Raw genomic sequence first — 144,179 nt, forward strand, 5'->3', positions numbered from 1 at the left:
GGCTATGGAAGAACACTATCCTGCTTGCTCAGCCTTGGTTATAGCACCCAGGTGTTTTTGAACCTTTTGCTGTAGCATCCAGGATACCTTCTCAGGGGTGTCACTGCCTGCAGTGAGCTTGACCATCCCACAAAAATCATCCATCAAGAAAATTCCAGATTGGCCTAGGGGAATTTTCTCAACTGAGGTATCCTCTTCCAAAGTGACTCCAGCTTCGGGGGGTATTTTTGTGACTCATTCCCTGGTTTACTTTAAGGTTTTTGACACCACAAAAAAATGCTTTTCAAAAAAACACACCTAAGCCGGGCAGTGGTGGCGCAAGCCTTTAATCCCAGCACTCGGGAGGCAGAGGCAGGCAGATCTCTTTGAGTTCGAGACCAGCCTGGTCTACAAGAGCTAGCTCCAGGACAGGCTCTAAAGCTGCAGACAAACCCTGTCTCGAAAAACAAAACAAAACAAAACAAAAACAAACAAAAAAACCCCAAAAAAGCACACCTACCCACACACCTCTACCAGAGTTTTGCTCACCTTTACAATATACATGGTGGGTTACAGTAGAAGTTTTATTTCCCAAGGCCTATCATTTAAGTGAAAAATTAAAATTTTCACTTCTGTACCATTTTTACTTATAACTGGACTGTCAATAAAGATTTTTTGATTGAAGGAGGAAAGAGAAACAGAAGGAGGGAGAGAGGGAGTTACAAAGTATTGCACTGACATGTGAACTAAGAGACAAAAATTATCTTTATGTCTCACAAACTGCTGATGGCAACCAATTTGGGTATACATGGATAGTTGGTTACCCCTGGTTTTTGGTTTCCAATCTATAACTTAATATTGTTCAGCAAAAACAAAAGGAGTTTTTTTAGAAGGTTTTTTTGGTTTAGTTTTGCTGTGTTTATAAGACAATGTGGCCAACAGGAGGAAGTTGTCGAGCAATGGGAGAAAACCTGAAGCAGCAGGCAAGGAGGAAGCAATGGAAAGAACATTGTGAGAAAAGTCTGTCAGGCTGCCAGCCAGCCTCTGGTGAGGTTGCTAGATTCACCCAGCATCAGCCTGGCAAGCAGTATTGCAAATTCTCACCCTGCCTCTTTGAGACTGTTTTCACCAGACATCCTTTCCAGAAGTGAACGAGAGCTATCCAAGTCCTGCTAAGTACTACCCGGGTACTCCCTGTAGATTCACTCAGGCAGGAACTGGCTGGGACTTACAGACGGCTCCGAGATAGTTTAGGTCACCCTCTTGCCCTAGTGCCTTTATGTCAGGATGATGAGAAGTACCACATGAGGCCAAAGGAATATCATAAATCTTAACAGCAGAGGTTCAAAAACCACACACTAAGGACTGATTTGTAAGTCACTGTGTCAGCAGTGATGTAAAAATGCCCGTTTTTCTCTTCAAAATGCAAATATTTCTGAAGAAAAATATTTTTATTAAAAATAGATTTTAAAACACTATATTCATATTATGTTTTTATCTCAACCAACTCCTCCAGATCCTCCCCACATCCCTACCCTCCCAAATTCACACCTTCTTTTCTCTCTCATTAGAATACAGTCATATAATAATAATAATAATAATAATAATAATAATATAGAATTAGATAAAGTAAAAACAAACCAACCATCGTAGGACAAATCAAACAAACAGAAAAAAAGAGCCAAAGAAAAGCAACAAGAAACACATAAAGACTTTGAGACACACACATATTTACACACAGAAAACCCTGTACAAACAAAACCAGAAACCATAATATACGAGAAAAAGATATGAGGAGAAAATAAAATTACAGAAAAAGCATTGTGAGACAAGCAACAAAAATCCCGCAAAATATCACTGAATTCATTTTTTGTGACTACATGAAAATTTATCACTTACACATTTTTTAAATAATGTATTTTATTATTTATCAATACAAAATGTTTGTACATAATAATGAGGTACAATGTGGTATTTGTGTATACATTTTCATGTGTGGGAGAGTGAATTTTTGGGTATGTGTTTACATGCACATGTATGTATTATGCATGTGGAGGCCAGAGGTGGACATCAGAAGTCTTTCTTCAGGAGAACGCCACGTAATTTTTGGTTTATTTTCTTTTTTTAATATTATTTATTTATTTATTTTTAATTTTATTTTACATTCCAACCACAGTTCTCCCTCCCAGCCCCTTCTTTGCCTCCCCCCGCAGCCTACCTCCCATCCACTCCTCCCAAAGTGTAAGGGCACCAACGGGGAGTCAACAAAGTCGGTCACATTAGGTTGGGGCAGGACCAAGCCCATCTCCACTGTATTAAGGCTGAGCATGTCATCCCTCCATAGAGAACAGGCTCCAACAAGCTAGCTTATACACCAGGGATAGATCCTGGTCCCACTGCCAGGAGCTTCACACTTCACCATTGTCTCCACACAGGGAGGACCTAGTTCGGGCCCATGGAGTCTCCACAGCTGTCAGTCTAGAGTTCATGATTTTCCGTGAGGTTGATTCAGCTGTCTCTGTTTCTCCAACTTCATCTTGACTTCCCTTGTTCATGTATTCCCTCCTCCCTCTCTTTGACTAAATTTTTGGAGCTCGGTCAGGTACTTGGTTGTGGATCTTTGCATCTGGTTCCATCAATTATTGGATAAAGGCTCTTGTTTTCTTAAGACAAGGTTTGATTACTCTTCTTTCTCCTTTGAAAAATTACTTATTTATATACAAGTACTGTTTAATTTCAAAATACATGATATTTTCATAGATCATTGATCTTTTTGTAATTTACAGTATAGCACATACTTTATCAAGTGCGTCATTTGAATAGTGGTGAGAAATATTTACTACCCGTTGGTGCTTTATCTTCACAACCGTAGGACAATAATATAACAAATTGCTTTATCAAGTACGGATGGAAAAGTGCCAAACCCTTCCATCATCATTGTGTTTTGATTGTCTCTATTAGCTCTGCTTGTTCATGATGTATGTGTCTCACACCCTATTATTAGGTGCATATTATTTACTTTTGATTTGTCTTCTTGGTTAATTTATTCTTTTATCCTGTGGAAATCACCAAAAATGTGATCCTATTTATTTCAGGTAGTGCGAGTTGCCCTGAGATGCATTTTGTTTATTTTAATATAATCACATCAGCTATCAATTTCTAGCATTTACATAGTGTAGATTCTCTTATCCTTATACTTTCACCTATTTAAATCACTTTTTTACAGTAAGCGAATTCCTACACAACATATTGTTGAGACTTGGTTTTAGTTTTTTTAATGAGTAACACAATCTCTACATTTAAATCTGAATTTTGGGGCCTATTTTCTTTAAATAGACTAACTCACACTGAGCATATAATCAGACTTGCTATAGTTTGGGAGATGCAAAGGGTTAATTCTGATGACGTCTTTCTTAGTGCTTCTACTTTGTGAAAGGTTAGAGCTTTGCCAAGGCATGACTCCGTTACCCTCCTCCTGGTTGTTTTGCTGCTGCAAACCTCTAATTTAAGGGTTTTACATCTATGTGTATCATAACCCTCACAACCCATGTATGTAATCCCAAAATCCTCCCTTAATTATGGTTTGGTCTTGGCTGTTTTAGCTGCAATTGACTGAGATCTGATAATAATAAGATGGAAATACATCTGCAGATTGAGGTTTGGAATCAACCTCATGTAAATTTACTGTCTTGTTCACAAGTATCTGGGGGGACCATCTTCCCAAATGTGTTAAGTTGATGAAAAACAAGCCAGCAAAATACTATTGGGTTTTCTTCCTTGATTCTTTATCTGTTCAGCATCATTAAATTTAAAACCTTCAACATATATACAGGAGCCTATTTAATACCCAGTCTTTGATACTAACATTTGAGTCATCTTAGGAATTGTCTCTGTGGTTCACTTTTGCTGTTGACCACGGGTCCAGTTTTTTCTTTATTCTTTTCACTTGGATAATAACTTTGGTTAACCTTCACACTGCCAGTTATGTACAATCAAACTACGGGCTATCAAATCTTTTTGCAGATTAGTTCCATGTGGCCTTCCTGGGGGAATGTGAACAAATGATTGTTTACTCCAAACATCACACTGGCTAGAAACTAAATGAACAGTTTTAACCAGGTCTAGCATAGTGGATTAGTGAATTTATTTTAGCTACTTTCTGCACCATTTTTGGAGGGTTGTTTACAGGTATATAGGTCACTCAAAGTCAACTGTCTTACCAAATAGCCTAGCCTCATATAGGTGCTGACTTGCCAAGTCTACATCCTGAAATTCACTGCACAACTTTGAGGCTTCCCAGCCAGTCAGACCCTCACCTCTTAGCAACTCACTACTTGCTGCTTCTTTTATAACCTTGAGAAGGAGTCTTAATAGTCTTGTAACTTTCTCAACTTCCTGACATTGTACAAGTTTGTGTGACTCCCCAAAACCTGTTTACCTCCTTGTTTTTCCAGAAGAGAATATTTAAATTCTGAGCAGATTGCGACACTACAGGTAATGGTGGGTTTGGCAGATGAAATACATATGATACGTCTTGAACTTGTGTTTTCATTTTGTGCTTTTCTAGAGAGGGATTCACTTTAACCATCATCTTAGAATGAAGGTTTAGTCCTCAGTATATTGTCATTATTTCCACGTCATAGAGGTTCTGAGGTTTCTATTAAAAGTGTCCTCATTAGAAAGATTTAAATGCCAATTATGTCATCATTGTGGATTGCAGGAAATCTTCACAGCTTAGCATTTTAGAATGAACACTGAGTTATTTCTGTATATTCCTTGGACTCTCTCCCTGTGCATGTACAGTTCCAATTTACCCATGTATGTGAGAGAAATTTTATACATATTTTGGGCCTTGCCTCTTTTAAAAAGACACCCCTCTTAATTTACAGTTGTCTGAGAGTCTTGAAACCTAAATTTAAAGGTTTAAATTGTTATAATTTAGGTTTCTACTTTAGTTTTATACCTTGCATCACATACAAAAAAAAAAAAAAAGACAAAAAAAATCCAAGCTAGTTACATTTTCAGTGATAGATAGGAGGCCAGGCTCATCTGACATACATTTAGTCTAATGTTTCAAGATAGTACTGAACATGTAAGCAAAAGTTGTCATCTGAGAATGAGTTTTACTCAGTTCCAAACTGCCTTAATTCAAAGAGCAGAATCCAGGACAGGAAAAACAAGCTAGCTAAAGCAATCATGAATAATAAAATTACAGCTGGAGGTATCAGCACCCCACATTTTAAGTTGTCTTACAGAGCCATAGTAATAAACAGCTTGGTACTGGAATTAAAAACAGATATGCTGATAATCGAATTCAAATTGAAGACCCTGGCATAATTCCATACACCTAAAGATACCTGCTTGAATTTTTATAAACTAACTGAAAATATACACCGAATAAAAGACAGTGTCTTCAACCAATGCTTCTAGTCAAACTGGATGGCCACATGTGGAAGAATAAAAATATGCACTTGTCTATCACACTGCACAACCCTCTACTCCAAATGCATCAAGGACCTCAGCATAAGATGAGATACCCTGAATCTAACAGAAGAGAAAGTAGAGAATAAGCTTGAACTTATTGGTACAGAGAAAGGGCTTTCTTGAACAAGACGCCAAAAGCACAGACCTTAAGATGAACAATTGAAAACTGGAACCTTATGAAGATGAAAAGCTTCTGTACCATAAAGAACAAATTATCCATACAAAGTAGCAGTCTATGAAAAGGGGAAAGATCCTTACCAATTACACATCTGGTAGAGGGTTAGTATCCAGAATGTATGAAGAACTAAAAATACTGAACACCAAGGAAAGAAACAACTAAATAAGATGTTGGGTTCAGACAAATAGATTCCTTAAAAGATGAAACACAACTGTCTGAGAAAAACTTAAAGAAATGTTCCACTCATTGGTCATCAGGGAAATGCAAACCAGAATTACTTTGAAATTTCATCTTTCCCCAGTAAGAATGGCCAAGATCAATAAAATAAATGACAAAACACACAGGCAAGGAAGTAGGGAAATGGGAATGTTTACACATTGCTGGTGGGAGTGCAAGCTGAGCCACAGGCATGGTCTCAGCTACTTTCTTCCCGACTCCAATTGGGCACACAAATATGGGGCCCAAAGTGTGTGGCAGATGTCAATTCCAAACATGTGGGGACCATTCTGTGAGTGAATATGAATGCTGCAGCGATACAGAACTTTGGGTGACTGTCCAGGCAGCAAGATGTCCCTGTCAATTCTACAGTTTTGGAAGTTGTTTATAATGCACTTCCCGTTAACTTAGGTATTATTACATCCTTCTGAGTGGGGTCTTTGATGGAGGTGAGCAATAAATAGTTATAGTTTTCCTTAATAATAATAAAAATAAAGTAGATATAAATATTGTAACTATAATTCTTTCTTGATAACTGTTTTGTTGTATGTAATCTTGGTATGTTAAAGTTAAAACCTTCCTTTTTTATTTAGACAGAAAAGGGGGCCGTGATGTGGGATTCCCTTCTGTATGCTATAAATACCATTGGTTAATAAAGAAGCTGCTTTCGGCCTATTGCAGTACATAATAGGGCAAGGTGAGAATTGCAAGCAGAGATAGAGAAAAAAAGTAGGTGAAGTCGATGAGATGCCATGTAGCTACCAGAGAAGAAAGACACATGCATGACAGTCTGGTAAACCATAAGCCTCATCGTAAAATATAAAATAATAGAAATGGGTTAATTTAAGATGTAAGAGCTAGCTAGAAATATGTTTATGCTATTAGCCAAACAGTATTCAGTTAATACAGTTTCTCTGTAATTATTTCAGATCTGGGAAGCTGAGAAATGAGCAGTTTGTGCCTACACATATGCACTATTTTTGGGCATATACACAAAAGAATCAATGTTTTACTACAGAGGTAACTATATATCCATGTTCACTGCTGGTCTATTCACAAGAGTTAGAGGTTAGAAAGAGCCTAAATGTTTATCAACTATTGAATTAATAATTAAAATGCTGGATAGGAATTTTTATATATTGCTACGGACCACAGTAGGTAGGAGCTACAGCCAGACGCTTGGCCCTTAAAATAGATCAATCAGTGTTAAATAGTGAATTACGTGTCATTGATATAATTCTTAAAGCAACTGATTCAATATCAGGTACATTTGGTCTAAAATGTCATAAAGACTTGAAGGCAATGAATGGTTCCTACCCTTCTCTGAAGCCACTTGTAACAAGTTACTACCAGCAATGCTAATTATTTCTCCTCTTTTACATTTCAAATATAAACATAAAGTATCCTTTTCGTATGCTGTTGATTTCTCAATGTGTCTATCTGCTTGCGATTAAAGGGTAAGAGTAGTTACATTCTTGTAGTGTGAATCGGCGGGCTGTGTCCCGCCACCCGGCTAGCTTTACCCAAAATAATTACATGGAAACTGTATTCTTTTAAACACTGCCTGGCCCATAGTTTCAGCCTCTTATTGGCTAATTCTCATATCTTGCTTTAACCCATATTTAGTAATTTATATAGCACCACGAGGGGTGCCTTACCAGGAGAGATCTTAACCTGCATCCATCTTGGAGAGAAGCAGCATGGAGACTCACTATGGTGACTGCCTGAAGCGTCTCCCCCCCTCTACTTCCTTGTTCCCACAATTCTGTTCTGTCTACTCCACCTACCTAATTTTCTGTTCTCTTAAAGGGCCAAGGCAGTATCTTTATTAATAATGAAAGTAACACATAGACACTCCTCCATCATTTCCCCTTTTTCTGTTTAAACAAAAAAGAAAGGCTTCAACTTTAACATAGCAAAATTACATATAACAAAACAGTTATCAAGCAAGTATTACAGTTACAATATTTAGATCTATTTTATCTTTTATCATAACTAAGGAAAGCTATAACTATCTATTTATTCTTCAACTCCATCAAAGACTCCAGAAGGATATAATATTACCTAAGTAAACAAGTCATATGCAACTTTCAAACTCTAGAAATGACAGAGACAACTCACTGCCTGGACAGTCACCCAAAGTTCCTCTGTACCGTTGGGGCATCCATCTTCGACCTTCAGGCCCATAGTGTCCAGCAGACATTTCCATGAAGCAGGAAATTCCAAAGACAGTTCAGTCACTTTCTGATGTGTCCTGCAGAATGTCTCGCAGACTCTTTAATGAATCAGGAACCCCAAAAGGCCATCTCACCTTTAGGCAAGTTCAGCAGTCCTCTTTCTGTGGGTTCCTTGTGTCCAGTTTATGCAACAGTCCAGGCAAGAGCAGTTTCTTGCCCAAATGGCTAACAAACTCCATAAGTAGCCTCTTCGATGCCCATCTTCCTCTCGAAGTAGATTGGTGCTGCCAGGAGCAGACGTGTCTCATTGTCATGAAAAACCCTAAGTTATTAAAACATTTAAAATGCCATATTCTGCAGTCTTTGAAAGATATGAAGAATGCCTATTTGAAATATATCTATGCACATCTAGAAAATCTAACATGACTACAAGCTTGACTATTATCGATGATTATCCATTAACAACCTATATTTCCTAATTATACATTACAGTTTTTAAAATGAACTACACAATCAAAATAGCTGAATCAAGATCAGAAATACATATACATATAACAAATTGACCTTAAATTCCATACCAATGCAAATTATTCATATCTATATCATATCCCCCTTTAAATGTAAAAGAATATTTATAAGCAATATTTGGGAAAATGGGCGCAGTTTTTTCTCTCCAAACTGCTTCCTGCTGAATGGGGGCGCTGTTATTTAGGTCTTTCATGGTATAACCTGTCTGCTAGGTTCATCCCAGTCGGCAGTTGAGCGAAGTAATTTTTTGAGGGTGTTCACAGCAACCTTTCAGGAGGGCGTGGTCTATCATACCATACTGGGATAGAAGCAATCCACAGAGTCTCGTCCTCTGTGAAAACAAAAGAAGAAACTCTTTTCCAAAGCATCATGTTCTTAAATCCAAATCCTGAAGTCATACCATTAAGATGTCCATTTTGGTCTAGACTGGCAGCCCATATAATGAAATGTCTCTCTGTATTTAGCTCCTTTACAGTCAAAAAAATCAAAGAAAATACAACAAAATACATAATCCAGACTCTCTGTGAATTTTCCATTTTTACGTGGCTTATTTTTACTCTATCACTTTACTTCTTTTAATCTATAACTATCTGTACTCTGTCTCTTTAAAGACTTTACCCTTTTTTTTAAAGGCATTAACTTTATTTTCTATATTTTTTCTTCTCTTTCGCTCTCAAGCCTACGTACATTTATCCAACATTGTGACCCATTAAAGGCCTTCTATGTCTGAATCTTTCCTATTGTGAATCTGTAATTTTTTTACTATCCAGGAGCACTTTTGTTTTGTGCTTTTAAATCGCTACACACTTAAGAATCTAAGCTGTGACATTCCTAGGTCAAAAACAGGTACTGCAGGCTTGCCACGCCCAGTCCAACATAGCTGAGCCGCTTGTGACTCTGAATCGGTTGCAGCTCTGAGCTGCAGAGCTGCGGGCTGCTCTGGATGTTGGCTCCACCTCTCTCCAATTTCAAAATGGAGGATGTACCATTTTCTACTAGCTCTGGGGCCGCCAGGTAGGAGCCGCACTCAGCACTTTAACTCTGAGACTGAGCGTGCAGCACAAAAACTCTTTTCATTCAAGTTACAGCCAAATCTGACAGGCAGAGCACCGCGCAGCCTGGAAACATAGGCAGAAATCCACCATGCTCTCCCGCTCGCCTAAGCCTGATTCTGCCATCTGCCCAGGTGCAGGCGGGGAGCAGCGAGCCATTGGCATGGTCTCAGAGCACTTTCTTTCCGATCCCAAGTAGGCACACAAACATCCAGTCCATAAAAGCCACTGAAATGCTTTAAAGCCAGAGTTCGCACTGGCAGCACCGCACCAGGAAGCCACGTTTTAAAGTGACTCAGCTTTTTCTCTGCCGCTATTGCCGAAACAGGAAATCTCTCTATGGCACATCCTGGCAAACAGCAAAAAGCTGTGTTAAACTCTCTCTCTCCTTTATTTAAAGCCTTTTCAGGTTTTTACGTGGATTTAGTCCATCACGTTGGAGCGCCAATCTGTAGTGTGAATCGGCGGGCTGTGTCCCGCCACCCGGCTAGCTTTACCCAAAATAATTACATGGAAACTGTATTCTTTTAAACACTGCCTGGCCCATAGTTTCAGCCTCTTATTGGCTAATTCTCATATCTTGCTTTAACCCATATTTAGTAATTTATATAGCACCACGAGGGGTGCCTTACCAGGAGAGATCTTAACCTGCATCCATCTTGGAGAGAAGCAGCATGGAGACTCACTATGGTGACTGCCTGAAGCGTCTCCCCCCCTCTACTTCCTTGTTCCCACAATTCTGTTCTGTCTACTCCACCTACCTAATTTTCTGTTCTCTTAAAGGGCCAAGGCAGTATCTTTATTAATAATGAAAGTAACACATAGACACTCCTCCATCACATTCTCTTCCAAAAAAAAAAAAAAAAAAAAAAACTTCAGAATCTGACTGACACTCTTGATTAAGCCTAGATGAGGTTACTGGAATCATGGAGCCTGCCACCTTCATTTAGGACAGTAGAGGCTGGATCCATCCTCTAGCCAGGGAGCCATGGAGACAGAGTCCAAACGAGCGGTCCTTACTGAGCTGAGTCCTCAGTCACATTCCCAGGATTTCACTGAAGTCGGTCTCATGCCATGTTTGCCTTGAAGGGCCTCCATTCCACAGTCTGCCTTCAATTAATACACTCATTAACCCTCCACGTGTACATGAACACGGCTACTACTTATTTACCTCTGTAGAATCACTTAGCTTCCCAAGAAAAATATTTTCTCCTTTAAGCACCTTTGTCTAAATTTAGACTTTTCCTGTAGCAATGTTTTTTTTAACCCAGAAGCCACACATAGTATTTTATCCAATTACATCATTTCAAAACAGCTGTCTAGCAAAATATAGATCGCTAGTGACCTCTAGTGGCACAGTTTGTTAGTATCCCTCAAATTACAAAGATTAAAATGAAATGTCAAGACAATATTTTGACTACCAGGAAAATATTGACATATAAATATTTTGCTAATATAAAAGTAAATAATCACAATAGCATTCTTATGTTTTCTTTTAATTTCTTCACAAATGTATCATTTACAAAAATAAGAAGTGGAAACTTGTCATCACAGGTGCAATTCAATATTGTTTTATTTTAAGTAGCAATGTTACCATTACAAAATGTAATTATTTTATTATAAAATATAATTTTAAAAAGATAACTTATGAGCATAGGTTAAAGGATTTTAAAACTGCAACTTTATGTTACTGCACTTATTAATATTCAGAACTCCATCATTTATATGTTTTCAGATTGACTGATGAAATTAAGAAAGACCAGAGCAGTGATTATTAACTTTCTAAAATAAGTGCTTCCATCTCAGGGAGTCTATATTGAAAGCGAAAGAAATTCACAGCACTCTCCAGTATAATTTAACTCATAAGCATCATAACTTCAGGTTTTGAATTCTTATTAATTTTAGGACATAGCTATACTTTTTGCCTTTATAAACCTGTAAGTATTCAATCTTCTTGGGAATGTCCACTGAAATAATTTTATTATTTACATATTCATTTTTTATAAGAACATGGTTGGCTTGCCCATCGCAACAAGCAACATCAGTGATGATTTTGACAGTTAAGCCTTAATTTAGCCAAAGTTACACTTTCTAAAAGGCCATTTCATAAGATAATTTCACTTGTCATTAGTTGTATCTGTATTAGCTGTAATTTCCTTTCTTTTTATATCTGTATTCAATGAAATATGCCTCCATTACACATATGTTGAATCTAAACTACCAAATCTATTCAATTCTTTTGTTTACATATGAGCATCCACGTTATGTGTGATCATATTAAATATCTACAAATTTTAATTGTTTTAAAGCACAATCAATTATAAAGCACACAAATTTATAGAGCATTATTCTATATGAAACTCATTATTTTATGAGGTCAGTAGTAACATAAATTCTCATTAAATAAAGAATTCATACATTTTGAAGAGAATTATTGGCGATAAAAGCATAAACATGTTAATAGCTTTATACATGAATACAATGTTTTGATCAAACCTATTTCCCTACTCCCTCTCTTCCAGTGATTCTTCTCAACTTCACCTACTTTTCACCCCAACCACATTTAATCTCTTTTTTTAAACTCAGAGTCCATTGAGTGGTAGCTGCATGTGCATGGGTGTGGATTCTTTAAGACAAAAAAAAAAAAAAAAAGGAAGGGACAACATCGACAGAAGGTAAATGTCTAAAACTGCTGTTACTGCTGCTCTTGAGACATAACAAAAATAGCTCTGCCTTTGATAGCCACATGTTTGCCCTGCCTGAGAGACAAGGACTCTTGGCTCCCTTGTTAGATCGCTGGGATGGGAGAAGAGACAAATCATTTTCAGGAAGATGGAATAAAAATTTATAGATGAATAAAAAGCACTAGTAACATGCTAGATGAGTGTTTTAGCTACTGGACTTGTTTCAAACTGAATTATTTATTTATCAAATAAAAGAAATCATCTATTTACTTAGTTTTCTGGAGATGTTACCATGATAAAGTAATAGGTGAAATTAACAAATTTACTTTAAGTGTTATAATATAACCTGAACAGATTATGACAATACTGATGTTCAGAATTTCCCCACAAAGATATCAAATTAGCAAGTCATAGAATTACTTAACTGAAAAATAAAACCAGAGTACACAAATCTGTCAGTGTTCCTGCTATGCTGAGATTATAACTGCTACAGAGTATGCCAAGGTCTAAATTAAATATTTATCTTGGTAATATACTGACCATAACTTTTTATTGATTTTATTGAGCTATACATTTTCTCTCTCCTCCCCTCAAACCTTCTTCCATGGTCCCCATGCTTCCAATTTACTCAGGAGATCTTGTCTTTTTCTACTTCTTATAAAGATTAGATCCATGTATGCCTCTCTTAGGATCTTCATTGTAGTCTAGGTTCTCTGGGATTGTGATTTGTAGGCTGATTTTCTTTCTTTATGTTCAAAACCACTTATGAATGAGTACATATGATAATTGTCTTCCTGTGTCTAGGTTTCCTCACTCAATATGATGTCATCTAGCTCCATCCATTTGCCTGCAAATTTCAAGATGTCATTATTTTTTTCTGCTGTGTAGTACTCCATTGTGTAAATGGACCACATTTTCCTTTTCCATTCTTTGGTTGAGGGCCATGTAAGTTACTTCCAAGTTCTGGCTATGACAATGCTGCTATGAACAGAGTTCAGCACATGTCCTTGTGGTACGTTTGAGCATCCTTTGGTTATATACCCAAAAGTGGTATTGCTGGAACTTGAGGAAGGTTGTTTCCCAATTTTCTGAGAAATCATCATACTGATATCCAAAGGGCTGTACCAGCTTGCACTCCTACCAGCAATGCAGGAGTGTTCTCTTTTCCCCACAACCTCCCAAGCATCAGTGTTTTTGATCTTGGCCATTCTTACAAATGTAAGATGGAATCTCAGAGTTGTTTTGATTTGCATTTCTCTGATGACTAAGGATGTGGAACATTTCCTTAAGTGTCTTTCAGCCATTTTAGTTCCTCTGTTGAGAGTTCTATATTTAGGTCTGTACTCTATTTTTTATTGGATTAATTGTTCTTTTGATGACCAATTCCTTCAGTGATTTGTATATTTTGGAGATCACACCTCTGTTTGATGTAGGGTTGTTGAAGATCTTTTCCCATTCTGTAGGCGTGTCATTTTTTCTTGTTGACCATGTCCTTTGCTTTACAGAAGCTTTTCAGTTTCAGGAGGTCCATTTATTAATTGTTTCTCCCAGTGTCTGTGCTACTGGGCTTATATTTAGGAAGTGGTCTCCTGTGTACTTCCCACTTTCTCTTCTATAAGGTTCAGTGTGGCTTGATCCATTTGGACTGAGTTTTGTGCATGGTGATAGATATGGATCTATTTTAATTCTTCTACGTGTTGATATCCAGTAATGCCAGCACCATTTGTTAAATATATATTTTTTTCATTTGATATTTTTCTTCTTTATAAACAATGAGGTGTTCATAGGTATGTACATTAATATCTGGGACTTTGATTTGTTTCCATTTGTCCTCCTGTCTGTTTTTATGTCGATACCAGGCTGTTTTCAGTACTGTAGCTCTATAGGAGAGTTTGAAGTTAGGGATTGTGATGCCTCCAGAAGGTCCTTTATTGTACAGGATTGTTTTGACTATTCTGGGTTTTTGCTTTTCTGTATGAAGTTGAGTAGTGTTCTTTCTAGGTCTGTGAAGAATTTTTCTGGGATTTTGATGTTCATTGTGTTGAATCTGTAGGTTGCTTTTGGTAAGATTACCATTTTTACTATGTTAAATCTACCTACCCAAGAGCATGGGAGATCTTTCCACTTTTTCGTGTCTTCTTCAGTTTCTTTCTTCAAAGATTTAAAGTTCGTGTCATACAAGTCTACCACTTGTTTGGTTAGAGTTACTCTGAGATGTTTTATGTTATTTGTGTCTATTGTGAAGGGTGATGTTTCTCTGATTTCTTTTTCAGCCCATTTATCTTCTGTATAAAGGAGGGCTACTGTTTTTTTTTTTTTTTTTTTTTGGTTAATCTTGTATCCTGCTACATTACTGAAAGTATTTATGAGTTTTAGAAGTTACTTGGTAGAATTTTGGGGGTTGCTTATGTAAACTATCATATATCCTCAGCAAATAGTGAGAGTTTGACTTTTTTTCCAATTTGTATCCCTTTGATCTCCTTTTGTTGACCTCAAGAACTATATTGAATAGATATGGAGAGAGTGGGCAACATTGTCTTTTTTCTTTTATCAGTGGGAAAGCTGTGAGTTTCTCTCCATTTAGTTTGATGCTGGTTGTTGTCTTGCTGTATATTGCCTTTGTGATGTGTAGTATGCTCCTTGTATCCCTGCTCTCTCCTAGACCTTAATAATGAAGGGATGTTGTATTTTAAATCTAAAGCTTTTTCATCATTTAATGAGATGATCATGTGGTTTTTATTTTTCAGCTTGTTTATATCATGGATTATGTTGACAGATTTTTGTGCATTGGGCCATCCCTTCATTTCTGGGATGAAGCCGACTTGATCATGGTGAACGATGTTTCTGATGTGTTCTTGGATTCAATTTGCCAGTATTTTATTGAGTATTTTTGCATCAATCTAATCATAACTTTTATTTAAGAGTGTATCTATGATTAAAAATGAGAAAAAATCCTGTTGCTAACCTAGAGTCCCTTACACATCTTATATATTAATAAAATGCTAGTTATAATGGTTAAGTATTTTTCTGTTACAAAGATAACAGTTCAGTAATATTATGGGGAGTGATAACAGAAACAGCAGCAGAGGGGCTGGAGAAATGGCTCAGAGGTTAAGAGCATTGTCTGCTTTTCCAAAGGTCTTGAGTTCAATTCCCAGCAACCACATGGTGTCTCACAACCATCTGTAATGGGGTCTGGTGCCCTCTTCTGGCCTGCGGGCATACACACAGAATATTGTATACATAATAAATAAATAAATATTTTTTAAAAAGAAAAGAAACAGCAGCAGAAACTTAAATTCATCAAGCACTAATTATTTTAATTCATTTTTGTGTGTTGGATTAATTCCATGATGTTCGGGAAAATTGTTTTAAGGTGTGTGACTTTTTTTATGCTTCATTTGTTTAATTCTGAGAAGCTGTGATTCTTTGCCTGTCTAAAACACTTGATCGTCCTAATAAAGAGCTGAATGGCCAATATTAAACCAGGAGCAAGGAGAGGTGGGTCTGGCAGGCAAAAAGTATAAATAGAGGGGGATTCAAGAAAGAGGAAAAGAGAAAGAGAGAACAAGGCGAGGGGGGCACTAGAAGGCACCCACCCAACCACCAAGCTGCGGAGTAAGACTGAAAGTAAGATATACAAAAAGTAAGAAAAGGAAAAAGCCCAGAGGCAAAAGATAGATGAGTTAATTTAAGAAAAACGGGCTAGAAGCAAGTCAAGCTAAGTTGAGCATTTATAACTAAGAATAAGATTCTATGTGTGTGATTTATTTTGGAGCTGGGTTACAGATTCTACGGAAGACCTAAAGAGTAAAAACAGCCAAAAGAGTAAAACTTCACACAACAGTCCAAGATTGTACACTGTTGGGGGAAGAATGTGTTATTATGCTTACTAAGATGCTGTGGTCAAAGTCATACTGTGCCAGGTGACACAGATTATTGAACCCAAGTCACAGAAAATGGTAACTGTCAAATACTATGTCTCCAGCATCTCATCAGCACTGAACAATAGAGGTCGATAAGTGATACAGCGTGGGTATTCTCAGTATAGAGCAGGTAGTTTCGATTACAAAGAAGGAACTTCATCATATCAGACATAACTCTGAGCATTCTGAAAAGGATCAGATTTGTGGGCAACTGTCAATGTCCTCCTCCACACGTATCCTGACCAACTTTTTATTACTAGTGAGAGCGCAGAGGCTGAACTGATACAATTAACCACCTATGTCACCTCGAGTTTGTAATTCCTACACGGTAGTGTCCTCACTACCGTGCCCTTCATGTTTTAAGTTCCTGTGCTTTCACACCCTCAGCCACTCACCATCTATGTAAACTGAGCACCCAGCATCTACTAGTTATTTCTTTGTCAGCTGGGCGCTCAGTGTTAGACAGATGGGAGAAGTTGTCTCTAGTAGAAGTTTTTGTTTAAGACCTCAACAATGATAAAGGGATGATTATGTAAGTAGGTACATTCACATAGATAAAAGCTTCAACAGTCGAGGGAGAAAGTGAAGGAACTTAAAATGTTAAGGGCACGGTCGTATTTTGTGGCAGGACTTTCGAGTCTGAGGTTATATAGGTGGTTGTATAGGTGGTAGTGATAATCTCAGCCTGTGTTTTCTTTAGTAAATTGAGGGGTTGCTCGGGTTACATGCGGAGTAAAACACTGACATTTGCTCACAATCAATCCCATCTTTTCCAGAATGCTCAGAAAGTTATTGCTGATAAAATTGCCTAGCACGTACTTACATTTTCCATTGCCACTTATGAGCTCATGTCACTAATTAAATGAGTTCTTCTTCTTGAGGTTAGCAAAAATGACACCACTTTCAGGCCTGGCCCCTCAAACCTTCATAGAGTCTTTGTATTCCCATTCCCTTTTCACAGTCTAAAAGATGGAAGCAGCTGAGCTTGGCTCCACTCAAGCAAATGAGGACAAATCTCTAAAGTATAACCAAGAAGCAGAGCTGGAAATGCAGGTCCTAAAGCATTTCCTGGAGCAGGGCTGTCGGCCAGTCCAGAAGGCTGACCTCAGACCTCCATGGGAGGAAAATAGATACTTTCATTTTCTCTAAGGTGCTAAAAATGTTTTTCAGAAAAGCAGTTTCCAGTAAGTAGAATATTATATAATTTGTACTATAAAATATTTTATAATATTAGTTCTATGGAACTTCTTCCAGTTTGTTAAATAGACAAATCTTTAGATTATTACATATTTTATAACAATAGCAATCCCATTTTTTAACCTATCACTGTTCTTCATGCCTGCCAGTGCTAGGAGTCAGAATCAAAGCTTCACCAGTCAAGTGCTGCAACACTGAAGAATAGACGAGACCACAATTCCATCTTTCAATACACATGCTCGGAACTATTCGCTGAGGGTCTCCCAGATAATGGAAATTCACAAAAATGTGTTCAACATAGTTCTGATTCCCCACATTTTCAGTTCAATTGAAGAGAAAAAACAAGCATATGATCTTTGATACAGATGTAAAATGTATTCACAGAAAGAAAAATGCAATATTTGCTGATGTAAATTATGAAAAATATTCAGAATAGGAATATTTTAATTTGGGTTTAGATTTGCATTAGAAAAAAACCAAATTAAAGGTAAATTATAAGGTAAAAACAAACAGAAATGAACAAGGTTAATGAATACTGAGACAACTAAGACCAAGAGAAGTTGAGAACTGGACCTAACAGAAACAAAAATTAAATTAGGAAAGATCAATGTTGCCAGAATAGTAAAGACTTTAAAATGAGGGCCCAAGCATTGTTACCATGAGTATTAATAACAAATACCATTTTCAAATACCTTCCAGATTAAAAGAAATATCACTATGCTGAGTAAGTTGAATGTTCATATTTTAGTTCATCACAATATCAAAAGGTAGAAATTACCTTAATTTCTAAAAGGTGTCAAATAGGTAAATGAGACGTGAGATATCCAATGGTATAATTATTTAGCAACAAAAAGCAATGAAGTACATACACATACTACAGTGTGAATAAGTCTGGAAACCATTATGCTACAAAATGGAATCAGTCATAAAAAGAAGAAATTATGTTAATCCATTTATATAAAATGTTCCTAATATGCAGATATTTAGAGGCAGAAATTAAATTGTGTTTTCCTAATGTTAGAACGAGTAGGTTAGGGGGTAATTATTAATATGTTAAAGGTTAATATCAGAAGTCAAAACTTGATTTGAAATGTTTTAATTTGATTGGAATGATAGTTATACATGTTTATGAATATATAATACCAATGAATTGGACACTTTAATTGAGTGAATTTTGTGGCATATGAATTATATCTCAACGCCGGGCGGTGGTGGCGCACGCCTTTAATCCCAGCACTCGGGAGGCAGAGGCAGGCGGATCTCTGTGAGTTCGAGGCCAGCCTGGTCTACAAGAGCTAGGTCCAGGACAGGCTCTAAAAAAGCTGCAGAGAAACCCTGTCTTGAAAAACCAAAAAAAAAAAAATGAATTATATCTCAGTAAGGTAATATTTAAAATACTTCTTGGGATGAATACAATAAGGAATGTTAGTACCCTTGGAGTAATATATCTGCAAATATAGCTATTATACTTCACATGGCATAAACCCTGTGAAATTAATGTCAGAATTTTGAAAAAAGTTCAAAAATTATTTATTTATGTTTCATTCATTGCATTTGTCTTGATGTCATGTCAGAGGCTCACCCACACTGAGTGAAGAAGGAAATGAAGGCATCTGCACAAGCTCATAACAGAAGTAGAGTGAAGGCAAGGGGGATGACTGTCACCACGCTTTTAAGTCTGAGAGGAAGGGTCTGTGAATGACGGTGATTTCTTCCCTGAGAATCCAGGTAGATGGAGAGTGTAGACCATATCTCCAAGCACCAATAGGTCTTCAGGAATTTTTGTTTTCTAAAAAAGTAAGTAAATTCCATGCACACTTCTAGTAATCTAAAAAACAAACTCACCCATAGGACACACTAAAAAGTAGCTATAAGAACTTGAGAACTCATTTTTATTAATCTTCTAATTAAAACCCATCTGGTGTTTGGCACAACAGCACAATCTATTACGTTTTTACAAGAAATACTTGCAGAATGTGTAGAAGCGTGTCCTGATTTCCTTCCTCTGATGTCGGAAGCTACAGAAAGTCCATTCTCACATTGTCAAATCGACCCTCTTAGAAAAACCCGCCAAGCCTGAACAATCGTCAAGGGTGTTTTACAAACAGAATTTATATGCGTTGTGTTCTGCTATATTTAAATCAAGTCAAAGTTTTCCTAAGGGTGGGAAAATTTATAAGTGCTCTAACAAAAGTGCCGAGTAGATTAGTAACAGGGCAAATGGAGAACACATCTTTGGGGAGATGAGACACGACTAGGGGCAGAAATGTCAGTGACCAAACCACATTACTTTATGACAGAATTGAAGACAAACTAGTAGTCATAGTTGACAAACATGCCTTCTTTGCTTAGAAAAAAAAAGAAATATTGAATTGATAATTATCAATTAATTTCATAATTATGCTTTATTAGTTATTTGCTTTTCTATTTCTGTGGACAAAAGGGGATGGGGTAATTTATTTTGGGTCATTGTTTTGAAGGATTTCTCTGCATGACAGTAGAAAAAAACATGTTGGAACAGATCATGAGCATGGTTTGTAGATATCATTTAAATAATTGTGTTTATGTATAACATTACCGTATAATATAAAGTACATGAGGGAAATGGGGGAAAAGATCACGAGTCAGTTCCTGTCTATGCCACAGTGGACCAGGAACAAGAGAAACTGAAGTAGAGGCAGGAATGTGATTGAAAGTCCTACCCAAGTCACCTATTTCATGGGTAGCTATCACCTCCTGAAGGTTCCAAATCCTCCCAAACCAGTTTCTCCAACGTGGGATTAAGTGTTCAAATTATTTCTATCTCAAACTAATGGGCTCCCAGTTTTCATCTGTAGCTCCTAAGTTTAGTCCGTGCTTTCCATGGCCAAATGACAGAAAGTCTGATATTTTAGCCGGGTATTCAAAACTTGCTAAACTTTCTCTAATGTAACTTTTGAGCCACATTTCTCAATTTTAACCAAATGGTTGCCTAGGCTCCCTGCAAACACAGCCTCTACTTTGCCACTCGCTCCTCACTCACATCCCTTTTGTTTCTCTGCTGCTTCCTTCTGCTCTAAACGCCTCAGAATTCCTACAGTTCCACTGTTTCTCTCACTTTGTCCCACCTTATTGCCTCTTCTGTCAGTGTGGATTCCGTGGTACGATTTTTGTATCTCTGTGTACTCATCCATCTCCTCAGGAGGTATGTGTCTACTTTTTTTTCCACCATGGAGTTCGTAGACCAGGAAGTGAAGCATGAGATTCAGATCAACACAACAGTCTTGTTTCCTCCTGGATTTTACGCTAGACTCCATAGTTCCATAGAATGACATTTCAAGAAACAGTTCTGTGCATTAGAAATTTTGAAGTCTGTTGTGAACTCTTATAGACATGGGACTTTTCTTTCAGAGACGGGCTACAATAAGCACTAAAAATTAGCATAGTGATCAAAAATTGTTCTTTTTTTCCCAGAAAAAAAGATAAAGGAATATCAGGTATGAGAAATCTCATAGTAAACAAATAAGCATGTATTACTGACACTGTACAACTCAATTCCCCCCAGAAAATATAAGTGACTTGGAAAATAAGTAATGAAGGAAGGTAATTGGCAATGATAGTCTTGGCCTGAGCCAAACAGTCATAAACAGACATGGCAAGAACTACCTAAGAGATTGCATATTTCTGAGAGAACTGAATGTGAGCAAGTATTAAATTATAGTATATATCCAACTCTGTCCTGTTGATCTAAACTTATGCCTTAACTAGATCTAATGGCATATTAGGCCACTTAACTCCTGAGGCTGGCAAAATAATAACCTGCTTCAAGACATCTCATTAATCCCTATGGCCATTGAATATGTTATATTATATAGAAATGGGGGAGTCAAAGTCATAGATAAAATTAAATCTGTGAAACAATGGAACTGAAAATAAAAAGTTTATGTTGACTCAGTGTAATCAGAAGGCTCTTTAACATGAAGAATAGAAATAGAAGAGTCAAACCAGAGATGTGTTATTGTGAGAAAGATTCCTAGATTAAAGGATTTGCAGAAAATGTTGGGTCAAGAACACCAGGGAAGTTGGAGAAGATACCAAAGATACATATGGATTCCTTCCAGCCTCCAGGAAGGAGTACAGCTCAGTAAATACCTTGACTGTAGCCCAATGAGATGAACTTAGACTTTTGACATTCAAAAACATAAGACAAAGCATATTTTAGTTTAATCTACAAGCTTCCTTATAATTGTGGTTTCCAGTAGCCATAGGAAATGAATGCCCTAACTTAAAATTAATCTAGCCTTCCCTCACCAGCCCAAAGACTGCAGCTCCTATCTAGAGCAGGAAATTATTCTGCTTCAGTCATGCCACTAACTGCCAAACAACACTTATTTGTAAGATAAACATTGCAATTTGACATAAGGGAAGCTTTTTAATAGATTTCTTTGTCAAAATAATTACTAAGACAGATGTTACTAGATTTAATAACTATTAGTCATGATTATACAGTTATTTTAATTAATGTCAGTTTATAAACCAATCTAGAAGCAAAATATATTTTTAAAATCCTCAAAAAGCACATGAGATTTTTATAAGATTAATTTTTAAATGTTAAAGGAGACAAGCCTGTCATTTGCCATGATGTGATCGCTGCTTTAAAAACAGGTAATGTAAGGAAATGAGGAAACATTTGACATTCCAATCCTAAGTGTGTTAGTGATGGTGGGGTAATGAAAGTGTATAACACTTTAGGCAGTTTCATCAAGGTCTTCAAAATGTCTTGATACAAATGCCAGACAGGCAAAGTGAGTTAGGAAAGATGATCATTCACTACGGGACTCTGAATAGTAGTGAAATCCATACCTCACTGTAATTAGACAAAGGCTTAGCAAAGGTGGACAGAGTAAACGGGGAAATACATCTTGGCTTGAGAGACCAGCCAGGAAAGAATTTTGGAGCCACTTGTACTCTGTTTGAAGGAAATTTAACGTTCTCTTGAGAATTAATAGTAGTAACTACAAGTTTTGTAAGAATTGTGCAGTTATGCTATAAGTAAAAATTCATAAAAAGAAAATCTCTTTGGTGCCAGAGATAAAGGTGGAAAGAAGGACTGGTGTGTAAATAAAGCAATTGGGCTGTTGTTTTTTTCATCTATGCAATAAATAATGACTCGCACTACAAAGTTATTAACAATGAAGAATGAAAGAGGCAAACTCAAGAAATATTTAGGAGATAAAAATCAGTTTGCTTTAAATTTCAATAAAGTCATTATAATTGTAAATTAAAAACTATTTCCTATGTGAAAAGAATAGGTGTGGGAAAGTCGTCAGAGAAAGAGAATCACTGTGCACTTTTTAAGAGTAATTTTATTTTTATTTATGTATGACAATATATAGAGATTTCTTCCAACCTCAAGGAAGGAGCACAGCTCAGTATGTGCACATGACTGCCAGTGCCTTCTGGATCTGCAAATGCTAGTGGTATAGTTTCAATCCACAACTAATATCCTGAGAATCACAAGAAACTAGGATGTAAGTTCCAGTTCATGTCTAAAGGCTCGAGAGCCAGAAGTGTTTCAACCCAGCTCAGAACTGGAGTATTTTGTCTGAATTTCATTCTATTCAGATCCAGAATGGATCAGGTAGTGCCCACACACATTTCTCAGTTCCTCATTCAGTGTACCAGCTCAAGTGCTATTCACTCCCAGAAATAACCTCCCAATCATACTCACAAATAGTGTTTACAACCTGTACTGAAATCCATGTCTGTTATAACTGATATAAAACTAGCCATCATAGCCTAGTTGCTACCTACTTATCCAAACATCTTGTCGACAACTCCATGCATGGGTTATCTTCCATTTCACCTTAATTAGCATAACATCTCCCGAAAGCAGTATCCTTACCAGGAAGGAAATGGAAATGGCCTCTAATTAAGTATCTCTTTATTGTTGAATCAAAATGAAAACACCCTTAAGGAGGCTGTCCTATAAAATCCTGCATAAATATCTGGGTGATATGGGGAGACATTGTCATTTACCGAGCTAAGAAAACAAGGAAATCTAGATTTGAGTAGGGAGAATGAGAAACCTTTGAGCATATTTGAATTTCTAGCTGCAAAACTCAGAGCTTGCTTTCCTTCTTTTCTTTTTTAAGTATCTTATTCATTTGTTTATTTTTATATAACAAGCCCAGTTTCCCTCCTCTCCTTCCCCTTCCCCACACCCCACCCACAGCTCCTCAGAGAGGTTAAAGCCTCCTCTGGGAAGTCAACTAAGTCTGTCCCATTACCTATTTGAGTCAGGACCAAGGCCCATCCCAACTCCCCCATGTCTAGGCTGAGCAAGGTATCTCTTCATGGAGAATGGACTCTACAGAGTAAATTCATACATTAGAGTTACATCCTGGTCCCACTGCCAGTGGCTCCATATACTGCCCAAGCCACACCTCTGTCACCTGCATTCAGGGGATCTACTTCAGTCCTTTGCCGGTTCCCCAACTGTAGGTCAGAAGTCAGTTATATTCCACAAGTTCAGGTCAGCTGGTTCTATGGGTTTCCCCATCATGGCCTTGAGCCTTTGTTCATATTATCGCTCTTCCCTTTCTTACCCTGAAGCTCGCCCATTGTTTAGTTGTGGATCTCTGCATCTGCTTACATCTGTTTCTGAAAAAGTGTCCTAGCTTCTCTGGGGTTGTGGACTATTGGCTGTTTATCCTTTGCTTTATGTCTGATATCCACTTATGAATGGATAAGACACTATATTTGTCTTTCTGGGTCTGGGTTACATCACTTGGGATGGTTTCCTCTAGTTCTGTCCATTTGCCTACAAACTTAAGGATGGTATTGGGTTTTTTGTTTGTTTTTTTCTTTTTTTTTTTTTTTTAATGTTTGGAGCCACAAAATCAGGGACTTTTTTTTTTTTTTTTTTTTTTTTTTTTTTTTTTTTTTTTTCGAGACAGGGTTTCTCTGTGGTTTTGGAGCCTGTCCTGGAACTAGCTCTTGTAGACCAGGCTGGTCTTGAACTCACAGAGATCCACCTGCCTCTGCCTCCCGAGTGCTAGGATTAAAGGCGTGCGCCACCACCGCCCGGCCTGTTTTTTTCTTTTAGCCACAAAATAATACTCCATTTTGTAAATGTACAATGTTTTCTTTATCCATTCTTTGGTTGAGGAGCTTTTAAATTGTTTCCAGGTTCTACCTATTATGAAAAATGCTATGAACATAGTTGAGCAAATGTCCTTTTGCTACGATTGTGCATCCTTTGAGCACATGCCCCAAAGTGGTTTTTCTGGATCTTCAGGTAGATTGATTCCTAATTTTTAAAGAAACTGTTATACTCATTTCCACAGCAGCTGCACAAGTTTGTACACCAACCAGCAATAGAGGAGTGTTTCCCTTTCTCTACATTCTCTCCAGCATAAGCTTTCATCAAAGTTTTTGATCTTAGCCTTTCTGATCAGTATAAGATGGTATCTCAGAGTTGTTTTGATTTACATTTCCCTGAGGGCTAAGGGTGTTGAGCATTTCCTTAAGTATTTTTGGCCATTTGAGATTCTGGTGAGAATTCTATTTAGACCTGTACCCCAGTATTAATTGGATTATTTGGTAGTTTGATGTCTAGTGTCTTGATTTTGTTGTATATTTTAGAGAACAGCCTTCTACCAGATGTGGTGTTGGTGAAGATCTTTATCCATTCTATAGACAACCGTTTTGTCTTCTTGACCATGTCCTTTGCTTACAGAAGCTTCTCAGTTTCAGGAGGCGCCATTTATTATTTTTTGCTCTCAGTGTCTATGCTACTGCTGCTATATTTAGGAAGTGGTCTCTTGTGCCAATGCATTGGAGGGTACTTCCCATGTTCTCTTCTATGAGATTCAGTATGGATGATTTATGTTGAGGTCTTTCATCCATTTGGACTTGAGTTTTATGCATGGTGATAGATATCAATTTATTTGCATTCTTTTACATGTTAACTTCCAGTTATAAAGCACTCTTTGTTGAAGAGGCTTCCTTTTTTCCATTTTATATCTTCAGCTTCTTTGTCAAAAATCAGGTGTTCATATGTATGTGGGTTAATATCGGGATCTTTGATTCAATTCCTTTGATCTTCCTGTTATGCCAATACCAAGCTGTTTTCATTGCTGTAGTTTTATAATACAGTTTGAAGTCAGGGATGATGATGCCTCCAGAATTTTGTTGAAGACTTTTCAGCATTTAATGAGATGATCATGTGATTTTTTTCCCTTTTTGCTTGTTTACATGATAGATTATGTTGAGAGATTTTTGTATGTTGAACCATCCCTGCATCTCTGGTAGGAAGCCTACTTGATCATGGTGGTTGATGTCTCTGATGTGTTCTTGGATTCAGTTTGCCTGTATTTTATTGAGTATTTTTACATCAATGTTCATGAGGGATATTGATCTGTAATTCCTTTTCTTAGTTGTGTCTTTGTGTGGTTTGGGTATCAAGGTAACTCGTGCCTCATAAAAAGAGTTTAGTAATGTTCCTTCTGCTTTTGTTGTGTGGAAGAGTTCGAGGAGTATCGGTATTAGCACTTCTTTGAAATTTTGGTAGAATTCTATGCTGTAACCGTCTGGTTCTGGGCCTTTTTTTTTGGTTGGGAGGCTTTTGATGACTGTTTTATTATTATGGGTTATAGATCCATTTACTCTATTTATCTGGTCTTGATTTAATTTTGCTGTGTGGTACCTATCCAGAAAGTTGTCCATTTCCTTTAAATTTTCCAATTTTGTGGAGTACAGGTTTTTGAAGTAGGACATAATGATTCTCAGTTTCCTCCGTGTCTGTTGTTATGTCTCAGACAGGTCACTCGCTGTTCTGGCTGGGTCACTCACCACTCCTGGGTGGGCGGGTCACTCGGGCCTCCTCTCTTTTATTACTGCTAAGTCACTGTCTTAGTTACTTTTTCATTGCTTTATTAGCGAGACACGTTCATCTCCTGCTCCATTTGTGGCTGGCTGTCCACCCAGAGCTTGCTTTCATAAGTTTTAGAGACCTGATTGAAATGTAAGCACAGGTTATAAGTATGGGCCAAACTAAATGAAGTCTTTAAACTATACTGTAGCATGATTGGAAAAGAGATATTGGAAAATTTAGGAATTTGAAGTCCATTTGAATGACCAAAATGGAAAGTTCATGGAGGTAGGGAGCTTGAAGGAATAATATTCAAATGAGTATGCTTGTGTATTGTGTACATGCCGTGTGTGTGTGAACATTTGTCTGTGTGTGGGCACACCTATGTGTATGTGTGTGGGTGTAGTCCTCACATGTGTAGAAGCCTGAAAATTATATTGGGTGTCTTTTCAACCACTCTTCACTTATTGATTGAGCACAATTCCAGAATGTCTAGAGGGTCAGCTGATCCCCAAGCTCTTCTTTTTCTGAGTCTTGCTTGCCAGGATTACAGGTGGCCACCTCAACTGCCTGGTTTTTACATGAGAAATCGGGGTATAAATTCTGGGTTTGTGATTGACCAGCAAATGCTTTATCCACTGAGTCATCCTCCCACCCCAAGATGATATTTGTATATGGAAAAGAGGTCAGTGGAACTAAATGTTTACCAGAAATCAAATAAGATAACAACTTTCCTAAAACATCACCTATAATGTAACTTCATAGTTACATTAGGAAAGTTGTTCTGGGGGATTTTTTGCTATTTTATTAATATTTGATGGAATATTATCTGAGTTCCCATGGAGGAAGGTGGAAGGTAGAGATATAAGGGTTATCTTAGTGGTTACAAATTTTACTTACAGTTGTCAGGAAGCAGCTCTGTTTTCCTTAAATCTGTAAAGAGCCAGGAGAGCCACCTATGTGAGATCTAGCATGGTCAGAAAAAGCTCTCACCTCTCTAAATATAAAGTTGTAGAGGCCACTTTTAAACATCCACCTTTTCCTTATTTATTGTCGACCATTCTATGAGGGACGCATTTCCCATATCAAAGATTACTTTTGCCATTAATCTGTTCACTATTCATCAAAATAGGAAAAAGGAAATGTAAGGAATGTGCTATGAAAAGGACATACAATTTCTGGGCAAAATGATCTGATATAGAGGCTCAGTTTCTGAGGAAGCTACTTTTAGAGAAACAATCTTAATGGGGCAGTTGATAGAAGGCTGGCATCGTGTCATGACATTCGACAGCCAGCACTGTATAAATCAGGCATTGGGGCTCATGCCTATAATCCAAAACTGAGAAGATCCTTGAGACACAGGAGGATCCAAAGTACAAAATCATCCTTACCTACTTAGTGAGTTCAAAGATAATCTGGGATACATGAAGCCTTGTATCAAAAATAAACAAAAAACAACCAAAAACTACACACACTTCGGGAAAAGGAAAATTTCAGATATTTATGTTTTCTCTTCATTCTGGTTGGTAAATCCTTTAAATTCTACGAATGGAAGTGACTGTAATGTTTTCCACTGCAGCAAAGTTTCAGTGTAGCATGTTTTCTATGGTTTTTGTTGCCTGGTAGTATTATGGTATTATTGTATGGAGGATCTTCCAAGGTGATGTGTACATAAGAAAAACAAGCTCATACTCATTTCTTTTCTCAATACTTTTTAATTTTAATTAAAATATACTTATTTCAATTTTCATTTTTCTTCCTTCCTTTCAATCTCTCTTACTCCCTCTGAAATTTTTGCCCTCTTTTTCTGGAATTATTATGAATTGTGTGTGTGTGCCTGTATAATATACACGATTGCAACTTGAGGAAACTGTTCATGTTGCTTGTATGCACAAGGCTCCTATTTCCAAAGAAAACAAAACTGTCAGGCCAGTCCTCAGCCTGTCTCAATCCTGCCCTCTTGTGTGGAAGTGTAACACAGCAACTCTCATTTTAAATAGAAATACTTTGCAAACAGGGCCCATTTATAACACAGGTTTTATTCTGGGTGCCAAGATAACATTAGAGAACCCCTTATCACCATGAAAATTACTTAGAACTTTCTTTACTCATGCTAAAAGTTTAAATTCAATTTCAAAACTCCTCTGTTGGAAGACTCAAGATTTCATAAAGTACAAATAGTAGCATCAGTGGAAAATAAATATCATCAATAATTTCTCTAGTGCACAATATTTAATTATTGATTCAGTTTGCCTCCAGCTTCTCCTTAGCATCTAGTGGTAAAAAATGTAGGATATACTGACTTGATTTTATGGGTGTTATTTACAAAAGTACATTCTTTGCCATAAAAACCTGTAATGTTTCATTCGAAAGCTCTTATTTAATCTTAGTTGTCACTGGGAAACCTAGGCTATAATTTCACATTTTATAACCTCAGGAAAACTCTCCTTATTAAATTACAGACAGGAGACCGTGTTTTATTCTGTTATTAAAATTGAAATTTCCCAAATCTCATTATATATTCTTACCATCTGCATTTTTATGATTGTTGTCTAAAGATATTTTCATGAAGGCCCAGCACTGATGTAAATTCCCCAAATTTTACTATCTGATTTTGTGCCTTTTCTGAACAAAAGTTCTTGTCTTAATTTAAAGGAACAGTGACTCTATTATAATGCCTTATAATAAATCCTTATCACATAGCCCAGAATGAAGCTTCCCATAATGAATATGGATACAATAATATGTAAACCACAGTAGGAAGACTTGATAGAATTATATTTTAATGAAACACTTAAATCAATAGAAACTTATTGTAGCTTTTGATTATAAAATTACTGCCGCTTCACTGTTGAAAGTTAAATCATCTTATCTCTGACTTGGGACACGGTTCCTTCATTTCAGAGACTGAAGCCCAATGGGCACTGCTCACTTAGTCAGTGATCTGTTTGCACTTCTGAGTCTTAATGTGGGGACTCATGATTGGATTTCAGCTTTTGCAGGAAAAGATTACATTAACCTTTTTCCCACTGCTATAAAAACTACCTTAGGGCAGGTAATATATGAAAATCCCACATCTTTTGCAGAACAAAGGTCTAAAATTAGGTGAGTCCAATTGTTAAATACTCTGGGGGAGGATTACAAGACATGGAATCATGACAGAAGCATGTGGCAGAAAAATCATGGGTGAGCAGGAAGCCAGAGGCTTCCTCTTTTATATCAATCATTTTGCACTCAAAGATATAACTCAAATTCAGGAGACCAACATGGGTTCCTTCTGAGGGTAGTACTCTCCGTGACCTCCTTTCTGACCAGTACTTCCTACCTTTCAAAGGCTCCACTACTCTTTTTTTTATTTTTATATTTTTTAAACAATACATCCCAACTGCAGAGTCCCATCCCTCTACTCCTTCCAGGTACACTAAGACCAAGCACACACTCATACCAAGGCTGGATGAAGGATTAGGAGGAACGGGATTCCCAAGAGAAGAAGAGAGAGTCAGAGATACCCCCACACCCACTGGGAGGAGTCCCACTAACAAAAACACCAAGCTAACAATGATCACATATATGCAGAGGACCTAGTACATACCAATGCAGGCTTCACAGTAGCCACTTTTGCCTCTTAATCAATTTCAAGGGTCATGCTCTACCAGTGGGTGTCCTCAATACCTCTGGCTCCCACAATTTCCCCTTCCACTCTTCAGAAGGTTTCAGAGGGGACAGTCCTGATGGAGACCTCCAATCCAGGCTCTCTCTCCTCCTAATATTTGGGCTGTGGGTCTCCATATCGACTCCCTTCAGCTTCAGAAGGAAGCCTCTCTGATGTTAACTAATGACTGACTACTCTTAATAGAGTCAACTTTTCCTGAATCTTCAAGGGACACAGTTAAACTCAGTAAGCTCCAACAAGGAATATATGGTAACTTAAGACCTTTTCCAATTTTTTCAAACTAAATGACCCTCTGAAATCTAAATTTAGTCCAAAACAATGAACTTTTCATACAAATAATAATTCTGATTAGATTTTTCTAATCTCTTATTAAAAATTGATGAAAATTTCAACATATTATAAACGTGCCGTTACTATTGATTTTTGTTGTTGTTATCATTCCTTTTTATGAGATATGACTTTTCTGTAACCCAGGCTGCCCTGGAACTCAGTATGTATCCCAAGTTGTCCACAATTCATGGCAGTCCACCTACTTCAGCCTGTCCATTTCTGAGAGGACAGATGTGAGACACTTGTCTGGCCTTAATGGCTTTTAAAATGGGTGACAAGAGCATATTATACATTATTGCAGAATGGGTTTTCTCCCACATGACTGTTCATTTAAATTTTGGCTGTGTGTGTGTGTGTGTGTGTGTGTATTTGTGTTTGTGTGTGTTTATATGAAACCTTATCAAACCCTTAAGTAACTAACATATGCTTCCTGCCTTGCTTAAGAAGAGTTAAGTAATTTGCCAATGATCCTACTCTTCCATGTTGTAAAAAGTAAAATCCATCCCATTGGATATGTCCAGCATCTCTGAGAACTTCAACACCATTGTTGAATCTTTAAGGGTCAGGGAAGCCATAAATGATTACATTCTTTCTCTAATGCACTACAGAGATGCTTAATTGCTATAAAAGCTTTACAAAATCATCCATCCAAAAGCTCAGTTACATTAGAAGGGGAACAAATGTCATGACAGACAGAATTAAGGCCATTTTGAAATCTGTAAGTCATAAAATGTCTAGTAAAGAGGTGCATAAAATCATTTCCTGGAACAATTTTGGCTTCACTTTTGCTTGCATTACATAAACAATACACATAAACATGATGGATGCACTTTCTCATCAGATATAGCATTTCTTATGCCAGCTCAAAACTTTTCAGTTTTATTATACAGCTCAAGGTTCTCTAAGATCTGTACTTCTCTGAATACTTAGACATGTCTTACTATATTAAGATATCAAGGGAATGATCATATATATAAAACATAGAATATAAATTTATATATATCCATGGAGATTTTAAGGATGCCTATGTCAGGCTAGTCAAAAAAATTGATGCTTCTCCATATTACATAACTCATACAAAAATTAAAGACAGTATTAAAAAGGATATGCAATCTAATTTATATGACTTCTAAATAACATAATTTTGCTTTTTCTCAAGATATTTTGACTTGATCTATGACTTTAATGGTCTTAAAGTGTATTTTTATGTTAATGTGACTATAAGTAATTCCTATTAATAACTTTCAATGACAATATCTCTGAAATTTGATTTACTATTTGACAGAGGACAAAAAGTTGCAACAAACAGGAAAACTGTATTTGTTTTGAACAACTACAGTGATATTCTTAAAAATACAGCTGAGACAAACTTCCTGAATTTACTTGTTGTCTAAAACAGCTGAAAAACTGGACAAGGGGATCAGGAAGATGGCTCAGTAAGTCAGAATGCTTGATGTGGAAGTATGCAGAACTGAGCTTAAATTCTAGCATCCATGTCAAAAATCTGGCCTGGCCACGTGAACACTTGTAACTTCAGCATTATGGAGGGGCAGAAACAAGAGAGTAACTGGAGCTTACTGACGACCATCTAGGCCCAAGCTCAATGAGAGACCCTGTCTGAGTGGGATAAAGGAAAGTATTGCACCCAACATCCCTCTTACTCCCCACACAAATACACCATGCACTCTCATGTACACAACAGAAATTAAGATAAAATTTAAAAATTAAGCTAGATCATAGGTCATTAAATATGTCATCTATAACTAGACTGCACAACAAAATCATAGCACTGTGCTGTTCCATTGTGACTTACTCTTTTAGGCAACAATATTGAGAGATATTGAAGCCTTTAAGAGGGACTAGAGCTTCCCCCATGGGTGTGGGTTCTCATTCATATGGAATCTGACTGCTCATTATAAGAGCTGACTGTGGTAGAAAAGCTTGACAATTGCCTCTCTGCCACACATTGTCCCCTGTACAAGCTTGCTTCTTGCCTTGGTTTCTCTGCCATGATGTGATTCAACGCAAGTTCCTATGCAGAAGATAAGCAGATGGCAGTGCCATGGCCATTTGTTTTCATCCTACAAACCATGGGCTGTAAGCGTTTTCCTTAGAGACTGCCCATCAATGGCTATATCGTGGGAAAAAATAATAAAATAGAACAAGATATCAACTATACACCATTTTCGTGAACAGAGTCAAATACACACTCATAAATAAGGTACAAGAAAAACAATGAAAATGTATCGTGTGACCACTAATCAAAAAAATTGGACTGGTGATATTAGCAAATAAGATCTCAAAACAACAAATATCAGTATGAACATAAATATGATCCTTTCTCAACCCAACAAGACAACATAATTTACAAATATTTATATACCTGACGGTAGAAAATTAGAAGGCAATAAACAAATAGCAAAAATAAATAGATGATGAATTTAAATTTTAAATACCAATTTCTTAAATGATAGGAAATAAATTGAATTAAAAATCATTAAGGCTGGCCGGGCGGTGGTGGCACACGCCTTTAATCCCAGCACTCGGGAGGCAGAGGCAGGCAGATCTCTGAGTTCGAGGCCAGTCTGGTCTACAAGAGCTAGTTCGAGGACAGGCTCTAGAAACTACAGGGAAATCCTGTCTCGAAAACCCAAAAAAAAAAACCATTAAGGCTTTGGAAATTTACATACTATATAACCTAAATAATATATAATAATAGAGAGATTTAGTTAGCCATCTAAAACTTACAAAGTATAGTGAGTATATTTTAAAGGCTCTTAATTACCGAACAAGATTTATCCCAAGTACATAATCAATGTCAATATTCTGCATTTCACAGAATAGAAAAAAAGATCAGACAGTTGATCAAATAGACCAAGAAACACAACAAAAGCTAGAACTCCTTCACAATAGGAACATAACAGTGTGAAAAGCTAAGATTTGAGGTGTAGTTTCTCAGGCTGATATAGAGCATCTGTGGGACACACAGCTAACATCATACTCATCTATGAAAGGCTGAGAATTTACTTCCAAGACTATGAACCAAATAAGGATCTCTGTTCTTCTCAGTACTGTGTAACTCACTGGTGGACATTTTGGAACAAAAATAAGAAAGGAATAAAATAAATGAGAGTCACTCAGATTATGAAGTACTCACACACTTATTTCTTAGTTAGAATTTTTTTTTCTGTGAAGAATCACCATGACTATGGTAACTCTTATAAAGGACAACATTTAATTGGGACTGGCTTAGAGTTCAGAAGTTTAGTCCGTTGTTGTCTTTCTTCTATCTCTTGTATTCTGTTGGTTATGCTTGTTTCTGTAGTCTCTGTTTGTTTACATAGATTTTCCATATCCAGCTGGCCCTCAGGTTGTGTTTTCTTCCTTGCCTCCATTTCAGTTTTCAAGTCTTGCACTGTTTCCATTATCTGTTTGATTGTTTTTTCTTGGTTTCCTAGGATATCATTTACGGATTTACTCAATTCTTCAAACTTTTTATTATTCTTCTCATCCATTTCTTTAAGAGAGTTTTTCACCCCCTGTTTAAGGGACTCTATTACTTTCATAAAGTCAATTTTTTCTACTTCTTCTTTATTAGTGTGTTCAAGTCCCCCTGTTGTAAAGTTCGCTGGGTTCTGGTGCTTTCATGTTGTTTTTCAAATTGTTGGAGGAATTCTTGCATTGGCGCCTGCCCATTTCTTCCTCCAAATAATCCCTTATGGGTCTTCTTTTAGAAGTTCAATTCTCCTTGCTGGCCAGGCAGCTCGCAGGCAAAAGGCCTACCTTGCTGCAGGCAGGCTATTGAAACAAAGGAACTCCCACCCCTCTGGGTGCACTCAATACCTGGTCCCAGCACCCAAACAGGCTGAGCTGTTGGATTTTATGGCCCTGAAGATGGGAGGATGAAGAGGGGGGTTCTGGGTGCAAGCTGGGAAGGGACAGGAAAAGAGAGGCAGTATCCGGGGAGAATAGCCCCTGCAGGAAGACCAGGAAGTGTAGGGAGGGGGGTTGGGGAATGTCTGTGGTCCCTCTCCAGGTGGCTGCTGCGGTTCAGGCACTCACTCACCCCATGAATGATGGATCTTCTGGTAGACAATCAGGTCTCCTTGCTGGCCAAGCAGCTGGCCCAATGAATGATGGATCTTCTGGTAGACAATCAGGTCTCCTTGCTGGCCAAGCAGCTCGCTGACAAAGGGCCTACCTCGCTGCAGGCAGACTATTGAAACAGAGGACTCCCACCTGCCTGGGTGCACTCAATTCCTGGTCCCAGCACCCAAACAGGCTGAGCTGTGGGATTTTATGGCCCCAATGACGGGAGGATGGGGGGGGGGGGGTTCTGGGTGCAAGGTGGGAAGGGACAGGAAAGTAGTCCATTGTTGTCATGGTAGGAAGCATGGTGGCATGTAGGCAGACATGGTGCTGAAGAAGTAGTTGATAGTTCTACATCTGGACTGACAGGCAGCAGAAAGAGCTGAGACAAACTGGCCAGGCTTGAGCATCTGAGACCTTGAATCCTGCCCCAGTGTCTTAGTTAGAGTTTCTATTGTTGAGAAGAGACACCGTGGCCATGGCAACTCTTATAAAGGAAAGCGTTTAATTGGGGCTGACTTACAGTTTCAGGGGTCATTACCATCATGGTGAAAAGCATGGCAGCACGAAGGTAGACACCGTGCTAGAAAATGAGTTGAGAGTTCTATATATTGATCTGCAGGCAACAGGAAGTGAACTGTCTATCATACTTGGCATAAGCATATGAGACTTCAAAGCTTGCCCCTACAGTGGCACACTTCCTTCAACAAGGCCCGAATCCCCCAATAGTGCCACCCACCACAGGCCAAGCATTCAGTAATTCGTATCCAGACCACCATACCAAGGGATACATTCTTCCAACAAAGCCTCACTTTCTCTAGCAAGGCCACACTTCCTAAAAGTACCATTTCTTGTCAGCTCATGTGAACCTTTGTTTTGATAAAACCACTTTCCACTTCCTGTCCCATTAAGCTCATAGCCACATTATAATGAAGAAATTCATTAAGTCCAACTTTAAAAGTCCCCCATAGTCTATAAAAGTCCAAAATTCAGAGTTTCTTCTGAGAGGCATTGTAATTGCTTAACTGTAATCCCCTGTAAAATAAAAATAAAAAAATCAGGTCACATACAATGGCACAGGATAAACATTATTGTTCCCAAAGGAAGGAAAAGGAACATAGTGAGGAAATACTGGATGAAAGCAAGACCAAAAATCAGCTGGACAAACTCCAAACTGCAATTCCATGTCTGATGTCAAAGCACTGATGAGGTCTCCAAATCCTTCCAGTTTTGTTAACTACAGTGTACTTCCTTCTCATGGACTGGTTCCACTCCCTGTTAGCAGCTTTCCTTATGAGGTGTCCCATGCCCTCTAACATTTTGGGATCTCCAAGGCAAGCCAGGCGTCATCTTCATAGCTTCTCACAATGTCCTCTCTGGGTCTCTAGGAAGGACAACCATGGCACGTGCATGGGGCCAGTGTTTCTCCTTAGTCTAGGAGGGAGATTTCATAACCCCTTTCTTTTATCCTTGACTCTATAGCCAAGTGTCTGAAGCTACCAAATTCTGCTGCTTGTTTTGGCTGGAACACAGCCCCCTCCTTCAATTATATCTTTACCAGCTTTCTGTTTTTGATTGTTTGCTTTACTACACAAGTTTGGATGTCCTGAAACTCTATCTATAGACCAGACTGGTCTTAAACTCAAAGATCCATATGCTTTTGCCTCCTAAGTGTGGATTAAAGGTGTGCACCACCACACCTAGCTTTAATTCTTTCTTTAATCCGTTTGTATCCTTGATTTTGTTCCATTCCACTTCTGGGTGTTACTTTGCTCCTGAATCTGTACATTTTATATTTTTCCTTGCCCAGCTTGCTCCTTTTCATTATAAATCTACACAAGCATGAACACTAAAAATCACATGACAGAGTTAATGCTAGGCTGTTTTGAAAATTTTTCTACCCATACAATTAAGCCAAACTCTTCAATTTAGCTGCAGGCAGATTTTTCTTTTTAATGAGGGCAAAGAGTAGCCACATTCTTCACCAAAATATCACAAGAATGATGTCTAGGCCACATATTAATTATTCACCTCTGAAATCTCTTGAGCCAGGCCCTCATAGTTCAAATCGTCAGCACCACTGTCTTCGATACTCCTATTAGTATGACCCAGTAAGCCCCACCTATAATGTTCAGCTGGTGTCCTAATGCAAATTCCCAAAGTGCACATTTCTCCAAACAAAAGCACAATCAGGCCTATAACAGAAATAACCCAGTCCCTGGTGCTGGTATGTTGATTTTTCTTATGATTTTATTGCTGTGAAGAGACTCCACTACCATGGCAACTCTTATAAAGCAAAACATTTATCTGGAAGTGACTTATAGTTCAGAGGTTTAGCCCATTATCATCATGATAGGAAGAATGATGGCATACAGGCAGTTATGTTGTCACAGAGGTACCTGAGAGTTCTACATCTGGATCCACAGGCAGAGGAAGAGAATGAGACACACTGGCTAGTCTCAAGCATCTGAGACCTCAATGCCTGCCCACAGTGACACACTTCCTCCAAAAATTCATACCTACTCCAGCAAGTCCACATCTCTTAATATGGTGGCCATTTCTTTCAAACCACCATCACACACACACACACACACACACACACACACACACACACGGGGGGGGGAGGGAGAGAGGGAGAGGGAAAGAGAGAGGGAGGGAGGAAGAGGGAGGAAGGGAGAGAGACAGAGAGGAAGAATAGATGACAGAAAGACAAACAGATAGATAGTTGAAGATGCCCTTCTCTACACATGAAAATTTCTAAAAGGAATCTATATCCATATACACAGACACTCAGTCATATACAAAACACTGTTAGATATAGCAAACTAATTCAGCAAGGTTGCTGGATACAATCTTAATTATGCAAAACTGCATTGTATTTGTATACACTAGCAAATAACAACAGAAATATAAAGTTAAAGAAATAATTTCATGAATAATAGCATTAAAGTAGAGTTGATAATAATTTAACCAGGAAAGTTCATAACTTGCACTGAGAAAAGAGGAGACTGCTAACATTTTAGAGAAGCTAAATCCATAGAATGAAGGTCTTATGTTCATGATTTGAAGAAGTGTTAATATTCTGAGGGAATAAATGAAATGACAAAGGGTTTATTTGGGTCAAGATATCTGATGGCATGATGGCAGGAAGGTATAGCAAGGCTGGTCATCTCATTGTAGATGAGAAGGGGGACAGGAATGAGAAAGGGACAAGATAGCCCTACAGAACTGCCCCAGTGACCTACTTCATCAGTGAAATCCCACTTCCAAAATTTCCAGAATGTCATAAGACAGTTCCATCAGCTAGAGAGGTACTTCATATCCAAGCCATAAAGACAGGCAGCACAGTGAGGTGGCACGGCATTCAACACTGATCTGCATGTTCTAAGCAATTGCTGTAAAATCCCTATGATATTTTTTCAGAAAGGCTCACAGCTGCTCCTGAAATACATATGGAAATACAAGTCATCCTAAATAGTTTAGTCAAAACAGTCTTCAGAAAGAACAAACATGGAAGCACCTCGTTTCCATACTTTAATCTTTACTACAAAACTATCTTAAACAACATATTGTTATTCTGACATAAAGATAGACACACAGCTCAATAGGATAGAAATAAGGACTTGTGCATCTATGACCAAGAGATTTTCAAACAGTACATCATGACCATTTAATGGAGACAGAATCATCTTTTGAGGCCAGGTGTGAGACAATTAAGCATACAAAAAGAGGAAGCTAGTTGTACCCTTGCCATATATTATAAAGATCTCCATGTAAATATCTAAAACTATCACTTTTAAAAAGAAAGACAAATGTAAATCTCCTTCCTCATGAGTTAGACAATCTACTCTGACAGTATATCAAGATCATCAGACAATGAAAAAGGATAGATATTGATAAATTTTTTTGTTTTGTTTTTTTTATTATTTTTTTATTTTTTTATTAAAAATTTCCATCTCCTTCCCTCCTCCTCCCCCTTCCCTCCCCTCCCTTCCACCCATACCCCCACTCCGCCCCTCTCCAAGCCAAAGAGCCATCAGGGTTCCCTTCACTATGTTAAGTCCAAGGTCCTCCCAGCTCCCCCTAAGTCCAGGAAGGTGAGCAACCAAACTGACAAGGCTCACAGTGAGCCCGTCCATGCTGTAGAGTTCAAGCTCATCGCCGTTGTCCTTGGTTTCTCAGTCCTCCTCCACCGTCAGCCACATTCAGAGAGTCCGTTATTTGCAGATGATATGATAGTGTACATAAGCGACCCGAAAAACTCCTCCACCAAAGAACTCCTACAGCTGATAAACTCCTTTAGTATCGTGGCGGGATACAAGATCAACTCCAAAAAATCAGTTGCCATCCTATATACAAAGGATAAGGAAGCAGAGAAAGAAATCAGAGAGGTGTCACCTTTCACGATAGCCACAAATAGCATAAAATATCTTGGGGTAACTCTAACCAAGGAAGTGAAAGACCTATTTGACAAGAACTTTAAGTCTTTGAAGAAAGAAATTGAAGAGGATACCAGAAAATGGAAGGATCTCCCTTGCTCTTGGATTGGGAGGATAAACATAGTAAAAATGGCAATACTACCAAAGGCAATCTATAGATTTAATGCAATCCCCTTAAAGATCCCATCAAAATTCTTCACAGATCTTGAGAGGACAATAATCAACTTTATATGGAAGAACAAGAAACCCAGGATAGCCAAAACAATCTTATACAATAAAGGAACTTCTGGAGGCATTACCATCCCTGACTTCAAACTCTATTACAGAGCTACAGTATTGAAAACAGCTTGGTATTGGCATAAAGATATTGATAAATTTTATCCCATCTAATTCTAAAATGCTTTCTGCTGCATAGGAAACTATCAAGAAAGTAAAAAGACATACCGTAGAATGAGATACAATATTTACATATTCAGCATCTGATAAAGGTCTAGTATGAATGATGTTTTTTGTTTATTTGTTTGTTTTGTTTTGTTTTTCAAGACAGGGTTTCTCTGTAGTTTTGGAACTTGTCCTGGAACTAGTTCTGTAGACCAGCCTGGTCTCGAACTCACAGAGAGTTCTGCCCTCCACTGCCTGCCGAGTGCTGGGCTGGGATAAAAGGCATATACAACTGCCTGGCAGAATGATATATTTTTAAAACAAAAAAGTAAACAAACAAAACATGCCACTTGCTGGATGTGGTGACACAAACTTGCAGTATCAGTACATGGAAGGCAGAAGCACCTTACCCCTGTGAGTTTGAAGTCAGTCTGTTCTATAACGTAGATTCAAAACATCCAGGAATACATAGTGAGACCCTGTCTCAAATGAATAAACAAAACCCTCTTACAACCCCAAAATAAAAAATCCATAATTTTAAAAGTAACATGAGTAATATCTTAGCAGATAACTATTCAAAGCAGAAATAGAAGCCGCCAATAATGACAGAAAAGGATGCTCAAACATCAAGTCTTTGGGGAAAATGAGATCAAAACCCCATTCTCAAATGCCTCATTCCAAACATTTCCTTTTATTACATCCTTTCTCCATCTACAATCCTTTGCAACATTCTTTCTTTCTCCTTAGGTCCCTTTCCATTCCCAGTGCATCTCTACCCTTCATGTGCTAATTTATATGTGTGGTCAGTTAATGTTGCACTTCCATCTTCCTTAAGGATACATTTTTAAACTGGGCTTCTGTCTCAGTTGGGGTTTCTATTGCTTCGGGGAAACACAATGACCAAAAGCAAGTGGAGAATTAGGCTTACACTTCCATATTGCTTTTCAGCACTGAAGAAAATCAGCACAGAAACTCAACAGGTCAGGGTGCTGGTGGAAGGAGCTGACGCAAAGGCCAGGAAGGGGTGCTGCTTACTGATTTGCTTCTCCTGACTTGCTCAGCCCACATTCCTATAGAACCCAGGACAACCAGCCCTGGGATGGCACCACCCACCATAGACTGGGACCTCCCCCCTGATCACTAATTGGGAAAATGACTTAAAACTGGAACTCATGGAGGCATATCTTAACTGAGGCTCCGTCCTCTGATGACTAGCTTGTGTCAAGCTGACACACAAAACCAGCCAGTACATGTTCCATTATGACTGTAAAATTGATTTTTTTTCTTATTTCATCCAATAAGCCATCAAACAAATTTAACCAAACAGAAGAGTTAGTTAAAATAGCCAATGGCTGAGAAACATCTAAAAGGTGATCGATTAAAGTTGGTTTAGACTTTGAGCTGTAAAATCCAGAGTGGGTATAATCTTTTTGTGAAGCATGTAGAATTTTTGTGTAAACATGCTTTTTGTCCTTTTAAAGAATCATTTATAAAATCATCAAAGCAATCTGTATAGTATTTTTCAGGGCTGTATTTCCCTTTTGTGGTTAGCATGGGACTGCCGGACTTCAGAAAATCCTGTGGGTTAGGAATCTGTAGGAAGAAAATCCTACCTTGTCCTGAGCAGCAAGATGGTCGATTCCAATTTTCCTTCATCCACATCTGGAGATCTTCAGGAGTTTAGATGAAAGGCAGTTTTTCCAGTGATTAACACTTTCACTTGATTAAGCAAATTGTGGATAGACATTGTTCTGTGCCCATCTGTTTTCTGTCTTCTTTGGAGTAAACGGGATGCTGCTGCTAGGAGCCAATATGTCTCTCTGTTATGAAAAGCCTTTAAATAATTAAACATTTAAATGTCATATTTTCCAGGTCTCTAAGCACTTGAAATCTATTTAGGGTAAATATAATTTTGACTACAGTAAAAAATTTGCCTGGAGAGCTGGGTCCAAGCTTGATTGTACTGGTTTTTAACTTAACAGGTAAGATATTTTTTTTCCGAGACAGGGTTTTCTCTGTAGCTTTGGAGCCTGTCCTGGAACTAGCTCTCTTATACCAGGCTGGCCTTGAACTCACAGAGATCCTCCTGCCTCTGCCTCCCGAGTGCTGGGATTAAAGGCGTGTGCCACCACCGCCCGGCTACAGGTAAGATTTATACTAGTGAGAGACAAAGAAGAAAAAACTGTTTGCAATAGTAGCTTAACAATAAAACTGACGTTAGTGAAGAACAGCTTATAGGAAAAGCTGGACATTAGCTTTTAATTTGAAATAGCTTTTTATAACCTCAAATTTTTATTATTATATCGAGTATATTTTAAAGCAGAATTCAATCACATATACACTATATTGTAATAGGTTTAAAAGTACATACCAATTTAAAATACTTGAAACTTATTGCTTTCTTGTTATGGAATGAGATACAATGAACAGAGCTTTTTATGTAATGGATGCCTCAGCAGGTCCTGCCAAGGTAGACCATCATGCAAACACACCACCTGCAATGGAGCATAAAAGTAATTTTTAAAAGCCTGGCTAATGACTTAAATGTAGCTGATGGCAGGTCATGTATCTAGGGGGCAGCTAAGTCACTACTGGAGTGCAGTCAGCCTGTTAGCCGCAAGCTGCTGGCACCATTTGCCTGGGACAAAACCTCACGAGTCTGTGACCCCTTCCTATCTTAAGCTCAAACAAAATGGTGACATTTGCCCCTAACAAAGATGATGGCAAGGTCATGTGGTACACACACTGCACAGAACAGCCGCAGAAATGTTGCCACTAACAAAGATGGTGGCAGTCATGTGATGGAAAGCACAGAGAAACCATGGGAATTTTAAACAGATAGAAATAACTAGACATATAGGATGCATAGAACACACATTTACAACAAAAGCACATCCGTGTGGCCACTCCATTCACACATTCTTTCCTACATGAAGTAGACAAGAAACTTTCTCAATACTGCCAACTGCAGTCAGGTGGGAAAAGGGACCTACTCCATGAATAGCGGAAACAGGACTGAGGGGCAGACAGAGGCTGTGGGGGAAGGTGCAGGTGGCAAGGGTAGTGACTCCACCAGCCTTGATGGCTCCTGCCCAAGATCCCACCCCAGACAGGTTTGGCTGCGGGAGGCAGACCAATGGAGGGAAAAGCAGACATGGGTAAGATACCGACAGGATAGAATTTATCATGACTGGATAGAATCTATTACATATGCCTGTTTGCAGACAGAAATTAGAAAGTTCCTGTGTTGGGGGTCTGTCATTACACAGCCAATATAGATTATTATTTACAGAGTACATAGGCCATGACTCAGAGCTGAGGGAGGGATGAGAGATGAGATTCAATAGCAAGATGTTCTAGGTATCCCTAAATTAAGGCAAGGCTTCAGCAGATTGGTTAAGCCATTCTAAGCTCATTAGCAGAGAGGGTGGGGCCCAGGACCACGCTGAGTGGCCCAAAGGACAACAATCTGAGACATCTCAATCCTCAACCATGGGGAATTACCAGAGATAAATGTCAGTGACAGCTAATTTCAAGAAGGGTGTTGGTTAGTTGGTGTTGTGTGCAGCAATGAAACAGACACAGGAATTAGGAAAGAGGTCTGAGTCCAAGATCCCCATGTGCCTCAGTCCATCTGCCTGTGGGCAGGAAGGAACATAGAGAGAGCCTGGCCAAATCATGCACCAATGTTATGATTTATGGAGCAGGAGACCCAAGGCCAGAGAGGGTGGGAGATAGACAGACAGATATGCCATGCAGAAAGAGCTTGAGTATACAGTTTACTTAGTGGGCACTGGGAAGGGAATAAGAGTAGGGCAGTTATGGAGGGAAGACAAAAAGGGAGGGAGAGAGAGAGAGGGACAGAGAAAGAGAAGAAGAGGAAGGGAAAGGGGAGAGACAGAGTCTGCTCTTCAGAAGAAGGATGGGCAGAGAGAAAGAAAAGGAAGAAAAAAGGCACTAGATCACTTTGTCTTGGCAGGAAGGAAGAGATTGGGGCTTGTCTCTTAAAGGGACAGGGCACCCAAGTGACATGACAGGCCAAAAGAACTATAACACTTTATGCCCTAAATTTGATTATGTTTGTACTAGAAGTTGTGCTTGTTTTAATTTTTTTCTCCAATGAAGAAGCCATTGATATTGAGTTTCTTAGGCCACTAGGAAAAAAAATAAAACAACAAAATCATTTCCCAGTAAGGGACCTTTAATATTGAGTTATTCTTGGTCTGAGGAGAAAAATACACTTAAACAAAATCAAGCAAAGAAACAAACAACAAGAAAATTGTAAATTCTGTGCCAGCTGTCTTAGCTCATGCTACGATTGTGACATTCAGCCCATCATGCTTGGGAATTCAGTTGTTGTCAATCTCTACTGGCAAGCCTTTAGATGAAAGAGCTGACAGCATGCAGCCAGAGAGTTCTGAGTTCTAGATGATGTTAATTTCCCTCAATCTTTTGGAAAAAAAAATCTATTTTGAGTAGGCCACTTATTTAAAAATTTGTCTTATAAAGGACAAATGCCTTTCATATGCTACCATTGCCTCTTTAAATCACTTCAGATCTATTATCTCTATAGGTTTCCAACTAATCTGACCATAAACATTTCCGATTTTTCTACCAGGGAGATCTCTTTTTTTTCTTGATTAAACACATTCCCCATTTTCCATCAGGAAGGGCCTTTTTTTTCCATATTCTTGGTCTCAAGAACTGCAGGAGACCTGCTTTGGCAGGGGTTTCAGGTCCCAAAGAGGATGTATGGAGTTAAGGGTGATGGAAGAAGGAGTAGGACATGATCTGAGGGTGAATCAGGTTGGCTGCCAGCAGTCTTAAGTTGAGAAGATTACAGCTTTTATATTATATTTGCACATAGGATTAAACTGGATACGAGAGACAAGTGGGCTAGGATGTGGCTTGAGCTTAGGAGTTGAGGAAGCTAGTCTTGACCTTGACAATAGGTACCAGTTTTATGTTAATGAAAGCAGAATAAGTTCCTCTTGCTAGAGATAAGATGAATGACTACTTTTCAAGCAGAAACTTTCATCAAGCCCCCAAAGGAAGAGAGATCCTTATCCAAATTCCTGATCTTGGGAAAAGTGATGTGGCATTCTCTCTGTATGCTATGAATATGCTTTTTACCATTGGTTATTAAAGATGCTGTTTTGGCCAATGGCTTAGTAGAGTAAATCCAGGCAGGAAATCTGAACAAGGATATAGAGAGAAAGTAGGTGGAGTAGAAGAAACACCATGTAGCTGCTGAAGGAGAAAAACTCCAGCCTCCAGTCTCCAGCCAGAACCTTAATGGCACTACACAGATTAATAGAAATGGATAAATTTAAGATAAAAGAGTTACCCCCAAAATATGCCTAAACTATTGACAAACAGTGTTGTAATTAATATAGTTTCTGTGTGATTTATTTGAGTCTTGGCAGCAGGGAACAAATGAATAGTCTCCACCTACAAAATGGCTCCCAACATGGATCTGATGCCTGACACGCACTTCAGGTCTGGGTGCTTGTATGCCCACTTGGAGTCAGGAGGAAAGTAGTTAAGACCATGCCCATGGCTCAGCACCCCCGCCTGGGGAAACAGCTGGGTCTGCTATGTGCACACAGGCAGGAAAGCATGGCAGATTTCTGCCACCATTCATGAAAACATTTCCAGGCCCACAGCATGCTGCATGGCAGATCTAGCTTTTATTCAGATGAAAAGGGTTCATGTGCTGCACAGTGCTTCCCAGAGTTGAGGTAGTGAGCACAGCTACCACACAGCAGTCCCAGAGCCGGTGCTAAAGGTACCTCCCCCATATTAAAAGATTAAGAGAGGCAGAGCCAGCAGCATTAGAGATACTGCAAATACACTGCTTATCATTTTAAAACACTTTTTGTCAGAAAAGAACTTCAAATATGCAATAGGACATAATCAGACATAAAAGGCCTCTAAATGAACACAGTGTGTTGAAAGAATGTAAATAGGCTTGGAAGAACTACCTGCATTACAGAGTAGAGTTAGTTATTAAAAATAAAGAAGTCTTTAAAGAGACAGAGTACAAACAGTAATAGATTAAAGGAGTAAAAAAGTTACATAAAGATGAAATATACAGAAAGAGTCTTGATTATCTATGCTATTGTGTTTTCTTTAAACTTTTTTGACTGTAAATGAACTAAGTACACAGAGACTTTTCATTGTATGGGCTGCTAAACTTAGCCAACATACATATTTTAATTATATCCTGACTTCAAAATTTGGGTCTAAGGATATGTTCCCTTGGAAAAGAGGTTCTGCTTTTTTTTTTCTACAGAGGAAAGAAAACTGTGGACTCCTTAATGGCTAACATGATTTGATAAAGCAAGAACCCCTGGTGTAATGGTCCAGATGGTCCAACATCCATGACAGCTTTAGGACTGAGATGGACATACCACACAGGATTCCCCATTAAAGACCTGAATAACAGTGTCCCCGGTCAGCAGGAAGTAGTCTAGAAAACAAATGACCTAATTCCTTAAATAATTGTTTTTAAATGTTTGTTTACATTTAAAGGGGGATATACTTCATAATGGCATGGATTTTGGTTTATTGATACAAATTTAAAGTAAATTTTGTTATAGGTATATTTCTATTTTTAAGGTGTGGTGTTTGTGCAGCTTATTTAAAAATGTAGTGTATAATTATGAAATACAGATTAATAGATAGTCATTTATAATAGTCAAACTTGTAATGATATTTAGGTTTTCTAGATATATAGAGATATATTTCAATTAGATAATATTCAGCACTTTCAAAAACCTACAAAATATGGCATTTAAAATGTTTTAAGAACTTACACTTTTCTTGATGGTGAGTCATGTCTTCTTCTGGCAGCACCAATTACTTCAAGAGGATGATGTGCATCGAATAGTCTCCTTATGGTGCTCGCTAGCCATTTGGGCAAGAAACTGCTCTTGCCTGGACTGCTTGATGGTATGCTGTTATGAACTGGACATGCAGGACACATAGAAAAATGTGGGGGCCAAGAATGCAGACCATTTTCCAAATTTGTCTCGTGGTTGGAGTAGCTGTGAGATTAACTGCTGCATCCAGGCACCTTCTGACACAGGAGGTGGTTGCCTTGCTCCTTTGATAGCAAAGCAAACGGGTTGCCATCCTGAAAGTGGTCAGGATATGCTAATGCCATTCTGCTCCTTCTATTGTAATTATGAGGTCACCCAAGGTGTTTTCAAGCCTATGTGACAAAACAGACAAGCAAGGTGTGACTTAAGTCATTCCCTGCTATGGAGGAAACAGAATGCAAATGAAGTTTTTCTAACCTTACCCCCTCAGTTTACGTTTAATATTCCCACGCAGGTACAATGGTAAAAAGATGTTTTATGTTGGGGCTAGACCCCGACCAAAAAAAAAAAATGACTACTGAACTTGCCTAAAGAAAATAACATGATCCTTCAGGGTTCCTGCTTCATGAAAGAAACTGCCAGACATTCTTCAGGACACAAAAGAAAGCAACTGACGAGCTTTGTCATTACAAGGCAAAACAGATCTTCAAATTTCCTTCTTTATGAAAGTCCTCTGGACACTACGGGCCTGTAGGCTGAAGAGGGATGCCCCACTGGTACACAGGTTCTTCTTCAGGCAGTACAGGCCGCAAGATGTCTGTCAACTCTAAAACTTTGAAAGTTGCTTACAATGTACTTCCTGTTTACTTAGGTAATATTTATATAATTCTGGGGTCTTTGGTGGAGTTAAAGAAAAATAGAGTTTGATAAAAGATAAATTATATATAAAACTTTAGACTCACAAAGATAGGATAGATGATAGAATATTTCCCTTAATTTGCTAAATGTTAGTGAACTCAATATTGTAACTATAATTCTTGCTTGATAACTGTTTTGTTATATGAAATTTTACTATGTTAATGTTAAAGCCTTCTGCAGTGCACAATGCCTGTGCTCTATGCGCTACCATACAGTTCACAAGCTTTGGGCAAGGGGCTGGAGATTGAAACATACAAAGACACACAGACAGAGAGACAGAGAGACAGAGACATGGACCTCTAGTCCCTGGTAAGAAGCCCTTTATTCAATAGCACCACGGAGGCTTATATACCCAACAGTCAGGTGGGCCAACAGGTGAAAACATTATTCTCTGATCCTCAAGGCCAAGGCAATATGTGCTTGTGAAGCAGAGCTGGTAAACAACTTTGACACAGCTTTCAGTAACTCAAATCAAAAGGAAAGTAAAGATCACTAGCAGGGAAGAGCAACTGGAGGCCAGGACTCCAAATGGTCCCAATAGCTTTCCCTTTTATTTAGAAAGAAATGGGGATATGATATGGGATTCCCCTCTATATGCTATGAATATGCTTTATTACCTTGGTCATTAAAGAAGCTGTTTCAGCCAATGGCTTAGTAAAGTCAGGTGGGAAATCCGAACAGAGATATAGAGAAAAGGTAGGCGGAATCCAGGAGACACCATGTAGCTGCTGAAGGAGAAAGGTGCCAGCCGCCATCCAGAACCTTACTGGTAGGCGCAGCCTCATGGCGATACACAGATTAAGAGAAATAAGTTAAGATATGAGTTAGGCAAAAATATACCTATTGGGTATAGCTATTGGGCAAACAGTGTTGTAAGTAGTATAGTTTCTGTGTGATTTATTCAAGTCTGGGTGGCAGGGAATGAGCAGTCTTCACCTACTGAAAAGGATTTTGGTGAAGTAGACACTATATTACAGTTTCTTAGTGTTACCATATGGGCCTGTTCCCCTCAAAACACTCCCAAAAGGAAAGGTCCTGGTGTCTTACTCTTTTACCATTATACCATTCTTCTGATTCTGTATTTATTAACTGAACTCTTGCCTTTAATGGCCTCAGACCCTGGATATGAAGTGTAGGCATTTCATCCTTGGGATCAGGTGTGTCTAGTAAATCCCTAGCATTCTTCTTCTTGGTGGAATTAAGAGGGCATAATGGAATTCCTGGTTCCGCGGAGGTGGGGAATTTTTTCCAAAGAATTATTTTGTTGAGAGAGGCCACCATTATACACAGTTTTAGCCTTTTACCAAAGACCACACAACATTTTCCAAAGGGAAAGGTAGTAATATTGAAAATCATTAAAAATGAATGTACAAAGGAGCTGGAAAAGTGTGGTATAAAATGTCGAAATGTTGGAACTTCATCAAGCAGCAATGATCGTCATGTGGTCGATGGCCAAGAGTCTTCCTCTCTGTACATATTTCTGCTCCGGAGATGGGAAATTTCGATTGTTCCCCCAAATCCTAGAGTCCTGTAAGAAACCTCCAGTCCTAGAGCGTATGGACCCACTTTTATTTATTTATTTATTTTATTTGGTGCCAAATGTTGAGTGTTCTGTGTTGTGCTGGATAGCCTGAAGAAAGAGTGTATCTCCAAGATAAATTTGAGGCAGCTTCTGTGAACTAAACATCAGACAGCAGTGCCAAGGCTTATTTATTGTTACACAAAAGTTGGTTTTGGGGGAAAAGAAGTTCACCAAAGTCCCTGATCTAATCTCTATGTTTTCTGAAGGAAAACATCACATGCACACCACTTTAGTCCTTACTTGTGTATTGGTTTCAGTACTCAGAAATTCAAGAGCTCCAGGCGTGCCAGGATAGTCTTGTGGCCAAAGTCATGTAAAGGCTGCAAATTTCCTTTAGAAAAACAACTCCATAGGGAACAGAAATCCATGTTTTCTACAGTGATTCCTCAGGGTCAAAGTACTTCTAGAAAATATCAGTCCATTCTGATGCTTACCCTAGACACAGTGAAAACAGCTACCTCATTCTAATGCCTACCCGAGGTACAATGGTTCTACTAGATTCCTACAAGTTTTATGTTAGAATGTTGAAAACATCTTAGGAAAAAAAACATTGAGGGAAAAAAAATCTAATTTAAAAATGCTATTTACGCATCAGTAAAATTGCAATATGACAAAGTAAACATTTCTTCGAAAAAAAGCTGATAGTACTGAAAAAGCTAATACTTGCTTTTTAAATTTAAATTAATGAGATCATAAGAAACATTCCTCAGCCGGGCGGTGGTGGCGCACGCCTTTAATCCCAGCACTCAGGAGTCAGAGGCAGGCGGATCTACAAGAGCTAGTTCCAGGACAGGCTCTAGAAACTACAGGGAAACCCTGTCTCGAAAAACAAAAAAAAAAAAAAAAAGAAAAGAAACATTCCTCAATGTCAACATATTGTAACTGTTCTGTTAGCCCCCATAAGAGCAGAAATCTTGATTTGCCTGGAGGATTTACCAAGATTGATATTTGACCCAGTCTGGATTTATAGTGATGGTACCTAACTTCAGGAGTCTAAAGGAATAACACACTATTTGTATCTTAATTTTGTAGTGTCTACAGAAACAGAATCCTGAATCAACTTGCCATCCATTTCTGGTAGTGAATGTGTTACTTCTAGTGGACACTCCAGTAGTTTTTAATCAAATATTCTAAGAACAAAAAATATTTGTTATTGGTGTGTGCGTGCGTGTGTGAGTGACTGCTGCTTACTTTGTGATGTTTTTTCCTTACAATGAATGTCACAACAGCCATTCAGTTTATGTAGACTTCCACTACCCCTTAGAATCATTCAGCACAAGTCACACAATGCTATATATAATCTCTCGAGGTAACCTTTCTGAGGATTCAGTTACTGTGTTTTTAAAAGCATGGACTAAGTTCTCAGAAGAGATCACTGTACCTATTTCTACCCTTTAGAACTGACTATAACTCAGTCATTGTAGGAAGAAGAAATGTTCCAAGTTCAGAGCCACATTATCTTGGGAGGTCTCAACCTTTTGCATGATCACTTATTGCCTACCTTGTATCTGACCTAATATCCTCGTGACTAGTAGGAAAACGCTCTTAGAACAAATTGAAAGAAACTCAAAGGCTAGGGCTTTCATCAGGAAGCAGCAGACGTATATAACAGAGATTTCCCATTTTGCTGTAACTGCCTACCTGATGTTTTCACCGAAGTCTTTGACAGGCATATTGATTTTATATATATATAAAAAAACTCCATGAAATTGTTACCTTGTTGGAACATAGTACTTTGGCTAACTGAAATCTTGTTCCCTAGCCATAACCATCACTGCTTGGCTCCAGGATAAACCCTTTCCTATTCCCTTTAAGAGCTACTTTACGATGTTGAAAAAAGAAAGAATATTCAATAATTAGGATAAAGTAATCTAGTTGTTCACTTTATCATGCGCAGGCGTTACAGGCATACAATCAATCTCCTGCAATTCAACCTCTGAAAGACTTAAGGAAAAACTAGTAGCAGGTGGATTCCCAAGAACAGAAGACTCCCCGCACTGGCCTCTATCCCGGGTGGAAAGGTGGTTCTGGGCTGGAGAGATGGCTTAGCCATTAAAGGCTAGGCTCACAACCAAAAACACAATAGTTGGAAAAGCGGTTCTGCCACAGGTGTGATGACTCCCCTCTCCGGGGCACCTACGTCGGCAGTGCGCCTGCGCGCCGGGCTCCCGGGTCCTTCCTGTGTTTGTGTCTGCATCCGGGTTCCCAGGCTTCATAACTGCTCACCGACTGGAGTTGCTGGCGGGTTGCCGGGTGCGTCAGTTACAGCCGCTCCGGTGTCGTCGGAGGCTGCAGGTTTGCGGGTGAGTTTCAAGGGGGGCACAGCTCCGACGCGGGGCTTGGACGGGGCTGGTCGCCGCTGAGCCCCTGGGCACGGTGCGGAGTCGGGCGCGCTTGGGGCGACCCTGCTCGGCGGCGTCTCTGAGCCCCGGGTGCTGTCGGCCTCAGTGGGGCCAGCGAAGGCTTCCAGCGCCTGCCGGCACCGAGTCCTGACGCTGTCCCGGGCTGCTCAGGGCAGGGCAGGGCAGGGCAGGGCAGGGCAGGGCAGCTCTGAACTGTCTGCTCCTGTGTGCGCTAGCGGGGCGGGCAGCCTGGGCATCTGTGGCGCGGGGCATCACACCTGCTCGGGTCCGGGGTAGGGTGCTGCGGGAGCTCGGCACGTCGTGTGTGTGGTTCCCCGGGCTGGCCCCCTGGTTAGAGGGCTGTGAAAGTTCCCTGGTGTAGAAGTTCCCACCCCATAGAAACTTCAGGGACTTGGCTTCTGACCGTCCCTGGGGATGCTCTGCCCAAATGAATCAGCACCTGCAGGAATCACTTAGAGCCAACTTGGCGTTTTTAATGCTATCTGCTCACCATGCCAGGGTCAAAAAGCATCGACAGTTTCGGTTTCTGATGACTGTAAAACCTGGGAAAGGAGCGTCTTAAAAATCCAAATAAATGTGGACAAGAATTTATCTTGAGTGAGGGAGATTCTTTCAGGAATTTTGAAAGCGAACGCTGCCCTCATAAGAGTAAAAACCACAAACAACTTGGCTGTGCTTTTGGTCGGAATGACTTGTTTGAAACTGTTCTCATTTTAGCTCAAGTCTAAGACTCACCGGTGACACTTGTCTCAAGTCTAAGAATCACCTGGGACACCTGTCTCATTAGCTTAAGTCTAAGAATCACCTGTGATACCTAACAGGCTCTTGGACTTCATTTGAGATCTGTTGGAGCTAAGGAGAGGGGCCCAGAGTCTTTTAACAAGTGTCATTAGTTATTCTAATTGGATCAAACACTGCATGGTTATTTGTGTCAGCTACACTTAAAGTCTAGCTCCCTCCAAAACACCAAAATAGCTTTGTAATTTCTGTAGAATTTGAATTAATTTATACATTGAGAATTAAGAATAATTGCAAGTTGAGGACATATTAAGCTTATCGAATGCCTTTTATCAACGGGGTCTTTATCAAATTTGTTTCTGTGGCGCCTAGGACAGTGTTTAATATAGAGTAAACCTGGGATAACACGGCACCTGGAAGATGTAATGCCTCTCATTGCAGTGCCTTTTCCTTCGGATTTTGCTGCATAATCATATTAGAAGTAAATAGATATCTTATTGTTGGCTATGACAGGCAGCAGTTTTTTGGGATTTTTTGGTGGCACTCTGAAGTTATTTTTGATGTTAAATTCTTGGTATACCTAAATGGAGACGGGGTTCAGTTTTTAGGCTGCGTTTTTGAAAACTTTATAATTCTTTCCTACAAATGCTGTGCATCCCATTATTATTACTGTCCAGGATTCTAGGTTATAATCATCGGACTTCGTTGTCTTAGAATTCTAAGTTATGTTCTTAAAAATATCGTTTGGTTTCTATGTCTTTGTCATGAGACCGTCAGTTTCCCATAGCTTAAGCATTTGACTGAGTAGTCCATGTGAAGTATGCGGATACCAAACAGGAATGCTGAAGCCGCCATGTCGTTAAAGGGTTGGTGTTGGTGACTTAGCTATTTAAACGTGAAACTAGAAATCTAAAACTGAGAATTGTGACTTTAGGATATAGAACATAGACTTTTTAGAAGTTATTTTTAAAAAGGAGTAGGCAGTAAGAACTAAAATTGCATTTTTTGTGAAGAATTTTTCACCCAGAGGTCAGCACTTTCCCTCAAGTATGATCTTAATTAAACCCTAAGATATTAAAACTAATGAAAATGAGCATTATTTCTGGTGGAATTTATTAACAAAAAAGGAAATTTGATCATTATGGTATTTATAGGGACAATTCTGGGTTTTGATCAGTAACTCAAAGGTGCAAAGTCATTGTAGTAGTTAACTTGTCATTGATGAGCGTTGCTTTCTCCAGGGATGGTTGCTTTGGTTAGTGTATATATTATACTTCTATATAGTATAGTCTTATATTTTCATTTGAATTCTGCCGTGTCCCTTGCCTGCATGACCACAGGCAGGCTGTAGGAGCCCATTTCCTCCTCTGTAATGAAGCATTGTTTTTACTTCACAAGATTGTTATAGGGATTAGCATATGCCTCTAAATGACCTAACCCACTGTCCAAAGCATGGATCCTCTTTGACAAAATAGAATCCTGTTGCTACTATTTCATAAGTATAGGTTGTATTTTTATACGTGTATGTCCTCAAGTACTTTTTTTTAAAATCAATATATTATACTCTGGGTGTCTGAAGATGTCCAAAGTACTCTGTAATGTTATTTTCACAGGTTTGAACCTCTTGTGCTAAGAACTTTGATCACCAACAATGAGACTTGTGATTCTTGATAACTATGACTTGGCCAGTGAGTGGGCAGCCAAGTACATCTGCAATTGCATCGTTAAGTTCAAACCTGGACGAGACAGGTATTTTTCACTGGGCTTACCAACAGGTATCAATCATGCTTTCTATTTTATATGCTCACGTTATATAAGATTGAGGTAGTAATGGTGCTTTTTTAGTAAAATATTTTTCATTATCATTCTATATCACTGAACATATTAGTATATAAAGGCAGAAGTATATGCAGTCTATTGCAGTATGTATGTATTGAGTCTGTGTTAAAGCTCGATATTACCTACGACTCCAAACAGTGCGATTTCAGAAAGTACCTAATTTAAATGGTGATTGTAATATTTCTGTGCCCTTTTCTAGTAATCTTGAGTTTCTAGCACACTGTTTTCATTATTCATATAATTTCTTATAACATAGCTCTTTCATTAGTAACAGGTGAAAACTAAAGTGCCCTCTGCTACTTCTTTGATCCATATTACCTTCTTTATGATCTCTGATCTTGTTAGGCCTTTACTTTTTATTCTTCTGTTATAGAAGTATTTCCGGTATAAATTTTATTTTATTTTTTAAAAATATTTATTTGTTATGTATACAATATTCTGTCTGTGTGTATGCCTATAGGCCAGAAGAGGGCACCAGACCCCATTACAGATGGTTGTGAGCCACCATGTGGTTGCTGGGAATTGAACTCAGGACCTTTGGAAGAGAAGGCAATGCTCAACCTCTGAGCCATCTCTCCAGCCATTTTGTTTTATCACATAAATAAACCCAAATGCCAATTACATGTTCTATTGACTTCAGTTTTCCATGAAGAGTTGCCTTTAAAGAGGATCAGGTAGTATCACTTGATCTTTTGGCAGGTCTGTATTGGTAACTTTTGATTTTTTGCAAACTGTGTGATAGCTAGACTCAGAACTGACTTTTAGTGGCTTCAAGGCATTCATTCCACATACCTCGAGCTTTGGATTCCTTACATGCACAAAAGATAAAATAGTAATAGTTATAATAGCTTCAGTACTGTTCTGAAGCTCAGCTACAGCAGTGTATGCGCAGATCTTTTGAATGCAGTCAATGCTTAAATAGACTGTTTTCTTCCTGAGCCTCCCCACATGCATTCTAACTGTAAAATCTATAGTCGTAATTCATTCTACTCACTTGATTTCTATGAATTATATTTTTCTAGGTGATCTTATTTGCTATTTTGCTGTCTCATTTTGTCTAGGACAGAGGTCTTGGTGAAAATGACAATGGGATTTTTTGAGAACTGGGCATAGACACTGCATACTCACGTCAGCACCCTCATGCTGACTGATGACTCAACACACCTATATATCTGTGTGCACACTGACTCTGATGACTCAACACACCTATATATCTGTGTGCACACTGACTCTGATGACTCAACACACCTATATATCTGTGTGCACACTGACTCTGATGACTCAACACACCTATATATCTGTGTGCACACTGTGAATGGCTTATGCTCAGGCTACCTATATTAATCATTTTGTCTTAATTATGACATAGAAAAAATTATTTGAGCTGGGGACAGGAAGGCTTCCAAGTACTGCATGTTAGCAGTGGGTGCTAGACATGTTTCTTATGTATTTAAATTGACAGCTAGTGCATGTGCTAGGGGAGAGCCGGAAGACCCTTTGATGACATCTTATGTGCTCTCCTTGTTGATCATTGCTGGTGATTGTATTCTTGACTTCCTCTACTGCTTCTGAAATTGGAGCATGCTCTTCTGAGGTTAAAGACAACATCCTGTACATCAGTAATTCCTTCACCAAGCACAATTTCTGTATTTTTAAGTGAAAAAGCACACCTAGTTTTAAATACCTGGTTTTATTGCCATTTGGTACTTTGCATATTCATTCATCTTTTCAATCCAGTTCTTACATTTCCAATCAGAAAGATCCTGCCTGTTTTCCAGGATTCGAGATTTGCATGACGGAATGTGTGGAAACACCTGCATAGCATTTAGCCATGGGCTGGGCGTGGAGATAATATTCTTGGACTTTTTTTCCTCCATCTTTTGTCTGTCTTAAATTACAGATTGCTGTGTGGTTGTCAGGATTCCAGCTCTTCATGACTCAGTTGAACTGTTCTTAGAACATTCTTTTGGCAAGCAGGATTGTAGCCTTTTATTCTTCTAGTACCATACCTTAGAATTACTGAGGTTTTTCTTTATGCCACGGTTTTGTACTTTGAATCTGTGTTGTGAGTTCTTCTCAAACAGCAAAAGGCCTAACAAGGTTGGACTCACTGGAGACACCTGTTATGAATTACTTAGGGAATTAAGTGCCCATCACAAAGCAAATAATGAAATGAATTTCTGTAACAAATTTACTCTCATCACCTTTCTTTTAACTACATTGATTAAAAGTCTAGAAAATAAATGGGTTCTTTATCACAGCCATTGGGAATAGATTCTCACTTGAACAAAATTCAGATAGCCTTGATCAAATGACTAAGCTTTCTAGCAGTAGGAGGTCCGTGTGCTTCTGGAAATGGAAGAGAAGCATGTGCTCTGTCTTCATGACAGTTGTCATGTTAGTGGGCTATAGATCTCTAAGTTTGGATGGGAAATTTAGTCCTACGGCTGGACTTTCGTATTATTACTTATAAGTTCAGATATGCTTAGCCTTAAAGTGCATTATTCATCTGCTTTCTGCACTATGTGGTAGTTTTCATTACAGCCACATTATTTACAGCCACTTGTTACTCTGTCTTCTTAAGTGAGGAACACTCACTCTTACTGAAACGCCTGACCCCGTTTCTTGTTTCAGCCAGAGAATTTTTTTTAATCTACCAGATTTCTAAATACTGCCCAAGTCTAACTACTGCTCCAGAAATATTCATTTTGTGGCAATTTTTGTTTTTGTTTTGTGATAATACGTGGCCTAGATATCCATTCCACCCATGTCTGAGAAGACAGGTCACATGCTCATAAGGGTGCCTTTTTCCTTGGGATTATAGTGAAAAACAAAAAGCAAATTTAATAAACAAAAGAAGGCCCTTCATAAAAGCTGATAAACTTATCTTTATACTTACTTTATTGTGTCATATCATGAAGCAAAACAAAATTGCTTGCTGAATTAAATAATTTTATAGTCCATCTAAAATAAAATAATCACCTTATAGCCCCACGTGTTTGCTCTGAAGAGATCCTAGAAGTCCTCTCCATTTCAAAGGGCAGCACTTTTCTTTCTCAGCTGAGTCTTTTAAGTGATACATGGGGAAGATAAACACGAAGCAGAAGCAGAGGCACAAGTTGTGCCTCGCTCGTGCTTCCGCTCATTTTTCTTTTCAGCAAGTGTGGTGTCCACTTTTCTTTTTACCCAGTGTTCGTTCTAAAAGGCTTTAGTCTTGTAATTGGTAGTAACATTTCAAAATACTGAGTACAGTTCAGAATAGCTTTCCAACTTCCAGTTTTGTTATGGGTTACCAACCAAATTATGGTGTAAGTAATTTCAGTGTATTATGGAAAGAAACTACCTATGATGAGCATTAAATCTGTATTTAAGTTGTTTATCTTGAAATATAGAATGTTACTCATAGAAATTTAAATATAAATTTTTAAACATATTTTCAAGTTATTTCAGAAAATGGACACTTTATCTCTTTTAGGAAGCACACCTTTAGGATGTTATAAAAAACTAATAGAATATCACAAGAGTGGAAACCTCTCATTTAAATATGTGAAGACTTTTAACATGGATGAATATGTAGGTAAGATATATTTGAATATGCTATTTGAATGTATTATATCTTGCATTTTGAATATACTGAAACTTTAGAATATGTAATTCCTAGACCCCCTTTGTGTTCTGCTTTGTTGGAGAAACTGATTATAGCATAGAATAATGGAAGGAATATGGGGCTTGGAATCTGAAAATCTGCATTCCTTATGCTGTTTTCCTGTGATGTGCTTTGAGCGTCTGTCCAGTCACAAGTCCTTCATATCCATTCTCTCTCCCTCCCCTTTCTCTTTTCCTGTCCATCTCATCCCCTTCTGCTTCTTTCCTTAAAGTATAATTAAAATTATAGAAAATTAACTGAAACATATGTAAAAGTTAATTCATATAGTTTTTTTTAAAAAAAAAACAAACTTTGTGTTAGCACCCACAAAACTTGTGTAATTTGTTGACTTGCTTAACTTGAAGAATCTATGGCGGTGCTTAGACACCCCTTTCTAAAACCTAAATATGAGCGTACACTTTATCAGTGTCTGTATAAGCAATAGCCAAATAGCTATTATGGTTCAGCATACTTTGCATACATGTAGGATGAATGTAAGAAAACTGTGGCCACTAGTTAATTCTTTAAAAATACCCTATTATGGGTATAGCTTACACAATGAAGTCTCACCAGCCTGACTGCATAACATGACCTTAACAAAGATGTCATGAATATACATTCTAATGTGGAAACTGGAATCTCAAGAGGCCTCAACCCTAGACACAGAACTACAGGCAAGTAAATGCAGAGAGTAGGAGAAATACTCTTCCCCAGGGAAGGTTATCTTCTATTACCAATTAGTTATTCAGTACCAGGTGGTCAGCCCTGAAGACATACATACAAATAACATTATGTATGGACTAAGCAGGTTGTCAGGAATATATAAACACACACACACACATGTAAAAACAAAAAGAGGCCATGAATTTAAAAGCATGAGACAGAGTATATGGAAGGTTTTGGGGGAAAGGGAAAAGGGAAATTAGATAATTGTGTTGTAATCACACACATATACAAAAAAAGTTAAAAATACAGAAATCTGTACCAGTACTTTTTGTGCATGTTTCAGAAGTGTATAGTGACTAAGTGGCTAAAGTAGACTTTGGATGTTTACCTCGTAGACCCTCTATCAGCTGTCTGATTTGACAGAAGTTCTGTGCTTCATATGTTCGTCTATAAAGTGAGAATGATAGTAATATTTTCATGTACGTTTACAAAGTAATTGTGTTAGTGTGTAGATACTTAATGTGAAATGGGTATATATCAAGGATACGTTTTATGCCAACTATTTTAAATTAATGTATAGAAAAGGTTTTTCTGGGAGTTATATTTTTATTATTTACTTCATATTTAGGACTTCCAAGAAATCATCCTGAAAGCTACCATTCTTATATGTGGAATAACTTTTTTAAGCATGTTGATATAGATCCTAACAATGCTTACATCCTTGACGGGAACGCCGAAGATCTGCAAGCAGAATGTGATGCATTTGAAGAGAAAATAAAAGAAGCTGGAGGAATAGATCTTTTTGTTGGAGGTATGAAAGGAACATTGTTATCATTTTATCTGCTAATATTTGAAATAGCATTTAAAAAGTCACCATTGTATAATGTAAAGAACGCCTGTTGACTGTTAATGTCCAATAAGAGAAATAAAATGATTCCAATTTTACTTTATTTTCATTGAAAAGTACAGATAACGTAAGTAAAAGTAATCTCAAAAATGCAACAGTTAATACATCGTTTAAATTACGCTTGCAGAAGTAGGTCTCCATGCCTGTTAAACGTTTGATTACCTCTAAGGTCGGCAGTTCACCACATCCTGGAAATGAGCTGCTGGGTTGCTGTGCTGAGCGAAGCCTGTTTGTTTATTTCTCTCTAGCTCCAGCACAGACTGTGTAGCAGATTAGAGCTCTGTATATGAGAAATGGGTAGATTGTTATCACATAACTCCAGTTATGCTGAGCTCATTCACGTTGCTTAAGAGTGATGTAGGACTTTGATCTCCAGCCTTTAGACAAGTTAAATTCTCCTAGTGCCTTACTACATTCCAAAGGGAATGAATATTTGGTTAACCAAACTCCAAGTAAAAATTAAAATTGTGTATTTATGTGCGTGTATGTGTGCATAAATGTACTGACAGTTTGTTCCTTTGTAATAGCCGTGGCCCTCTATTACCAGATTGAAGCTGCTTGAGAAAGTTGTTGCATCAGAAAAGTATAAATCAACTACACTAGAATCAAAACTGTTTTTTTATGCCATTCTTCAGTATTCTACTGAAGTACCAGTGCTATATACTGCCTTTATGTATTTTACACCTAATTAATGAGAAAATTGCACCAGGGGTATATTAAGGTGGATTCACGGTTGAAGTGGCTGAGTATGTTTGCAGTGGTTGGTTGCTGGTGGGATTTGAAGGTAAAATTTATATTTGTATCTTCAGTCTCTCTGTATGCCTGGTAAGTTTAGTGAAGTTCATTGTAACTAGATCATGTAACAGGATTAACTCTTAACTTGCTCAGCATTTGTGAAAATTCAGTGTATTATAACATGTTTGATGCCTTAGAGTGGTGCTCGGCACCCAGCTGACTCAGGGCCCACCTGAGTGTTGTTTTCCGTGAGCTGCAGAGGCTAATATAGTGTTGGCCCTGAGTTCATTGAGTTCCCGAGGTTTTTCCTGAATTACATTATGAATGACCAGGTGAGACTGAATGCTTCTCCGAGGAAGTTTTTTTCGATGTGCATCAGAGCCAGTGCTGTTCATTTTCTTTTACAGATAGAACTGCTGTTTATCTGATCGAGAATGTTTGTAATTTTGCATTTTAAATAGTCATCCATTTTAAGTAAATCTTACTAGTATTCACTTTAGCAATCCTATATAATGCATTCATATTCTAGCTTTGTACGTATGGTTTAGTTTTGAGATAATTACCATATTTGTCAGTATTAAGGCTGAGATACTAGATTTTTGGGGATGTTTAAACTTTTGTGATTTCCATATCAAAATAAAATTGCTGGACTACACTATTCCTAAATGGTTTATCTTAGTTTTTTTTTCTTTTCAAGAAGCATTTTTACTAATTATGTTGGAAACATATGCCAGATATTAGAGATACTGAGTAGCTTGACTCAAGGAAAGAGAGCATCCTGGGCAGGGGACTAAGACCACTGTGCTCCTCTCTACCTTCTAGAAAGCATTCTGCAGTTTAGTAGGTTTTTAAGGTTGCAGCTCTCTCATCCCATATTTCTGGTAGAAACTCATTTCCCATTGCCTGAAATCATTTCTCATTTCTTGTGTTTTTGGTCTGTTTCCTCAGAGTAATAAACACTCTTCCCTTCTGAGTGAATGGGATATTCGCTACAGCTACGCCTGTCGCTGACTTATTTTCACTTGGTTTTAAACCACCTTTATCTCAAGCTTCCTATAGTTATTTCTTTACTACGTCCCAAAGCAGAAAACATTAAGAAAATTATTTTCATCTTTCATTAACATTTTCACTGGAGTCTGATCGAGAGCCTGACATTTTTTTTTTTTTTTTTTAATGTACTGCCCAGGGAATGCAATTTCTGTGCACAGAGAGAGGAATTAGTGTGTGCTTCATTTTCCTATTGGAGTAATGATTGTTGAACATGTGCTTGTTGAAAGAATCCCATTTGATTCTTCGCAATTCTTGATCTAGGTAATTACCTTTGGAATTTTTAGGACGAGGCTTGGTATCTGGGTCTTACCACTTCCCCTTCTTTTGTTCCAGGGTTTGGTTAATAAAAACACTAAGAACTGCCAAATGGGATCAAAATGTCAGCTTTATTAAAGGTAAAGTTGGAATAGAGATTGTAGGTTGGGCTTGAAGCCAGTGTTTTCCCCTCACTGTGAACCCGGCTAGGACTAGAAGAGCCTCAGAGCATACGTTTGTGCTGCTCTCCCCAGTGGGTTAGATGGGTTCCTTTCCCTGGGTAGAGAGAGAAAAGAGGAAAGAAATACACTGAGGGCTCCCAGTCTCTGAAGGCAGAAATGGGGAGAGAGATAAGGTATATCCTGAGTTTCTGAGGAGTCCTCAGCAGTAAGGGACACAACAGTGGGATTTTGTACATAAAACCTAACTGTAATTACTTCTTAAAATTTTGGTATTTTATTTAAAATTTTTAAAAGGCAGTGGGGAGAACTTCGTATGTTTTATTAGTCGTTGAAGTCTTGGCTTAGTAATGGGATAACTCGTGGAAGGGGACTAGTAATGTGTTAATTAGAGCAATTCTGAGATAAGTCCCAAAATCTAGGGGAAAGGTCAAACATTGGAAAACACAAAGAGCCTCAGCTCTCAAAAGCAGAAGCTCATTAACCAGCAGCTGTTTGTTCCTTGTTTGCGGTTCCTTTGTTTCCGTTCACCAGATAAAGAGCCGGCTCTAGAGAGTGATTTCCATTGCTTCTGCGTGGAGTCCTTTTCTGTAGGCCACTCTCACTCAGTCTAACAGGGACATAAGAAATTACCTTTGAGACCCACTCCAACCCCCCACCCCTGCAACCTGTAGTGAGGAGTGGAGCAGAAGAGGTGTAGCTCAGAGAAACGGCCGAGCCAACCAAGGAAGAGTATCATGCATTAATTCATTCAACTGATTTATTGAATGCCTCGTGTGTGTAATGTTTGGTTTTGAGTGATAGATTGAGGCACACAAAAGCCTTGTTCAGAGGAAGTTTACAAACTGCCCACAGAACTATAGGAACAAAGCAAGGGTAGATAACATAATCCCACCAGTGAGTTCTTGAGCTGATGCTGACATCCTAATTTAGATTTGAAGGCCAACAGAGTTATTAGCTAGCTGAACTTGAAGGAGTAGTAGAGCCACCGTCTCTGTTGCTAGTTGTGACGGGAAGCCAGTGTGGAATTCCTTTTTTGTCAGTACCCTTGACCAGAATCCCAGGTCGGCCATATGCTTCTCAGTGGCCCCGGTCACCACAAAGAATGTTGACATGAGCCATTGAAGACTTCTGTTTTCCGAGTTTTTATATTCCCAGCTCTATGCTTTCTTCTGTTCTCAGATAAAGAGGAAAGTGTTGATATATGTGTGTATTTTATATATATATGCATTATATATATGCATGTAATAAGTATGTTACACACATATATGTATATGTATATATAAATGTAATAGTGCATTTATAGCCCCAAGAGTAAAGCAGAAATTTGGAAAACATAGTGAGAAAGGTTTAAGTGCCATTAGAACATACTAGAAATGGGTCTATACTTAGTGCTGGAAACAGTCTTTAAATATTAACCATATTAAAGTCCTTCAAAATGTACTTCCAAACATTGGTCATTGACAAATAACATTTTGCTTTATACTGTATTCATTTTTCCTAATTCTTCAAAACTAGATTATAGCTTGCTACATTTTTCATGGCATGGGAAACTTAAAAGTTGTATAGCAAGTATCTGTGAAATACACTTTGTCTCCTCATTGATCATGTGCAGTATAAATGCAAAATACTTTGTTTTTATTGAAGTTTCTGTAAGTCTGATAACTAATATAGATGTATTATAAATTTGATTTTTTTAAAGGTTTTTGATTTTATGGAGGGAATTACCTCCAGTTGTCTTCAAATCAGGAATATTGCATTCTTTTCTATACTTTAGAAGCCATCTTAGAATATAGCAGATGTATATATGTCACTTTGGTGGTTGGTGCAGCCAGTAACATCGTGCATTCCCTTCCTGCATTAAGGAAATGAAATGTAACAGAAAAGACCTTACATGACTGCCAGTAAAGCTAAGTGTGGTTTCATGTATTTTGTTTGTTTGGTTTTATTTTAGGTGTGCGTGCGTGCGTGCGTGTGTGTATTAGATTGGAGGGAAAAATCAAGAAAGCTTGAAAAACTGATATCCAAGGTATTCTACAGCTATATATTGTCTCATGGGCACAGTGGTTCTTGTCTCACCTAAACGTGAGTTCAGCGAAGCAAAGTGAGAGCGGAAAGACACCCAGTAGTAGTCGGAGGCTGGTGTGAGTGGATCTTGGCTTTCACTAACTCTGGTCCTGATGTGCTGTTTGTTTGTTTGTTTACTTTTTGCTCATCGGTTTATGTGTTAGCAGAAAGGTGGCAATGAGGAAAGCATCCATGTTTAATCTTACTAGGTCACAAGATTACCTCCTATTATCTGTTATGAAAATGCTTCATAAGCCTATATGTTATATGTGATGCTTCCCTGTTGGGAGGAGCGGGCTGCTTGTCATCCCAGCCGCCCCGCTAGCTTACACCCGAAATAATGACATAGAAATTGTACTAAATTACTGCTTGGCCCGTTATCGCTAGCCTCTTCTTGGCTAACTCTCACATTTGATTTAACCCATTTTTAATAATCTGTATATCACTACGAGGTTGTGGCTTACCGGGAAAGATTTAGCATGTCTGACCTGGCGTCTCCATGGCGGCTCTCTGACTCTGCTTTTTTCCTCCCAGAATTCAGTTGTCTCCCCTCCTACCTACCCTATCACCAGGCCCAGTGAAAGCAACACAAATACAGAAGGACCTCCTATACCATTTTGCAACTCTCCCCCAACCCCCCACTTGCGCTCCTCCCACAACACCTCCCTGCTATTGCTAGAACTGTATTATTTCATGCTGTGTATACAGCACATATGGAAATAGTAAATGAAATATAGAAACAAATAATTTTAATATTAGGAATTCAGCTCTAAAAGAAGGTAAGTGTGTTTATGGTTATTTCTTTGCCTTTATAACTATGTTGAAATTTGAGAAAATGTTTACTCTATGTTGGAAACCTTTGTTTATTTCATGTTGATATGAGTGAATATATCTGTTTTGAAAGGAATAGGTCCAGATGGTCATATTGCTTTCAATGAGCCAGGATCCAGTTTAGTTTCGAGAACAAGATTAAAGACCCTAGCTATGGACACCATTTTGGCAAATGCTAAATATTTTGATGGAGACTTATCAAAAGTGCCAACCATGGCTTTAACCGTTGGTGTGGGGACAGTGATGGATGCTAGGGAGGTAAGAAATGTTCTTTGATCATTTTTCTTTGATGTTGAAAACTTACGGTGTTACATATTTTAGATCTATCCAATTTTCAATAAAAGTGCTTAAGTTTCCGGCATGTAACTTTTGTCGTGCTCATTGACTTGTAAAGAATCAACTAAGTCTGCAGTTATAAACCAAGCCCCAGGAGCCACCCATTCATCTGCCCAGGCATGCTTCCATTCGAGCTCTTAAAATCTTAGTAACTCTGATTTGCTGCCATTGGAATAGTCTTGTGAAGGGCAGGTGGACAGTGGCGCAGAGCAAATGCCCTGAGTAGTTTTGCAGCACATGGGATTGATTACAGTGCTTCCTGACCACACTTTGGAGGACTGGCTGCATTGGTTTCCCGCAGCTCAATCCCCGAGGCCCACATATTTGAAGGAGAAAGCTGATTTATGGATGTGCTCACACACAAATAAGTAAAAGGCCATTTAATATTTTTTAAAGAAGCATTATAGAGATCCAGCTGCCTTCTGAGGACTTCTGTGAGATCATTGGCATGCTGGTGACCAAACAAACTTTCATTACTGACCAATGTTCCAGAGATTAGAAAAGTCCTGAGATAGCCAATGATGTGTATGTCTTAGTGCATATAGTACACACACATTTCATTTCACTTGTTTCTGTAACAAATACTTCATTCTTTAGACAATACCCTAACAATGTCCAGCTCTAACAATGTCTAGCAAGGAAAATGTACAGATTCATTAATATTTTTCTCATCTTACATCAAATTAGTTAATTTTTTGTTGTAAAAGACAGTTGGTTTTAGATAAGACGATACATTCAACTTTAGTTAAGATTCACCTTCACATAGAAAATCATTTTGAATTACGATTTTAAAAATAGAATACCTTGATCCAGTCATCTTTCATTTTCTGTAATTTAGAATACCTAGTCATAAAATACATAGTACAATTTTTTTATTTTAAATACTTTAGAACTGCAATCATTTTAATGTTTAATAATCATAGTGGTAAAAAGTAAAATAATCCAAGTTTTTTAATTTTGTCATCCACTACAAGCATCTCATAAGCATACTAGTTCAGTGCTCACCTTTAAAGTTTTACGGTTAGTCCTAATTAAAAAGAACAATAGACTCTAACACTGTGCTAATGTAGGTAGGCACGTATCCTCAGTTGTGGGAGGAGAACTGAAAGATTGTAAGATCCTTGCTGACACACACTTGCATGTTTCTTGAATTAGTTCACAAGTGCTGAGAAATTTAAAAACCAGGACCTTGCAATTTCTGTGATTTCCAAGAGTATCATGTGGTTTAAAGTCAGTGTCTGTCTTTCAACAGATCTGAATTCTTAAATTCAGTCGTTTGTGTTTAGAACAACTTTAAAGATCATCACATCTATTAGGAGAAAGTTCAGGCTTTTCTAGCCAGCTTTTACATAAAGCCCTTGCTTTTCCAATGTAAGATATTTCTTAACTGAACTAGAGAGATTTGGGGTGTTAGCCCAGATTATATAAATTTGTTGAAGACACATACTTTTGTTCCCCCCAGACACGTCTTTTACATATCAGTACTAAAGTGTTAACTCTTATTTACATTTTTGTGTTATCATAGAGCTTCCTACTTCCTTTTAATTAACAAGTGACACTCTGGATTCTGCAGGTGATGATCCTTATAACAGGTGCACACAAGGCATTTGCCCTGTACAAAGCCATCGAGGAGGGAGTCAATCACATGTGGACTGTTTCAGCTTTCCAACAGCATCCCCGAACGATTTTTGTCTGTGATGAAGATGCTACTGTAGAATTAAGAGTTAAAACTGTGAAATACTTTAAAGGTGAAGCATTGAACTAATATGTGTCTGAGATGCTTGTAGTGCGTGACAATTTAATGCAGTTCAGCTTGTTGAAACCTGGCATTGTGCTAACACTCTAAGCAGGTTTTTCAAGGAATAAAGCTTCTTATATAATAGTTTTCAGAACTTTCATGACGTTCACGGAAATACAGTGAATGAAGTATTTTAGTTTCATATTGAATATCCAAGACTAAATAACTCAGTAGTGTCCTTTCTGGGTTTTTTATTTGTTTGGTAACATTTGAGAGGTCTACCTTATCCTTCTAACTGTGACCTAATCCATGGTTAAAAGGCATCACCTGCTATCCCATCTAAGCTTCCGGATGTCAGAGGATTCCATTCCGGGATGTTACAGTTGGTATGATAGTGGGTATACTTTAAAACTTTGGTTGCTTAGACTTCTACATGTAGATTTCTGTAGTCTGGTTATTTTCATATTTATTTGTAGTGGCTTTATATAGGAAAATACTCATGACATAATGAACACTTTAGGTGGCTTCAGAGAGCATTTAGACCACACTAAGCTTAGTGTTTCCTGATTATGAGTGAACTCGTACACCAACTCAAACACAGTGTAGAGGACTTGTTTAGAGCAGTTGGGTATTGAATATTAATTTAAGTCAGTGGTTCATAAAATGTATATATGACAATTCTGGACATGGATGAATATACACTTTTATTGTAACTTTGATTAACAAGTGTTAGAAAATATATATTTCATAAATCTTGCTGAAAGAAAGGGTAACAAAGCCGCTGTATTTTACTGACTACAACTTGACTGAACTTAGGATGGGATGCATCTTAAATTGGGTGGCAATGCTTATCTGGTTTCTTTTTTCTTCTTGGTGGTATTTAAAATAGACTTTTGGCATATAGCCGAAATAATTTTATGGCTGGTCACTACAGCTTGAACTGTATTAAAGGGTCACAGCATTAGGAAAGTTGAGAACCATTGCTCTAGAAGATCATCTACGAAATGGCACATGTAAGTCACATGGCTTACCTTTGGTGTCCCCTCGACTTTTGGGCCTTGGTGATGTTCAAGGTGCTGACTGAATTTTGAAGCGAGCTGTGAGAACTCAGCCTTCTCATTTTCAGCTGCTCCATCCCTTATTTGAAGATGCCTCTTTGGGTTTTTTCTCTTATTGGACCACTTCCCAGTGCCATTTGCTAGTTCTCTTGATCTTCCACACTGTGTGGATTTTAGAGTGCTTTTTGCAGCCTCCTAAATAAGGACCATGCACTTCTAGCATTTTTCTCTCAAATCCAATACCCAGTTTTCTGAAGAAACTCAATACCTTCCCTATAGTTTTTTGTAAGTGTGTAATGATCTGGAAAATTTAACTTCTTTGCTTTCCAAACTATGAAACTCTTATTTAGCTCACTGATTGTGTCAGACAATCTTCTTTTTTTTTTTTTTTTTTTTTTTTGGTTTTTCGAGACAGGGTTTCTCTGTAGCTTTGGAGCCTGTCCTGGAACTAGCTCTTGTAGACCAGGCTGGTCTCGAACTCAGAGATCCGCCTGCCTCTGCCTCCCGAGTGCTGGGATTAAAGGCGTGCGCCACCATGGCCCGGCTTGTGTCAGACAATCTTGTAAGGGCAGTATAACTCCAAGAAAAGCTTTAATGACTCACAAACACACATACCCATTAGAACATAAATTTTTAAATGTACCTACATTTAAATGTTTTATTTCCACTCGAAATATGCATACTAACTATAAAGTGATTTTTAAAGTCTACTTAAATTTAGAATCTGTTTCTGTCTCAAATCATATAAAACAGGTGTCTCCATTGTGTTGATAAACATCCTCAGTAGGTCATGGGTAAGCTTGTAATCACCCAGTTCTGTAAATACATTGCAAAGTTTGTATAGAGGCTGGGGACATGGCTTAGCTGGAAATGTTCCTGCTTTACAATTGTGAAGAATCATGTATGGATCCCTTAGTAACTACATCAAAAGGCAAAGCATGATGGTGCATGCCTGTTACCCTAGGACTGGGCATCAGACACAAGATCTCTGGAACTTGCTGAGCAGCAAGTTCCTCCCAGTTAATGATCTCCCTAATCAGTGAGGTAGTGATAAAGGGCAGACTTTGACTCTTGGCACCCATACATATACACAAAAATATGTTAACACATGACCCCCCCAAAGAAAAAGATGTATAGAGTAGTATTTTGGAGGACAGAGCTATCTTATGGTAGTTCTGGGTCCCTTGTCATCAACTAGAGCAACTGCCATAAAATAAAACATAAGCTTCTAGATAATGAATTAACCAATCATATTCAGATTCACCAGCCTGCCATTCTGATCTTCCTGAAGACAAGACCTGAGGCTGCACCAGGACTTCAGGAAGACTGTACTGTTGTAGTTCTACACTAATTTTTAAGTTTTATTTGTTCAACAGTTTGGTAGACCTGTCATAAGAATGAAATATTGTAGCATATAAACCTTAAGTAAAATTTCAAAATTAGCAAAAATATAACTGGAATTTTTTTTCTTGAAGGTTTAATGCATGTGCACAATAAACTTGTGGATCCACTATACAGTATGAAGGAAGAAAACTGAAGGAAACTGGAGCAAAGTTCTACTTGGAAAAGAACCTTTTCTTACTAGATGAATTTTCAGCTTATGCAATACGATAAAATGGGAACTATAAAAACATTTAAATAGAAAAAAGAACAGCGTGTGTTAAACATTCCATATTTAGAATGTGTCTGTTTTACACTAGGGTCTAGAACCAAGTGGATTCCCAAATTGGTTGGCATTTATAATAGAAGCTATATAGCTACCTATAAACAGCATAGCAGCGAAATGTCTGCATTTAAGAGATTCTTGACAGGTACTGTCAGTGACTTAATCTCTGGCTTATTTACAAGAAGGCACTCAACCCTTTCCAGTGTCATAGACGCCTTCACTTTTGGAATGTGTTTTGTGCATCACACACGCTTTTGCCTGTAGTTGCCTTAGTCACCTGTCTGCAGTGGTTCTGGACATCAGTCCTGCCGTTCACTAGCCAAGGAAACATGAGGAGATGACAGTGTCCCGCAGTGGTTTACATCCTTTCAGAAAGGATCTGTAAGTGCATGCTCCTATGCACCTTCCTATGTAGGACTTTTCTACACATATGCTTATTTTTATTTAATGACTTGGATTATTGGCAAGTATCAGCTTTATACTTAGCTATAAGGAATTCCTTTTGAAGAACATTTTCTGATTATTGTTAAATTTTATAAATCTTCCTTATATGTCTAAAGAAACAATTACTGTAAATGTTTAAATTGCAAAAACTTGTATAATTAAGTTGCAAATAAAAATATTGTTTTCTACCTTTAACTCAAAGTTTACAATAAAAGAAGTATCTAATTTTGTTTCTAAATGTGAGATAACATTCATTGGGAGATTCAGTCAGTTCATGGTACCCATGACATGTAGTTAGGAAACTAAAAAGATAGTTTGTTTTTTGCTCTTTTAAATTTTTGCTCTTTGGGGCCTCACCACCCAACTCCCAGATAAATCACTCACAGAGTCTTATTCTTACTTATGAATGCAGGGCCTTAGCTTGGTTTGTTTCTAGTCAGCTTTTCTTAAATTATCCCATCTACCTTTTTCTCTGGGCTTTTTCCTTTCCTTAATTCCTGTAATCTTACGTTCACTCTTACTCTGTGGATGACTGGGTGACTGGCCTCTTATTTTCTTGCTCCCCTTTCTTCCAGATTTCTCCTATTTATACTGCCTGCCTGCCATCCCTACCTGTCCTTTCTTCTGCCTGAGCATCAGGTGTTTTAGACAGGCAAAGAATCACAGCTTCAGAGTTAAACAAATGCAGCATAAACAAAGCAACACACATTAAACAAATGCACTACAGCATCAACAAATGTAACACACCTCAAAATAATATTCCACAACAGACAATACCAAAGAAGAAACAAAATGAGGAGGCTGGAGAGATGGCTGAGCAATTGAGAGCGCTTGTTGCTCTTGCAGAGAACCACCGTTCAGTTCCCAGCACCCCACATGGTGGCACACAAACCCATTGTAGCTCAAGTTCTAAGGAATTCTCTAATGTCCTCATTTGGACCCCCAAGGGCACCAGGCACACAAGTGGTACATACATAAATGCAAAACATTAATACTCACAAAATAATGGTGCTTTAATAGCCAATGATCTTAACAGCCTTGTTCCTGTGTACAAAAGTAAATCCATTTAAAGAAAAATATATATTTGGAAGATACTGAAGCATGGGATTATGAAGGTGTTATAAAAATTGCTATAAGCTGGGAAGCCCTGTATAAAGAGGGGTTTCACAAGAGTCTAGAGCACTTAAAATATATTCTCGAACCTATTCAGACTCAGCATTATCTGTCTTCTGAACTTGAAATACATATTTTGAGGAGCACAAAATAGGAATATTACAAATTATTCTAAAATTTTCTAAATCCCTTAGGCCTCCCTGCTTGCTTAAAACTGGTAGCACCATTCATTGAGGCAGGCGCCCCACTAAGTTAGCTTTAATAGTGTTCTTCCTGTCACCCTCCTGTCTCAGCACAGTGCAGTTGCCTTCTCACTGCCCGGACAAAACACTTGGTAGAAACATAGTATATCCAAAAGGGATCCCCTCCTGAACATATTTTAACTAACCAGTCAGTCAGTAGCATCCTGTACCAATGATTTTGGCTGTACAACACTGGAGTGAAAAGTTAAGTCTCTTGATGTATCATTACTTCCATGCTTCAAAGACCTAAAATGAGTATTATAGCTCTGATTTTGTCAAATACAGTCATGTCCTCAAGCGCCTCAGCACGTCTCTAGCCATTGTAGCTTCCTAACTTAACATGGGGTACTACTAAAGAGTGTAGAATCCTATTGATATTTCATATAGAGCAAAAATCTTTGAAGAAATCATTACTTGAATTCCATCTGTCACCTGGGAATATAAATGGTAACATCTTTTCCTCTACTGTTGCCTCGATTCAAAGTTATATTCTATGACAGCACAGTGCCCAACCCATGCCGAACTTAATGTAACAATTTTTAATCATACAACTATACACATTTTTGTGATATTAGAATGCAGGGGAACACACTCAAGGCATAAAACTCAAGATTAACACTGGTAAATAACCATGGGGCAGTAGATTAGCTTATGCTAAAAAAATAATAAAATAACATTTTCCACATATCAAAAGTAATGCTAATTCCTAGAGTTATGGAATGAAGAACAAACAGCCCAAATCAACAAAGTTCAGATATTACATTGCAGATATGGTATTTTAGGACACATACGCTTCAACTTTTGAGTTTCCTTTAGCAATAATGTAGGAACAGAACGTTTTTTGTTGTTTTTTGAGACAGTTTCTCTGTAGCTTTGGGGCCTGTCCTGGAACTAGCTCTTGTAGACCAGGCTGGCCTCGAACTCAGAGATCCGCCTGCCTCTGCCTCCCGAGTGCTGGGATTAAAGGCGTGTGCCACCACCACTTGTCTGAACAACATTTTTTAAACAACTGGATTGTCTTAGTTTCAAATATATTGCCAGTTAAAAAACACTATTGTGGGAATTTGGTATTTTATACCTACTGATCTAGCTGGGAGATGTATGCTTTGCTAAAATTAACTACTAAATCCTTGCATTGATATTCTAGTCCAAAGCCCTCCCCCTCCATCCAGGCCTAGGAAGGTGTGCATCCAAACAGACTAGGATCCCCAAAAGTCAGCACATGCAGTAGAAACAAATCCTAGTGCCATTATCATTGGCTTCTCAGTCAGCCCCCATTGTCAGCCACATTCGGAGAGTTTGGTTTGATCACAAGCTCATTCAGTCCCAGTCCAGCTGGCCTTGGTGAGCTCCCAATAGATCAGGCACACTGGAGGGTGGAGGGGGGTGAGGAAGCGGGAGGGAAATGGGAGGAGGGGAGGAAGTGGAAATTTTGAATGGTATTATTTATAAAGCAATAAAAATTTTAAAAAATCACCACTATGATCAAGTTGGCTTCATCCCAGATACATGGGAATGGACCAACACATGAAAATCTGTCAATGGAATCCACCATATAAGTAAACTGAAAGAAAAAAAATATTCTACCAAAATGCTAAGATTCATCAATAGCCTTTTCTTACAAGGCATGCCATGCTTAAGACAGAAGGCAGAAAGTAAAACCCAACATGAGGACTCTTTCTTGTAGTAATATATTTATGTTGGTTTGTTTGCTGTAACTGAACAGGAAACTAAGTCATTACTAGCTGTGTCATATTAGCATTTAAGTAATAGTTACTAATTTATTAGCAGCTGGTGATAATACCAAAGGTCTGCTGTATTGCAGGAATTCATTTTGAATGTCAGAAGACAGGGCCTTACCCTAAGCTTAACTTAGGTGTATAGCATAAGCCATTTAGTTTCAGAAATGTTTGATTAAATATATAAGCATGAAAAGCTGTAACAAGTGTCTGGTAACATGTTGACTTTTTTTAAAAAAAAATTTATTTTACATAGCAATCCCAGTTCCCTCTCCCTCCCCTCCTCCTGCTCCCCCTATTTCACTCCCCCCCTCCATTCAGAGTAAGGCCTCCCATGGGGAGTCAAGTGTAATCTCTTGAGGCAGGACCAAGCCCCTTCACCCTGTAATCTAGGCTGAACAAGGTATCCTTCCAAAGAAAATGGGTTCCAAAGAGCCAGTTCATGCACTAGGGATAAATACTGGTGCCATTGCCAGTGGCTCCACAAGCTGCCCAAGCCACACAACTGTCACCAACATCCAGAGGGCCTAGTTTGGTCCTATGCTGTTTCTTTTTTTTATGTTTTTCAAGACGGTTTCTCTTTGTAACAGCCCTGGATGTCCTGGAACTAGCTCTTGTAGACCAAGCAGGTCCTAAATTTACAGAGATCCTCCTGCTTCCGCCTTCTGAATACTGGGATTAAAGGCAGGCACCACCACTGCCAACTTTTTTTGAGAGGGTTTTTCTGTTTAACTGTTGTAGACCAGGCTGACCTCGAACTCACAGAGATATGCCTGCCTCTTCCTCTGAGTGCTGGGATTAAAGGCGTGTACGACTGCCACTCAGATGAGTTTATTTCTTAATTAATTTTCAATGCATATCAGTGTTTGGGTTAAAAATTATGATGCAGGGTAGTTTCGGAAAGTTTTTAATTAAACTAGAGAGAATTAGAGGTCCTTTTAGTATCAATAAGAAAAGCCATGCATAAACTAGACAATGTAGCACATGCCTGTAATTTCAACAATGGGAAAACTAAGGTAGGATCATCACAAATTTGAGGTAAATATGAACTACGTATGAATCCTGGGCTAGCCAGGGCTACATGGCAAGATCCTGTCTCAAAATACTAAAAAACAAGAAGAAAAAAAGCAAGAAAAAAATTTGACTGTGATTAAATGTATAATATGCCCTCTTAAATATGTAAAATATATTAATTGATGTGGGATTCCCCTCTGTATGCTGTGAATACCATTGGTTAATAAAGAAACTGTTGGGCCTGCACAGGGAATAAGGCTGGGAGAAAGAAGATGGAGTTAAAGAGAAGCCATGTAGCTTTGCTGGAGACAGACACTTGGAACTTTACCCAGTAGGCCACAGTCACGTGGCGATACACAGATTACTAGAAATGGGTTAAATTAAGATATGTTAGCCAATAAGAAGCTAGGGCTAACGGGCCAAGCAGTGTTTTAAATAATATAGTTTCTGTGTGGTTATTTTGGGTCTGAGCTGCCCAGCAGCCGGGAAGCAACAAGTGGCCTCTCCTTTCAACAATTAACCTCTTTTAATTTTCAGAGGCAGTGCTTACAATCTCAGCTGAGTAGTGGAACATAAAAGGACTAGGCAATGTAGCACACATTCTACCTCTTTTCTTCCAGGAGGTTAAAGTTGAAGAGCCTAAAAGTAATAACTATTTCATAATTTTCATTCTGTTGTCAATGCAAATAAGAAGAAAAAGAGAAAACACCCACTTTCATGAATCATTTATTAAGCTGGGTTTTCAGAACTTTTATGAAAGCATCTTTTGGAATTTCAATGTTGCCAATCTTCCTCAGCTTTTTCTTCCCTTCTGCTTGTCTCTTTAAAAGTTTCATTTTTCGGGTAATATCACCACCATACTGAAAATAAAAAATCCAAATGGGTTCAAAGGAAATAATTATAAAATTACACCAAGGAACACCACAACCATAATCATATCACTGTGACATCATTTGACTCCTCCTCAGAAAATGATGTTACTATTTATTTAAGCTAAGCATATAACGTAACGACAACCTAATGCAGAGACTCTCAGGAGCAGACCTGTGCCAGAAACTTTACCAGGCACTTAGAAAAAGAAGTATTTTGTTTAGCAACAATGTAATTTTTTTTTTACTAAATAACTAAAAATAAAATAAAAAAATAATGTGGCAAGGTAAATTTCAATTGTCACTCTTGCAAGTGTGAGAGTCACTATAAATCTTTCATGTATATAACATTATGGTAGTAACATAAAATTCTCTTTTATATGGTATTACATAATAAAAGAGAAAATGAGAGGCATTTATTTTTAAATGTCTTTAAAATGATGCTAATATGGTTAAGTAGAAATTTGCTCTTTTAAAACAAAACTTGGAAATGAAATATATGATACATAAAAACTAAAATAGAAACAAATTTATAACACCACTAATTTTAAACCCATTAAATATAGTAAAGTAAAAAGAAAAATATATATACATACACATTTGGCCAAAACATTTTTTCTATATGCTTTCACACTGTAAAAGAAGAATTCTGTTTAGGTTGAAAGTTTATTACACAGTTCAAATGTATGTGATTTCTATACACAAATCTCGTTCTTTAGGCAAAGTTGATTTATGTAATTATTAGCTCGAATGTTCTTGTATTTCTTTTCATATACTGATTTTAAGATGCAAAAAGTCCACTTTAACATCTGCATATCCTATGGTAAGAAAGGTGCAGGTTGTGGTATGCACGAGTAGAAATACAAGCATTTGTGACTTCAATAAAGAGAATTACATTATTCCCAGCTCAGCTCATATTGCTGGCCTGACTGCCAATGGACAGTGACGAGTAAAGGATTTATTAATAAATCTACGTTTTATACAGCCCTTCTCAAGACAAACTACTGTTAATGTATCTAATCATCAACTATATACTGCATTACTATGACACTTCCAGATCAACACTAATTTTTTAAAAAGTACCTCTTTTTTTGAAAATGTATTTTCAATACAATTTATGTGAAAATGACCACATGATAAGTGCTTTATTTCCTACGATGTTGCCTAGAATTTCTGCCCAATTTCTGGATTTTCTAAGATACTGAATAACTAAAATAAAATAGTGTTAAAAATGAAATTATTCCCATAATGGGCATACATTTTATAAACTCTATATCAAAATGGTTGTTCTAGTTCACAAGTACTGTCATGTTAGGTTTACGTTAAGCTAAAATTAGTAGCAATTCCCACTTTGTCTTAACTGAAGAGTGTTTCTAACTTCCAGGGTCTTTAGAGCCCTAAGGGTGGGGCAAGAGAAGTGCTGCCCCAAGAGTCTGCCATCATCCACAAAACCAGCTTCCTACAGAAAGTAACCTATCTCCATATGTACCATAAACCACTAAGGGACCTGGTCTAGAAAACAAAACCCAGCATGTTATTTATAATCTTCCCCAATTCAGTGCTTCAGAGAAAATATTTTATTATTTCCTTAGGTTCTGTTCCTATCACTTACAATCTACCTGAACAAGTTATAAGCCATTGAATGAAACCTTACAGAAATCCCTTAACTCAGAAATTCAGTGAAAATAAGCAGAAATTCTTTAATAAACCTTCATAAATTATATCAATTGTAAGTAGCAAAACTCAATGTAAGTACACAAAGTAATTGAACATCAGTGGAAGAGTCGAATATTCTATCATCTCATGCTCTACAAGAATAAAGTGTAGGCCAAGATTAAAACTTTCACTGTGTTTTCTGGGCATAGTTCTAAAGCCAGCCTTGGACAGAAATGCACTTCAACTCACGTTTCTCTTGCGATTACTTTGCTTCCAATAGCAGCTTGGACTGCTATCTCAAACAGCTGTCTTGGAAGAGAATCCTTCAGACGTTCACATATGGTTTTGCCAACACTGTATGCTTTCTCTCTGAGACAGAAAAAAAGATAGCTATCCTAAATAGCTATCCTAAATATGAATATTTAAATTATCTTTATAGTCCATGTGCAGTAATTAACTGTAATAAAAGTAAAGTAAGTTTTAAGAGATTCAAATAGTACTCAACACTTTACTTAGTAGGCATTTTTCTATAACTAGATATTAATCTATACTACTTATAATTGTACTGATGAAAAATAAATTAAAAAATAAACAATTGCATTGATATGGCATAATTTCTAATAGTCTGCTAGTTTTAGAACATGTGTACCTGACTTCATGAATGATTTTTAGAAATATGAAGATCTTTTTGTTCTCAAGCCTAAAACCATCAATATAAAGATTAAAAACATTTTCTTGTACATTAACACAGTAAGGGAAAATTATTGACATGATAATACTACTTTGGCTATGATAATTCTATATTCTATATTTAGTAATAGGGAAAGGGCAATGTAAAAAAAAGAAGAAAAATTAGTAGATTAAAATCTATTTTAAGCCAGGCGGTGGTGGCGCACGCCTTTAATCCCAGCACTTGGGAGGCAGAGGCAGGCGGATCTCTGTGAGTTCGATGCCAGCCTGGTCTACAAGAGCTAGTTCCAGGACAGGCTCTAAAAAAGCTGCAGAGAAACCCTGTCTCGAAAAACCAAAAAAAAAAAAAAAAAAAAAAAAAAAAAAAAAAAAAAAATTATTTTTAATTATCTTTCAAAGTTTTAAGAACTGTATCTGCTCCAGTAAGAATGAAGAGCCATCAACCACACAAAAACACCCAAGGTGAGCATGCTCAGTTGGTGATCTTTTCTAGTCTGCTTACCTATGCACCACAGTCACCAGCTCTTCCACAATATTCCCATTCAGGAGAATATCCATTTTTATAAGTTCTGCAGGCTGGTAACCTGCATCTTCATAATCAAAACTAATGAGAACAAAGAGAACAATGGTAAACATGATCCTATAAATTAAATCTTATAAATACAACAAATTCCTTTTTCCTACATATTCATTAGCTGTCCTCACCTGAAGAAAACTGATTAAATTATTACCACACATAAAGTTTCATTTAATGAATGTGTATGTCCACAGCAAAGAACCAAATGTATCAACCTTCATTTATGAAATTAAGGTCCAAGTATAGGAACTATAAATCACTAGGAGAAGGAAAAGGAACTGGTTAAGGTAAAGTAGGAAAAAACAACCACCAAAAACAAATGTCAGCTCCTTCTATTGTTGCTAACAGGTGGTGAAATTTAGCTAACACTATTCTAATGGTTCATTATTAGTTTTCTGTTATCAATGACAACACTGGTAATGGAAACAAATAGAAACAAAAATAAAACAAACATGTTTAGATAACGCACTAATGAACTCCATTAAAAAGGGACACTTGGGTTTCCTACACAGATATACGGTTTGAACATTCAACATTTTTGTCAGGCCTGAATGAGCTAATCCATGTAATAGTACACGTGGACCTAGTACCAAGTAGTTACAACAAAGCTTAGCCAATCACAAACTAGTGCTCATGTTAGCTACTATTTTCATCAATATGGTCAAAGCTAACAGTGCTAGCTAGCAACAAAGTTTAATTCATAAAGCCACTGCAACAAAACAGACTGCCAGAGGCAATGTAAAAAGTTTCTTGCTTACTTAACACTTAACTCTTGTCCTTTTATTTGGCTGGGTTTCAAGTACTCCCTTAAAATACACAGATTTTTATTAGATAGGCAACGTCTGCCTGGGAAGACCTGGTTCTTGACTTCAGCGTTGGTAAATGCAGTGCACATTTAGCAGTTTTCATACTCAATATTTACATCTATTTTTCAAATGCAGGTAGATGCTCCAGGGACAAAATAACATACACATATATTTTAAATGTCACTTGGTCACAGATGTTCTTTGAAGTTAATGTCCAATTTTAAGACACAAGAAATTTAAAACTCTTAAGAGGTTGCTTACTTTTTCAGAGATTAAGTCTGATGAATCAAAAAGAATCTTTTCCTTCTATAAGTAAATTTCAAGCACTCTTTAATATCTATAATGTTTCAAGCTTCCTAAGCTTATATGACTCTCAACTTTCAGAGCTAAAGTTGCTAAGGATAGAAGAGCAAATTCTTACTATCAGCATATTCAAAAGCTCCATTGAGACACTTGTGACTGCCATTATTTTCTCACCTTGCATACCCAGAAGACAGAGACTTCAAAGAGTCATAAAAATCTACCACAATTTCATTCAAAGGGAAGAGGTATTTAAGTATAACTCTATTTTCATCAATAAAAATCATATTTTTCTGAATTGCTCTTCGTGCCTAAAGAAAGAAAAAAGATCAATGATAATCCAAACAAATACTGTTGAGAAAAGATAAGTTTTTAATTTCCAAATTATGATTTCTATAAACAAAAGTAAACAAAATGAAGTAATATTATTTAATGGTCTACAAGCAGGAGTTTTTTAATGTAAGAACAACATTACTTTTAAAGCAAAGCTTTTAATCTCTGTCACAGCAGTTTTACTTTCAAAATCATACTATATTCACTTTCAAGTGCACAGATAGGCGAAGTCACACTGAAGGCCTTCGGGATAAGTATGCAGTTCTTTTGCATTCCTTTCACTACAATACTGGGCTAATACTGACAGACAACCAGACTTAATGCTAGTGTGTAAAATCAAGATAGTGTATCAGTACTGGCTCCAGATGCAAGGCCCAAAACCAAGAACTATTTATTTAATTATCGAGGCCAATTCCTTAGCAAACAGAATCCTAAGTCCTACAAAATATAAGCCTAGGTGAGCAGTGCCCCAGGGACCGGAACCATCAGCCTTTGGGTTTCACCTGGCACAGCGCCATTATTTCTCCAGTGTATTCGGTTGGCGTGACAACAGTGCCCAGAACAACTGGCTCCAAATATTCTGCTACTTTTGACTTGTCAGGGAATTGTGCAGGGTTAATAATTGTGATTTCTTTTTCTTTATATTCCTAAAAATGAGAAAAATGAAAGGTATTTAAAAACAAACACTAATATAATTACGTTTCTTAAAGGTTTCTTTTATCATAGTATATTTTAGAACACAGTTATTGAACTTACTGCAATTAACAAAGCAGCAGCAATAACATCAACAAAAAACACCTAAAGATTAGACTATTACATAATATAGCCTTTCTCTTAGGAAACGAAAAGATCGTCCAATTACCAGCTTTTAACATTCTTAGTGATCTCAATACTAAAAGTATACATTAAAGTATTTTGGTTATTAACATTTACAAAACACACCTCATGAATAATCTAGAAAAAGTATGACAAAATGTTATATTTATAACTTGACTGTTTAAGGTATTCTAATTAGTATATAAAATCGGTTTATTTGTGCTCAGGTAGCAGTGATTTAAATAAGTAAATAACCACTTACATGGAATATAGTACTGGTTTTATTTATCACTAACTTAAAACTTAAAAATTTCCCATAAGAATGAAGGTTTTATTTTTTTATTTGGTTATTTATGACCAAAATTATCTTTCATATTATGAGCAGAATTTACAATGGTCCTCTCCTTCCTAATTCTATATTATGGTACCTTTATCAATTTTGCAGATGAAAGAACAGCTTTGTATGGAACAGTGGGAGTCGTCAGAATAACAGAAGCATTATATTCTTGCTCTAGTCTCTGGTTGAAAACTTCCATGTGCAAAAGTCCAAGAAATCCCAACCTGGATGGAGAAAAGGGGGAGAAAAACACCAAAATCCTTCCAAACGTCCACGTCCTACTGGGTTCTGTTTTCTGTTGTGAACACGGTGCTACTTTGTAAGAAAGGATGGAAATTGGGACTCATTCCAACAATTTGCATCTCTTGTATAATTTTATAAAATAAGACTCAAACATTCTACTATTTTAAAGTATCCACAAAAAAATAAACCCACTTGAGAAATGAGCAGACATGAAGATTTTTAGATATTTTACTCATAGAAACTGATCTTTAGGCCTGGTAAGATGGCTGAGTGGTACTGTGCTCATTGAGAAAACATAAGGACCCAAATTTGGATGCCTAGCACACACGAGAAAGGCAGGAATTGCAGAGTGCACCTGTGACCTCAGTGCTGGGAAGAAACAGCAAGGTACCAGGGTGATATCTCAGGTCGGTGATAGATCTCATCTCAAAGAACATGGTGTAGAGTCAGGTTGATCTCGGACCCGTGAGCATGACCTGATGTGCACACCACATATACGTGTGTATACATACACACAAATAATACAAAAAATTTAAACTGATCTTCAGAAATGTTAAGAAGCAAGCTACTCAATTAGAACTTATTTTCCTATAAAAAGTGACTCTAAGATGTAAACCTCCCTTACCTCCAGCCAGCACCCAGGGCCAGACTACTATCCCGATGCACTGTCACACTGGAGTCATTTAAAGTCAGCTTCTCTATAGCACTCTTCAGGTTATTATATTCAGACTGGTCTATGGGGTACACGCCTGGAGACACAAACATAATATGAAGCACTGTCAAGTTCAAAATTAACCATTTGGCATTTATTTTACTTTTCTTTATTAAATTGGTTGCTAGGTGTCTTGGAATCCATTAGCTTTAATGAATATATAAATGAATATATATATATAATGAATAAATATATTAATGTTTGGAGTGTTGACACTCCAAACAGTGGTTTTATGCTTTTGGAGAAGTACAAAAAGAAGAAAAAACTAAGCAACGAAGCTTATACATAATTAGGTAAATTATGTTTACTCCAAAAGTTAAAAGCATAACATGGTTCACTACTGTGATGAAAACTATTCGTAGGTTAGAAATAGGCCCAACTGACACTGGACTTCCCTTCCAGATCAGTTACTAAACTAAATATAAATTTACTTTTAGAAACTTACTGCTCAAACTATGAGAGCTACTACTGATTCCTCAGATTCTCTTCACCTCCTGCTCATGAAGTCTACAGTTTACAAATTCACTGCAGTCCAAATAACTGACTCTGCTTAAGTGCAGCAGTAATGAAGCTCGTGATCTGTGAGGAGACTATGAGGAGAAGCCAAGGGATAAAGACCCAGGTCAGAAAAACCGGATGACCCTCCATTAGGTCTTCATTATCTAAATGTCTGCAAGACTCACAGTAAACCATGTTCTGATGTCACATGTCCTAGAGGCTACACTGTTGTACTGCATCCACGAGTTTAACAACTCAACAATGTGGGATTAATTCTACTGAGAATTGTAATTAAAACACCCTATAATTAGAAAATCCAAGTGTAATCAACTAACTTTTCAGAGAAATAAGAAAATTCATGTTATTAAGATCTCCTAGATATTATTTCTTAAGAAATCCTAAATGAGCTCTCATATAAAATGTTACTATATACATCAAGTTGTAAAGTGATACATAGAAATACTGCATACAAACACACAGGCAAATATCATTTATATGTGTGTATGTGTGTATATATACACATACACATTACAAACAGATCTATAAGAATGTATATTATCCTCTAGTCCATTTTCAATCACCACAGATATACTTTTAATTAAAAAAAATTTGGTCTTTTGGTGTTGAATTTGTGAACTCCTCACCTGCAAATACCATTGGTTTCGCTGATTTAAACCCAGGCAAGGGCTCCACTGGATGATTATGTAAATATAATGTATCTCCTATTTGAGCTTCAGTGACATCTTTCATCCCAGCAATCAGAAAGCCCACCTGTCCTGCATATCTAAATAAAATTAGCATATGCAAATATTTACGGCTTTTCTGTTGAAAGTGTATACTCACAGTTCTGACTTCCTAGGAATCTGTCATATCCTTTCCAAACAAGCAAGTGGCACATACCAAATTCAACCTCTGAAGCTCATTAAGAAAACAAAGTGTCTTATCCATTGCCCTAATTCTCTACTCAGGCTGTCTTTTTGATTCTACTCACCTTTCACAAATTAAACACCAGCATCTAACATCTATTATGAAGCTAATACTACTGTAGAAAAATTTAGGAGACTGTCATGTCTATTACTATGTAATAAAGGTTCATTAACAAGGGGGAAAAAGGTAAATTTTTAACCAAACAGGAAAAAATAAACATGTAACAGCAGTCTATTACATATCTGATTTTCACATGAAAAAACCAGACTCCATGAATTCAGTTTTAGGTTTAAAAACCAAAAAACATACATAGTAGCAGACTCATTTACATATAGGTTGTAGCAGAGGAGCAGTAATGAATGAAGAGGCGGTAATGTTCAATACATACAATACATATATGCATACACATTACACATACAATACATGAAACACTTCATAAATAATTCACTGAAATTAAAATGGGCTGATTCAAAACATGTCACATTTCACATGAGGCTTTTTAGATACAACATCTAACTGTGGACTCTGATCCACATGCTTAAATATTCTATTTGACACTTTAGTTTTTCAGAGACAACCTGAAAAGCAAAACTATGAGGTTGATGTCATGTCTTCTCATTACCAGAGCAGCTACTCAGCAGCTGTTTCACAGCTAACTCAGATCTGATTTTTCTAGTTCATACTAATTTCTTAATCCTACTCCTCTATAAATTTTATTTAATCTAGGTTTAACCCTGCATTCCAGTGAAGAAAGGAGTGGTCAGTTTCTGTAGCACCTTATACTGCAAAATTTAGTTGTGATGAGATTAAATGTAAAAGGAAAAATAAATCCATTGAATGAATTGAGGCCCCCTAATACTTAATTGTACCATCAAATACATTAACATGAGAACCAAGTCTGTACTAGATCACTAAGTTATTTCTACTAATTAATAAAACCTAATTATGTCTATAGCCATAAAACTGCCCACTACAAACACATGAGATCCTTTTGACCCATTGTCTGGATGTAGAGCTGCAGTCTACCTATCACCCACTTTAATTCTACATTATGACCATTCTGAGCACACTGGGAGAAACACATACATAAACTTATTGTACATGTTACAACAGATTACTTACAATTTATGAGTGGACTGCTCATTTGGATTCAAAACGCCTACTTCATTAACTTCATATGTCTTCTTGGTGTGTGCAGATACAACCTTATCTCCTTTGGAAACCATGCCATCAAACAGTGCTATGTTGGCTATCACACCTCTATACTGGTCAAAGGCGGAGTCAAACACCAGTGCTCTCAACGGGTTTTCACGACATACTTTTGGACTATTATAAAAGTATATAGAGAAAATATCAAAAAAACTTATTTTCAATTGAGGAAACATATTATTTAATTTTTCAAAAGAAAATTACTCAAGAACCAAAGCAAAAAGGCCTTTCTATAAAATATGCTAGATAAATCTCAACCATCAGTTTTAAATTTTGAAATTATTTCAAAATAATATACATTTGAAATATTACTTTTTGAAATATATTCAAAAATATATATTTGAAAATATGAGTTGTATGCTCACTATACCGCTAAGACCAATTACCAATGAACTTATTTCCCTATGCTATGATTATCAGAGAGACTGCCAATATCCTTGCTTTCTTTTCCACTTTACTATACTGAAATTGAACTTGCCTTCTTTACATTTCACTAAAAGCAAAAGGTTATTCCACACTAGTGCAAGATCACTTGCCACATCCACTAGCTTAAAATGACAGATCAAGTTGATGGCCTATTAATCTAACCTATTAAATTATAAAGGTCTATAATTACTAAACTCTAAATTTAAAGTAGTGAATATGTGAATAGTATAAAAACTGCTTACGGAGGTATTCTTTCAATGACTGCCTGAAGAACACTTTCAACGTTTGTCCCAAGTTTTGCAGAAATCTGAAATCATGTAAAAACAAAAGCACTAAGATTTAAGGCTACACTCATCCTTCCTGGGGTCTTGTCATTTATGATCAGGAGGAAAAAATCTCTTATTCATTTATTTGAACACAGAAAAGAGAAAAGGATAAGGACATCTTCCCATTATTCGGAGTTAGTGACCCTATGATTTCAGGATTAAAGTGTAAGAACATTCTTGGTGTGTCCAGAAAGCAATGGAATGAGAATTAAAACAAAAATTTTGATGAGCAAAAATTATGCCTTTTAATGAAATGTATCACTTTAACCAATATCTATCAAATCCAAAAATACCTGCTCTTCAAAAACAAAATAACTTACAAGAAGTAATGCTAAGGACAGAAGAGATGACTCAGAATCTGAGAACCCTTGCTGCCTCATAGAGGACCCCAGGGTTACTTCCCAGCAGCCACAGCAGGGACTCACACCTATAATTGGAGTTACAGGATTTCCAAGTCCCACTTCTAGACTCCTTGGGTACGTGTACCACTGTGCAGAGTCTGGTGCTGGCACACACGTACACATAATGCTACACTGAGTTTCAAAAGGCTTTTAGTTCTGACATACACGCCAACTAAGTCTACAATGTAAGGAAAGTGGTAAAATCTTTAAGCCTTAGTTCATTTAAAAGTTACATAGCAACAATCTATATATTCTGACAAAATAAAGGGAACTTTCAATAGTTGTGCTAGCTAGTTTTATGTCAACCTGACATAAACTAGAGTCATTTGATAGAAACCTCATCTGAGAAAATGCCTCCATAAGATCAGGCTGTAGGCAAGCTTTAGGGCATTTTCTCAATTAGTAATTGATGTGCGAGGGCTCAGCCTACTGTGGGTGGTGCCATTCCTGGACTACTGGCCCTGAGTTCCATAAGAAAGCAGGCTGTGTGAGCCAGCGGAGGAAACTAGGAAACAGCGCCCTCCACAGTCTCAACCCCCAAGGTGTTCTGATGATGGTGTTTCATCACAGCAGCAGCAGCAACAATAACAATAACAACAACAACAACAAACAACAAAACTAAGACAATCACCTTAAAAAAAGGGGGGGACATTTACCTTAATGCATTCATCACTAGGGATATCAAACACTTTTTCAATCTGTTTTTCAACCCTTTCAGGATCAGCATTCTTTAGATCTATCTGTAAACAAAATTACTGAGTGAGCACAGTAAAAATAAAATTAGTTCACAGTAATAATATTTGGAGATCAATAACACTTTCTATGAGTTAACCTAATTGATCTCTCCATGATTTTTTCAAAAGAATTATTTACCTATGGGTAGTCTTATTTTACATTTAGCACCAAAATCAAGAAATGTAACTTAATGCAGTCTGAATTTTTTAATTAGGATTCCTAACTCTATAGTACTGGATGGACTTATATGGATAAAGTAAGCATTGACCTGATTCATGGACTGCACCGATTCTTAGTTCTAAGGCCCTCTCCATGGCAGTGGGGCTGGCACTTTTGCTTGGTCTGCCTTGCTCCCCTTTCCTACTGAAATACATACAATTTAGACGAACCTTTACAACTCTCTGAAAGAAATATGTGACCCGCAATTCTATCACAAGAAATTCAGAGGTAAATCAAACTGGTAATCTAAGTGAATAGTAACTGCAGATCCCTCATATTAAGGAAAAAAAAAAAAACCATACTTCACAATTAAACATTAAAATGTAGAAGGTAAATAGTGAATGGCATTGGTGTCACATTTTAATTACCTTGTTTATAACTGGAATTACTGACAACTGTGCTTCAAAGGCAAGAAAGAAGTTTGCTACAGTTTGAGCTTGGATACCCTGGAGGCAAGACAACAGAGACCAAGATGACTGTTTGACACTAAATGTATCACAAAATTACTAAATCCATACCATTCCATATATCGTCATTAAACTGAGATTTTTGGATCGCGCTAATAAAATGATAAAAATATGCCCTCTGTCGGAAAACAGCCACAGAATAACACATGGTGAACAGTGCCTTGGGGAACCGTGGGAGAGGCTGCAGGAAGTAGGTAAAGGGCTTTACCAAAAGTGAATTCTGTTCCCTGTGTTGTTCTTGGATGTGATTTCATGCTTCCTGTCTTAAACAATGCAGTCAATTCATAGGACATGTTTATTATTGTTGGAGCAAAAATGAGACACTGTTAAGCATTTTTAATAACTTTTTTGCTGATTTCTATGGCATATTTTCTGGAACAGGTGTTCCTTGCCTTCCTGTAACCATTTTTTAATTAACTTGCTATAAAAAGAGCTAGTTCTCCAGAATAAATTAAGTCAGTAGCTTCAGCTCTGTCTACCCCATTCATTTCAGTCCCAGGTCTCGATGACAGATCTGCAAGATGGACAAAGATTGGCACCATCAACCAGCCAGAGCCAGAGCCATACCCTAAGACCTAAGACCCTTCGTTCTTCCTCAGTTGTGTTTCCTGACCAGGGAATAGCTTTGTCCCCAGAGCTACCTGCAAATATCACAACTGTGTTGTGTTCCATCATGTCATGTCACGTCATGTACAAAGAAAGATCTTACCTCATTTGCATCGACCACCAGTAGAACACCTTGGCAAGCAGAGAGTGACCTGGACACTTCATAACTAAAATCAACATGGCCCTAAAAAGCAAAATATTGGTACCTTTAAATATCAGCTATATTTTTTAAAGAAACAGATATTATTGCTAATCTACTGATATGACAAAAACTTGTAAAATGTGTACTGGGGGAAGTTATGAAAATATTTGAAACAAGCTATACTAACATCAAAAAAAAAAATGAGAAAACAAACACCAAAGGTAGATGTACAAATTCATCCCCCAAAATGAGAGAATTTTGTTTGGAATATCAACAAGACTAACTTCAGCAATTTTTTTTTTTTTGGTTTTGCGAGACAGGGTTTCTCTGTGGCTTTGGAGCCTGTCCTGGAACTAGCTCTTGTAGACCAGGCTGGTCTCGAACTCACAGAGATCCGCCTGCCTCTGCCTCCCGAGTGCTGGGATTAAAGGCGTGCGCCACCACCGCCCGGCAGCTTCAGCAATTTTTGCTAAGTCAATCTGAAACTTACTGGCGTGTCAATGAGATTTAAAAGGTACTGCTTTCCTTCAAAATTGTAAAATAGAGTTGCTGTCTGCGCTTTCACGGTGATTCCTCTTTCTCGTTCCACTTGTAATTTATCAAGAACCTGCTTATTTTTCTTTGTCTTATCAATTGTTCCTAGAAACAGAAGAAGCATTGATTGATTTCTCCAGGTTTTAAAACAAAACATTAACCATAATTATCAGAAAACATTAAAGATATAATGGCAAAATATAAGACATCATGGTAAAACTAAATTCCCAGTTACTCAAGGCAATCACAAGCTTATGATATAAAATGAAAATACCTGTTAGTTCTAGAAGCCTGTCAGCTAAAGTACTTTTGCCATGATCCACATGTGCAATGATGCTGAAATTTCTAATATCTTCAACAGGAAATCTGGACATGTCAGGTTTCTCCTAAAAAGGGAACAGAACATCACATTTAGGGGCATAAAATTTGCATACAACAAATTACAAATTCAAAGACTCTTAATCTGTGGGCAATTTCACTAATTTCACTTACTTTACCTCATTTTTTTTCCTACAATAAAGATATACGACTAGGCCTAACTACAAAGAACAAATTACAAGACTTACCAATATGTCAGTTCCATAAACAAAGCTAAATAAAACCCCCTTACTTAATACTTCCATCATGTATTGAGCCAATCGCAAGTTTACTTTCATTAATAAAGAAGGCAAGACAGAATCGAGAGTATGAGAATACCTTTCATGCAAAAACCTCCTAGAAAGTCTTTACCACAGTGAGACACACCACAAACTGCTGGAAACGGGAGTGTGTGCGCGCCCACTGGTCATTGTCCCCCCAAGTGGTTTTCATCATCAGGAATCAATTGAAATTGTAATGACTGTAACGTTTATTTTGGCTTTCACTGAGTTATTCCATATAAGGCAGATGAAGGTATAGGGAAACTGTCCAAACAAAACCGTCACAGCGGCATTGTAGTCTCTTTTTCAACCATCCCATTCAGGTCAAAGTTCTTCAAAACTGCACCACTTTCAAAAACCCTGAATTGGGACGAATACAAATCCGTGTTTTCTAACCACAAGGCATCTATCAGCTGGAGTCTTTGCGTCCCACAAACCTCCAAGTTTGATTATTATCTCGACTCGGATACAAAGTCAAGCAAGTTGCCCAAGAAGCATAACTAACAAACCCAGGAAGACCTTTGCTAGAGAGGAGCAGCTTCTCAGAGGTTTTCAGAAGCAACACATGCTCAAGACTAACCCTGTCCCTAAGCCTGGCTAGCGAGCAGCCGGGGTCGAAGGGCTCGCCCTCCGTGCACACGCGGAAGCCCAGCGCCATCCCCGGGGAGAGCCGGTCACCTTGTGCTCGGCCGTGCTGAAGGGCCTGCGGGTGGCCCCGGGTTCCAACACGGCCACCTGCCGGGAGCAGGGAGGCAGCAAGCGCGCGGCGCCCGCGGCCCACGGCGCGAGAGCCCGCCCGGCGAGCGTCCACATGCCGGGGCGGCTCAGGACCAGGCCTGGAGAGGCCGCCCCATCCCAGGGCCCGCTTTCCTTCCGCGGCCACAGGCGTGCGCCAGGCCTGACGCCACTAAAACGCGCTGCCTGCGGGTCGCGCCGCTCATGACGTCAGCGCGCCTCCGCAAGGGGTCGAAAGGTCAGGGTCGGAGTGATGCGGGGACCGGGGCTGACTACAGTTGGTCGCTCTGCGGCTCCCTCTGTCTAGGCAACTGCTGCCGGACGTCCGTCAGAACCCGCCTTTGAGAGCAGTGGGACAGAGGCACCCTATGCCTGCTGTCGGCGTGCAGCGGCTCCCCGCAGGGTCTGGGAGTCCATGGGTCTCCATGAAGTACAGCCTCTGTGTTCTGTTGCATGGGAGACACAGCTTGACCCCCTCCACTCTGAAGCCCGCCGTGGCTGGGGAGTTCTTTTGAGAGACGGGAAAAACTGGAGTGAGTGGCTTCTACGAAGAAAATTACTTCAGACTTAGCCAGGGTGAAGCATAGAATTATTTATGAAAATATAAAAACAGGAAGCGAGCGCATCGGAAAGCAAGGATGTGGGCTTCTCTGTGTCCGTGCAAAAGTAATTCACGCTTCAAAATTGTTAAGAGAATTTATTCTGGAGCCAAACAGACCATGCACCCCCCCTCCAACACAGGTTTTAGGATACCCCATAATTTTACATCCCAATGAAAGAGCGATTTTATGAGCTTTTTATGGTGGCAGAGTCTTAAGTAAAAGTAGTTTTCAAACTCTCTCTCTCTCTCTCTCTCTCTCTCTCTCTCTCTCTCTCTCTCTCTCTCGTCTGGCTGTGGATCTCTGCATTTGTTCTTATCTGTTACAGAAGGAAGCTTCTTTGATGATAAGGCTACTAAATTTTTAAGTGGCTTGTAATGAAAAAAACAGCATGAAGTTTCACCAATTTGCATATTCCTTTGGAGTATGCAGAATCCCTTTACATGTCAATCATTTAGTCCTATATATGTATATATGTCTGCAAACTGTCAGGTACAAGGTGAGTTGTTGCAGATACAGATGTTCCACAGTTTAGTGTCTCCAGCACTTGATAGTTCACATAAAAGATGCTAAAGAATTAAGGATGCCCCTATTACTAACACAGTTCATATCTTCTTCTTCTTCCTCCTCCTCCTCTTCTTCATTGTTGTTGTTCTTCCTCTTCCTCCTCTTCATCCTTCTCTTCCTCTTCTTCTTCCTCCTCTTCTCCTCCTCCTCTTCTCCTCCTCCTCTTCTTTTCCTTCTTCTCCTTCTCCTTCTCCTTCTTCTCCCATGTTGACTCTGACTGGTACAGCCCATATGAACATGGGTGTAGGGCATCCTATCGTGGGCCACATTCCTGAAGAAAACTGACTTTCCCTTCCAAAAGGACAAAGTAGAAATGATCTACATGCTTTGTATACATATATGAAGCTAGCAATGAATATTAAAATACATGAAAAATGACATTTGAAAAATGCTATCATTTAAATAAAAACACAAGGAAAGCAATATTCTTAAACTTAAGTGTTGAGGGTTTGTCTTTTTATTCAGCTGTAATAAAAATGAAATCAGAAAAGAAGTTATAGACAGACGTTTTTAGTGTTGATTTCCACTGCAGCTGACAACCACAGAGAGGTATTTCTGGTATTAGTGAGCCATTATAGCAGCAAAGGGATTATTTTAGTTTGCCTGTGTATACTCCATTCTGGAGCTTGTTGTCATTATTTTATATTCTTGCATAATTACAAATAGGATAATATTAGAAGATAATGTCTTCAATCAGGCAGACAGCAGTAGGAACAAAGGGCATTGGCGAGAGAGACACCTTAGAATCAGAGTTAATAGAGCTTAGTGAAAATTTAACTTATTTTGACAATGCGTGAATGATTACATCTTGGTATCATTCCTTAAGATGGGATCATTTCTTAAGACAATGAGGAAGGCAAATAAATCATTTTGGAATACGTTGTGTGTGAAATGTGTATCAGGTAGATTATCTGGAGCTGAGAAGAAAGGTCCAGGGTTCTGAAAATTGTTTACATATGCATATTTCACAAAACCACGAGAATGAGTAAGAACAAACAAAAGAAGAACCATAGAGGAGAAGAGCAAAAGAAATGGATTGTGAAAAAGGAAAGAAAGGGTTTGTAAGAAGATCATGTTCTTATCAGATGAGATCTTTGATCAAATTTATTTGATCATTAGACCTTATAAATGGTTATTTAAATGAATAAGCTAGAATAATCAATGATGACACTGTGACTATCTTCTTGATTGATCTAAACTCTGTTATTTATGACTCACTAAAGCAATCAGATGATTTGTTAATGGGGAAAAATATTTAAGTCCATTTCGTACATGTAAAACATTGCATTTCTAAGAGCAGCTTTAAAGTACTCTACCATCTGTATTAATGATCCGTTAATGCACTTCTCAGGAAATTGAAGTCATTTGGTCTTCAATGTTTCATAACTTACAGTACACTTGAGACTTAAACTAATTTCATTTTTATATACTCTTTTTGGTTGATGTATTTTTGCAATTCATTTAATCAAACTAGGCTTTCATGAAGGAAATTGTTTTAAAATGTATAGTCACAAAAGTTTTTAATTTATTTAAATGGAATAAAATTTAAAATATCTTTGATAAACTTTTCAGCGAATTTACATGACAGAAAAAAAAACATTCCTCTATTTTCTGCTGTTAATGAAAACCTAGGTCCTTTCAAAATAAACTTTGATGGGAGATACCCTGACTTGACCAGTGCACATTATATGGGTGTGTTTATCAGACCAGACCCCATTAATGAATCACATTAGTACCTGTTATTCAAAATGAGATAATAGAATAAAAGAACATTGAGAAAGGAAGAGAAGACTGATGATCCTATTGTGGCTCCTATGCATAAATTTGAGGTTTTCTCATAGTTATATCAACAAGACAGAACAATTCTCCACATTCTAGAAATCATCCTCAAAAATCTGTCCTTCTTATCTAATAGAAAGAATCCTATAGTTTGATCAAAGTAAAAAAACAATGTACAATGTACTTGTTCGCTCCTCTTTATTTTGGGCTGCTTCCCTCACCCTTTTCCCCATCTGAACCTTTCCAGTGACACTCACGCTCTAGCCATGACGCTTCAATTCAGCTGTCATGACTTCGGGAGCAGTTCTGCCACTGTTGCTTTACCCTCTTAACCCATTTGCATCTCAGGTTGTGTCAATGCAGTAGCCTCCGCTTAATTAGTGTCTCATTACCGTTTCTGCATAAAGCTGATCATGCCTTTCTATTTCTTAAAACCCCGAAGAGCATCTTATTTCAAATACAACAATATGTGGATGGCTTGTCATGGCCTACAACTCCCTTGTCATCTGGTCTACCTCTCAGGATTATCTCCTTAAACCTGCCCTTAGTTCAAAGTTACTACTCAGATTGGCTTTGTGTTTAAACCTCAAATTGCCAAGCTCCTTTTCATCTTATAGCCTTTTCTTGAAATGCTCTTATGCGGCCTTCCAAGGGCTTCCTTCTTATCAATCAGTTCTGTGCTCGACAAATCTTTTCTCAGTTCATCAAAAAGATCTTCTTCACTCATTAATCTCCATTTTGAATAATTAATTTCTAACATCAATCTAGGTTGCTGTAGGCCTTGCTCCAGATAAGCTTATGGGCTTATGTGTGGATGTGTGGAGTTGGGAACACAAAGAAATTGTGCGTACCTGTTGTTGTTTAGGCATGTGGCCACGTGTGTCCTGGGCTATCTTCATTTATACCGCTTTAACATCAATTTTTACTTCCTAAGTTTTTGAAAATGGCTATAATCATTGTCAATTTGTTCTTTGTTTCTTTCTTCTTCTGTCTCCCAATTCTCCTGCCAGTGTCTATTACCATCAGAAGAATAAGTAGTTTTGCAAAATATAAAGGAACTTTTCTGACGAGGCACACCTACAGGTAGAATGATGTGCCCAGTTGATAGGACATGTGGTTACAACATCAAACTGGGTGATAGATAGTTTTGTCTCTTGTAGTTAATACTTTCATCTGGTAGGGTCTGGGTTCTCATAATCAACTCACCAGCCAAATTGGATCAATTTATTCTACATTTTGTAATACTCCATCCCTTCTGAGGCATACCAAGTTTTTTTTATTTATCCTATAGGCAACATTATCCTATAGGCACTTACTCTTAATAGTTGGCACTGGTTATTTCTTGTTCTTATGTCTTTCACTTAACTTCTTAGGGTATTGGCACACTTATTAGAAATGGGGAAATTGTGGGTTTCTATGATTCTACTTCATTCCTTGTTACTTGAATGTTCCCATTAGTGCTTGGTAGCATCTATGTAATAACATTTATATAAAACTCTTGTGGTTAAAATAATTCTTTCAAGAAGAGTTATGCAAATATGATAATAGTAGACTTCATGGCCAGCAGTGTGACTAGCATAGTGGACGCACACAAGGAGAGCAGCTAGCACACAACCCCAGAGTCATGCCCAGAATCATTCAGCCAACTGTCCACAGGTCCTTGCCAAGTGGGTCAGAGTCTCCAGGGTCTTGCCATAAGGAGAGCCATTCATGCTATTCTCAGGCCTTGTCCCCTGAAGAAATTACATAACCTCCACCACTGGATGATCATTAAGCTGGATAGTTTTATATCAACTTGATACAAGCTGTGAGAAAGGATCTTTATTTAGGAAATGCTGCTATAAAATTGGGCTACAGGCAAGTTTGTAGGGCAGTTTCTTAATTAGTGTTTGATCGGGGAGGACTCAGCTCATGGTTGGTGGTGCCATCCCTGGGCTGGTAGTACTGGGTACTATAAAAAGCAGGTTAAGCAAGTCACTGGGAGCAAGGTGGTAAGCAGCATTCTTCCATGCTCTCTGCATCAGTTCCTGCTTCCATGTCTCTGCACTTTTTGAGTTTCTGACCTGATTTCCTTCAATGATAAACAGAGCTAAGGAGGCGTAAGTCAAACAAACCCTTTCCTCTCCAAGCTTCTTTGGTCATGGTATTCTGCTGCAGCAATAGACACCCTAATTACATCAATCATGCAACTTTGAACTCTGTCCACTACATTTCAAACATTGTCTCTCCTATTGAGTATCTGATGTCTCTGGACACATTATTTCATCTTTTTTTTTCTAGAAAATGTCACAGTTAAAAACTCAGGTAAGTACTACAAAGGTTAAATTACCTACGTTTAAAGTTTGTATGTAATGCTGAGCTGTTCCTTATTAGTTGCAGATGTGGTATGATATGTACTAAAATATATAACTTTGAATTCAGACCTGCATATCTATTTTTGTAATCATACATTAAGGATGGAGTCTACCTAGGTATGATGACTCACACCTTTAATCTATCCCAGTACTACAGAGACAGAGATCAGTGAATCTCTATGAGTTCAAGGTCAGTAGGGACTATATAGGTCTAGGCCATCCATGATTCCTACTTCCAAAATAAAAAGAGCAGACTCAGGTACTCAATAGTTGGTCCTCAATAAATGTGTGGATGGATATCATTTTACCACTGACATAGAAATAGAAATTGTTAAACAAATGCATTCTTTTAAAAAATTTAAACACCAGGATTTTAATGTGTAAGGTATCTGAAGTCCTAGAAAGGAGACTCAGAGGAAAGCAAACCATAAGGGAAATAGCCCTCAAAGTTATCTGATCCAGGAGGGCTGGAGACTACTAGCTATAATGTTTCCTGGTAGTGACTCAATGATATAACACAAAGGGTCAACTGTGTATCTTTCAAGGGCAAGGATGAGTGAGAAAGCCTCCAGTGACTGGAACTGACTTAATATATGACAGCACACATTCTGTACATAAAACACTGGGCCAGGGTGAGAGGGTAGCGCATGGGTAAGAAGTGCCTGCTGTGTGAGCACAGGGCTGTGAGTTTGGAAACCTGGTGCCTGTGTAAAAAGGTGTGGAGGCTCACCTCTAATCTCAGTGCCAAGAGATGGAGACAGAAGGATCCTGCGGGCTTGTTGGCCCCTCAACCTAGACAATCACCTAGCCAGGTTCAGTAAAATTCTGTCTCAGAACACATCATGGAGAATGAAGAAAGAAGGCACCTGGTGTCAACTACTTCTGGCAACATGCCACACTCCACAAGCACTCGCAACACACACCAGAACAAACATACAGAAACTAGGTCAAAATAATGTATATCTCAACTGCAGAAATTAAAATCAGGTAAAGCCAAGATCAAGCCATAATTCATCTTCCTAAAAAATTGCTCAGATTTGGATAAAACGATAGCATTTCATTTTGTTTCAGTGCTGAGATCTTCATGTTAAGATCAAGCACTACAGATTTATTTTTATCACAGATTACTGGTAAATCCTACTAGACTGAAAACCAGAATAGAAGAAGTCACAACAAGTCCTTTGCTTTCCCTGGCTGACTTCCAGTAAATAATCTTGTTGCCAAATTTAATGGACATGCACACAAGGATATTGGATTTATTTCTCCACATTATCTGATTTATGTCTGCATGTTGCTCGTTGTGTTTCAAGCCATAAAAATGTGTGATAAGATACTGTGTTGGCTTTTTTGGCAGCGTTGCTTTCTTGGCTGTGTCATCTGCGCACTCCGTCAGCGGACAAATTTAGAAACTTTTATATACGGTCAGTGCGTCTCCTTTTTACCCGCTGGTTTGTTTAGATTTCCCAAGTACAGCTACGTTTGTTGGAGGATCTTTCCTCATAGCAATACATACAGACAGGTACGTGTCTAGTCTATCTGATCCTTTTAAAAATCACCTAGCATTTAAATAAAATACAAAAGGGGATTATGTAAGAACTCAAAGAGATGTTACATAAAACTTGGCATGTTACCTAAAGTTACTGTATTCTCAAGAAAATCCCCCTCTGTGCATCATAACAGTTTTTATGGGCTGAGACTTATACTATTAAGTTTTAGTCTTTATTTTATATTTAATATCGAATTTATATTATAGTTTGTTAAAGGATTCATTACTAAGTCTTGATTTTAGTTTTTATAACTCATAGCTACTTCATGTACATCACTAATGAAAAGTCACTTATTTATGAAATCAGCTGCATGACTTGCTATATCCAACTTTGCAAAGCTCTTTGTATTTTACTGAACTGAATAACTGATAAATTTAACAACTGTCATTGAATATTTCTGATTAATGAAGATCTTAGAGTTAAGGCTGTTTTTATGGATTTATAATTTTAAATTCATTATTGGGAGTATTCCATGGATGACTATAATTATTTGGACCACTCCCAGTGCTTTCTAAATTCACTCTTTCAAAAATAAAAATGATTTTCAAAAACATAGGATTGAAAATCCAAAAGTCTCTGCTCTGTCCTAGAATTTTGAACCAAATAGCCATCCTGCCTTTCTGACATCTTGTTATGTCACCTCTTGATCTCATTTTGTCCTTTTTCAATCTGTTGCTTCTGGATTCGGTATGGGTGAAAGTCATGAACTCTGAACTATCAGACGTGACTTGAAGCAAAGCAGTAAGTGTAGGTGAAAGGACTGTGTCCTTAGCCTAGTGCTACAGAATCTTTTCTATCTCACTCATCCACAACCCATGATAGCATCCTGGAAAAAGGAAGATAATGTTCCAGACAGTTAATAGGAATTCCTAAGTATAATTAGGAAATATTTTATACAGTTCTACTTTTTGTTTAAGTGAGCAAGAAAGACATTTGGTAAAATTTATGTCTCTGAGTAAATTAAAATAAAAATATTAATAATTTAAGTTGTTACTTTCTGCCTTTTTTGTGCTGTGTGTGTATCTAAGTACATGTCTCTGTGTGTACATACCTGTGTACTTGTACATCATTTTTTAAAGTAAGAAACTTGCATTGCTTCTTTTGCAGATATGTAGCACACCAATTTTAAAACTTTTCTCTAAACTACTAAGAATGGGGAGCATGGGGAAGGGTGTTGGTGGTTTCTTTTAGAAAAGCTGAAGTCAACTTACAGTCACAATAAGAAAGTGTGAGAACTTAATATAGTAGTTGAAGTTGATTGGTTTTGAAAGTGACTTTCCAGCATGAATTTCCTGCTTTTTCCCTAATAGTTAATTTATTCTTCCAAATAATATCTCCTTTGACAGGAAAACAACTATAACCACACCATCAATAAATCTTCATACGTATTTCAAAAAGCTTAATTGCTTAACAAACTAAATAAAATCAGACAAACTCTTAATTTTTCAGGATGTCTAACCTAGGAGAGTATGACTTGGACTTTTACCAATCTAATTATATCATCGAGAATCAGGAGCAGAGCTATAATGATTCTAATGCTCGTGGGAATCTTTATGGATCCAGAGAGTAAGTATTTGATAGTGAGCAAACATACTCCCACTTTTAGAAATGTCAGTTAGTTCCTGATACCTGGGCTCTCTTGAGGGAAGAAGTTACCAGAGTTAACTGAGCAGTTGTCAATGAAGTATTCCCCACTAAATAACAAGAAAAGACAGATAAATTATCCCAGTTTTCTGCCAATATTTTTTTACTTGGTGCTCATGCCAAGTTAGTGTTTTACTAATTCTTTTAAAAATAATGGTTAAATAAGGGGCCTTTACCTGATTGTTATCTGGACACTAAAAATGGATTCCATCTATTTAAAGACATTTATTTTTGTTTAACTTTTCTCAGAAATTAAGGCCACTACAAAACCACAGTAAGAATGAAATTCAAGTCTTTTTACGATTTTTATTTAAGAAATGAGAATTTTCTATATGTGACTGTAGTCACATAAATTCTAGCTCCCTCCAGTGTCCATTCCCAATCTCTCTCAAATTGATGAGTACCTCTTCTTGAGTGGTTAGTATTGGATATGCACATGTGTATGCACACACACACACACACACAATTCAGACATGCATGTACATGAATCTGCTGAGTCTATTTGGTGTTGGTCTCTTATGCATATATGTTTATTGCTGATCACTTGGGACTAGATAGTTTATCAGAAGTTCTTCCCTGGATACAACTGATTATATTTAGCTCTCTCAGCAGCCATTGGTTGCCTGTAGGTCTTCATCTAGGGTGAAGCCTATGCCTTATTCATGATGGCATGTCAATTAGTGCTGTCCTTGTGATCTTGTTTAGGCAACCATACTGCTGAAATTCCACCAATGTTACTTCCTGTCATGTGCAGAAGATGCTATGCTACAGCAGGTGTCCTCTGGCTTTTACAGTCTTTCTGCCCACCCTTTCTGAAATTCTCTTTTAGCCTTAGGTGTAGGGATTGCATTGGAAGTGTAGCAGGTGGGATTGGCACCCTACAGCCAGTTCTCAACATTTTGACCAGATATGAATTTCTATAATCATTTTGTCTGCTGATTAAAAAGAATCTTCAATATGGGGTGTGAGGTACATTTACCTGTGGTATAAGGCTACGTGTTTTTTGGTTTTTGTTTTTTTTTTTTTAGAATGGAGTTAGAAAGTCTTTTCCATTACAGAGATAAGGTTTTATTTTTGAGGAGTTGAACAATAAACTATTCATTTTAATATGTGAACATTATGAAAAGTGCCACAACAGTATTGACATAAACATATTTTAAAATGTGTTAGGTATTGGGGATAAATTTAATTATAAGGTCTGGTGAGATGATCAATTAGTGAAGTGTTTCCAAAAAAATCATAAAGACCTAAACTGAGATCTCCAGAAATAATGTGGAAAAGCTGGATGGAGTGATATGTATCTGTAACACAACATGGGGGAGGTAGTGATTGGAAATCCTCTGAGGATTGGTGGCTAGACATTTTAGACAAATCAGCAAGCGCCAGTCCAGTGGGAGATTCCCCATCTTAAAAACATAAGGCAGAGATCCATTGAGGAAGACCCTCAACATTGAACACTGACTTCTACATGTGCATGTATGCCCTCCCCCCCTACACACACTGGGGTGAAAACTCTTAACTTGAATTTTAAATAAAAGAAAGTAGGAAGAATTTAGTATTTGTTTTTATTAGAAAAAAGAAAGAAACAAACAAACAAACAAACAAACAAGCAAAGAAAACCCCACAAACTGCTGTTCCCTTCATTATATTCTTTTGTTCAAATTTGGGTACGGTAGACCACATAATGCTATAGCCCAAAGTTAGGGGGTGTAGTTACACCTCAACTAATCTAATCTAGAATCTCCCTCCTTCACACATATGCCAGATGTCTGTCTCAGTTGATTCTAAATCCTGCCTTACTGACAATAAATATTAACCATCACAGTCAGTTAGTAAGAAACAGGCTTGAGGTTTGGGGTCTAAGGTTGTTTGATTTTATATGAGGGGGAATGGAAGGTGTTTAGTTTCATCTCTGTCTAGGGAAATCTGGACCGTATTCTTACTTACATCTTACATGCATAAGCAGTGGGTGCTGCACTCGTTCCTGAGTGGTGTTCTAGGTGAATGGGAAAGGTACTGTTGAATAATGTTTTACAACCTCAAATGGTGAGTGTCTGAAACTTTATCCCATGGTACCATTTATTATTTATACTTAAAGGGATAAAGAAACAACTAGTGGGTGCCCGAGCTTGAGTGTGTGCATTGAGTAGGAGGCTATTTCAGAATGGTTAGTGTAATGATGGAAAATGAGAACATGTGATGGGCTTTTCATTTCAGGTGCCCTATTTCGCATTCCACCCAGCTGGGACAGTCTTTCCCCATTTGGTTATTTATACCAACACTTCTCAGAAATCAGGATGACACAGTGATAACACAGCTAAGTGAGAAAAGTTCATGATTATACGGCATCAACGTGGCTGTATCTGGCCCAATTGTAAGCCATGGTTCCACTCCACACTGAAAAAAATGAGAAATATTTCATATGACTGGGATAGCTATAATAATCTCTATGTATGCTGTTGGAGTTCAAAGTTGTTAGATCATATCTCTGCCTTTAATGAATGGTTAATGAATGACAAAACTCTTCCCTTTGTCTATGGTTTCATTTGCCAAGATAGGTCACTTTTTGGGTCAAGGTTAAATATGTAAAGAATTGAATATGATTTTTTGGAATTTTATATTAAGATTAATCATGGAAGAAAATTATCAAGAAAATTATTTGTAAAAATATTTTCATATAAAGAGATATCAAGATTTTTACATTTCAGATTTTGGAACTCTACATTGATCCTAGTTTATGGGTCTTTGGTTAAAAGTAAAATAAAAGATGAAAAAATGTGACAGATAGTTATTGATTTTTCTTTCTTTCTGCAACTAAAAACTATGAAAAGTGAACTAATTTCATGGGCTCTTTTTATTTCTTTCTTCCTCTAGCATTATTGCAAGTTATTTACAAGGATCAAATATTTTTCAAGTTTCTCATTCATATGATAAAACAAATACTCATTCTTGGACATGTAAAACATCATATTTTGGCAAAAGAAAATTTCTCTCTGTAAAAAGACTTTCAGAAGTTAGTAACTTGCATACTTAACAAGGTGCTCTAGCTAGTTGTGGATAATTTGATAAACAGTGATTTTCTGGGAATAGTCAGTATTGGAGAGTATATTTCTCTGTAAACAAAAGATTTTATAGATTTTTATTTCATTTATGTGACAATACTATTAAGCTATGATTTTTATTAGCTATTCCTGAGGGCTTTTTAGAAACTTTAATATGATAGAGAGCAGAAAGCAATGTTTCCTATGTAGGGCGCAGAGCCCTGCTCATAAAACACAGTCCAGAAACGCAAGTACGCTTTGTGGGTCATTTACTTTTTTTTTTCCTAAAATATTTTTTTTAAAAAATTTAACTTCTTTTTACTTTTTAAAAAAGAAAACAAGCTATCTTTGTTTATTGTACATACTAATCCAAGTTCCTATTCCTTCCCCTTCTCCCACTCCCTCCACCCCACCCCACCCCCTACAGAGAGGATAAGGCACATTGCCTTGGGAAAGGTCCAAGATTTATCCCTACTGCTTGTACTGGCTTTTTCCGTCATTTACTTTTGAAACTCTATTCTTCTGCAAAATGGTATTTACAGTGCAGTCTTGACCACATAGAGTTTCAGATGAGAAGGGGGGACAGTGCTCACCATATGGCATATGCTTGATTAATACCATTATTGTAGATCATTATTATAGAAGCTTTTTCATCATTCCTTCAAATATTTGAGTTCAACTTAACTTAAATTAGGTAAATTCATTACAAGAAAGATTGTGCTTCTTTTCCTTGATTTGTTGGGATATTGCTTTCTTGTATGTAAAATAAAGACATTTTTAATTTTCTAGAGCACAAGCCTCTGAGCAGCTTCAGCCTTCCTCTTCTGTTCCACCAGCGATGTTCCTGTCATCAAGTTATGCAGGGCAGCTCTTTCAGCCAGCGTCTACCTCAGACTATTATCCACAGTGCCCTTCAGAGGATGGTTTTGACGAGGAACCTCCTTTGCTGGAAGGCAAGTTAAGGAAGTGTTTTTAAGGTGTGCACAGTTCAGAGAACTACAGCAAGAATCAGGGCTTATCCTGTTCAGCCATGATGTGGCATACAGTGATTTGTGTGTAATTACTACACAGTTAACAAGAATCTGCCAAACCAGGACACATACACCAAAACCATTGCAAGTTTGTTGCATTATTGGCTGACGTTTCTGAGCTTGTTTGTTCTGCTACTGTGAGATTGTTTATTGTTGCTGTTATTGAATGCTCTGTTTCTGGGATTTGCACTGGAGCCTTATGTAAACAGGAAAGACATGCTATGGAAAGGTGTTTATATCGAAGCAACAACACTTTCCTATCATCTAAGCATGCACTTCATAACAACACTAATTTTATTCTTTGCTGTTTGCCTGGGGGCAAAGGAGATGGTTTCTCACATTAACATTTGTTTGTGGTTGACAGTGAGGCAGGAGAAACCCTTTTCCTTCTCTGGTTCTCATGAGCTCTCTCTGGTCGTTTTGGCAAAGCTAGGTGAAGGAGAATACAGTTCCAGTTGATAAAAATGTTCTTAGTAAGGAAACTCCAGACTCCTGGAGCTGGAGGTCCAGAGAGATTTCAGGAACTTTCTGTTCATTTATTTCTATTCATACCCAGGCATTCTATGTCTGCGTTAAGAGGTTTTGCTGGAAGTAGCAACCCCAAGAAAGAACTTCAAACGCTACTGGATTTACATTAGAGAATGAAGCATAAATACTCAGTGGTAAAGTCCAAGTCTTTTGTACGTACGCCGGCTCTAAGTAGAGTGAGGTAAAAAGGAAGATTATAATTATCAATGTCTTCCATAAAAGGACTGTTTACCTCATTTGAATTCAATAACTTCCTGGAGTTAACATAGTTGTCTTTCTTTGCCTAAAAAATGTAAACAAGAGAAAGATTTAAATAATTGTGAATAATACAGAAAATTAGCCAACAGATCTGTCATAAGCTTAGAAGCTATTAAGTTTTGTGATCCATTATATCTCATCAGCTAATTCTATTTCTCCTCTGCAATTACTAAACAACTGAAGCTTATACACTTGAAGCTTATAAACTATTTTTTTTTTTGAGACAGGGTTTCTCTGTAACGTTGTAACCTATCCTGGAACTCACTATGTAGACAGGCTGGCCTCGAACTCACAGAGATCCACTTGAGTCTGCCTCCCGAGTGTTGGGACTAAAGGTGTGTGCCAACATCTCCTGGCTATAATCTATTTTCACTAAGCATTTTGGATTCTAACAATATTTTTGCCTTAAAAAGCCCTTCAGTTGCCTAAGTGCATTCACTACACATACTGAAAAAATAGAAACATATGAATTAATATATAAAGCAATTAAAATCTTGTCTCTAAGGATTAACAATTAACTGTAAAACATTTGAATGTTTCTTTCCAGCAGCTATCCTATTTTTTATTTGTACACTTATTATGTATGTACACATCTAGTTACTCCAAAAGGAAATAACTATTTTTCAATGAAAATATTTGAGTATTTTAAAATACAGAATAATAAAATCATATATGGGCTTATTTTTAAGTTGTTGTATCATGATAATTTTATATATGAGTTCTTTAAAGCCATTAAAAATTTAAAACTTGATTTATAATCATATTATAAAACTCAAGTGCCATAATTTAAACATACCTTACAGGTTATAGCTTACAATAAGTATTCTTTTGATGAACATCATAGTTAAAATCTTTTGGTTTGCACATTCTTTGGATGTGTCTGTAACAGTGGGAGAATTTGGTCAGGAGGCACTTGGAACATTGTCAGTTGACCTGGCAAAAATGAGTTTTCTACGGTACTGTTAGAGTCAAATATGCAATATCTATGTAAAAAAGTAAAGATGACTACTTTGTTTTCTGTATTACTAGAAGCCTGATAGGTTTTCATGTATGTTGATTATTTTTACTTCTTTCCATTTTTTTGTGATTTTTGTCACATCAGCATTAAATTAGTTTTCCTTTCCTTATTTTAAGATATATATAGATAGCAATAGATTAATAACTCTCTAGAAGATGTGTTGCTGGAGGCTGCTCATTTGTTCCTAGCTGCCCAGACTTGAAACACACACACACACACACACACACACACACACACACACACACACCCCACAGAAACTCTATTAATTAAATCACTGCTTGGCCTATTAGCTCTAGCTTCTTATTGGCTAGATTTTACATCCTAAACTAACCCATCTCCATTAATCTTTGCATCACCATGAAGTCATGGCCTACAGCAAAATTTTAGCAGGCTCCAGCGGATGCATCTTTCTCCAGTAGTGGCTATGTGGCTTCTCCCTGACTTCACCTTCCCCAGCATTCAGTTTAGGTTTCCCACCTGGCTTTACTCTATTAAGCCACTGGCCAAAAGCAGCTTTATTTTTTTAACCAATAAAAGCAACACATATAGAGAAGGACCTCCCATACCAGAAGATGTATTTGAAAAAAAAACTTTTTTTTTTTTTTTTTTGGTTTTTCGAGACAGGGTTTCTCTGCAGCTTTTTTAGAGCCTGTCCTGGAACTAGCTCTTGTAGACCAGGCTGGCCTCGAACTCACAGAGATCCGCCTGCCTCTGCCTCCCGAGTGCTGGGATTAAAGGCGTGCGCCACCACCGCCCGGCTCGAAAAAAAAAAACTTTTTTCTTGCTTATTTCCAATGTAATTTTCTCATAAATCTTTGGAAAAACATGGGAATTTTAGTATTTATATTTTAAGATTAAAAATATTTCTTGGAGACTTTTTCCAATTGTTTTATTAGAACCAGTTTCTCTAGATCAACACAGCATTCATATCAATTTCCTCAAAGATGCTCAGATTTTAACATAATATTTTGTTTCATATTTTCATAAATGAGACCTATAAGATAAAGTGGAAAAATAAGCAGTATTTTAATCCTAGTAGCAGGGTTAACTTTAGTCTGTCAGGCTGGAAAAGTCACTGGAATTCATAGTTCTCTCCTTGTAGCACAGGCTGATACATCTGAAAGGTCAGAGCCCTAATTTATGTAAAAATAATGATCTTAATTCACTTTTATACTTCATGTCATATACTTTACTACCACTAGATGACAGCAAAATAATAAATTTTACATGCAAGTTTTATAGTGGTTCTATCTTCTGTTTTAGACAATAAGGTGTTCTGTTGGGGGGCCCTACAATGAATGCTTGCTAATATATTTGAAAAGAAAATATTTTGAACATACATATGTAGTGAGGGTAGCTGTGGGCCGGCTTCCCGCCGCCCTGCTCTCGGACACCGGCTAGCTTATGCCCCGAAATAACAACACACAAATTGTATTCTTTTAAATACTGCCTGGCCCATTATTTTCAGCCTCTTACTCACATCTTGATTAACCCATATCTAATAATCTGTGTAGCACCACGAAGTGGTGCCTTACCGTTTAGTTTAGTTTCTAGCATACGTCCATCTTGGGCTGGAGCTTCATCGTATCTGGTTGCAGAGGCAGGGCAATTGTCTGAGCCATCTACCTCACTTCCTTCTTCCCGTTCTGTCTACTCCACCCACCTATTTTCTAACCTATTAGGCCAAGCAGTTTTCTTTATTAATTAACCAATGAAATCAACAGATTGATAGAAGACCCGCCTTCATCATACATAGTCAGTTGGAAACAATTTTTTTTCTCATGAAAATATTTAGTTCACCCTATATTCATTCATGATTTTGTGTGCAGTGCTTAAATATGTCATCAACACATAGTAGAAATCAATATTCGTTTTGTATATCATTTTTATATTAGTTTTTTTCAGAACGACTTATTACTTATTTTTAAAGATGAAAAAAAGACATTTTTGTACCAAAGGCACTTAATTGTGATAATGAAATTTGAAAGTGACAGAAGCCTGGCATGAAATTAATTTAAACTGTGATATTCCTCAATTTTTATGGTCTTCTGCCATTTATAAAACTTAGTACATTGGAAACTCCCAGGAATCTACAATGGTGACTGTAGATAAGACTAGTATTTGAGGGTTACAGAGCCTAAACAAGCCAACTCCTATAACTAGGAAAGACTTTAGTAAGGCATTGGGACATTAACCGAGCCTTAAAACCTTTGACCTAAAATTTTTCCTTTCTACAAGATGTAGTAGGGTAAAGGTGGCACAAAAATTATGGGAGTGGCCAATACTGGTCCAGCCTGAGACCCATGACTCTAGAGGGAGCTTACCCCTGACACTACCTTCTACCAGGAAGCAGAGGCTGACTAGTCCAGAGTCCCAGAATAGAACCAAACAGGACTGAAAAAAAAATCAATGAATTATCTCTAATGGTGTTCTGCTACACTCATAGACAGGAGCCTAGCACAATTGCCACCAGAGAGGCTTCATCCAGCAAATAGATGCAGAAACCCGCACCCAAACATTAGTCAGAGCTTGGGGCATCCTGACAATGAAGGGGAAGAAGGATTGTAGGAAGCAGAGGGATCAAGGGCCCCAAGGAAAACCCACAGATTCAACTAACCTAGGCTCCTAGGAACTCAGAAATCCTGAACCAAAAATTGGGCAACCAACATGGAACCAACCTAAGCCCTTTGCATATATATTATGATTGTGTAACTTGGTGTTCTTTTGGGACACTGAACAGTGGGAGTAGGAGCGGTCCCTGACTTTTATTTCCTGATGTCGGGACCTTTTCCTCTACGGGCACTAAGTCTTATTGCAACTTGATATGTCATGTTTGGTTGATATCCATGGGAGACCTGCCCTTTTCTGAAGAGAATGGAGAAGTGAATGGGGTCTGGGAGGGGAAAAGGGATAGGAAACTGTGTTCCAAATGTAATATATGAGAGAAAAATATTATGGTAAAATCTTGCCCCACTTGAAGATTGTTGACCCACCCATCTCCTCCAGCATATATGATCATAAATTGTAACACACTGAAAGCAAAGGAAGAATGTGGAAAGAGAAATGTACTCAACTCACTATTTTTAAAACCGCTTCTTTTTATTTTTTGAGATTATAGTATAATTACATCATTCTCCTTTTTTTTCCAAAAACTCTCAAGTATGCATCCTTGATCTCTTTCAAATTCATGGCCTCTTTTTTCATTAATTGCTATCTGATGCGTGCGCACACGAGCACACACACACACACATACACACAACATACACACACCCCTAAATACAACTTGTCCAATCCCTATGTTACTTGTATGTATGCTTTTAGTTGCTCACTGCTTAGTAATGTTTATTTTCTCTCTCTGCATCTTTCTTTCCTAACCCACTACTGGGGGAAAATCTAGGCCCTCACAAAGTGAAGCTTTAACTCTAACCTGACCTATGTCGCCATTAGGCTTAAGTAATTTTCTGTCTTGTGTTTAGGACGACAGATTTCAACCAGTGGATTGCATGTATAAAAGTTTGTCTCCCTATGCTAGTTCACCTGGGTGAGCTAGGACCCTCTGACAGGGTTTCTAAAAATTTCTAAATTGTTGAAGGAAGACCCCTCTATGTGAAGATCATTAGAAGTCCATCTTGCGCAAAATGTCGACTTTGAAAAATATTAAAGTGGTACTTGCAACCGTTGAAAAAAATCTGAGAATGGAGATGTGGCTCAATGGGAAATAGTGTGCCTAGTACCCAGTGTCTCTAAATAAATAGCTGAATTGTTCTCATCATCTGACCAGAGATATTTGTACATGCTTGGAAGTACAATTGAATATAGAAAGGGTGGGTAGTCTTTCCCTCGGAAAAATGGAAGAAATCAGGTATATGGTTGATAGATGATAGATAGATATAGTTAGATGATAGATAGATAAATATATATGTACAGTTGAGTTTAGAAATGTAGCCTTTCTTATAGGAAATATGTAATAAATTTGATAAAGAGATGGGAGATAGATAGATAAATGATAGATAGATAGATAGATAGATAGATAGATAGATAGATAGATAGATAGATAAGCTGCACATGAACCTGACTTCTTGATGCTTTACAGGAATGAGATTGGTCAGTGTGGAAATGGAGATTTTTCTATTACTTGTAGCTTTCAGATTCTGAACGTTATTTAACCTCTCTACATCTCAGACATTTGATGCATACAATAGGAATGAATTGACACTATCTTTATCATATGTATGTGAGATTAATGCTTGTAGATTTTGAAAGGCCAGTAAAGCCTGAGTAATCAATTAGAGCTTGCTTTAGTGAGATGATTTTATTCTAATATTCTCACTCATAAAAAGAAAAAGATTAACTTGTCCTTAGGATTTAATCTTTGAGCTTATTGATTCAATCTCACAGTATATTGATTTATAAACATCTGCATGTACCTCATGGCCACTACTCTCTGCAAAAATAGTCCTTCTCTTTCTTCCTTGTGGAGTTTTATCAATTTAGAGCAAGGCTAATGTTCTTACTAAACAGAATAAAAGAAAATTCTAGACTTAGACTGAGTGTCATTAACCAGTTCTGCCGTGGGTGATATGGCAGGATTCCGGAAGTACTCACAGTTGAAAATGTGGGTGGAGGAAAATCCGAAGGGGTGATCGAGACACGTCTAGTCTGTTAGCTGCAATGGCAGGTTTTACTGTATGTCAATTCCATGTTTTAAATATTACTAATATTTTGCTGCATGAACTGGATAAAAAATTTCCTCAACAGAGGATTTTTCTTTAAACTATTTTTTGGGTGTGTTGTTTGTTCACGCTATATTGCCTTAAACTTTAGATTTAGATTCTGATGCCAAAATAAAGCAATTATCTTGAGATTTCATGCAAAAGAATAGATACACTAACTTTAAAATAATAAAATTCTCTTGTTTTCTATATTTATGGTAGACTATTTATTTTCTTTTTGCAGAACTTGGAATTAATTTTGATCACATATGGCAGAAAACTTTGACGGTGCTAAACCCAATGAAGCCAGCAGATGGCAGCATCATGAATGAAACAGATCTCACAGGACCCATTCTTTTCTGTGTGGCTCTGGGAGCCACATTGCTTATGGTAGCTTCTGACAGCTAACCTGACATTTCAGGCCTCATTTTCGTCAGAGCTAATTTTGAAGCATTTTCTTTTAAAACAGGAGAAATCTGCTTTCTAACATGAATTAGGATATGAGCTTGGATCCCATCACATAAAAGCTGGGTGTAGAGAAGCATGATTAAAAACCCAGGCACTGGGGACCATGATGCTCACTAGTCAGCCAGTGGGGACCATGATGCTCACTACTCAGCAGTTTTACCAGTCTGTGAGCACTAGGATCTGTGAGACACCCTGTCTCGAAAAAAAGATGGCCTGTACATACATATAAATATACATACGCAAAGACACATGAACATATGTAGCACCTTCACATGCATACAAAAGCAGCTTCTTCTAATGCAGCTATAACTTTCAAATGTCTTTTAAAAAGTATGTGTGACCACATACATGTTCTCTTCCCATGCACTAAATTTGTAATACTAGACAGCCAAGATACCGAGTAAAACCTAGTTTCTGTGTGGCCAGTGATCACACCCTTTTCATCCAGCAACAGCACTGTGATAGTGACCTCCTTCCTTGTGGCATGAAAAATGCAAATGCCCTCTAACTCAAACACTGTCAACCACAGCTGCCACTTATTCTTAGGGCTCCCTTCTTCTCTTTTTCACACAAATATGCTATTCTTGGATTAAGCGGCTGTGCAAGGCCATGCCAATTAATCAAATAGTCAAAAACAATCAGTTTAATATATTAACTCATCTTTCCCTTGCAAGTCATTTTGTAACGTAACAGCTGTTTGTTTTTCTTTTAAGAAATGACTATCAATTCTTAAAAGACAGGGTTAGTTCCATCATCAAGATCACTCTTGGATACATAATGCTAATAGGAGTTATTTTAATATCCTCTCTTGTGCGTTAAATACAAAACATTATAAACAAGGAATTCTTAACTGGAGGTGATACAATGAATTCTACCCATAACTCCCAATAACTATGATCTTAATATGTTGTTTTCACATTTATATGCTTCCATTCCTTCACTTCAAGACACAAAGGGTTTACCTTTTTAATAAGGTTTACTAGAAACTGAGGTTTCTTGTAGTTCTAAAATTATATGGAATATGTGAAAAAATGTAGATGTCATTAACATTTTATATAAATATTAACACTTAGATGTTTTCATTATTTTTATTAGCAATTATTATTGACATTAATGTTAATAGATACCAACAATGACATTCCAAAAACTCCAAGTTAAGATAAGTCAAATTTCAGGATAAATTTATTTGCTGCCAGGTCAACTCTGCACTACCTTGCCTCTATAACTAAAAGTTCATTTCATAGGCCATTGCATTTATTATATTAGCAAAAGCAAAACTAAATTCAGAGACAATATTCAAATTCCTTACCTACTTCTGGATATGTAGGATTCACAATTGTCTGTAGGAGACATGCCCCTAGTGACTTCTCTCTACTAGATCCCAGATTTAGAGGCTCCACAACTTCCCAAAGCACTTGAATACATAGGCATCTAGGAAATACGCAAACCACAGCCACTCTGACATTTCTCATTACCTAATGCCAACACATGACTTATAGACATTCTCATTCAACTTTTCTGGTCAGTGTGGTCTGAAAATCAACAACAAAATGAGCAACACAAAAGTACAGCTAGGACTGGGTATTGTGCTGCATGTCTGTCATTCCACCATTTGGGAGATGGAGGTATAAGATACAAAAATTTGACCAGTGGGCACTGTATAGCTAGACCCTGTCTCATAAAACCAGGATGGAGATGTAGCTTAGTGGTAAAACACTTGTCTAATATCTACAAGGCCTAAGGCTTGATCCTCTGAACTACAAGAAATTTTTTTGGGGGGTGAGGGGTTTCAACATAGGGTTTCTCTATGTAGCTTTGGTGCCTCTCCTGGAAGCAGCTCTTCAGACCAGCCTAGACTTGAAGTTACAGAGATCTGCCTCCTGAGCAGCACTCTGCTTCCTGAGTGCTGGGACTAAAGGCGTGTGCCACCACTGTCTGGCTAAGAAAATTATTTTAAGTGTTTAAGTAGAAGAACACTAAGTATTTTAGATCAAGACATGCTAACATGGGTAAATTACCTAGGGAGGATCTTAGACATTTGAGGTAAAAATCCAGATGATTTATTTTATATTTTAATATTAAACCTTTGTTAAAATTTGTAACAAAATCTTAAGGGTATTTCTGTTTATAAGTGTTTAAGGCTATATTAAAAGTCTTATTCTTTTGCTCAATTATTCAGCTATTCAGTAAGTACGGGATAAAAAATCAGGTTTCACTTATTGCATTCTCTATAGAAAAATGTATGATAAAAAATTATCCTGGCAATATTTTATCCTTTCTGAAGCATGACTAGCTCATTCCAAATATTATACATGCATGCATATCCATGCATGCACATATATTCAGAGTGCTTGCTTGTAGTTCGTGTCACAGGCAGGGTTTTATTTTAACTAGAATTCTCAGAGCCCTGGTGATAGTAACTACTATAATATTCAGCAGCATTGGGTAAACTCTTGACTGCTCCCCGTATTGTTGTTAATTCTGATTTCATCTCATATATATTGTGATTTCTAGTCATTTCCTTTGTGTTGTTTCAGGCAGGAAAAGCCCAGTTTGGTTACGTATATGGCATGAGTGCCGTTGGCTGCCTTGCGATTCACACCTTACTAAACCTGATGAGTTCTGCAGGGGTGTCGTATGGCTGCGTGGCCAGTGTGCTGGGATACTGTTTGCTCCCCATGGTCATCTTGTCCAGCTGTGCCATCTTCTTTTCATTGCAGTAAGTGTTTGTACTAATTGACTCCACATGCGCCATCTTTGCCCAGGCCTGCCAGACCAGGGCAATCACGGTTTCTTAATATTTTATCATTGAAATTGAGAAAAAAACATGCTTGTTACAAGCTGCACATAGATTCAGAGGCAGAATAGGTTCAGTTTGGCTAGGGTGGTTGCTCTTTTTAAACTGGTTTAAAAAAATAAATCCAACCATGTAATATTTAAAACTTGTACTTTTAAGTTGTCACATTCTTCAATCTAAACTATTGGCATGGGTAACATAAAAACTACAGAAAATTCACTTATTTGATTTTGGAAGAGCAAATGCCTGCTGAATTCTGACAAACTACTTCAGTGCCCAGGCATCTGCCTTCTAGGCAAGAAACGACTGTTATGTCTCAGCTGGACTCCTCACAGCTGAGAATTCCCAGAAACCCCGATGGGGACATTAATTCTGGAGAACTTACGGCATGCATGCTCAGTCAATACATTTTTTTCCTTCTTCTTTCTTCACTTAGACATCTGGCATTTGCAATTCTAAACTATTCATAAGGATACTGTAGATGTGTTTCCCAGAGCACATTCCCAAGGCTCATGCCTACCGCTAGCACTCAGTGACAGCAAGCAAGCAACTTCACAATTACCTGTCATGTCTACAAAACACTTGGAAATAAACACTCACCCTTTTGCTCATTCTTTCATGTCCAAAGGAGATGTGACTTGCATTTTCTTCTTGGATGATGCAGGTCTTAGGTGATTAATGCTATATTGGAAGGGATGTTGTCATATAGAGAGTTTATCACTACAAGGATCATCAGGTTAGAGAAGTAAATGTTTATGATATTTTTGTTATCACAAAGAGTTGTTCTTATGAAATTACCGAGAGTGATTTAAACGTGCTCATTCTGTTCAAATACGGTCTCATTTTTTATTGTAACATGCTTGAGAATTTACTGAAGCCAAATATTTACTTAATCAATGAGTACTCGAATTTACCAAAAGAATTTGACAGAAAATGGACACTGTGAATGCATAAGAAGAACAAGCTGTATTTATTACATGTATGCATACATTATTGTATGCTTCGTAAAGAAGCACACAGCTGTTTGTTTAACTGTTGGCTCTGGCATACTGTTCTATTCAGGGCTGCGCTGACATAGTAGTGTAGTATGGTTCTACAATGCTGTCTGATGTTTTCACAAAATAACAATACTATGATGTACCAAAGGGTATTTTCTGTGACTTTGGTATTTAGAGCATTTTAAGTGACATAAATACTAAGGGACAAAGAGAAGATTATTCATAAAATTTAGAATTGGAAAATCTCTAGAAGTTTAGACATTTCCACCCTGAAATTATAAGGGATAATGCGTGAGTTAGATTCTCACAACTCCGACCTGAGGAAATTATCTTACCAAAGGGAGAGATTTACTCTGACTCCTTGTGTCAGGTCGTGGTTGTGATCTTCTGGGGAGGGGCAGAAATGATAATGAGGAACTTGGTTGACTAGAGCAACTGATATTAGTACCCTGGAGAAAAGAGAATGAGAAGCAGCTGGTGGTTGACCAAACTTCTTCCCTGTAGTACTACCTCAGGCCCAAAGTTCTACCACTTTCGGCTATAGCTAGTAATGTGTAGCACATAGACTTTGTTAAAAATCCAAACCGTAAGAGATGATTTAGAAATACATTATACCGAATGGGAATGGAATGGGGATGTTGGTAAGTGAGACTGATTATAACAAGCTTTTCTGCTTTTCTTAGTCTAGGCTTACTAAAATATAAACAAATCAGTCATGAGCAGTGGATTTTAGTGAAATCTTTTCTAACTGGATGAGATCATCCGGGTAATGGTTCACCTTTGCAAATGGAGACCAATGTTCTTGGCAGACGCAGCGCTGCATTTCAGGGGTAGCTCTGCCTCAGTCTCCCCCTCTTCTCCAGGCATAAGACAGCTGTCATCTCTGCCTTTGTTACAGGGGCAACATCGGGACTGTGTCAGCCCTGCTCATCATCACCTGGTGCAGCCTCTCAGCTTCTAAGATCTTCATTTCTGCCTTAGCCATGGAAGGACAGCAGCTCCTTGTGGCTTACCCCTGCGCCTTGTTTTATGGGTTGTTTGCCCTTCTCATGGTTTTCTAAAGACTGCTTGATGTGGCTCTGCAAGATCCCACTTGCTTGCTGTTTAGATTTTTCTGGAAGTGCATTAGACTCGAATTCAGCAAGATAACTTCTGTTTATGGCTGTTGAGAGAATATTAGCAGAGAGACAAAGCAGCACTCAAGGATAGTGCTCTAATAGCCTGTTTGGTGGGGATGATGTTTTCATTTTTCAGTTTGGAGCATTAAAACATTTAAAATATTTTTGAAGTATTAAGAGATACAATCTCTGTACTGATAGATGCTGCTTTTTCTCATCTCAATAGACGTTTCTGAGAAATTTCAAGTAAAATACCATCCTATGCTTAACATTTGTTAATTATAATAAATATTTTTCAAAAACGTTCATAACTCTGTGCATATGGTTAAAAATTATACAGTTCGGCACCTTTGGAGAGTTCAGGGGTTTTATCTACACAGAGTCAAAGAAACATCTTCATTTACCTTAACAATTGTTATGCGGTCTCATTAGATAAGGTGTCGACTCACCACATCCTCACTTCCCTCTCCCTTGCTTTAAATGCTACAGTCTGTTACTACAGCGCTCCCTTGCATATATCCCACAGGATCTTACTATATTTGCTCCAAAGAGGTAAAATGCTCCGATGGAGAGTCCCACGTATTTGTAGTAATGTGACTGAAGTTTCTGAAATGCCCCTCGGCACCGCCCTTTAACCCTACACTACATGTTTGTTTGAAATTTGGCTTTGTTCTAAGAATACCAAATAACAGCCGTACTTTATTCTCAGCTCTCTAATCTTTCTTCCTCATTAGTTATTCTGACCTGATTTTATTTACAGCTTTAAGTGTCTAGATAATCATTTCATCTCCCCACCGTGTCTGTCTGCTCACAAGCCATTCTGCTTAGGTCGGCTCTGCTTCCCTTCCATTCTCTCCACATCACTCTTGCCTTCATCCCTAGTATTTTCCCTCAGTTTTCATTCATACAAGCGTATAAACATGATCTGGTGTCTACTAACGCAAAATAAAAATTTCAAGGGTAGTCCATTTCTCTAGTCCTCTTTATAGGAAAATAGTATCTTAAAAGGGCTGTCTTATCTCTGTTTCTACTTTATTACCTTCTCTTCGCTCTCTCCGGCCATCAGCTCAAGAACTCTTCGCCCTGTTAACACCTTTATTAAATGGGTGATAGCACACCATACTACATTCAACCATGAATTTTCAGTTTCATCTCATTTGATAAGTGGTATTGGCTTGGTCATTTTGTCAGTTTCTGGTTTGACTCCTGTATGGAATTACCGAGTTCTTCACCTGGATTTGCAATGGCCACCTCTCTTAGCTGTCCCCTTGGCTGACGTTTTCTACCTTTCAGTCACAAATCTGATATGAAGTTATTGGCTGTGCTCATTCAGTTAAATAACATTCAAATGTAGTGAGTCCAAAATTTCATCTGCACTGCACGTTCTTTTCCCTGACCTCTTGGTATATATACAAATTATACATAATATTTTTATTTGATTTTTAATATGATAAGCTCATACAAGTCAAGAAATCAGCCCCTTGATTTCATTGTCTTTAAAAATCTTTTTTAATTTTGTGATTAGTGGAGTCTTGATCACTTTTGCTTTCCCATCAATATCTTGTCCAATGTTTAATTTAGCGTGTCACGAACAGACATTTCAAATGTGACCGTGTCTCATGAGCCCCACTAGGGTTTGGATAAGAACTGTTTTTCCAAAGGTCTTTTACGTGGCAAGCTTGCCTCTCAGATAATGCGTTCAGGTACTGAGACAGGACTGGATCAGAAGGTCAGAGACATAATCAATGGACTAATACACTGGTGAATTCTTAATTTGATGTTGTTTCTGAGAGGAAATAGAAACCAGAAGACTGGGCCAGCTTGGAAGAAGTAGATCCTAGAGAGAATGCCTTTAGACAGCATGTCTCGTCTGTGACCCATTCCTGTCTGGTGTTGGTGAGCAACTCTGCTCTGCCACATGCTCCTCACCATGGTTTGTGTCTCACCATATATAGGTTGAGAACCAATGGTGCAAATGACCATTGGTCCGCAGCTTCTGAAACTCTGAGCCCCACAGAAACCTTTCCTTTCTTAGGTTGTTTTCTCAGCTCTTGCCAGGGTGACAAAAAGGAACTGACTCAAGCTCTTTCCCTGCCAGCACCACGCAAGCCGCTTTAACTGCTGGCTAAAGGAAGCAGTCTGCTCACTGACTTCCTTCTCCCGTGCATTCTGCGCAGCAGGGTTATTTATAGACACAGTACATGAGAGCCTTTGAATATGTAGATTTATTTACGGCCATACCCATCCAAGGCCCTTTTATGGCTTTCACTCATATGTACAAGGAACCTCAGCCTTTTTTTTGCACAGCTCAGAAGCTTTCTAGTTTAAGACTGGCCCTTAGAATAACCGATTGCATTCTCTGGCACCCTCTGAAGAGCCGTAAATCCCTGGCCCTGCCCTAGAACTTCTGAATGGGACTTCGCATTTTCACAAGGTCCCAGATGAGTTAGATGTCCAGGAAATTCTTAAAGTGCTTGCCTGCGTGATCGGGCCACGTGACATGCCTTTCCTGCCTCACTTCACACGTCAAATCCTTCCCCCTCTTCACCAACCTTATTGCTACTTCTCGTGCTACAACATTTATCACTTCCATCTTCATATTTTATCATCTTCATATTTATTCTCTTTACCTGCAATATGCTTGCTGCAGATCTTTCGTATTGTTTAGCTGTGTGTTCATGCCACTTCCTCCTCTGAGGCCTCCTTTCGTTGCTCTTTTTCAGCAGTATACCTTCCGCCCAGCTTTACTCACTTCGCCCTCCTCTCTTACACACGAGGGTAATCATCGAAGGTTATTTAAACCCACTCTGCTTTAATTTCTTGCGTTCTCTGCTTTTCCTTTCATCATCCAGAAGAGAAAACATATTGATTCAATTTTTTTTTCTATGAACAGCATTCCGGATATTTTTTTCTTATTAAAAATTTCCACCTGCTCCCATTTCCCTCCCACTCCCCCCACTCCCTATCCCCCTCCCTCTCCAGTTCAAAAAGCAGTCAGGGTTCCCTGCCCTGTGGGAAGTCCAAGGTCCTCCCCACTCCATCCAGGTCTAGGAAGGTGAGCATCAAAACAGACTAGGTTCCCACAAGGCCAGTCCATGGAGTAGCATCAAAACCCAGTGCCATTGTCCTTGGCTTCTCAGTCAGCCCTCCTTGTCAGCCACGTTCAGAGAGTCCGGTTTGATCACATGCTCCATCAGTCGCAGTCCAGCTGGCCTTGGTGAGCAACCATTATATCAGTCCCACTGTCTCAGTGGGTGGACGCACCCCTAGAGGTCCTGACTTCCTCAACCTCCTTTTATTTCTATTTTTAAGAATATTTTTATTTGCTATTTGAAATTTTCTATTTTCATTTATGGGGTGAGTGAATGAATGAATGGATAGCTGAGGCATTAATAATGAATGAATAGTGATTGGGTATTAATACCTGCGATGGGCAAGACAACTGAAGCTCTGACCCATGAGCTTGGGGCAAAAATAGACCTATAGCAAATAGCAGTAATCAAGAGAGATAATTATTAAAGTATGAGGCTGCTAGTGGGCAAGCCTGTAGGAAGGAAGTCAGGGCTGCAGCAGGCATTAGAACTCTGTGGTTTAATAATGCATTAATAAACATTAATTTTGTCTGTGTTCTTAGCCTTTCTGTTTGAAATCGGATGGTTCTACCTTCATGTTTTATGTAAAACAGGTAAAGCAAATATAACCACTCACTGTATACTTTTTCTATAAAAATATCCTGTTGCCCAGAAATATACTTATATTCTGGACTACAAATTATATCTTTTGGAGGAGACTTTTGCCTAAAATATTTGTAGATGAAAATTACTTTAAGCTCACAATGTAGCTTGACATTTTTTCAATAAAACTAGGCATACAGAAAATATTTTATACTTAATGTAAAATTTTTGACATCTCTATGAAGAAGCAAATGGCAAATGTTTTCATTTAGTAGGAAATAAGGTTGCATTATATTTGATAATAAAGATCAGCATTGTGAAATAGCTAAGAATTAAGTTAATATAATAGGAAACATAGATCCTGTATATGAAAATAAAATTTATAAAATATTAAAGACATATTTTAAGGAAATTTGGTTATGAAGACAGATATACTATGGATATAGATATCAAAACTGAATTCAGGGAAAATTTCCCCATTTAATAAAATTTTACTAAAAAATTCCAAGAATTTGGGAGTTAACAAGGTGATTCTAAAGTTGATATATGTGTCAAAAGCATCAAGCTAACAATCTATAAATTTGCTTTGAGAGTGAGTTAAATAGTTCACGTCTATGATTGGATGCTAAATAAACTAAAATATTTTTGGAAACTAATCACATGAGACAATGCACACAAGTTAGTTTTTGCTTGTTATTTGTTTGTGTTATTTTCAAGATAGAATCCCACTATGTAGTCCAGGTTGGCCTTGTATTTACTATGTCATTCACACGAATAAAAGTTTTCAATGCCTACCTCAGCTTCCTTAACACAGGTACTTTGCCTTCACAACAAGTTTCACATGTGTCCAGTTTTCATGTGTTGTGATGTAATGAGGACTTACTATGGGCTGGCCTCAATGCTTCCTGCGTGTATTAGTATATCTGATTATCACAGTAACTATAAAGTACTGTTGTCATTGACTCCATCTCACAGCTGAAGGTGCCAGGGACAAAGGGCTCAATCGCTTGGCCAGTTACTCAGCCAGTGACCAGAATTTGGAAACAGCAGCTTGATTTCACAGCCCCTAACCACAGCATAACAATCCCTGTTCTCCAGCAGTGACCTGTCTTCCATTTGCTCTTGACCTTGGTACGTGCTAGACAGGGACCATTTGCTTGAGCTGCTGGAGAGGTTAGCAGAGTTCTATAGGAGGAAACAGGATGCCTGGCAGAATAGAATGGTCCCTAAAAGACTCCAGGGCCCACTACTGAACGCTAGCTCAAATCCATGATGCTAATTCAGACCTACCTGGCATTTGGATACAAGACCTTTACAGAGTTTAGTTCTTTACCCTACTCCAAGAAAGGTGCACATTGCATAGGTACATAGAATGTATGTGCTCTCTTTACTAATTGGTAAAATTGGAATTTATTCATGACCAATCACATGTATGAAATCACAAATGGCGCAGTGAGTGGAAGCACACTTGGACACATAATAGATCTTTTCATTTGAATGCCTCCCAGGAGATTTTTTCTTTCTCTTTTCATCAAGTGTGTTCAATGTATTTTTTTTATCTGGGAATGGAACCTTTTCTCTTTCCTTTTCACTTTCTGTTTTATGGGCTGGATAAAAGTTACAGATTATTTTTCTCAAAAGATAAATGACACATTCGAAGTCAAGAGATGGCCTCCATTTTGACAAGAATGATTGGGGACATGTGCTGAAAATAAGAGCCCTGAATTACTCAGACTCGAGTGGCCCAGTTCACGCAGCTTAACTAGGGCAGTGGCCTTTGAAACGACTGATGACAGATGCTCTACTCCTTTATCTGTCTCCGGCTGAGGAATGCCAACTGCAGAGGCCCTTTAACAACACCCTGCTTCTCTTTTTTTTTTTTGTGAGCAGGTGGCAGGCTCCACTCTGCTTCTATTCAGACACGTCTGCAGCTTGCTAAATCAGTTTCCATTCTTGAATGGAAGTCTGGAATGATTATATATATTTTCTTTAAGTTTCAAAACCAAGTAGGCTGTCACAGAGAATCCACCATGCTGATGAATGCGTGGATGCCTGTGTGAGTGCGAAACAGTTTGCTTAATGTGGGTAAAATTCATGAGCTTTTACATTGCTGTAATCCAAAGTACATGCAATATTAGGAACAGTGACTTAGTCATAGATGGAGGCTTGGAGAGGAGAGAGAGAAGTGAAGAAGAATGAAAGAGAATAATAAAGGTTACATTTTGACTTTGGAATAAAATGGAAACAGTTTTACTTATCTGAAATACATACATACACACGCACACATATGTATGTATGTATGTGTGTATATATATATATCTATATATCTTGTTTTTTCACACAGAAAACTAAATGAATGATGCAAAATTTGCAAGGTTCTGTTGAGGACTAAATAAGACACTGCTTGTAAATGACCTAGCCCAAAGTCCAGTTACTCAGTAAATGAAAATCTGCCACAGTTTTGAGAGATTCTCTGGGATGAGATTTTAGGAAAGGCTGTTTTTCTCTATATGTTATTGATACATATATTCCCTGAAAATAAATGATTTTGACATTGCATACAATTGTTGAGTGAGGTTATGTCAAGGCCTGACAAAGTTCTTTTAGCTTATGAGTTTGGAAGAAGGGGTTTGGTTGACATTTTGTTGTTTGTCTATACAGATTCTGAGCGTCATTCCTGTGGTGGAAGGCTTTCCATATGCTGTAAAGGTGACTATAGCCTCTTCCTGCAGTCTAGGAGCTAGAGACCAATGAAGCAAGAGAATCCAAACAGATCTATTTGCTCAGTGTTGCAAAATAAATGATAAAATCAAACAAGCAAAAGAACCATTAGAAATGCATATGAAAACAAAAAGACAAACTCTAGGTAGTTTATCTATGTTTCACCTATCAATCTATCATTTATATATCTCTATTTTCTTTCTCTCTATTTATCATCTGTCATCAAGACTGACTCATTGCCTGACCATGCCTGTTCTTTGTTGTCTTTCAGGCTATTTTTGAATTATGATCTATATTTATCCAATATTTTAAACAGTATTTAATTTTATATTATCTATGGCCAATCTCTGTTGGTCACTTATAAGAACTCTTATACTACTGGAAAAATATGGAACATCCAAAAGTTTTGGTAGCACTAAATCCTTTGCATTACAAATCAGAATATCAAGATAGATATAGGATGTTGAAGTAACCTCCTTTGCATTGTCGGAGAGGATAGAAATATCAGCTATTATGTAGCATTCACAGAGCATTTAGACCTGGGGCTGTCACAGTAGAGGAATTGTTATCACAAAAGACAGACAGAAAATTGATACTGGAAACTGAATTCAATTAAGGTAGTGGTTTTGGGTAACTACAGGATGATTCCAGACTTTGTGGATAGATTATGAATCTGGGTATTGTCTCTCCCCAAAGAAGATCTTTGGAGATTTTAAATACTGTCTATCATGTACACAGAGATGAGTGATGCAAAATAAAATAAAGGAAGCATGAAAAAAAGAACATGTTATGTATTTCATAGAAGAGGAATAAAGGTCAAGACCGGGAGTGGAAAAGAATATCTGTGAAAGCCACAGAAGTCTGAGGGTCCTCCTACTAGGAGCAAAAAACATGCAGACTTCAGTCACCACTTGTCACCAAGTATACAGCGAGATCATCATCCAAAGGCACTGAAATCTCAGTTTCATTAAAAGTGGGCAAACGAGAGACTCATGCTCATTTAATAAAAAGTGTGCACCTTGTAGATAAACATCCAGTCTGAATCTGTCTTGTTGGGGTTGTTTATTGAGCATGCAGGGATGAGAAAATCTAGTCCAACAAAGATAAGCAAGGTTGCTCCTGTTTTGGAAGTTTGCTGGGAAAAGTTCCACAAAATCCTTTTTATTACTGGGATTTGCTTGAGTTTAGTGATTTGTTGAGGGCCCCAATTTTTTTTCTTCATCATTAGCTTAGGGAGTTTGATGGAGCGAGATTCAGATAAAGCATAGAGAGTGAGCTATAATATTATAATTTCTGAGATTATTTTGTTAGCGTACAAAAGTATTTCTTGCATTTATAGTCCTGTAGGTCCCTGGACCTATCTCTCTAAGAAACCCATGTGGGGAGATGCTGTGATATCTATAATGGGCCCTGACTGCTGTTAGGAAACATTCCTTAAGGAAAGCAGTGATTTAGAAACATGAATTACACGTCCTTGATGAATGGTGTGCATTACTGCCCGCTCTATCTTGTTAAAAATCCAATTCCAGCAAGATTTCCCAAGTCAAATTCCCTTTGGCATAAATTTGTTTCAAATAAGCCTCTTGCCATTTATAAATTTAGATGAAATAGACCTTTTAATTAGCAGTTAATATTTGTTTAAACCGTACATTTTCACAGATAATTATGTTAAACGTAATGAGAAATTCTATTTACTAATATTTATTTTCAATCTTCGGTTGCCCCAGTCTTGAAGAAATTTCTCTTAGTTTGAGCATAGTGAACTTAGTAGCATATTTCTAAATGCTCATCGGAACCATACTTAATTGCTCACATATGGCCGCAGCTCCTCAGGCTTGCCGGACATTTGGCTGTGAGACCCTAAGTGACTAAGTACTGCTGACACCAGGCATCCCCTTCATCCCTAGTTGTGTGGGATTTTTGTCGGTGTTTTTCCCATACTCTTCCACTCTAACCTTCTATTTTCAGTTCCATCCACACATAATAGGAAGGACGATAAACAATGTGTGTGCATTGAAGACATATGAAGAAACTGATGACTAACGTTTGTGTACACAAGAACGTGTCTTATGTAGTCTACCCATTTCTCTATCAGAAAAAAAACAATGTTATAGAAGTCCAAGTCAAGAGAATATAGTGATATTTAATATCTTAATATTTAACTAATATTTAATATTTCATTTGCATCCTTTGTCCGACCATGTTGCGGGTGTTAATCATGCCTATTAATTTGGCTATACCTTCAGTGCAGCTTAAGGATCTGGATAATATTAATCATACCAATTAACTAGAACATTCTTGAAAAGTACTGTAGACTGGAAGATTTAATCAGTAGAAATGTACTCATAGATGTTAAGGTTGAAAGTTCATGATCAGGGAATCTCCAAGGTTTTTCTCTCCCATGACCTTTCTTTTGGGCTTGTAGAAGTCCCCCATCCCCTTCTCCTTCTTCTTTTTTGCATATATATATATATATATATTCATTCATCCCTTTATTTATTTATTTAAAGTGCTGGGACTGAACCTAGGGCTTCATGCATGCTAGGCAAAGTCAATATTCCTGAGCTGTATCCCCAGTCCTCTTTTTCCTCTTTGCATGCAGACCCCACTAAATTGTGTAGACTGCTCTTGAATGCACATTGAAGCATAGGCTTGCCTGGAGATTTTAATCCTGCAGGCCTGAACCACTAGGACAAACTCTACAATTGACAATTGGTAGAGCAAATAGTAAATCTTACTGAGCTGAAAGCTGTTAGGAATTTGTCACATTTATGTGTGTATATATGTATGTGTTCCGTTTGGTCATAGACTGTCAAATATATAAGTGAACAAATACAACATTTTAAGACCACACTGTTTTATCTCTATGTACCGGGAAGGGCTATTTCTGGGCGTATTTGCCTCCATTACTTGCTGGGGTTTGCATATGGGTAGAATCTTTCTGCATGTTCCTCTTGTCCACTGCAGTCTTTTCCCTGTGCCCACATCACAGGGTGAAAATTGAGGCATCTTATTGCTGTCCATTATTATGTTCTTTTCTCAGCCTAGGTATCTGCATTTTGTACCCCTTTGCTTGTAAGCAGTCTCACGGATCAAGGACACCATATGACCTCATTCACTATCTTATCTTTCTGAGTTATAGAGACTTAGGATTTCAACGTACACATTTCAAGTAGGAAAAGTATACAACTCAGCCTATAATATTGTTGATATTTGGAATATAATGACTATCATTCAATGAGAGGACTGATGTCAAAGTTAATGCTTGGTTATCACCTATTACCTAAGTAAATTTCTAATGTTTTTCAAAATAGGCTCAAAGTAATATCCCTTTGAGGAAATTTACAGGGATTCTAACAGGAAAGATTGGCACATCTACCAGTTTGTTTCCTCTGTGTACATAAATACAGTTCCTCTTCTATAAGCTGGAATAGTCTTCACTGTTTTGTACCATAGAACAGCAGAGTGATACTCTGCAGACTTTAAGATCAAGCTTGAAAGAGCTGACAGTTTCTCCTTTATGGCTTCTGAAATGTTGAATCACTGCTTGGGAACTTTAAAAATATGTGCTAGAATAAGATACCACACAAAGTGCCCTGAGGCTCTACAAATATTACTGAAAAAAGTCAAAACTATCTATAAAATAAAATATATTTGTTACCACATACTTATGTACTTATATTTATGCATATTTAAATATTTTATTTTTTGTAATTTTAATATAATTATATCGTTTAACTTTCTTTCCTCCAATCCTCCACTATATACTTTCCCACACTCTCTTTCAAATTCGTGGCTTCTTTTTCCTTAATTTTTGTTACATATATGTGCATGCATTCACTGTCTTAGTCACTACTCTATTACTGTGAAAATATCCCATGACTGTGGCAACTTTTTTAAAAAGAAAGATTTTAATTGGTCCTTGTTTACTGTTTGAGAGCTTTATTCCATTCTTATTGTAGCAGGAAGACATAATCCTGGAGGAGTAGCTTAGAGTCCTACATCTGGATCTGTACATAGCAGAAAAAGAGATAGAGATCTTGGGCCTGGCTTGAGCTTCTGAAACCTGAAATTCAACTCCCAGTGACATACTTTCTCCAATAAGGTCACACCTAATCCTTCTAAGTAGTGCCACTTCCTAATGACCCAGAATTCAAATATATGTGACTATAGGGGCCATTATTATTCAAACCAACAAACAGACCCTATCTCTATCTGTCTGTCTGTCTATCTATCTATCTATCTATCTATCTATCTATCTATCTATCTATCTATCTATCATCTATCTATCATCTATCTATATATCTATCATCTATCGAGTCTGCATCATATTATGTGTAAGTATACATTTTCAAGGATAACCATTTGGTATTGCATAATTAATTAGTGTGTATTTCCTTGCAGAAGACTAGTTTTCGTGTCCTCATTATTTCTTAGTTGTTTGTAGTTCTTTTTCTATGGCTGAGGACTTCTGAGTTTCCCCCTTCTATGAGAGCATGTCTGTTGGTTTGGTTCTTGTTCAGATCATGTTCTGCAGCCATGTTGGTGAGACTTCATGGGTATACCTCCTGACATTTCTCAGAGACACAGTCTCACAGCAAATCCCTGTTTCCATGGCTCTTGTAATATTTTAATTAAAATTTATGTCATTCTCCCCCTTCTATATCCTCCCTCCAGCCTCTCCTAAATACGCCCTCCTTCAATTACCTTTATACCCCCTTTCAATTTTATAGTACCTTTTCCTTTTATTATTATAGTTACACACATATGTTTGAAGAATACGTAATTATAACTCACTGAATTCATTTTTGATTTTCCATATATGTGTTTCATAAACTGACCTTTTGATATTGGATAATCAGTAAGATGGCTTATCCTTGGGAGAACCTAATTCTCCATAAGAGTCAGTGAAGTCCTGTAGTTCCTTGTCTATGAATGAGTCTCCATGAGATTTCCCCTGCTTTCACATTGGCATCTCTGTTGATGTCGCCCTTGTTCTGGTCTTGTTTATGCAGCTATTTCTAGGATAAACTGTCACACAGCAGACTTTCTGTTCCTCAGAGTCTTAAATCTTTCTAATCCTTCATCCATGAGCTATAGATGCAGAAGCTGTAGTGTAGATGTTTCCCATGGGGCTGGGCTCCTCGTGATCCATTGATCTTTACATTGAGTTCAGTTGTGGTTCACTCTGATGGTCTCCATTTGCTGCAAAGAGAAGATTCTTTGATGAGAGGCGGTAACTACACTTATCTGTGGACAGAGGATAAGATCTAAAACTGTACTTAGAAATCATGCTGGCCTAACAAAGTGGCAGTAGTGGACTCTCATCTAAGTCCCATGACTTCACTAACTCCAGGACGCTGGCTAGGTTTCTAGTACCAGGAACAATACCCTTTGTGCTGATTGGGCCTTAAGTCCAATTGGACAAAAATTGGTTAACCTAAAATGTGAGAGCCACTGATTACACCTTTACAGATACCTTTCCATGCTGATCTCTGTTGTGATTCATAGGTTTCACAACTGAGTAGGACCATCAACCGCTTTACTTCCTTGAAAAATTTCGCAGTATTTTCTCATATGGTGGAAGTTTGGCTGCAGGAGGGAGACTTTCAGGTTAGGTTGAACAATCAGGTTAGATTGAATAATCCTTGTCTTGTGTTGTCTCGATTGTGAAATGTCTTCAACAGTAGGTAGGGACTTAACTTCCATTTCGAGTAACTACTGCCTGAGCAGTAGTCTGTATTTTGGAAAGAGTCACTTGGACACTTAGACCAGTCACTGGAAAGGAGGTTTCTGGTGTTTGTACTAAGGTTTGTGTTAGTTTATGGTTATTTCAGAGAGTAGATAAATCGATCTTGATCACATTAATTCTACCTTGAGCATTGTTGCGTACTCTAATTAATAGAGACATCTATCCCTTGTGCCCTTCCCCTTGGCCTCCGTGGCATTTTATCTCCTGAAGATATACCATCTCAGTTCCACAAACCAAGAGAAGAGTTTGTCAGTAGCTCAAAATACAGAATTGGCAAGACTGTACCCTTGTCTTCTTATCCTTATCCTAGATGTTCCCGTTAAGCCCAGAGAAAATTCCAAACCTCTTATAATTTAATAAATTATAGAATTTTTAGTAAAACTTGTACTTTTCCTGTGTGTACTTATTTCTTATAGCTTAAAAACTATTTACTGGAGCACACATACATAAAGTGGTTCTTAAATATACCGGAACCAAAAAGCTTGCTAAGGTGCAATTGGTACTGTCAACGTTTCTTATGTGATTTTAATGAGTAAAAAAATTAAAAGCAGATTTCTCTGTATGGCTAGTCATTAATCATTGTGAAGATAACTGGGAAGCAATTTAACTGACGCTATACACTGTTTGCCTCCAGAAGCTAGGTAATCATAAAGGCACTGCAGGGAAAGTTGTTAACACGTGTTTTTAAGAAGTGTTGATAATGAAAAAATGTTTGAAATCATAAGAAAGTGTTCTTCAAAACTGGGGCAACCTAAGATTCAAGTTTGGATGAACATCAGCAATTCTCTTCTCTTTGTGACTTTTCCCAAACGTTGCTTAGGCCATGCTGTCAGATGTTCTTTCTTGATGCTCCCAACTTTGGGTTAGTTGTCTGTGTTCATGGCAGACTTATAACCTTTACTGTGTCCTGTCCTGCCCTTCTTTTAAATGGATAAAGCATCAGAAGGAATCTGTATGCCCATGTGGGTGGCAAGTCCTGTACTTCATCCACTCAGATTTGGTGCCGAGCATTTGATTGCCTTCCTTTTAACACATGAAAATCATAGCTACATTTTGGACTTTGTTCTTTTCAGTATTTTTCCATCTTGGAATGAAATCAGGGTGCTGACATTTAGTATTCTCAGCTCCTTGGTTTCTTCCTTTGAATTGTGCATTCCTCTCCCACTCTAAGACATGTAACCTTTGCTCCTCCCCAGGTCATGTGTCAAGGTGTCTTCTGCTCCCATCACCCCAAGCCTGTTGTCCTCTTACTTTACTAAGCTGCACACAGATCTAGATTAATATCTGCACTTGGTTTCGTTCCTCCTTCCTTGGTGTGGTGAAATCTGTTAGAAAACTAGGGAATCATCTAACAACATAGAGAAGTTTTATTATAAATCTACACATTAGAACAGCAAATGTATTCCTCCAAATTTTTACAACAATAAAATCCTCTGATTACAGATATTTGTAAAAAATATAAAAATAAATACATAAAATTTGAAATGATAATAAAATGGGATGTGGAGAGGTGTCGAGGAAAATCCTTACCTAGAAAAATGGCTTATTGTCAGTTGGAGTCTTGTTCTTTAATTGCACTGTTGTAGAAATAAAAAATAATGTGCACATTATTTCAAAAAACATCTTCAATAGGGTCTGGAAAGATAGCTCAGAGGGTAAGAGCACTAGCTGCTCTTCCAGAGGTCCTGAGTTTAATTCCCAGCAACCACATGGTAGCTCACAACCATCTGTAATGAGACCTTGTGCCTTCCTTGCCAGCAGTACATTGTATGCCTAATAAATAAATAAATCTTTTAAAAAAGGGGAGGAGGATGAGTTTAAAAAAATCCTCAATACTATAAAACACATTTTTATAAGAATTTTTTTGATGTCTCATTTTAACTTCTTTATATTATTCTTGCTTTTATATTATTTCTTGATTTATGTCTAACTTTCTCCTAGTGATGGGTGTTTAGATGGTTGCTGATAACAGCTGTCACCTTTTGTGAAGAATGAATTCCTAAAGACAGAACTGAGAAATTAAAAACAGTAACAGCTTAAAGCTTCTTGCTGAAACTTATCAGGGAAACTTTGGGGAAAGTGGGGAAAATGCACTAATAACTAGAACAGTAGCTACTCTGCCATCTTCTGGGACACTGCTTAGCTCATACAGCAGCTATGATAGCAGCCAAATGTCTTCATGGGAACAAAAATGTTCTGTGTGGGGGCGGGGAGGGAAGGAGAAACAGGTAGGATGGGGGGGAAATGGTACTCTGGAAATAATATTTGCCAGAATCCTACTAACAAGTTATAGTTAAGATTCTAGGAATTCTGTCATGCATGATATATCAGGTTAAAACAAAGTAGAAGTTGATGTACTTTCTTTCTGAGCAGAAGTAGCTAAACCAAATGACTTGACAGAAGCAACCATTAGCTTTTCTTGGCTTTGGGGTCTTCTACTCAATTTAGTGCCCTAGGCAGCTGAGACTGTCTCTGGTAGTTTTTCAGATGAATAGTACAATCGTTCGTGTCTTCAGTGCTGCAGGACTCTTTGTGAGGAATTCAATTCTACTTCCGAACTCTTCTCGTGATCTCTTTGTGTGGACCACAATTAGTCAAAAAGGTACAAAAGACCTTTTAGAGGGCAGCTACCCTCCCTAGACTAGCCTTGTGGCATAGACCACCTAATATGATCTTCTGGAATCAACTGAAACCGATTAGACTGGATTACCACAAACCCCACATTCCTGTGAGTATCAAGGCCCACTTTACTTGGTCCTGAGGGAACTCAGTACATGCTAGGAAGCTCCTCAGAAACCTTACCTGGAAGTCATGCCTAAGGCACTGTCTCTGTTTTGATGCAGTACTGTTTTGCTAAAAGTTCTTCCCACTTACCCTTTAAGTTCACAGATACAAGGGGTAAAAATATTTCCTCTGGGGTTCCTAAGTAGTGACTGGGTCTTTGGTACCCAACATCCTTCCTCGCTACCATACCTTTTCTCTATCATTTACTCTATTGCAGACAGTAAAACCTTGGGGTGCCACATCCAGCTTGGGTTGCTTTAATGGTTCACCTTGGCTCCCCTGGAATCTACATCCCAGGATTAAGTTCTCTCTACGGCAAGTATCTGGAGATGCTTAATTTTTCTATTATAGCCCATACTAATCCACATTCTTATTTTTCCCTTGTCTTCTAATTTATCAGTAGAATTGTGTTTTTTTTTTCTGGTCTAAATTGGGAGCATGGGAACCTTGGGGGAGGATTGAAGGGGAGAAGGGAAAGGCAGGGAGGGGAGCAGAGAAAAATGTAAAGCTCAATAAATATCAATAAAATAAAAAAAGAAATCAAAGACAATCCAATGGAAAAATTAAAAAAAGATTAACCATTCTCTCATTCATTTACCCAATGTTTTATTCCTTTAAGCATATCATTGATACACGTGGAACCACACTATTACTGGTATCATGTTATTAAAGAAAATATAGGCCAAATAAAATTTGGTTTTCCATTCTTGAGGAATTCATTGTTTTAATTGGGAGATGGAAACGGGGAGATAATCATCTTATCAGTCTGGAGTAACCTCTTGAAGCTATGAGGAAGTAGAGGAAAGTCACTCATTCCTGTCAATAGCTCATTATTTTCCAGGAATATATAATGATAATTTTCATTGTGGTTGTCAGAACACTTGACAGAACAATTTCAAGAATGGGAGGCTTAGCTTGTTTGAGCTCTTGTACCATCAGGGCAGGAAGGGTGTGCCAAGGAAAGCTGTTCCCTCAGTGACAAAGGGTTGTGCACTGAAAACAAGTCGGTTCATGATGGGCTAGAAATAGACTGGACCAGAGTCAGGAATAGGTATAAGCTTCAAAGGTTGGCCTTCAATGACTCACCCCAGCTAGTCAAGCTCCTAGTCCCAAAGAGTCTATGTGTCAAAACAAGCAGCAGCCACCAGCAAGGTAATGAGCATTCAGAACATGAGCTATGAAAAGAAGGGTTTTCAGCTTCAAACAGAAGATGGTAATCTTGCCTCAGAAATCAGACAATAGGGAAGAATTGTTTAAGGCTGAATAGAAGTAAAAGCTAGCCAGAAGATGGACAATGTAGAGCTCAGAGAAAGGGAAAGTGGGAGGTCTTACACTATACTGCCAAGAAAATATGGAAAACTTCATACAAGAAAGAAAAAAGAAAACATCGTGTGTGTGTGTGTGTGTGTGTGTGTGTGTGTGTGTGTAGATTATGAGGAGTGTTTTGTTGTTGTTTTGTTTTCTTGAAGAGAGGCTGTTAACAAAAGCAAGAATTCCTTATACAATTTGAAGACATTCATCACAGTCAACAACTTTCTGAAATATAACCCATAAATTCTTGGAGGTACTTTGGTGACTTTCTGTCAAAACATTAATATTTATTCGATATATAGATAAATACAAATATTATATATAAACATATATTACCTGAGGGAATACTTGTGGAATATTCCTTTACACTGGACGAAGATCTGTCACTGTGATTGGTTTAATAAAGAGCTGAATGGCCAATAGCTAAGCAAGAAGAAGCCTAGGCTGGACTTCAGGACAGATAGAGAACTCTGGGAAGAAGGAGGCCACATCACCAGAGAACTCAAAGGGAACAGACATGTAGAAGGAGGGGTAAAAGTTTCGAATCAAATGGCAACATATGATAGAAATGGCTTGATTTAAGTTGTGAGAGCTAGTTGGAAATAAACCTGTACTATCAGCCAAGCTTTTATAATTAATAATAAGTCTCCACATTATTTTTTTGTGAGTGGGCAGCCCAAAGAAAAGTCCATCATCAGTTGAAGTCTCTATGCATGCACATACATATCAAGGGCCCTCTTCTTTCAGACAGTCTTTCCTAGGAATGCCCTCAAGACCCACCCAGAGTCCTGTCCCTCAGTTGATTTCAGATCCTGTTTGGTTGACAATTGAGTTGATCCATCCAATTTTCCTCTCTCCCTCATCCTCCTGGTCATTGTGAAGAACATGTGAGATGAGCAAGGAAAAGTATACAGCCTAGAATTTCTTACTTTATGGCCATGAGCTCAACCACTGAGCAACATCTCCAATTCATATCACCATAGTTGAAGATACCTTATATTCTCTGAAAAGACATCAGTTCCTGGACTCTTTTCTTCAGTGTTATTACCTGCGTTTTTAGTTTATGTTGGCGTCATCTGAAATACATAGACAAAGCACCTGCCGTCACATTTCCTTCTCCAGCAAAAGCTCTGTCTATGTGCTCAAGTTTCTACAATGACTGTTATGGAATCTTCTGAAACTTGAATGGCCACTGAGGGATCCTCACTGATAAATCTACCTTTTAAAGAACTAATTCTGGTGACCTGGCAATCTATCTCTTGCTGTGAATTATGAAGACTGCTTACATGGAATCTGCTTCCCTAGTTGGTAAGCACAGTCCAACGGCAAAGGACCCTTCAGTGACAATAACAATGTTTGGATTTGGTTTGCTCAAATTTGGAATTTCCTAATTTGAAATCAGTGCCAAGGGTTCTTGTCTAATAAGTCATTACTCTGTCCTCAGAAGACTATTAACTGGAGACAGTACATTCATCACAGTTTCAGTCCTTGGTGAAGTGGATGGCAGGGAGGCCAACTCAGCAATATGTGAACTTAATTATTAGAAATCTTATATTCTCTTTCTGCTTAATGCTTTTTTCTCTGATTTAAGATGGACTGACAGGCTCTTAGCATACGAATTAGGAAAGAAACCAGTTGATTCCAACCTTTTCCCTATTCTCCAAGACTGCTGTGTGAAAAGCAGTCTCTGCTCACATTCCAGAATAGAGAAGGGCCAGTTTTATCATGTTCTATAATGCCTTTTCTTTTTAACAGAATCTTATTTTCGTAGTAAAACAATGATTTTCCTATTTTCAGTGGGTAAAAAGATATTTTGGGATATTATGGGATATAAAATAATGTTTCACATGACAACTAATGCAAAATGAAAGTCCATGGGTGAATTTAGAACAAAAGCATGTCCCATCCCTTCTAGGAAAGATTGTTTTGATGTTATTTAAAAATAAAACTGTTAAGACCAAAATCCTGGAGACTTTCAAAGGAGACAGAGTTCAGAAGTTACCAGCCACCAAATGATTTATTATTTATTCTTATCTGTATGCATGTCTGTGCTTATGATGTACATGGGCAAATTTGTGTGTGTGTGTGTGTGTGTGTGTGTGTGTGTGTGTGAATGTGAGTGTGGACACATGCATGTGGTGGAAGTCAGAGGACAACTTTAAGTGTTGGTCTTTGCCTTTCACCTTTTTTGAAGCAGGGTCTCTTTGTATTTGACTCTGATAGCAGGCTCATTGACTCATGAGGTTCTCCAGTCTCTACAACCTCACCGGGCTTATTAATGTGTTACCACACCAGCTTTTGTGGGCATGCTTGGGATTGATTTAGTTCCACAAGATTGTGCTTCAGGTGCCTTATCCACTGAGCTGTCTCCCCATCCCACACATGATCTTTTTTTTTAACAGGAATGGAAGTAAATTTGGAGAAAAAACTAAATCCTTGAGCCTGGACTGTCTGAAGAAAACCCTGGAAATGAAACAATCACTAGCGAGCTCTGAAATGCAAGTCTGCCTTTGAAGAGCTTCCCAGCTCCATAGACTTCTTCTTTTCCAAAGTCACATACTGAGAACTTGACTGAAGCAATTAGGTCACTGAAATGTATCAAGACATAGCTGCATAATGTGATATGAATGGTAGATAATCACTTCATATGCTACATCAATATTTACTAAACATGGATGCATTTTAAACTTAATAATATGTGCACATCTTGGAAAAAATCTTCTACTGACAGTGGATAGAAATAAGTTCTCTTTAATTTTGTCCTAAGGAAAAAAATTGAAATATAATTATCAATTTAAATTTATAGCATTGTTAATGATAAATGTGGAAATTTTATAATCCAGTTTTAATGTTTATACTTTATTGACTGTAGGTGTGGTAAAACAAGAGATAACAAAATGAGATTACAGGAAGATTGACTTTCACATGTAACTCTCTCCTTCATTGGTCCATTTTCAATCAGCCAATGACCCTAATTGTTTTATCTAAGCTGATTATAAGAGTTCATTGTTTAGAAAGGCAGAGGAGAGTCAAACAAATAAAATGTGAGGATGAATGATGTGCTTTAGGTGAAATCTTTGACAAAACACTTCCTCTTGGTTGAACAAGAGCAACAGGAAAAACTGGTGTTCAGCCATCCTTACCAACATTTCATTTGCTGCAGTTAGGAGGCTAAGAGCTCGTAAGTGGAAACCTGTGCTTTGGGCAGATAAGAAAGAGAGAGAAGCTGAGAGCTACGTGATGTCCTTTAGCCTTACTGAGCCAGGCACTTCTGTTTTCTGCTAAATATATTTTCCATTGATTGAACACATAGCTACAAACAACTTTAGTGATAAACACAATGACTCAGACATTACCTTCTCTTTCTGTTCTCCTATTTAAATGGCAGCGCTACAGTGCTTTCTATCCGTATTTGCTCAGTTTCTTCTTAGCGTCAACAATATTTAACACACCACAGTTTCAACTTGTAATGCATTGTTTATTATCTGTCATTCTATACCAGGATTTGAAAACAGTAAGAGCTCCTTTTTTTTTTCTTTTTTGTTTTCTTGAGACAGGGTTTCTCTGTAGCTTTGGAGCCTGTCCTGGAACTAGTTCTTGTAGACCTGGTTGACTTTGAACTCACAGAGAGCTAACTGCCTCTGCCTTCCCACTGCTGGGATTAAAGTTGTGCGCCACCATCACCCATCTTGAGCTGCTTTTCTTTTTATGCAATTTACTACTTATCCACAACATCTACATAAAGTCATCTACATAATGTCGACCACCTGGTGGTCAACCAATATCTGTTTAATAAGTGTCAGAACGACTTGTATTCAATAAACACTTATTGAATGATTCAGTGGTTTACTAAACATTTCAACATAAATGGTCAGACCTACCTCTACTTGTTTCATCTTCTATTATAGATTATTTACAAAACGATCTCCAAATGGGTTCTCATTTCTTTCCACCCATTGCCAGATGTGATAGAGATTATTTTTTTCCACCTCTCACTAATTTCAAGAAGATGTGATACAGACAGAGTTGATAAGAAAATGAGCACATTTTCTATAGTTTGTAATTTTGTTTTGATTTTCATTCATCTGACTATTTCCCAGTGAGACACATTCCTGGACTAGGCCACGGAATGCATAAATGCACCGTATTTCAGCTGCCTCATCTGCCTTCCCATTAAAACTCTCATTTTCCTTTTATTGTTTTTTTAATATTCTATCACTCTGATGTTGGGCTTAAATTTTGACTGAAAATTTGTTGTCAGTTTATTGTTTGCTTTTTAGTCTTCATAAAAGTTATCTGACATACTTCAGATTTGAATTTGTGCTCGTTAAATTACCTTTCCTGTTCAGCTAAATTTGCTTTTACTAAGAAAAGCAAAAGGAGCCTTTCTTTGTCACACTAGATGGCAAGTCCACATCAGCACTGGCTTTTGAGTGTGGCCCATTAGCTTCTTCTGACTGAATCTTCTAGGTTTGCTTCTTCAAAAATGAAGACCCTCAGGGCTCTACCCCACATTCAGTCATTGCAGATCTCATTTAAATGTGACTGACGTCATCTACATTTTTATATTTCAAAGTTTACTACAGAGAAACCCTGTCTCAAAAAAATAAAGTTTGCCATTTTATAGATTATAAATTGATATGGTTGATATCATCTTCAACTGCTTCATTAAGACTCTACATTACTTTTAAATAATGCATAAATTTTTTCTTTTATTGATTCTTCTACAATACAACCAAACCAAACTTTCCCCTCCCTCCATTCTTCCTTATTTCTCCCACTCACAAATCCACTGGTCCTCTGTTTTCCTTCAGAAAAGAGCAGGCCTCCCAGGGATATCACCCCAACACAGCATAACAAGATGCAATCAGTCTAGGCACAAACCCTCTTATCAAAGCTGCACAATCATTTAAAATGCATTTTGAATGATTCTGTAAAAATAAAATAAATATGAAAGGAGAATCTATCTTACAAAGAGCTCTTTAGGGGTGATAAGCTTTATTATTAAGAAACTTGTTTTGAATTCTCCAGAATACCTTTCTATCACAGTAAAATGTTGACTATACATTACAAATTGGGAACATATGATCTTGTAAGCATGTATTTTATTGTAAATTTATTTAGTTATTATTTAGCAGTAAAACCTAAAAGTTTTAGAATAGATCTTCTTTTGTATGATTTAAGAATCCTTCTTTTCGCCAGGCGGTGGTGGCGCATGCCTTTAATCCCAGCACTCAGGAGGCAGAGGCAGGCGGATCTCTGTGAGTTCGAGACCAGCCTGGTCTACAAGAGCTAGATCCAGGACAGGCTCCAAAGCCGCAGAGAAACCCTGTCTCGAAAAACCAAAAAAAAAAAAAAAAAAAAAAAAAAAAAAGAATCCTTCTTTTCATCCTAATGTTTGTACTTCAAAAATCTTTTCTAAAGCTAATAGTAAGGGTATTTAGATATAAATCATTCTTTACAACTTTTTAAGTAAGATGTTCTATATTGTTTAAAAATTCCAAATGAAGTACTCTAAATTATCCAGTACAGCATGAGCTGAACATGGTGGGAAAGATATTCATATTTTATTGTCTGTCAGGTCAAGTTCTTTACAAGTTGTTGTAGGGCACAAATTCCCTTTAAAAGTATGGTCTTGTGCAGTTTGATCCTGTTGATAAAATTTTAAAAAGACATCCAATGTTCTTAAAAACAAGAGCCTTACCTCAATCACAAGTATGTATGTTAACCTTGGATGACAGCTTGTCTTTTATTATGGCTTCCTGTGTGTTATTGAACTTGACATAGAAGATGAGGCTTCCCCATTCCAATGTATAACCAAAAAGGATTTTGCTGTCCTTCGGAACAGAGTAAAAAAAAAAAATTCTTTCTTTAAAGTGAAAGCAGGTTTTTGTTTTACACCCTGAGTACTATCTTAATTGGAGTCTATGATACTGACTTTCCAGGAGAATATCAAGTCATTGAAACTCTGTTGAAAAAGTTATCTGAGCCCAAACTCTGAATATGTTAGAGTTCATGTATCTTTTTAGTTTGTGACCTTTCTGACAGTTGACCTAGGCTCTGAGATTGACACAAAGGCACACACATGGCTGCTGTACTATAGAGACTATTTCCTTAGAAGCCTGAAACACAGTGCAACACCCAGGCTTTGCGCTCTTTCCTTCTATATCAATACGTAGTTTTCAGGTAAACATTTCACCGACCTCGGTGGGGTTTCTAGATTCTGCTTTATACCCCGGTGATCAATCTGAATAATCAGTACTATATATCTTTGTGGACCGAGAAGGGCTCCAGTGGGACCCACCCCATGGAGCACTGGCGAGAAAGAAGAAAGTTTCCATGGAAGTTTCTAAATGAAATTAATCCTGGAGCCTTAAGAGGCTTGCCTTGGTAAGAAAGATCTGACAATGGAATGATGTCAACTGTGGGGAAACACTGCTAAGAGGAGAAGGATGGATTTTTCAGTCAACCCACTTGAACATGTGGATCCAACAAGCTTGCTTCTGCCTTACAGGGTCTGTCTTTCTTATGTATATACATAGAAGTGTGTGTGTGTGTGTGTGTGTGTGTGTGTGTGTGTATCTGTGTGTCCCATGTGCCAATATTTATTTTACTTTAGGAAGCCACTTTAAAAATTTTTAATTCCTTGTAAACAAATCAACTGCATTAAAAATAATAAAATGCAGTACACACTTTTCATTTATCTATGGTGTTAACATATTCAAAGAAATGAAACAAATAAAACAAAATATTCCACTGTCTTTAAGGAAGAGAAATATTGTTTTATTTACTTACCTTTTGTTCTTTTTGGATTTCTTACTAATAACTATTAGACATGTAATAATAAACTTTCTATTCCTAATTTTATTTTTTGAACTAGGTATTTTTATGAATGTCAGATTTACTCAATATATTTTAAATTTTATTGCTTACGCTTAAATTTGGTTGAGAACTTAATTTTGTTAAATTAGCAGGTTTAAACTGATTTGGGGAGGAGTGTAATTTGATACATTTGTTTTCGATTCTCAGAAAGACTTTTATTCTACATTCCAATTGTGAGCTACCTCCAAAATATTTTCACCTCTAAAATTTCAGATCTTCTCCCTCCTTTGGTATCAATTTATGGATATTATCATGTATATACCACTTTTCTGTCTACTTATATTTGGGAATGTTACAAAATAAACATATATGTTTTAAATTGTTACTACTAAGTGTATTGGAAGCCATAAATTGTGCATATCAAGATTTAATAGCTATATTGGAAGTGGGCAGCACTTGCTATTGTAAGTTCTGTTACTAGTGTTGGTGTTTTAAAACAGATTTTTAAACCTCTCTGAGTTTAGAAAGCTTGGAAAATGTCCAAGTTTAATGTAAGTTCATTCTTATTTTATTGATACCAGCAATTCACTTGATATAATATTAAGTCCAGTATTAAATAAATAAACAGAATGTGATTTTTATACTTGTGTCAATATATCAGAGTACATGTAAAATTAATAAGCATGTTGTATTTTTATGTTGAAGCGTTTTTTGTTTTTTTTTTAATGGGGCACTTTTTCCTGCATCTGAGGAAAAGACTTAGCCTGCAGGTCATTTTAATCTCCAAGACACCAGAGATAAGTCATTTGTAAGTATTTTCAGGCATCTTTCTGTGAATATTTTGAGTCACTGGTTTGAAAGAAAACAGCATCTTTGGAAAATTTGGCAATCTACAAAACTTGTGGTAGAGGCATAGGAACATAGTTGAGAAAGTTTGTCCATTAAAGTGAGCTCAGTCCTGTTCTCAGAGATGTGTATAGAAGTTCTTATAAAAAGAAGTCATTAGCCTGATATGAACCAGCTTGGGAACAGAACAAGGTTAGTGGGTGTTTTAAGAAAAAAATAAACGGTCGAGTAAAAATAGCAGTAGCAGATCTGGACCAGACAGACCTAGGACAAAGAGATTCTCTTGGGATTTCTTAGCTGAGAGCACTATTATGTCTTAGAAAGCAGAATGGCTGATCATGGACAAAGGATCCATCACAAATTTTAGTCAGAGGGTTTTCTGAGTGTCCTGTGCTGCCTGTGCTCTGTTCTCCTCTCCCCTTCCCCTTTTCCTCCCCCTCTACTTCTGTCCCCTGCCCTCTACTTCTATCTCCTTTCCTCCTTTCTCTATTACTCTTTCCCATTTCATCCTTTCCATTCTCCCCCTTTTCTAATTAACATAGATTTAAGAATTATTAAACTTAGAAGCAGGCAGATCTCCGTGAGTTTGAGGTCAGCCTGGACTACAAAGTGAGTTCCAGATCAGCCAGGGCTGTTACACAGAGGAACCCTGTCTCAAAAAAAAAGCACAGAGAGAGAGAGACAGAGAGAAAGAGAGAGAGAGAGAGAGAGAGAGAGAGAGAGAGAGAGAGAGAATGAAGAAGAAGAGAGTGAGAGATAAATAGATAAATTATTAAACTAATGAGGATGAACAGTTCATTCGGTTGAGTAGAGAAATCTCTTTAAAGTCCTAGTAAGTATGAGTAAAATTATGAGAATGGTGACCAAGCATCGCTTGTCATCTAGAAGCATCAACACAACATAATGCTCTATGATAAATGCTCAGAAATGCTCAGAAATTAGTAGAAAGCCATGTTGTTTAGCCTTCAGTGAGGCAGGGGTAAAGGAGACAGATAGTGTTTGCTCCAGAAGCTTTGGTGAAGTTTACCCTTTAAGAAGAATGTGGCAATAAGACTTGGATCATTCACTGTGACTAAATACCAGAGGAAGGAACCTAAAGGAAGGAAGATTGTATTCTGTTAGCTCATGATTTCAATGACTTCAGTCTAAGGTCAGTTAGAGCTGCTGGTTTGGGGTTGAGGGGCACAATAATATGTGAGTGTCAGAAGATACTCAAATCATAGAAGCTAGGAAGTAAAAGGAAGACAGAAGAATAGGCAGTAACATCCTCAAAAGCCACACTGTCCAGCAACACAACTAAGTGCCACTACTAATGCTTCCAGAGTCTGCCAAAACAATACTACGAACTGGTGATCAAGTATCCAGTACATGAGCCTTTGGGGACACAATTCAAGTTCACAGCCAAACAAATACTGTTTGTTACATATTGACGGATATAGGGTGTGGAGGCTTGGAGCGAGACTGAAGGGGTGATTAAACTAGAATTAGAATGAGTTATTAGAAAGGTCAATTCTTCTACATGTTGACATCCAGTTATCTTCACCATTTGTTGAAGATGCTTTCTTTTTTTCATTGTATAATGTTAGCTTCTTTGTCAAATATCAGGTGTTCATGTGTGGATTAATATTCGGGTCTTCAGTTTGATTCCATTGTTCAACCTCTCTGTTTTTATGCCAACACCAAGCTGTTTTCATTACTGTAGATCTACAATAGAGCTTGATGTCAGGGATAGTGATGCCTCCAGAAGTTCCTGTTTTGACTATCCTGGGATTTTTGTTTTTTAATATGAAGTTGAGTATTGTTCTTTCAAGGTCTGTGAAGAATTATGTAGGGATTTTGATAGGGATTGCACTGAATTTATAGATTACTTTTGGTATGATTGCCATTTTTATTATGTTGATCCTACCTATCCAAGAGCATGGGAGATCTTTTCATTTTCTGGTAACTTCTTCAATTTCTTTCTTAAAGTTCTTGTAGAATAAGTCTTTCACTTCCTTGGTTATTGCTACTCCATGATATTTTATGTTATTTGTGGCTATTGTGAAGGTCCTGTGTATATGTTAAAATAGAGATTATTTTCTGTTAAAAAAAAGTCAACTCAAGTTCCATTAGCTATTCCCGAACAACTCAGATAAATACCTTGGTTTCTGCGGCTGTGTTTCTTAATTTAATGTTCCCTTATTGGGTACTTGATTTATAAGCTCGAAGGTTTTTAATTGTATACTGTTTTTAACATTGTTTTATGATTAGTGGCATATGACCTGACCTAAAATTTGAGACTTTTGATTTATGTTTTCATGGTTTTTGTAAACTAGGATTGCTAAGTATTTTCTTATTGCTATTCTTTTAAAAGTGGTTTTTTAAAAAATATTTTATCCTTCATTGAAAGTTTAAGTATGAAACATCCACAGGCTCAAGAGTTCACACATAGCTTCCATCTAGCAGTGCTGTTCTGGGAGAATAAATTATCTAAGGGATGGTGGGTGCTTGGCAGAAGTGGACTGGTGGGTGGGCCTTAAAGATGATATAGCCTTTGGCTTCTGGACCAGTTGTGCACTGTGATCCATCAAGATGTGAATAAGTCACATGGCAAGTTCCCTATGGCATGAACAGATAAGGAGACCTTCTTTAGAATTCATCACTTTCTGTGGGTCTCCTGACTGATAAGGCGATCTTCCCCAGTCTTCTCAGTAATTTAGTGAAAAATTACTCCTATGGTATTTAAAACTAAATTCCACCAGAGTGTTGATTTCTGCCTTTATTTCCAACCATTATTCTTAAGGCCTCACATCCTAGATCATGAAATACTGCCCTTTAATTATTTTGGTAATATAAGGATCTTCTTGGACCAGCTCTTAGTCTCTGATTTTTTTTAGTCCTTTGAAAATACATTGCATGTAATTAAAAATATGTAACTAAGAAAGCATCTGTAACAGTGTCACTGGAGTATTTGTGGCTTCTGTAATAGAGATTCTTGTGTAATGAATCCATGTAAAAGTGCCTGGATCTATTCCTCTTTTTTCTCTCTATCTTCAAATACACAGACAGAAATGAGTTCATATATAGCTCTTTAAGTTCAGGTTTTCTTTCTTCTGAGGCCACTCAGCACCAGCTCCATAGCTTGACTTATCTTTGCATCTGGGCCAACATGTTCTTAGTGTTCTACTTCCTTACTTAAACGGACTACTTTCCAATGACACTCGGATAATCTTATTAAATGTATTGTCTAAATTGTATGAATTCTCCCATTGCCTCTTCTGTGGACTAGCCATATTTGTACACAAAGGAAGGAATTGTCTTCATTCTAAGAAGAATAAGTTTAAAAATACTTTATTGCATCATTCTTCTTGCAAGTTTTACATGGCTGCCATATTCTTCTACCATTGTATAGCTTGGTGATTTTCAAAGACTAAAGTATGAGCTACGGCACAGAGAAGCTACTGAACTTGACTGCTTTGTGGGCAAAAAGAAAGATTTATTGATGATCACTGTCAAGGCCATGCCTTGGAGGGTGGGGGCAGTGAGAAAAAATAAATGATGGAAAAGCAAGCTGATGTTACGACAATCAGCAGTGTGTGGATCCAAGCTGATACTGACTGTTCTGAATTGATTCAGAACTAGGTGCTCTTGCTAGAGCAAAGGCTTCTGGAGAATCAAGGGGGGGTTCCTGGTGGCACAAACCACATTAGAGATCTGCTTTTTTTAATAAAAAGAAAACTTTAGGTTTGTTTACCCAATAATGATCCTTCTGTTTACCTGGAAAAATGCTTCTGTCTATGACATTGTTGCCAGCACTGCCATTTTATTAAAAGGGGGGCTTTTAGACCCAGTAATGATTTTTTTGAACTGCATCATTAAATTAAATTATGTAACTTTCATTTTCCCCAATTCACTGGGAGAAAACTTATACAAAGAACTGAAGAAAACTTATACAAACAACTTTCATGTTGGCCGTGTCTGGAAGCTCATTCTGATAGCAGCTTTTTCATTATCTTTACCTTAAAGGAAAGGGGGCAGAACACAATTTTCATCTGAAAGAAGTTAATGAAGAAAAGAAAGAAGTTGGGAATTAGAGAGAAAATAAGAGTGCTGGGTATAAGGGAGATTCAGCTACTTTCTGGACAACAATGCAGGGCTGTGGTCTAAGATTCCAAAGATGACAGGTGTAAAAAATGTTGGAAACTACAGTTTTAGGGAGAAACCTGTGAAAGCTAATGTTCTGCTGATAGAGGACTCTCATTGGTTAATAAAGAAACTGCTTTGGCTTTTTGATAGGGCAGGATTTAGATAGGTGGAGTAGACAGAACAGAATACTGGGAAGAAGGGAAGTTAGTCAATTGCCATGCCTCTCCTCTCTGAGACAGATGCCATGGAGCCAGCTGCCAGGTCATACATGCTGAATCTTTCCCAGTAAGCCACCACCTTGTGGTGCTACATACATTATTAAATATGGGTTAAAGCAAGATGTGAGAATTAGCTAATAAGAGGCTGAATCTAATGGGTCAGGCAGTGTTTAAATGAATACAGTTTGTGTGTTGTTATTTCAGGTGTAAAGCTAGCTGTGCAGGAGCCAGGCGGGACAATAAGCAGACCTGCTTGGCTCATCACTACATTCTGCTGAATAGTAGAGTATCCAGGAACAGTGATGGCCCAGGTATTAACTTTTGGGCAGCTTGCTGAACTTCATTTTCTTGGCATGCTCTAATATTTCAGCTGGTTATCTCCAGTCACTCCATATCAGCACTCTAGCTTGAAGGAGTTATCGGAAATCTAGGGTTACCATGCTTCAGCTATCTGCCTCAGGAATATCTATTGCCTGTCTTGTTTACCGTTGTTTTCCTGTAGCCACGCTTAGTGAATTAAGCAGAGCAAAATATTATCGGCGGGGGGGGGGGAGGTGTAAGTGAAAATATGTTCTTGTCTCTCCATGAAAGAAAATACAACAGAAGAGTCTTCATCAATTGTTGGGACCAATTGAGTCCTGGCCTTCAGCTGCTCTTCCCTGTCTAGAGCCTTCTAATTGAAGTTACTAAAAGCTGTGCCTTACCTAGAGGATCAGAGGATGGGATTTTCACCTGTTGGCCATTGACTGCAGGGTTTTTAAGCCTCTATGGTGCTATTAAAGAAGGGCTTTTGTACCAGCGATTAGAGGTCCGAGTGTTGGTCTGTCTCTGTGTGTGTTTCGTCAACCTCCAGCCCCTTGCCTGAAGCTCGAGAACTGGATTCTAGCGCATAGAGCACAGATGGAGGGCCGGTGTGTGGCAATCAATACTCTATTGTTGTGAAGAGACATCAGGACAAAAGCAACTCTTTTTTTAAAAATTAAATCCTTCTAATTTTAATTGTTTGGATAGGAATGTGCTCTGCATTTTTCCCCATTCCCCTTACATCCTCCCTTTCCATCCTCCCGTCTGACCTCCATGCTCCCAATTTACTCAGTTCTTGTCCTTTTTTCCCTTCCTAGGTGGATCAATATATGTCTTTCTTAAGGTTCTCTTTATTTCTTAAGTTCTCTGGGGTTGTAGCCTGTAGACAGATTGTCCTTTGCTTTGTATCTATTATCTACTTATGAGTAAATAAATATTATATTTGTCTTTCTGGGTCTGGATTACCTCCCTTAATATGACTTTTTCTAGTTTGGTCCATCTGCCTCAAAATTTCAAGATGGCATTGTTGGTTTTTTATAAACTCATTTTTTTTCAAAAAGAAAACAAACTCTATTTTTTTATTTTACATACCAATCCCAGTTCCCAAACTCTCCCCTTCTCCCATTCCCTCTATATACTCCCCTACCCACTCCCATCTACTCCTCAGAGAGGTTAAGGCACATTGCTTTGGGGGAAGGTCCAAGGCACTTCTTACTATACCTAGATTGAGCAAGGTATCAGTCCAAAGAGAATAGTTTCCCAAAAAGCTGTTACGAGCAGTAGGGATAAATCCTGGTGCCATTGCCATTGGCCCTACAGTCTGCCCCAGCCATACAACTGAAACTCACACTCAGTGGGACTAGTTTGGATCTATGCTATTTTCTTCCCTGTCCCCTCTGGAGTTGGTGAGCTCCCATCAGCTCAGGTCAACTGTTTCAGTGGGTGTCCCCATCATGGTCTTGAGCTCTTTGCTCATATTCTCACTCCTCCCACTCTTCAGCTGGACTTTGGGAGCTCAGCCCAGTGCTCCGCTGTGGGTTTTTGCCTCTGTTTCCGTCAGCACATTCTAGCACAGTGCTGAGTTTTACCTTCCTGTCTAGATGATTTTAGCCTGACTATCCGACTTATATTGCTCTTTTCTAAAGATCTTTTAATTGAGATTTGTAAAATAAAAGTCCCAAAAGCCAAATAAAAGAAAAAGAAAAAATAGAGAAAAGAATCCTAAAAAGTAATTTGTAGCTATCCCAAAGTGAGTTTAATGTACTATTTTGGATAGTTTGGAGAGGATAGAAACTTTAATTCAATCCACACCTGACAAGTTTGAGAAGTCTAAGAAAAACATATATCAGCAGAAAGTCTCTTCCAAAAACTTAAAAGTAACATGAATTTTCTTTTAAATTTTCAAGAACATAGAACATGTTAGTTTTCTACCATCACTGTAGCATGGCCTCTACAATTTACAGTGTAAGGAAGACAATTTAAAATCAAAAAAATTTGTTTATTAAAATTTCCATCTCCTTCCCTCCTCCCACTTTCCTCCCCTCCCCTCCACCCACACCCCCACTCCCTTCCTCTCCAAGCCAAAGAGCAGTCAGGGTTCCCTACACTATGTTAAGTCCAAGGTCCTCCCAACTCCCCCCAGGTCCAGGAAGGTGAGCATCCAAACTGACAAGGCTCACACAGAGCCTGTCCGTGGAGTAGAATCAAAGCCCATCGCCATTGCCCTTGGTTTCTCAGTCATTCACCACTGTCAGCCACATTCAGAGAGTCTGGTTTGGTCGCATGTTCCATCAGTCCCATTCCAACTGGACTTGGTGGTCTCCCGTTAGATCTGTCCCACCGTCTCAATGGATGAACGGACTCCTCGTGGTCCTGACTTCCTTGCTCATGTTCTCCCTCCTTCTGCTCCTCATTAGGACCTTGGGAGCTCAGTGCAGTGCTCCAATGTGGGTCTCTGTCTCTATCTCCATCCATCACCAGATAAAGGTTCTATGGTGATATGCAAGATAATCATCAGTGTGGCTATAGGACAAGGCCAGTTCAGGCACCCTTTCCTCTGCTGCCAAGGAACAAGTTGGGGACATCTCCTTGGACACCTGGGAACCCCTCTAGAGTCAAGTCTCTTGCCAACCCTAAAATGGCTCCCGTAATTAAGATATATACTTCCTTGCTCCCATATCCCCCCTCCTCCATCCCAACCATCCCATTTCATCAAGCTCTCCCCATCCTCTCTCCCTTCTCTCCCCCATCTCCCCATCTCCCCACCTCACCCCCACCCCCGTGCTCCCAACTCCTGCCTGGCAATTTTGTCAATTTCCAATATT

General features: G+C 37.8%; 3 protein-coding genes across 4 annotated transcripts; 2 read left to right on the forward strand and 1 right to left on the reverse strand.

Annotated features, from left to right (window-relative positions):
• Positions 1 to 50,683: 50,683 nt before the first annotated feature.
• Gnpda2 (glucosamine-6-phosphate deaminase 2) lies at positions 50,684 to 69,267 on the forward strand. Of its 2 annotated transcripts, none has more exons than XM_038346991.2 (7): positions 50,684 to 50,814; positions 53,226 to 53,387; positions 56,927 to 57,028; positions 58,392 to 58,574; positions 63,861 to 64,045; positions 65,697 to 65,871; positions 68,395 to 69,267. In XM_038346991.2, the coding sequence occupies exons 2-7, from the start codon at positions 53,264 to 53,266 to the stop codon at positions 68,454 to 68,456; spliced, it is 831 nt and encodes a 276-aa protein (XP_038202919.1). In that variant the 5' UTR covers positions 50,684 to 50,814; positions 53,226 to 53,263; the 3' UTR covers positions 68,457 to 69,267. The 2 variants fall into 2 exon arrangements, with proteins under 2 accessions (XP_038202919.1, XP_038202928.1); XM_038347000.2 differs by having other exon boundaries at positions 53,226 to 53,361.
• Positions 69,268 to 73,847: 4,580 nt separating this feature from the next.
• Guf1 (GTP binding elongation factor GUF1) lies at positions 73,848 to 88,501 on the reverse strand. The gene is made up of 17 exons (XM_038312652.2): positions 88,283 to 88,501; positions 87,241 to 87,352; positions 86,923 to 87,071; positions 86,394 to 86,474; positions 85,586 to 85,663; positions 84,920 to 85,003; positions 83,779 to 83,843; positions 83,024 to 83,227; positions 81,619 to 81,758; positions 80,390 to 80,513; positions 79,613 to 79,745; positions 78,872 to 79,015; positions 78,213 to 78,346; positions 76,855 to 76,956; positions 75,912 to 76,031; positions 74,603 to 74,639; positions 73,848 to 73,997 (listed from the first exon to the last, which is right to left on the reverse strand). The coding sequence occupies exons 1-17, from the start codon at positions 88,415 to 88,417 to the stop codon at positions 73,860 to 73,862; spliced, it is 1,980 nt and encodes a 659-aa protein (XP_038168580.1). The 5' UTR covers positions 88,418 to 88,501; the 3' UTR covers positions 73,848 to 73,859.
• An 8,134-nt stretch (positions 88,502 to 96,635) lies between these two features.
• Positions 96,636 to 112,741, forward strand: Yipf7 (Yip1 domain family member 7). The gene is made up of 5 exons (XM_038315729.1): positions 96,636 to 96,751; positions 100,660 to 100,823; positions 107,662 to 107,807; positions 110,423 to 110,604; positions 112,579 to 112,741. The coding sequence occupies exons 1-5, from the start codon at positions 96,636 to 96,638 to the stop codon at positions 112,739 to 112,741; spliced, it is 771 nt and encodes a 256-aa protein (XP_038171657.1).
• The last annotated feature ends 31,438 nt before the right edge of the window (positions 112,742 to 144,179 follow it).

The sequence above is a fragment of the Arvicola amphibius genome, chromosome 1 (assembly GCF_903992535.2).
Source record: "Arvicola amphibius chromosome 1, mArvAmp1.2, whole genome shotgun sequence".
Lineage (NCBI taxonomy): Eukaryota > Metazoa > Chordata > Mammalia > Rodentia > Cricetidae > Arvicola > Arvicola amphibius.

Coding starts and splice junctions, on each gene's coding strand:
- Gnpda2 (XM_038346991.2), top strand. CDS start 53,264: ATGAGACTTGTGATTCTTGATAACTATGACTTGGCCAGTGAGTGGGCA. Junction 57,029..58,391: donor TAACATGGATGAATATGTAG/GTAAGATATATT, acceptor CTTCATATTTAG/GACTTCCAAGAAATCATCCT. Junction 58,575..63,860: donor AATAGATCTTTTTGTTGGAG/GTATGAAAGGAA, acceptor CTGTTTTGAAAG/GAATAGGTCCAGATGGTCAT.
- Guf1 (XM_038312652.2), bottom strand. CDS start 88,417: ATGTGGACGCTCGCCGGGCGGGCTCTCGCGCCGTGGGCCGCGGGCGCC. Junction 83,844..84,919: donor CTAGTGATGAATGCATTAAG/GTAAATGTCCCC, acceptor ACATGATTTCAG/ATTTCTGCAAAACTTGGGAC. Junction 79,016..79,612: donor CATCTGCAAAATTGATAAAG/GTACCATAATAT, acceptor TCTCATTTTTAG/GAATATAAAGAAAAAGAAAT.
- Yipf7 (XM_038315729.1), top strand. CDS start 96,636: ATGTCTAACCTAGGAGAGTATGACTTGGACTTTTACCAATCTAATTAT. Junction 100,824..107,661: donor GGAACCTCCTTTGCTGGAAG/GCAAGTTAAGGA, acceptor TTCTTTTTGCAG/AACTTGGAATTAATTTTGAT. Junction 110,605..112,578: donor GCCATCTTCTTTTCATTGCA/GTAAGTGTTTGT, acceptor CCTTTGTTACAG/GGGCAACATCGGGACTGTGT.